This window comes from Martes martes, assembly GCF_963455335.1.
Source record: "Martes martes genome assembly, chromosome: 4".
Classification (NCBI taxonomy): domain Eukaryota; kingdom Metazoa; phylum Chordata; class Mammalia; order Carnivora; family Mustelidae; genus Martes; species Martes martes.
The window spans coordinates 74,137,473-74,264,957 of NC_137891.1; the positions used below are offsets into that span (position 1 = coordinate 74,137,473).

General features: G+C 39.6%; 1 pseudogene across 1 annotated transcript; it reads right to left on the reverse strand.

Moving 5' to 3' along the window:
* Positions 1-27,960: 27,960 nt before the first annotated feature.
* LOC308341612 (elongation factor 1-alpha 1-like) lies at positions 27,961-108,496 on the reverse strand (annotated as a pseudogene). The gene is made up of 3 exons: positions 108,280-108,496; positions 102,519-102,626; positions 27,961-29,290 (listed from the first exon to the last, which is right to left on the reverse strand). The product of its transcript is annotated as an elongation factor 1-alpha 1-like (transcript).
* Positions 108,497-127,485: the final 18,989 nt, after the last annotated feature.

Sequence of the window (127,485 nt, forward strand, 5' to 3'; positions counted from 1 at the left end):
ACAACCAGTGGTGGCTTACCTCTGCAGCTGTCTCTGAAGAAGACCCCACTTTGAACACTATACAGAAAAGCACCTTTTATGAATCTAACACATTAGAAAAATCAGTTATAGGGTCTTAATGGTTTTACATACTGGAATTACTGGAAGAAGAATTTTTATAAACTTGAAAAATTATATACCTCATGGAAAAAATATCTGCATACAGTGTCCTAGCTATGTATTTTAGAAGTTTGGTTTAGGGATGGGTGTCTGGGTGGCTCAGTCAGTTATATGTCTGCCTTCAGCTCAGGTCATGATCCCAGGGTCCTGGGGTTGAGTCCCCCATCAGGCTCCCTGCTCAGTGGAGAGTCTGCTTCTACTTCTCCTCCTCCCCCTGCTTGTGCGCTTGTGCTCTCTCTATCTCTGTGTGTGTGTGTGTCAAATAAATACATAAAATCTTAAAAAAAAAAAAGCAGCTTGGTTTTGATGCTTGGAGAAATTGTTGTGTGTCTTTGATACAGAGACAGTCCACACTGGGAGCTTTACATGAATAGCAAATTGTTGTGACAATCAGAAATACTTCATTCAAGTTCATGTGTTCATTTAATCAAACCAACAACAAAAGTATGTTTTTAAGTCAAATTTATAGTGTTGTCAGCATTACACCCCATAAACCTTTATCATTTTATAGATGAGTTACCATTACAACCCAGTTCTCTGCTAGGTAAAACTTAACTAAGCACATTAAATTAAATTTTAAAACATTATAAAGAGTTAATTGGCTTCAACATGAAATATCTCTTTTGGTGTCACTGAACCATCTTATTTTTTTATTTGAAAAATAAACTGGAACAAGCACTGTATGTACTTGAGTACTACAGAAAGAGTGTGCTAATAAATAATGGCTTTTTATATTCTGTTTTCTAAGCCAAGTGTTAAACAAGATCCCATATAATGGAATTGTTTCCAGCAGGATGAAAAAATAAAAAATATTTATAAAACAGTAGTATTAGTGGTGCTATAAACAAAAATTCATTTAATGTGAGAAGTGTAAATCAGTAACCTTTTTTGGCCCACCAAGCAGATGAAGAACCTTAAAAATGTTCTTGGTTTTTGATCCTATGTTCTACTTCTAGAAATATTTTAGCAAACCGAAGATGCATCAAAGGCCAAAGGACTTAGAGAGCACTACTTATAAAAGCAAAAGCAACATTAAAATAATCTAAATATCAAAAAGAGAAAAGCCTGCGGTGATTGAAGGAATTATAGAATTAAATATTGAGCAATAACATTAATGTGATGTTTTTGAAGAGGATCCCATTGGTTCCTGGTGCTGTGATGTAGGAACCCACTCAGAAGACAGAATTGAATGAATAAAGAAGAAAAAAATATGTGAAAAGTATGATTAAAATAATTTGTAATCTATATTAAGTATATGCATATATGTAATAGCTAGAAAAGGTACTACACCCACATACTGAAAAGTAGTCACAGACTATTTTTATTTTCTGGTTTGTACTGTTTCTGCATTTTAAAAAATGATTAAACCACAAAACAAACCGAGGGTTGCTGGGGGAGTGGGGGTAGGGATAGGGTGGCTGGGTGATGGACTTTGGGGAGGGTATGGGCTATGGTGAGTGCTATGAAATGTGTAAACCTGTCGATTCACAGACCTGTAGCCCTGGGGCAAATAATACCTCATATGTTAATAAGAATAAGAAATTTAAAAATTTTTAAAAATTAAAAAAAAATAAAAATGATTAAACCTGAACGTCTTTGTAATAGTTAATGTTATGTATCAACTTAAGTCCCATAAGTGATGCCCAGAAAGCTACTAAAACATTATTTCTCATTGTTATCTGTGTGAGTGTTTCTAGACAGGACTAGCAACTGAATTAATAGACTGAGTAAAATTCACCTTTGCTAATGTGATGGACACCATCAAATCTGTTGAGAGCCTGAACAGAACAAAAAAAGTGGAGGAAGGGCGAATTTGAGCTAGGACATTCATCTTCTCTTGCCCTCAGACACAGGTGCTCCTGGTGTCCCCGAGGGCGGACTGGATGGATCCTGGCCAAAAAAACCAAGCAGCACTCAGAGACCTTGGAGGATTGGAGGTTTATTTTATGCCAGAGGGCTCAGAGGAAAGTAATCTCTCAAGGTCTGAGCCCCCAGCACAATCAAAGGGGGTAGTTTCTACACTTTTACTTCCCTATCTGTGCCTCTTTTGCAGCTGTGGGCAGCGGGGCTAAGGGGAAAACCGGGAATGGCTCTGGGACCAGGACTGGGATTCCGCTGTTGGATTGGTGGGCCACCTCAGAACAAATACTTCCGGTATCCCTGGTCCATGGGGCTTCAGACTTGGACCAGGAGCTATATCAGCCCCCATCCCAACACACACGCAACAAATCTCAGGCCTTTAGATTAGGACTGAATTATACTGCCACCTTTCTTGATTCTCTAGCTTGCAGATGGCCGATCGTGGGTATTCTCCCTCCATAATAATTTCCTATAATAAATCAATTCCTATAAAAAATCTCTAGATAGAGAAATAAAAAGATAGAAATACAAAGATCATATACGTATATATATAAAGATGGAGAGAGTGACAGAGTATAAAGAGACTATATATATATAAACTATAGTTCATGTAATATAAAATATTGTATAATTTATATATATTCTATCTATCTATGTATCTAATTGGTTTTGTTTCTCTGGAGAATTCTGGAGAACTCTAATATTATCTTTATAGTGAGACTCTATCATATATAAATAAAAATATGTATCTTAGGGAACACTTCATAACTCATCCTATGAGGGTATTATTACCAAAACCAAAGCCATCAGAAGAAAAATATAGACCAATATCCTTTATGAATATAGATGTAAAAATTCTCAACAAAATGCTAGCAGATGAAACCCACAGAATACAAAAAGATTGTACACTGTAATCAAGTAAAATTTATCCCAGAAAAGTAAGATTGATTCAATCTATGAAAATCAATCAATACAATGAAAATCAATTAATGTAATATACCACATTGATAAAATAAAAGAAACAAAACACATAATCATTTTAGCAGATGCAGAAGCATTTGACAAAATCCAAAACATTTTCACAATAAAAACAATCAGAAAACTAGGAATAGAAGGGAATTTCCTCAACATAATAAAAAGCATATGTGAAAAACCCACAACTAGCATCATATTTAATAGTGAAAGAAAGTTGTCTTCCCCCTAAGCCCAGGAATAAGACAAGAATGTCCACTCTTGCAAATTCTACTCAACATTGTAGTGGAGGTTTCAGACACAGTAATTGGGCAAGAAAAATAAATAAAACACATCAAGACTGGTGCACCTGGGTGGCTCAGTCTGTTAAGCGTCTGTCTTCAGCTCAGGTCATGATCCCAGGGTCCTAGGATCCAGCCCCGAGTCAGGCTCCCTGAACAGCAGGAGAGTCTGCTTCTCCCTTTTCCTCTGCTTATGTGCTCTCTTTCTCTCTCAAATAAATAAAAACTTAAAAAAAAAAAAAAAGACATCAAGATTGCAAAGGAAGAAGTAAATTATCTCTATTTGTAGAAGACATGATATCCTTAAGAATCCACATATAGACTTACACACACACATAAACACACAATTACAGATATTAGCAAGTTCAGCAAGGTTACAAAGTATGTCAATATACAAAAATCAGTTGTATTATTGTACACTAGCCATGGACATCTGAAAATGAAATTAAGAGAGCAATTCCATTTACAATAACATCAAAAAGAATAAAATATATAAGAATAAATGTAATCAAAGAACTGCAAGACATTGAAAACTACAGAGCATTGATGAAAGAAATGAAAGACCTAAGTGAATGGAAAGACATCCCTGGTTCATGGACTGGAAGACTTGATATTGCTAAGATGGTGATACTTCCAAAAATGAGCTAGAGTTTCATGGCAATCTCTAAAAAAATTTCAACAGCCTTTTTTACAGAAATATAAAAGCTGATCCTGAAATTCATATGGAATTTCAAGAGACCCAGAATACTTAAAACAATCTTGAAAAAGAAAAAGGAAAATTGGAAGACTCAGACTTCCTAATTTCAAAACTAACTACAAAGCTACACTTGTCAATAAAGTATAATACTGGCATAAGGATAAATATGCAGATCAAGGGAATGGAATTAAGAGTCCAGAAATAAACCCATACATTTATATCAATTAATTTTCAACAAGGATGTCAAGCCCATTCAATGGGAAAATAAATCTTTTCAGTAAATGGTGCCAGGATGACTGGATATCCACATGCAAAAAAATGCATTTTGACCCTACCATATAATGAAATTAAGTCAAAATACATCAAAGATCTAAATATTCTAAGTATTAGAGCTTAAACTATAAAAATCGTTAGGAAAAAAACATAGAAGTGAATCTTCATGACCTTCATGGTTAAGCAACGGTTTCTTAAATATGACACATAAAACATAAGCAACTAAAAAACAGATTAATAAGACTTCAGCAAAATTTAGACCTTTTGCATGTCAAAGGACACTGTTAAGAAAGTAAAGAGAAAATCCACAATCATATATCTAATAAGGATCAAGACTACACAAAAAATACACACAACTCAATGATAGAAAAACAAATAACCAAAATCTTAACTAATCACAAATAAGATATACAAAAGGTCAACAATCACATGAAAATATGCTCAACATCAGTAGTCACTAGGGAAATGTAAACTAAAAGCACAATAAGATACCACTTCATATCCATTAGAATAGATAGAATAAGAAAAAATCCAGAAGCCAGAATACAACAATTATTATGAAAATATGAAGATATTGAACCCTCATATATGGCTGATAGAAATGCAAAAATGGTGCAGAAACTGGAAACACCTTGATAGTTCCTCAAAATATTAATGTATTAATATCAATATATAGAGCTTTCATACTGTCCAGCAATTCTACTCTTGGCATATACCCTAGAGAATTTAAAAATATATGTTCATTTAAAAAGCTTGTATATGAGGGGCACCTGGGTGGCTCATGGGTTAAAACCTCTGCCTTTGGCTCGGGTTGTGATCCCAGGGTCCAGGGATCGAGCCCCACATCTGGCTCTCTGCTTAGTGGGGTGCCTGCTTCCTCCTCTCTCTCTCTCTGCCTGCCTCTTTGTCTGCTTGTGATCTCTGTCTGTCAAATAAATAAATAAAATCTTTAAAAAAAAAAAAAAAAGCTTATATACGAATCTTCCTAGCAGCTCTATTTATTATAGCCAAAAATAGAAGCAACCTAAATGTCCAACGACTGATGGATGGATAAATGTGGCATATCCACCTGATGGAATATTATTCAGCCATAAAAAGGGATGAAATATTGATACATACTACAACATGGATGAACCTTAAAAACTTTGTGCTAAGAGAAAAAAGGTCAGTCACAAAAAGGCAACTTACGAGATGATTCCACAATATGTTCAGAATAGGCAAATCCATAGAGACAGGAAGTAAATCATTGGTCCCCAGGGACTGCAGTGAGAGGGGAGAAGGGAATGGTTGCTAATGGGTATATGGTTTTGAGGGTGGTTAAAAATGTTCTGGAATTAGATAGTGGTGATGGTTGCACCCATTTGTGAAGACATAAAAGCCCACTAAATTTTACACATTAAAATGGTGGATTTTAGGGAGCCTGGGTGGCTTTATCAGTTGAACGTCCAACTCTTGATTTTGGCTGAGGTCATGATCTCAGGGTCATGAGATCGAGCCCCGGGTAGGGCTCCATGGTGGTCAGGGAGTCAGATTCAGACTCTATCTCCTTCTCCCTTTGCCCTCCCCTCACCCTCATGCTCTCTCTCTCTAAAAAAACAAATAGGTGAGTCTTATGATATGTGAACTATATTTCAATTTTTAAGAGTATTTTTTAATTTTTTTTTTAAACGTATTAGTCAGAGAGAGCAAGAGAGAGAGTACAACAGGGGGAGAAGCAGGCAGAGGGAGAAGCAGGCTCCTTGCTGAGCAAGGAGCCTGGCTCAGGACTTAATCATAGAATCCTAGGATTACCACCTGAGCCAAAGGCAGACATTTAACAGACTGAGCCACCCAGGCAACCCTTTTTTTTTTTTTTTAAGATTTTATTTATTTGTTTGAAAGAGAGAGAAAAAATGCAGGAGCAAGTGTGGAGAGGGACAGAGGAAGAGAGAGAAGCAGACTCCCTGCTGTGGGGCTTGATCCCAAAACCCTGAAATCATGACCTGAGCTGAAGGCAGGCACTTAACCAACTGAGCCACCCAGGGATCCCTTTAAAAGTATTTTAAAAACAGGTCTCTCAAGTTCAGAGGGTTCAGCTACTGAATGGCAACAACAGAAACAGTCAAGCCCAACTCCTGTACATTGCTCTCCCCTCTGGAGGGGCCAGAAAACTCAGTAGGCCAGATGAGAGAGCAGTGATAAGGTCACAATATGGGGGAAGAGAAAAGACACTGATCAATCACTCCTTCTTTAAATGCAGGCTTCTAGACTGCAACAGAACCAAACTAGAGAGAGGAAACAGACTCCATTTGAAAACAAGATTACAATTTGATTCCTACATGGGCTGCACATTGAATTACCTCATTAAAACTGTCTTTCATGACTTGAAACGGGATTTTTATTATCTAAAGGGTACTGGACTTCCCCTGTAGGGACAGAGAAAGAGCCACACAGAGTATCCGAAAGTATGGCAGGAGGCAGAGCTGAAGCTATGTTCTAATTCCATTGGATTCCTTGTATGAGTTACAACAGGATAATGGAAGGGGCTGGAAGGAGATAGAGAATCCTCCATGTAAAGCTAGAAAACAATATAATAGTATTTAATAACACAGACTCACATACCCCATGATCCAGCAGCTTCGCTTCTGTGAATGTCTCACAGGAACTTCTCCATGAGGCCGTCTATGCCACAACCAAAGATCCCCTGAGAAGCTTCCAGCAATTCATTTCTACATTCAGCAAGTAATGTGACATGTTGTCTTTCTACATATCATCATGTTAACTGCTAATGGAAAGTTGAGAACAGGATTCGACAACAGACATTGAAACCTTTCTCCCTGGAGTGTCCATTAAGGTTATCAGGGATGAGCCGGGATTGAGATGCAGAATCCTCCTCAACATGCTGCTCCTCCAGGCAGCCATTAACAAATGAACAGCCTTGTGGTGCAAGAGGACATCTTTTTGGGGGGGGAGGGGCGGCAATTTCTGGCTTATAATTTTGTTAAGAAGACAGAATATACCTATATTAAAATTATATGTACAACCTGGTAAAACAGAGCAGCATTGTTTCTGGGAAGAAGGGCAAGTTTAGCCGAGGCCATAGCAGGAGAGGAAATTGCATAGGAAAGGATACCTTGGCTTTTGGTGGGTTTGGAGACAAAGGCATAGAGAACAGAAAGAGTTGAGAGCATAGGGGTACCTGGTGGCTCAATCGGTTAAGCGCCTGCCTTCCGCTCAGGTCACGATCCCAGGGTCCTGGGACTGAGTCCCGTGTCACAGCGTTGGTCTCCCTGCTCAGTGGGGAGCCTGCTTCTCCCTCTGCCTGCCACTTCCCCTGCTTGTGCTCTCTCTCCCTCTCTGACAAATAAATAAATAAAATTTTAAAAAAAAAAGAGTTTAGACCATAAATGAATGGAACTGCCATGAAGCTGCATATGAAGATCAGCAAGAAGATTGTCTATTGGAAGTAGGAAGGAATTGAGATGCCTGGGTGGCTCAGTCAGTTAGGCGGCTGCCTTTGGCTCAGGTCATGATCCCAGAGTCCTGGGATAGAGTCCCACATCAGGCTCATTACTCAGCAGGGATCCTGCTTCTCCCTCTTCTCCTGCCCCTGCTCATGTGTGCACACTGTCCCCCCACCCTCGGTCAAATAAATAAATAAATACAATCTTTTCAGAAGTAGGAAGGAATTGAGGTTCTCTGTTCCCTCACTTTAGACAGTGATATGTGGTAAACACAATACCTGCTCCCTGATTTCCCTTTAAAGGAAGAATTTGCTGTAGATCCTACACTGTTGACATGAAGTGGTCTGTACCTGGGGTCGAGCGAGGCAGACGCTAACAGTCTGGCCATTCAGCCCAACACAGAGCACTAGCCGGGCCACACTGTTGGAAGAGCTCCCCACTGGGCTAACTGGAGTTTTCTTGGTCCTGCATCTACTGTTTGTCTTCTCCCTCTGGCCAGTCCTGCTTCCTCTCTTTTCCTCCTAGAACATCTAGGAATGTGCCCCACGTTCAGTCTCAATGCCTTCATCTGGAGGGCCTGATCTGCACCGGTCCAGTAAGAGCCACTGTCCCATGCAACACTTCGGTGCCAGATGCCAAGCATACTAAGCAAGCAAGAAGGGTACCTCTATTGCACATCTGAACTCACAAGTAAAAAATGTCTTCCTTTCATTTTAATAACTGCTATATGTTCTAATAATGTAAAGGGAGTATTTATACCACTATTGTGAGCGGTTTTTTTGTTGTTAAGATTTTTACTTATTTACTTGAGAGAGAGAGAGAGAAAGAGAGAGCACAAGCAGGAAAGAGAGAGAGAAGCAGCCTCCCCGCTGAGCAAGGAGTCTGACACAGGGCTCGATTCCAGGACCCTGAGGTCATGACCTGAGCCAAAGGAAGACACTTAACCAACTGAGACACCCAGGCACCCCATGTTATGAGATATTTTTATATATTTTTAGGTCAAATGCTTGGATACTTTTAACTTAGAATAAATTAAATTACTAAGCAGGCATACTGCATTTTCATAGGGCTATTTTAACTAGAATAATATGGCATTAAAGTTCATCTATCAAATCATTGTCCTTAAAGGTTCGGAAAGAAAACGTGGGAGAGAGCTAACCTTGAAATCCTATCGCGTAGCAGCAGTGTTCTTACATTATTCATAGACTGTTTAAAATACAGTTGGGCTGAGGCCGCTTCTACTGAGAAACACCAGTAACTCTCTGGAATCAGATGTTCGAATGCAGTCAACCTAGGAATTGTATACAGTACGCAGCTTCTGCCCCACTCCCTGGCTGTCAGGAGATTGCCCTGACCGCTGTGAGCTTTTAGAGCTGTAATCCCAGGAAGGGTTCCAGCCTGTAGTCATCACTCTCAGCCACCAGGGGTCAGCATTCACACCTACTGTAATAAAGATTCCAAGGGAAAAAACAAACCTTCCACTTCAGGTTGAACGTAATGAGCTAGCTTACGGCTTATATATTTGCCAAATAAAGATCCGCGGAACTGCAATATAAAATATTTAGTTCCCACATTTCCTACAAATTGTTTTGCAATTATTGAAACATCATGGATTCTGAGAATATGAGAACTACAGGCAGCATAGAGATACGAAGAGCCCCAGCTATCTTTGCCCCCATACTCTGTGCTAAGCACAACAGTAACCAATAGAGTATCAGTAACCATCCCCACAACCATCTGAGTCAGGTGTGCCCCCCTGACTAGCCCTGAACCCCGCAACATTTCAGACCGGGTAATTGAGATGAAGTAACTCCTTCAACACATGTTTATGAAACACAGAAGACCCGGCAGCAGGTCAGGGATGAACCAGGCTTTATACTCAGGGCTGTCTGACGCCAAAGTCTGCTTTTGTCTTCCATAATACCTTCAACTTCTTCTTTTACAGGTAAGGAAACAGTATCGAAGAAACTAAACAGATTGTTTAAGGAACAGAGCTCCTCGTTCAGTAGGTTTCTTTACTCCTCCCGCTAACACCAGGTAGAGGTAACCATTACCTTTAGTGACAGCTCTGCAGAGTTGACTATAAATCAATCAATCAATCAATCAATCAGTCAGTGAAAAAGAGAGAGAGAGAGAGAAATTCAGGTATTGTGAAACATCTAATTTTCATGAAGTCAATAAGAAAGCCAAAATTCCTGAATAAATTATTTTAGTTTAAGCTCATTAAAATTTTTGTCTAACTATAATTTCCTCTCAAAAATGTAATAGTATTATTCCACCTTCTGACTTTAATTACTTCTCCTTCATTCTAATATATTCTTTAACATTTCTGATGTATATGATTTTTCTCATCCTATCTTTCATGTCTCTTGACATCTTATAATTTTTATATGTCACCCCTTTATTGAATGCTGTGCAATTTCTTCATCCCTGTCTTTAAGGTAGTTAATTATTAAATCTGTTTCTAATTTTCAATTTAATGGACCTATTTGCTTTTTAATTTTAAAGATTATATTTTTAATTTCTGTAAATCCATTTGTCATTTCTATTTATTTTCAAACTATTTGACCTTTGATCTTTTCTCAAGATGACAATTCCTTCATTTATGTCTTTGACCATTTTAAATATATTTATATTATGTTCCTCAGACTGACATCATAAGTTTTTAACTTCTTGACATTCTAATAATGTTTCATTTGTGGTAGGTTGTCACCTCATTTGTTACAGATTTTATAACCTGAGATATGAAAATTAGTAAGATGATGTTTTTCAGTGAGAATCCACTGGGATTGTGCAGTCATTCTCAGTATTAATTTACAAGACTTGACAGAACAAAGTACAATAAACTGAGGGGCTTAAACAACAGAAATTTATTTACTCACAGTTCTGGAGGCTGGAAGTCCAAGATCAAGGTGAATGTGGGGTTGGTTTCTTCCAAAGCCTCTCCTTGGCTAGAAGTTGCCTGACTTCTCCATGTGTCTTTATATGGTTTTCGCTCTGTGCATGTTCCCTCTTCTAATAAAGACTCCAGTCATATAGGAGTAAAGCCTATGCTGATGGCCTCATTTTACCTTAATGACCTTTGAAAGATCCTGTCTTCAAATACAGTCACATTCCAAAGTACTGGAGGTTGGGATCTAGCGTATGGAGCCCACAACCCCCAAAGTAGTTTTGTTTACAAGTCTGGGCATATCACCAGCCTAGGACAAGCTTTTATGTTAACTTATTAGCTTGAGTGTTCCTGGATCAATCTTTTAAAGAAGAGGGCCTGGGGCGCTTGGGTGGCTCAGTGGGTTAAGCCTCGGCCTTTGGCTCAGGTCCTAATCTCAGGGTCCTGGGATCAAGCCCCACATTTGGCTCTCTGCTCAACAGGGAGCCTACTTCCCCCTCTTTGTCTGCCTACTTGTGATCTCTCTCTCTCTCTGTTAAATAAATAAATAAAATCTTTAAAAATTAAAAAAAAAAAAATTTAAGTAAAGAAGAGGGCCTCTATCTCTCCACCTCCTCTGATCACATATCTACAGCCAAGGAAAGATTGTGACACACCGTTTCACCTCCCTTTGTCACTGGGTGGATATTTTTTTAATACCCGTGAAGGTGTATCTATCTGGGAACTCTTACTTCCTATGAATAATTTTACCTCAAAATTCTACTAACTTTTTACAGTCATTTATTCCTTTACTAACTTTCATATTACATTTCATATCGTAATGCCTAAACAACTTTTTGGGCTAAGCCATTTTCCACTGAAGAATACTATGGAAGCAAAGCAGGACTTGAGGATATACAAAAGAGCCAGTTTTAATCAAGTGGGAAAGAATGGTCCTGTGTTAAGTCTCAATTACAGGAGTAACTGTGGCAAACTCTGATTAGAAGTTTAAAAAGACCAAAGAAGTATTTAATTATTGACACCTGCAGCTAATTTAGATCTTTCATAAATCTTAATTCTGAATTTAGGCAATCTACCTCATCCTTTATAACCAAATATTTTTCCTAATTTTTTTTTAAAGATTTTATTTATTGGTATGCCTGAGTGGCTCAGTTGGTTAAGCATCTGACCTTGGCTCAGGTCATGATCCCAGGGTTCTGGGATGAAGTCCTACATTGGGCTCCTTGCTCAGCAGAAAGCCTGCTTCTCCCTCTGCCCACCACTCCCCCTGCTTGTGCTCTCTCTCACTCAGATAAATAAACAAACAAACAAACAAGACTTAAAGATTTTATTTACTTATTTGAGAGAGAGAGAACAAGCAAACATGAGCTGGGGGAGGGGCAAAAGGAGAGGGAGAAGTAGACTTCCCACTGAGCAGGGATGCCCCCCACCAGCCAGGGCTCCATCCCAGGGCCCTGGGATCATGACCTGAGCCAAACGCAGATTCTTAACTGACTGAGCCACTCAAGTGCTCTTTCCTAATTATTTTTAATAATCAAAAAAAAAATTAGGCCTGTGTCCTTTCAAGATACTGAGGTTCAGTCTGACTATCTACTGACTCTTGTATGTATCTGAAATACCTCAAGGAATAATCAATAACCATATACTACAGGGCACACAAGAAAAAAAAATTTTCTATCTAGAACAGATCCACTTTTAACGAGAGACGGAGAGAGCTGTATTAGAAAAACCTGGGCCAAGGAAGGTAGACACATGTTTAGCCCCAGCTCTCACAGATACTAACTGATGACCTTGGGTAAGTCATTTATGCTCTCTGAGATGCAATTTCTTCATCTTACATAAAACCAAAGTCTTGGAGCTATTGACAAGCTTAAAATAGAATCATTCATAGGTAGTGCTTAAGAGTATACTTGGCACACTGATTTTTCCACCTTTGGCTCAGGTCCTCAAACTTTGCTCCAAGTAAATATTTTACTTTTGATGGCTGCATGAGAAATTAATCAGTTCCCAGCATCGAGAGCCACCAATCAGCTGCTACTGAGAATGCCATTGCTTTTCTAGATTGAAATAGTTTCTCAACAATCCGCATGAGTCTGGTCTGAAAATCTGGGCCAGGTGTGGGTCTAAAGATGGCCTTCTTCTGAAGATGTTACACTGGACTTGAGGCCACAAACCGTAATAGGCAGAAGGACAGGATGTGGACTCCTTGCTGTACATGTCCTTTAGAATCCCCTTCCCCTGAGTGTGTGCAGAACCTGGGACTATCAAGGGACATCAGCATCATGATTTAGTTACTAATTGATTGAAACAGTTCATCACAAGTGGTATCTTCCTGGATGCACTTGACATAATCAGCAGAGCCTCTAAAAGAAGGTGAAACCTCAGAGAGAGAGTCTCCTGCTAGCCTCTAGGGAGGTAGTAAACAGACATGCTATGAACTCCTTTGGGGGGTGCTGCCTCTGCACTGGGCATCAGTGGTACGACCCCAAGGAATTCTGCCAACACCTGGATGACCATTCAAGGGCACCATGAGTTCCAGATATGAACTGTCATGCAGCCACTACCTTAACTTAAGCCTGGGGAGCCCCTGAATAGAGGACCTAGTCAAGCCAGGCCTAGACTTCTGACCCAAAGGAACTAGGAGATAATAAATTGGTGTTATAAGCCACCAATTCATGGAAATTATTTAGAATAGAAAAGTATTATAGTGCTTTTTGATCTGTGGGGGTCAACTCTCTATCCTGAAAAATAACAAAGGCTCACAACATTTGCTCTGCATTGGTTTCTTTCTTCCTTTTTTTTTTTTTTTTTTAAGATTTATTTATTTATTTGACAGAGAGAGACACAGCAAAAGAGGGAACACAAGCAGGGGGAGTGGGAGAGGAAGAAGCAGGCTTCCCGCCAAACAGGAAGCCTGATGTGGGGCTCCGTCCCCGGACCCTGGGATCACGACTTGAGCCGAAGGCAGATGCTTAACCGACTGGGCCACCCAGGCGCCCCACATAGACAGTCTTATATAGAAAAGGAGACTAGTATTTTATAAACAGACGTTAAGTCCTTTACTTTATGTGTGCAGATTAATCCTCAGAGAGCCTCTAAGACGGCTTTTACTGTTCCCATTGCTCAGATGAGGTCATTAAAGCTCAGAAAGTCTAAACGACTTAGCCAATCATACAACTGCAGGTAATAAGGCCAGTACTCAATTACTGAAATGCCTCTGATGGAATATTTTATGTTATTTTGTTTATTTTATTCATGGTATGCTACAAGAATGTAGCTGCCGGGGGCGCCTGGGTGGCTCAGTGGGTTAAAGCCTCTGCCCTCGGCTCGGGTCGTGATCTCAGGGTCCTGGGATTGAGCCCCGCGTCGGGCTCTCTGCTCAGCAGGGAGCCTGCTTCCGCCTCTCTCTTTCTCTGCCTGCCTGTCTGCCTACTTGTGATCTCTATCTGATAAATAAAATCTTAAAAAAAAATAAAAATAAAAAAAATAAAAATAAAAATAGAATATAGCTGCCAAATGAACATGAACGTCCGTAGAAGACTTTGAGTTGAAAGAACTTCACAGACTTCCAGAAAAGGCATTGTGTAATGAGTTAGAGGAGCTTTCACTGCTTTCCTCCGACCTTCCTGGCTAGCGTGTGGACCATATTACATTAGGAATTTGCAGGATGTTGTGTCAGCTTAGAGATATTTTTTTATTCGCATATTAATTATGAACATCTTTCTTTCCTGGCAGGTTTTCCAGAAGCCAAAACAGGTGGATTGTTTTTCAAGAGAATGTTCAAGGCATGTAATAACATGTTGATTCCTATGGTGCACTTTGTGTTTGCCTTTTCATTCCCCTAAATGTCACATAAAAATATGGATTTCACACAGGAACACCTTCAGTGCAATGCAACAGTACAAATCCAATCTTAAAACTGCCTTTGAGCATCACACAATAACATCACACTAGCTAGCAGCCTCTGGCCTTATGCAATGGGCAGTGTGCACAGAAATATATTAAACTCATCCATCAAAGGACAACAAAGAAAGATATACTTTAAGGAATGTGTTCACGCCCAACACTGCTGAAACACTCTTGCTCCCTCCTTCTCATTTAGTTGATCCTGAATACTTGTGAGAAGCATAAGACATGTCCCATTGTTAACTTCAGGATTTCAAATAGCCGGGTATCATTAAAATAATTTCAATGATAAACAAGTAGATTGATGAGATAAGTTACACTTTTAAATGTAGTATCATATTGTAATTGTCGAATTTGTTCATTGATAGGTCCCCCAATAATGGGTCCGTGATTAAAGGAGCGAGACTGATACAAAGTGAAGGTCAAGCAAAGCTTTATTTTGCGCCAAGCATCAAGAATCAAACCGAACATTCGGGGCCGCACCTCTTACAAGAGAGGGCGACCTTTCTCTGTTTCACAGACTAGCCTTTAAGGGCAAAGGCCATGCGGTTGGGCCTGGCCACGCACAGGTGGCCAATGACATTGTAACACACAGAGAAAGCTGCACAGTCATGCTAGGTCACACATAAGTGACCAACTGAATTACAATTTACCCTATAGTAGACATTTGACCTAGCCTATCACCTTCGTTAGAACTGGCACCCAAAAGGATCCCAAAGGGCGGGGCCCATACTCCTTGGTGGCTAGGGAGACAGTATGCAACCCCCCCCACTGATCAGATGTCTCCACCTGGCCTGACCCACAATTTTATCTGGGCTTTGTTACCTGGGGCTGGTTTCAGGGACTTGTTTTTGAGTAAGTCCCTTGGGGGAAGGGGAGCAGGGACAGTTTAAGGGTTAAAACAAGGTTATTGTTTAACCTGGATGGAAGCCTCTGGCTAAATAGGTCCTTACATTCATAATTATTTTCAAAACTGCAAACATCATCCATTCCCTCCTTCTATGCATTCCTCACAGCCCAATGTGGTGTCCATTTACCTTACTCAAAGAGAAACTACAAGACATTTTGGTTAAAAGAAATGAAAGTCAAGTAATTTTGCGCCTTGGGGTTTCTTTCAGTTGTCTTGTGTTTTTTGGTATCTATTTTTCCCTGAAATAAAATTTAATTGAAAAATTTGACTTCGATTTTGTCTTTTTATTCCTTTAGGTCTAGAAATAACATTGAATCATTCAGAAGTTTTCTGGAGTCTTGTTCCACCTCCTAATCCAAATCTCGAACACACCAAACAGTACTTGACCCCACTGGAGAAGAACACAGATGGTCTGGTGATAGAGTAGTGGACCTTAGTTTCTAAACTCTGGACAAAATTATCATATGTAAAACAATTTTTATTCTATCTAGATATTTGTTCTCAGTAAATAGAAAAAGAAATCCTTAGTGAGAAAAAACACCTTTTGCTATTGATGTAGGGTTTTTTTGACGTAGTGTTGTTGGGGTCTGGGACCTATAGTCAAGAAAGAATTCTCCAGAGGGCTTAAGTGCAAAGAGGTGGTTTTATTAAAGCAGGGGGACAGAACCCATGGGCAGGAAGAGCTTCTGCCCAGGGATCCTGAGGAGCAACTATTGCTTAGTTGGCAATTGGAGGAAGTAAAGGGAAGGGAAGTTCCAAAAGGATTTTCATATGCTAATGAAGACTCACAGAATATAGGAGGCCTTGCTATTGTCAAACTAAAGGTGTTTTTCTCTAGCAAGGTATTAACATTAAGACAGTTGGGAACCTGGGAGGAATCTTCTGCCTATCCGAAGTAATTGTCAATGGGCTGCAGGTTGTAAGGATGTTTAATCTACACTTTCTTTTGCCTTTGTTTGCCACTTCACTTTGAGGAGGAGCAAATCTGAATGTGAATGAGTTTCCCAGTGTTTTTTGAGAGCAGATCATCCCCAGTAGAAGAGGTAAAAAAAAAACAAAAAACAAAAACAAAAACAAAAAACAGCAAACACGGGAAACCTGAGAGGTGAAAAGCAGAAAGGAAAAGGGTGAGGTATAACACAAAGACCTAGGTTTGCAAGGAAGAGTGCTGTGTTGGAACTGGAAAGAAGGGTGCCATGAAAATCAAAATATAGTGATGGGGAGTGGGAGAAAATGTATGACTAACAGTTAAGGGCAAGGGCTCACATTAGGTCAAGATGATGTGGGAAACAAAGGCAGAAGAAAAAGTATTAAATTTCCTTACCACCTACAGCCCATTGACAAGTCCTTGAAACAGGCAGAGTGACATTCTTCTAGGGATTCAACTGCCTCGATGTTAATACTTTGCTAAGAGCAAAAGGCAATCCTAGTCTGACCACCTCTCCTCCCCAAGATCTTGTAAGTCTACTTTAACATATAAAAGTTCCTTTGGAAATTTCCTTTATCTCAAAATCCCCAATATACATGTTGGCAATCAACCTCCAAGTATATGGCCCATTGATACACATCTGAAGGATCTCATGACTAAGGCTTTTTGTTTTTGTTTTTAAAGATTTTATTTATTTGTTTGAGAAATAGAGAAAGACAGAGATAGAGTAAGTATGAGTGGGGAGATGAGGGTAAAGCAGGCTTCCAGCTGAGCAAGGAGCCCATGGAGGCCACAATTCCAGGACTGTGGGATCATGACCTGGGTGGAAGGCAGACACTTAATGGACTGAGCCACCCAGGTGCCCCATGACTAAGGTTTTATTAGACAATAATAATTGACCTTTTCCCAATGTTGCAGAAAATCTGAAGCGACTGAGGAAACGCAAGTGGCACAAGGGGAAAGCAGGGAAAATTTAGCTTTATTATCACCAGTGGGCTCAGTGGGATCCCTTCACAAAGGCTGAGCACCCGATAGGTTTAGGAGTGAGTTTTTATGGTTACGGGTAATGGGGGATGGTAACGGGGCATTTTCGTGGTCTCTCCAGGCCAAAAAGCCCCTTTCTGTGGAAGTATAATCTATGCAGAGGTGTTTCAGGAGAGTGCTAAGTCAGCCCGGGGTGGGGGGTGGGAGGGGACTTGTTTCTTTTTCTTTTCTTATTCAAATAGGACAGGTGTCTGGTCTTTTTCTTGTCTCAGCAGGAGCATTGACTTGTTATCTTATCTTAACCAAATGGGATGGGAAGGCAAGGGGCTGGAGCCTGGGAGTCTCTATCCACCTCACCAATAATGGCTAGCCCCCTCAAGGTCCAGGAAACCTTGCTTCCAAATTCCTTAGAGACTTATGCTATCCCTATCCCCCTCCCAACTTGAAAGTATATAATGGGCCACTCCTCATGACCCCAGTACAGCTCTTTCTGCCCATGGGTCCTGTCCCCATGTTTTAATAAAATCAACTTTTTGCACCAATAACATCTCAAGAATTCTTTCTTGGCCGTCAGCCTCAAACCCTAATGTTCTTTCCTACATCAAAGAGGCTTACATTTTATCTAATGAGTAATAGTAATATGCAAAATTAAGTATATTGATAAGAAGGAGTCATTTGGAGAGGTTTCCTATGATGGCCTGGATGCTTCAGAAGAGGGAGAGTTAGTTTTGACACTGCTCTGTGCTCTGCAGACTCTAGATTGAAACCTGTCTTTCTTATTTTTCTTTATGATCTCAGCACAAGCCCTAGACTAAAATGGAAATGGTATAAAAGCTTGTCGGGTGTGAAAATGGAAATGAAGAGACATGGACTTGAGTGAGTGGACTTGAGTGGACTCCTCCATAAGGGGAGTCTGAATCCCATGCAGCCATTTAGGGCTGTGGACGGACAGAGGACTTGCTGCCTTCCACCTGTGGCTACCAAGATCACAGGCAGCCTCCATCCAGCAGAGGAAGGAAGATCAAGAAGAAATAGAAAACCTGAGTAGACCTAAAACGAGTAAAGAGATTTAATCAGGGAACAAAAACCTCCTAACAAAGAAAAGTTCAGTACTAGATTACTCCACTGGTGAATTCTACCACGTACTTAAAGGACTAACAGCAATCCTTCCGAAGTTATTTCATAAGCAAAAGTAAAAGCATGGCTCAATCCATTCTATGAGCCCAATACTATCCTGATACTGATGCCAGACAAAGATACTGCAAGAAAAGTATAGACCCTTATCCTTTATTATGCAAAAATCCCCAACACAACACCAACAGCCTGGAATTTCTCACTAGAGTAATTATGGAAGACAGAGAAATAAAAAAAAATATATATATATCCAAATTGGAAAAGAAATCTACCATATATGTATTGTTATGCCCTAATAATGGGTCCGTGATTAAAGGAGCGAGACTGATACAAAGCGAAGGTCAAGCAAAGCTTTATTTTGCGCCAAGCATCAAGAATCAGACCGAACGTTCCGGCCCGCACCTCTTATAAGAGAGGGCGACCCTTCTCTGTTACACAGTCTAGCTTTTAAGGGCAAAGGCCATGCAGTTGGGCCTGGCCATGCACAGGTGACCAATGAGATTGTAACACACACAGGAAACTCCACAGTGATGCTAGGTGACCAATTGAATTACAATTTACCCTAGTAGACATTTGAACCAGCCTATTACACCTTGATTAGGATTGGCACCCAAAAGGCTCCCAAAGGGCAGGGCCCATACTCCTTGGTAACCAGGGAGACAGTATGCAACCCCCCACTGATCGGATGTCCCCACCTGGCCTGACCCACCCTTGTATCTGGGCTTTGTTACCTGGAGCTGGTTTCTGGAACTTGTTTTTAAGTGAATCCCCTGGGGGAAAGGGAACAGGGACAGTTTAAGGGTTAAACAACAAGGTTTTTAACCTCAATGAAAGCCTCTTGCTAAAATATAAAAATATAAAATAGGTCCTTACATGTATAAAATTCTGAAGAATCCACACATACACACACAAAGCTGTTAAAACTAATAAATGAATCCATCAAAGTTGCAGAATGTTAAATCAACATTCATATGATTTAGTTGTATTTCTATGCACAACAATCTGAAAAGAAATTAAGAAAATTCATATACAACAGCATGAAAACAAATGAAATACTTAGAATTAAATTCAGCAAAGGAAGCACAAAGTTTGTACATTGAAAACTACAAATCATTGATGAAAGAATTAAAGAGAACCTAAATAAATTGAAAGACATCCCATGCTCATGGAATGGAAGGATTAATATAGTTAAAATGAGACTATTACCTAAATAATCTATAAATTCATGCAAACCCTATCAAAATCCCAACAGATATTTTTACAGATATGGAGAAACCAATCAAACTCACATGAAATTTCAAGAGACCTTGAAAAGCCAAAACAATAATGTAAAAGAAGAACATAGTTGGAGGACATACACTTTCTGATTTCAAAACTTACTATAATGCCACATTAATCAAGTCAGTGAGGTAATGAAATAAGGATAGACCTATAGATCAACAAAATAAAATTGAGAACCCAGAAATAAATCTTTACATCTATGGTCAACATGTAAATATTTGACAACAATGCCAAAATCTTAAGAAGCATAATCTTCGACAAATGGTGCTTAGAGAGTGGATTTCCACATGTTAAAGAGTAAAGTCAGATGGGGCACTTGGGTAGCTCAGTTGGTTAAGTGTCTGCCTCTTGATGTTCATTCAGGTCATGATCTCAGGGTTGTGAGATGGACCCCCCAGGTTGGGCTCATACTGGGCACAGAGCCTGCTTAAGATTCTCTCTTCCCCCTTCCTATGCCCCTCCCCCTCCAAAAAAAGAATAAAGTTGGACCATACTTACACCATACACAAAAACCTAGGATCAAGAACATAGATTTAAGAGCAAAAAACTATAACCTCAGCTGCAGCAACTTCTTCCTAGAAACATCACTAAAGGCAAGGGAAGCAAGGCAAAAATGAACTATTGGGACTTCATCAAGATCAAAAGCTTTTGCACAGCAAAGGAAACAGTCAACAAAACCAAAAGAAAACTGACAGAATGGGAGAAGATATTCTCAAACAACATATCAGATAAAGGGCTAGTATCCAAAATCTATAAAGAACTTATCAAACTCAACACCCAAAGAACAAATAATCCAATCAAGAAATGGGCAGAGGACATGAACAGACATTTCTGCAAAAAAGACATCCAGATGGCCAACAGACACATGAAAAAGTGCTCAACATCACCTGGCCTCAGGAAACTACAACTCAAAACTACAAAGAGATACCACCTCACACCAGTCAGAATGGCTAAAATTAACCAGTCAGGAAATAACAGATGTTGGAAAGGATGCAGAGAAAGGGGAACCCTCCTCCACTGTGGGTGGAAATGCAAGCTGGTGCAGTTCTTCTGGAAAACAGCATGGAGGTTCCTCAAAAAGTTGAAAATAGAGCTACCCTATGACCCAGCAATTGCACTACTGGGTATTTACCCTAAAGATGCAAATGTAATGATCTGAAGGAGCACGTGCACCTGAATGTTTATAGCAGCAATGTCCACAATAGCCAAACTATGGAAAGAACCTAGATGTCCATTAACAGATGAATGGATAAAGAAGAGGTGGTATATATATATGATGGAATACTATGCTGCCATCAAAAGAAATAAAATCTTGCCATTTGCAACAATGTGGATGGAACTAGAGGGTATTATGCTGAGCAAAATAAGTCAATCAGAGAAAGACAATTATGATCTCCCTGATATGAGGAAGTTGAGAGGCAACATGGGGGGTTTGGTGGATTGGGAAGGAAAAAGATGAAACAAGATGGGATCAGGAGGGAGACAAACCAGAAGGAACTCTTAATCTTACAAAACAAACTGAGGGTTGCCGGGGGTAGGGAGGTGTGGAGAGAGTGGTTGGGTTATGGACATGGGGAGGGTATGTGATATTGTGAGTGCTATGAAGTGTGTAAGCCTGACGATTCACAAACCTGTACCCCTGGGGCAAATAATACATTATATTTTAATTAAAGATAAAAAAATATAAAAATAAAGAGCAAAAAACTATAAAACTCTTAAAGAAAAACAGGGGCAAATATTCATGAACTTGGGTTTGGCACTAATCCCTTAACTATGACATGAAAAACACAGGCAACAACAACAAAGATAAATTGGATTTCTTCAAAATTTAAAATGTTGTCCATCAAAAGACATCATCGAGATAATGAAAAGACAACTCATGAAATGGAAGGAATATTTGCAAATTACATATCTGATAAGAGGTTAATATCCAGAATATATTAAAAAAACCCTACAACTCAACAAAAAAAAGACAACCAACCCAAGTTTTTTAAATGAGGAAAAACTTGAATTGGCATTTCTCCAAACACAAATGGCTTATAAACATGTTAAAAGGTGTCAAATTAATGATTTTAGAGAAATGCAAAGCAACACCACTGGATATTACCACACATTTACTAGGATGGCTATAATCCAAAAAATGGAAAATTGTGTTGGTGAAATTGTGGAAAAAATGTAACTCTTGCTTCTGTGGAAAACAGTTTGGTGGTTCCTAAAACAATTAAACATAGAGTTATTATATGACTCAGCAGTGTACTCTTAGATATAACAAAAAGAACTGCAAACAGGGTCTCATACTTACATGCCAATGTTCACAACAGCATTATTCGCAATAGAAAAAGATTGAAATAACACAGGTATCCATCGATAGATAAATATATAAACAAAATGTGGTATATATATATATATATATATATATATATAATAAAATAAAATACTAGCCTTAAGAAAGAATAAAGTTCTAATACATGCAACAACATGAATGAACCTTGAGAACATTATGCTAAATGAAATAAGCCAGACACAAAAGGACAAATATTGTATGATTCCCCTTATACGAACTATCTAGAACAGGCAATTCACGAAAAAGAAAGTAGATCAGAGGTTACCAAGGTCTAGAGGAAGAAAAGAATGAGGAATTAGTGAGTACAAAATTTTGGGGGGGAGGATGATGAAAGTGTTCTATAAATAGATTGTGGTAATAGTTACGTTACATTGTAAATGTACTTAACGTCACTCAATTGTACACTTAAAAATGTTTAAAATGGTAAAAATCTATGTGTATTCTGCTATAATTAAAAAAAGTAAACATACACAAAACTCGATTCTGTATTTTTCTATTACTCATGTCAACCATCATAAAATAATTCGGTAAAATTGTAGTTTCCAACACTTACTCACGATGGATACTGATAAGCAATTCGCAGAAGAGCACTGTTTTGTGGACCACTGTAAGGAGCACTGATCTGAAGCAAGACATTTCACCTAAATATGCCTCCATTTCCCAAGAGATAAACAGAGAATAATTGCATTGCTTACCTTCTCTGGCTTTGTGTGAACGGAATTAGATCATGTATGGGAATTACTCAGCACAGCCCTAGCACAATAATCTTTAGTTCCTATTTGTTCATTCTCACATATCACGTTCTACATTTTAAATTGTTGATATGTATGTTTTATTAATTCTTAAAAAAATTTTTTTTAAACTCAAAACTGCTTTATCCATTCTTTATTGATATTTGACTCTACTCTGCATTTTATTTCTGGCTAGTATATACTATACTGCATGGCATTTATTTTTTATGTATTTGATATCGGTGCAGACTACCTATTTAAGAGCAAAGATCATGCTTTCTCATGACAAAATCACTAGTGCTCAGCAAAATTTCTGCTGTGTAATGACTCTCAGTAATGCTTATTGAACAGTTTCTGACCCCACCTCTCCATGCCCTAGCTTCACCCTACAGTGCTAAAGACAAGTCTTGCCCTGAAGAGACACAAAATAAGCTTGTATGGTCTAACTGTAACATCGATTTGGGTTGGTCGTTAGCTTCCTGTGACATTTTGGTATTATTTAAATTGTGGCCTTAAAGAGCAGTCATTTACAGTGTGAGTCATCCCTAAAAAAAATTCCTGGAGCTTATGATATTCAAGTGCCCTTTGTTCTCATTACTAAATAGCAGAGAACATTAAACCACCCACATTGAACCTCCCACCACAGTTACGAAGCAAGTCACAGCCTTCAACATGACTCCTGAGGAATCCTACAGACCACAGCCAAGCCAAACCAGGGGACAGCCCTATGTGGTTTGCAAGTTTTCTATTCATGGAGTTTGAAGCACAAGACTGAATTCTATATAAAGAAAAAAAACCCTAAAACTAACCCCCCCCAAAAAGCCCGCACACACACAAAACCAATGACAACAACCCCTCTTTTGATTTTTTTATTTCATCTCCCCCCACAGACATTCCAAACTTATGCCTCTCAAAAATAAATAAATAAATAAATAAAATAAAATAAAATAAAATAAATATAACAACAATAATAACTCATTCATGGATGCTGGAAAAGTCTGTTGAAAGGAATATAGGCGACTGTATACATGGAATACGGACTATATATAAACTATTCGCTGAATGATTCATGAAATTGATTACAGAAATTACTTCAGTTAATTAAAACCTAAACTAGCTGTTCTTAAAAACAAATCAACAAACCTCTTCCATTAGTCCTCAGGTGAAGAGAGATGAGGTAAAGTGCCACCTTTTAAAATTTTAAACTCTTGGGAATCAGAGAGCACACGCAGATTTCTTCTTTGACTGTTGTTAAGTGCTACTTAAATATAAATGAGATATAATTCAGTGGGTTTCCAACATTATCTTCATTAAGGTAAAGCTATAAAAGGAAAGTTTTAGCCTGAAGTGATAATTTCCAAAAATGGAATAGAATCTATGTGTTCTGCCCAGATGTGCCATACAAACACAGGACTCAGTGGCTGGTGGGTGGATGGCGTTAACTGTCTGCCATAAGTGTTAATTCTCTACACCACCTTCTACTTGGGGACTCCTCAGTAAGGAAGATTACTTCACCAGTAATCTCATTTCAGACCAAGTACACCAGCGGCTAAAGAAGGATCTGACACCCATAAATAAAACAACACAGGAGAATTGCATTTTCCACTCTTCTCTTTAACATTGCCAAGGAGCCCTAATTTTGTGCCAACATATATGTTGACTCAAAGTAATGCTAGAGCTGCTTTATTAGGCTGATCCCTAAAACAGCCATAAAAACAGAAGAACTACACTCTTTTCTCACTTTGTTCCCCCATTCCCACAAATATTACTGTTTGATTATCACTCACTTTCCTTATATGTTTTATTTTCCTAGGTACATTTAATTGGCAATTAAAAATAAAATGAAAATCTGTTATAAAATATCCAATGACAATATTGCCTCAAAATTCTGACTTCAAATATTCTAGGCAGTGCTGGATATAGAATCCGGGGGAAAAAATACACTTCTCATTTAAAAGATCATCTAGGTTAACCAAATATATTGCAGCTACATATACTGTATAAAACTTTCAAGATTTTCAGCTGTTTTAGGCTTTCCTTTTTGGCATTAGAAAGGGGGGAGGGTAAATATTTTTCTAGTCTTCGTTGTTTGTTATTTCAGACCAAAAATTTAATGAAGTTTTAGAAATATATGGGAGAAATTACATAAACAGGACTGAAAAATAAAAACCACCCTTCCTCTTTTCAGGACATATAACAATTCAACTTTGAGACAATTTATCATCGTTCTGTCTTTTCACTCACCTGGAGAGTGAGAGAGACCTGACCCTGCTCTATTCCTGTTCTGTTCCTCCTCACCAAGGGGCCACGCATGGACCCTTGTCACTGACAAGTTGCACTAAGAGGCTGAATGAGACATTATTCCCAACACGGCCACCTGATGCCCCAGTGTCTTCCAGCTCATGCAACTTCTTGGTCCAGATGGAAAGTATTTTATTATTTATTTGTATATGAAATATATGTACATATATATTTTTAAAATTTCTGTATCTTATGATGTTCTGACATCTTAAAATTTTGCTACTGGGAGGGGACTGACTTCCCAGTGCTAGCCAATTCCTAGAGATAGCAAAAGGCTAGGCCAACAGCTCACCTCTCACATGCAAACTAACCATGCAGAGTGCCTTGGCCCAACTACTTCCTTTATACCAAACCAATATATCTCCTGCCCTAGATCATCCCAGAGCCAGTTACCAGGCAACGAGACACCACCCCTATAGCTCAAGCCTTCCAGAATTATTCAAGCAAGCCAGTCCTACACTGTTCACTCTGCCCTGCCTTTCCTACAGAAACTACAAGAAAGGCTCTGGCCTAAGCTCTCCCCTCCCTCCTCCTTCCAGTCCTGACCAGAGCGTTGTGCTTCCCCGGTGACCCCGTGTGATGGGGCATGCCTCCTCCTCTTGGGAAATGTAAGTAATAAATTCTTCTTTCAATGCCATTGAATTCTCTGTATCTTAACTCAGTCACTTCTATAAATTGGAATCCCATGGACACAAATGCGACAAGTATCATAAGTGATACATATGCAAACATTATTCTTCTGGGCTCTCTTACTTTAGCATTTTGCTGGAAGACAAGCCACCTATTAAAATTAATTAGTAAAGGACAAATATGTACACAGATTTGCTAAGAAAAAATATGAGAGTCCGTTAGCTTTGCTTTGCTTTTGGTCTTCAAAAGGCACTTAATTAGGCATCAATTTTATTTCAAGGGCCTTTTCCTAAAACTTGTCTGAATTGCCAGATAAGATGGTTTTCAAAGTGAAAATTTACAGCTTCTCAGTAAAATTATTGCAATAGCCAGCTGTTTGGTATCATGCTGTGTTGGGTGGCTTCTGCGTGCTTTCTGATTAGAATGCGGTATATACCTTGATGACCCAAGTATAGACCTTGATGGCCCATGATGTCAGAACAAGGGTTTAATGGAGAGCTGAGCTTTAAATCACTCACGTTCTTTAAACTTCTGTGTAAGACATAGCAGGCCCTCTGCTGGTGGTAACAATGGATTGTACTCTCCTATAGAACACATTCTTTACCAAACACAGATACTCTCTACGGTGGTAGTTCTTAACCTTCTTTGCACAACAGAATCTTCTACAGAGGCTTCTAGAAATACTTATGTCCACATTGCTTTGCAAGATGTTTGGTTTTAGTACTGAGAGCTCAAACATTGAGATACTTTAAAATTCCCTTGGATGATTTTAATGCTTAACCAGAGCTGAGAATACTCATTTATATGATATCATCCTTTATCTCGAGGCCCTGTGTGAACATTATGATGTTATTTTTATGAAACATTACTGTTAATTTTAATTTTTTAATATTTTAATTGTTTAGTTTTATAAAATGTTAATTTTATAAAATCTGAAACTCTAGCCCCATTAGGTAGGTGGATTTCATAAGGGCAGTATATCTAATAGCAGAAACTCTTATAAAAGAAAAAAAAATTCCCAAGAAAAAGCGGAGTTGTTTAATGACCAGAGCATTGGTGTAGCATTAGGAAAGTTGACCCAGAATTACCACCTACCTGCTGAGATTCTGGATAACTCACTGAAATCATCCATCTGCCTAAGTTTTACTTGTTAGGGTCTATTTTGTGGAGCTTCCAAATGATCACAACTCAAAGTAAATGAAAGTGGGAATAAAAAAGAAAACTGTAGGGGCACTTGGGTGGCTCAGTGGGTTGAAACTCTGCCTTCGGCTTGGGTCACGATCCCAGCATCCTGGGATTGAGCCCCGCATCAGGCCCCCTGCTCAGCGGGGAGCGTGCCTCCCCCTTTCTCTCTCTGCCTACTTGTGATCTCTCTCTCTCTCTCTCTGTCAAATAAATAGCTAAATAAATCTTCAAAAAAATAAAAAAATAAAAAACTGTAGATGGGATAGTATCAATAAATAGAGAGTAAATTTTAGTTACCAGCCAAGTAAAGTTTAGTGTTCTGTTAAAATGTACGTTTAGAGCATTAGAGAAAACACCCCGGACAAATCCATTTGTGTTTATGGAAAAAGGAAACACCCTCATGATGCATAATTGTGTCCTCCTTTGCTTACAATTCTTCAGATCTTTTTGTAGGATCCTTGATTGCAAATATGGCAGTCAGTGAAGTTGTTTTGAATGAACCATGGTGTGTTATTAACAAAGAGAAATGTCCTTCTCATTCTATTTTTTTTTCTCATTAAACTTTTGTGTTAATGGGTCTCAAAATTCTGTGACAGATTTTTGGTCGTTTCCATTAAAAAACATTGATTTTAAAAACTAATAACTTAAGGGGCACCTGGGTGGCTCAGTGGGTTAAGCCTCTGCCTTCAGCTTAGGTTGTGATCTCAGGGTCCTGTGATCAAGCCCCACATGGGGCCCTCTGCTCGGCGGGGAGCCTGATTCCCCTCTCTCTCTCTGACTGCCTCTCTGCCTACTTGTGATCTTTCTCTCTGTTAAATAAATAAAATCTTAAAAAAACAAAACAAAACGAATAACTTAAAACTGCTCCCCCCGTATGCACACACAAATGGTCCGCAAAACATTCTCCTTTCCTTCTGAAGGTTTGGCAAGGAACTGATATCATTAACCAGTCTTTTACTATTAAACTTAAATGGCCAATTGACACAAATAGTTCTGAGACTGTTCTGCCACCACTGATTAAGACTGGGGTGGCAGGTATTGGGGGTATTATTCACTTAGCCTTCTGAGCTTTCTGGGCAGACTTGGTGACCTTGCCAGGTCCAGCTGCCTTCTTGTCCCCTGCTTTGATGACACCCATGGCAACCATCTGTCTCATGTCATGAACAGCAAAATGGCCCAGAGGAGGAGTCAGAGAAGCTCTGAACATACACACAGGCTTGCCAGGAACGATATCAACAATGGCAGTATCATCAGATTTCAAGAACTTGGGACCATCTTCCAGTTTTTTTCCAGAACGTTGATCTATTTTCTCCTTCAGCTCAGCAAACTTGCAAGCAATCCAGCACAGATGCGTATCCAGCACTGATTTGGCCTGGGTGGTTCAGGATAATCACCTGAGCCGTGAAGCCAGCTGCTTCCATTGGTGGGTCATTTTTGCTGTCACCAGCCACATTCCCACAACAAACATCTTTGACAGATACGTTCTTGACATTGAAGCCCACATTGTCCCCAGGAAGAGCCTCACTCAGAGCTTCATGGTGCATTTCAACAGACTTGACTTTAGTTGTAACATTGACTGGAGCAAAGGTAACTACCATGCCAGGTTTAAGAGCACCTGTCTCCACTCGGCCCACAGAGACAGTACCAATACCACCAATTTTGTAGAGGTCCTGGAGAGGTAGATGCAAGGGCTTGTCGGTTGAACGAGTTGGTGGCAGAACACATTCCCGAGCTTCAGGCAGTGTGGTTCCATAGTCATTCCCATCTTTATGGGTGACTTTCCATCCCTTGAACCAAGGCATGTTAGCATTTGGCTCCAGCATGTTGTCACCATTCCAACCAGAAATTGGCACAAATACTACTGTGTTGGGCTTGTAGCCAATTTTCTTAATGTAGGTATTAACTTCCTTAATGATTTCCTCATATCTCTTCTGGCTGTAGGATGGCTCCGTGGAACCCATTTTGTTAACATCAGCAATTAGATGGTTTACGCCCAGTGTGTAAGCCAGAAGGGCATGTTCACAGGTCTGCCCATTCTTGTAGATACCACCTTCAAGTTCACCAACACCAGCAGCAACAATCAGGACAGCACAGTCAGCCTGAGATATGCCTGTACTCACATTTTTGATAAAGTCTCTGTGTCTTGGGACATCCATGATGGTCACATAATACTTGCTGTTCTTGAATTTCCACAGGGGGAAATCAATGATGATACCATATTCACATTCGCTTTCAGTTTATCCAACCCCAGGCATAGTTGAAGGAGCCCTTTCCCATCTCAGCAGCCTCCTTCTCAAATTTTTCGATATAGATCAGAGGACCAGTAGTGATAGACTTGCCCAATTCTACGTGTCCAATGACAACAATGTTTTTGGTGACAACTCCAAGAGGTTAGTTCTTGCTCTTCTTACACTTAGCTCTTATTACCAGGCTATGAGGTGATTAATGGGATCTTTTCTTTTTTGAGACAGATGAGAAATTTGTATATAGAAATCTAAGAATCATAGGAATTGTATGGTCTGATTCCATCAATGCCGCTTAAATATTAAGATTAATTTCTGAATAAAAATAAATCTAAAAGCATCAAATTCTAAGTATGGAAAAATATAGAAGAAGACCATTTAGCTGGTAATAAAAATTAGCTAATATTTATTGAGTACTAACTTTATACCTAGACCTGAGTAAAGAACTCAAGAAAAATTATCTTATTTAACAAAAGCTACAAAAAGTGATTTTTAACATCTATACTGCAGTATTTAATCTTGCTTTTTTCTGCATTAACCTGTTGTATACAGCAACTTAACTGGGTTGAAAATCAAAGTTTTCTTTTTAAAGTCTTAATTATCTACGAGTTACTATAAACTAGAGTCACTATGTTTCATCAATTCTCTTGCATTAATCTGCATTAATCTTGTATTAATCTCAACTCTTCCCCTTTTTTTTGAAAGCATCTTCCCTAGGTGAGACATACCCTGTTCAATTCCTTCATTTTTATTTGTTGGAGCAACTTTTTATCTTCACATATCCCCTTTCTCAATCTTCCTTTGCCTTTTATTCCTGTGTATGTATTATCACTGTATCGTATATATGCCATATGCCATATATATGGCATATATATATGTATATACACATATACATCCTATAGTCATACAGAATAGCTGACTAAGAGAAATGGAGACAGAAAGAAAATTACAATGCTTTTGTGGAAGACATATTCTTCCTGTGGGAAATTGGTACTTTCCAATTTAATTATTTAGGCTACCTTTTTTTTTCTTTTTTAAGATTTATGTATTTATTTGAGAGAGAAAGCATAGGTGCATGAGCATGGGTGGGGAAAGGCAGAGGGAGAAAAGCAGACTCCCTGCTCAGCACAGAGCCTGACCTAGCGCTTAATCTCATTACCCTGAGATCATGACCTGAGCTGAAATCAAGAGTGGGACACTTAACTGACTGAGCCACCTGGGTGCCCCTTAGCTTACTTTTGAAAGCATCTTTATAACTTTATAAATTTTAATCTTCCATACTATGGAATACATAGACTAAACTTTAAGGTAAAAATTTGAGTCATAAGCGAAATTTGTTATTAAATGTCACTGTTAAATAACTGGTTTCATCTGGAAGCAAATAATAGAAAATGTGTAGGGGAAAGCTAATTCTAGAATATTCTGAACGTAGATGGAAGGACAGCTGAAAATGTTCCGGTTTGGCACAGTAAGATGGTCTTAAGTGAGTAACAATTCGAACAAGAATCAGAGAAACTAAATTTCCTTCCCGGAGAGTCCTAGAGAGAGAGATGGGGAAAAGTCTAGAACAGAGGCTGTTGAGAAAAGACAGAACAACTGAAAGAAACATAGTTTTTGCAAAAGTCTTTTTCTTTCCAGGTTTTGGTACACACCTGGCATTTTTCTGGTTTCGTCCTACCATTGAAATGGGACTCATTCTTGCATGGACCTGCAATATAATTAGGAAAATGCAAGGTACTCAGAAGCAAAAACCATCATTTCCTCTGTGTTATCCAAGAGGATAATTTACAGAAAATGCCAGTTTAGTTAAGTGACATAGATTGTGCTAATTCAGCTGGATAGAGTAAGGTTGACAGGCATAATTTTATAAAGGAAACAGAGCAGAACTATCATTTTGTCAAATAGAACATTTGTAACTACATTCCTAAAGTAAAGCACTTCATAATGCTTGAATCCGAATACCACAATAGCAAAGAAATACATGGTGGCTTGAAAAAAGACCTTTTCATTCAAAGTATGGACCAAAGACCAACAGCAACAGCTCTGTGTCTTCTGAGAGCTTATTAGAAATGCAGAACAGGGACCCCTGGGTGGCTCAGTGGGTTGAGCCGCTGCCTTTGGCTCAGGTCATGATCCTGGAGTCTTGGGATCAAGTCCCGTATCGGGCTCCTTGCTCGGCAGGGAGCCTGCTTCTCTCTCTGCCTCTCTTCCCGCTGTGTGCTCTCTCTCTCCTTCTTCTGACAAATAAATAAATAAATAAAATCTTAAAAAAAAGAAAAGAAATGCAGAACTAACATTTGCATTTTAACAGATGCCCAGGTGTTTCTTCTGTGTGCTAGAGGGAGAAGATTTAGAATTCCTAGTCCATTTGGGGAAGTGAAATGCATGGAGGGAAAAAGAATGCCTTTCTAGCACCATTCATTTATTTATTATTTATTTATATTTATTTATTTATAAGATTTTATTTGTCAGAGAGAGAAAGAGAGTGTGCACTCAAGCCCACAACCAGGGGGAGCTGCAGGCAGAGAGAGAAGCAGGGTGCCCAATGTGGGGCTGGATCCCAGGACTCTGAGATCATGACCTGAGCCAAAGGCAGACATTTGACCTACTGAGCCACCCAGGAGCCTTCTAACCCCTTTTAAATTGGTGATCTCCACAAAACTGTAGCTTGTATTATTTATCTTTGTACCACTTATACCTAGTAGTAGCTGGTCTCTAATGGCAATAAAATGTTTGCCGAATGAGTAAACTAGTTAATGATCCTCTTTTAAACTGTCTTAGGCATAGGCAAGCTTGAGATACGCTCTGACAGAGAGAGGTTTAAGTCTCCCAGGCTGGCATTTTGTTATAGCAGCCCTAGCAAACTAATACAGATGAAGAGATCCATCTGTGAGGTATTTTCCCTCAGCAGTTTGAAGACCCCCTCCTAAAGCTGTGGAGAACAAGCTGGAATAGTTGACCATTGAGCAGTGTGGGGGTCAGGGTCGCTGACCCCACCCACAGTCAAATATCTGTGTGTAACTTTTGACTCCCTCCCAGATTTTTTTTTTTTAAGATTTTATTTATTTATTTGTCAGAGAGAGAGAGAACTAGAGTGAGCACAGGCAGACAGAGTGGCAGGCAGAGACAGAGAGAGAAGCAGGCTCCCCGCCGAGCAAGGAGCCCAATGTGGGACTTGATCCCAGGACGCCGGGATGGTGACCTGAGCTGAAAGCAGCCGCTCAACCAACTGAGCCACCCAGGAGTCCCAACTCCCTCCCAGATTTAACTACTAATAGTGCAGTGTTGATAAGAAGCCTTCCCAATAACATAAACAGTCATTTAACACATATTTCATATCTTATGTCTATTATATACTGTATTCCTATAATAAAGTAAGCCAGAGAAAAGAAAATGTTATTAGGAATATCATAAAGAAGAGAAAATGCATTTATAGTACTGTATTTATCCAAAGAAAAATCCATATATCAGCGGACTTGTGCAATTTAAACCTGTGTTCAAGGGTAAACTGTAGTTGTTTCTGCCTTTTCCTTCTGGCTTCCTTAATATTTTTTTCCTTTATCATTTGTACCATATTCTAACTGGATATTTTCAAATCTTAAAACTGCTTGTGTTTCTGGAATCTAAGGGTTTTCTTCTAGTAATTTTTGAAAATTGTCATTCTCTTTTCAAATGTATTGTTTTCCTCAATCATTTCCAGTGTCTTCCTCCCCAGCTCTAGTTATATAGATATTCTTCAATCCTGTCTCCAACTTTCTGTCTCAATTTCATCCTAATAAATCCCTGGGTTTAGGGGTCATTTTATTAACTTCATAGCTATTGCTAATAATAATATTAATTGCTATTAATAAGTCAATTTAATTTTTAATTTTAGTAGCTATATGTTTTATCCCTGGCATTCTTTAAAATGTTCCTTTTGAACACTTCTATTCTTTTCTCAGGTCTCAAGCCTTCTGTTACTTTCTTTCTTTTTTTTTTTTTTTTTTTAAAGATTTTATTTATTTATTTGACACAGAGAGAGATCACAAGAAGGCAGAGAGACAGGCAGAGAGAGGGGGAAGCAGGCTCCCCGCTGAGCAGAGAGCCCGATGTGGGGCTCGATCTCAGGACCCTGAGATCGTGACCTGAGCCGAAGGCAGCGGCTTAATCCACTGAGCCACCCAGGTGCCCCAAGCCTTCTGTTACTTTCAACATAGTTTTTATTTTATTTTTTTTAGAGATTTATTTATTTATTTATTCGACAGAGATCACAAGTAGGCAGAGAGGCCAGCAGAGGTGGGGGGGAAGCAGGCTCCCTGCTGACCAGAGAGCCCGATGTGGGGCTCCATCCCAGGATCCTGAGGTCATGACCTGAGCTGAAGGCAGAGGCTTAACCCACTGAGCCACCCATGCACCCCTCAACATAGTTTTTAAAACCATCTTTCAGTTTGCTTCTGTAAAGCAAGCCGTTGGAGTGCTAAGCCTGCTGGCTCACTCATGGCTCCCTGTTTGTTCAAGGGTATCACCATGTTTTATTGTATGCAGTATCTCCAGGATGGGTTTGTCTGTTAGGCACGAAGTCTGCATTACAGGAGGAGTTTTGCCTTTTCTTCCTCCAGACTTTCCAGGGATGTTACTGGTGAAAGAGCAGTTATTTATTTATTTATTTTTTAAGATTATTTATTCCTTTATTTGAGAGAGAGTGAGCCAGATCACAGACAGGGAAAAAGCAGACTCCCCACAGAGGAGGGAGCTGGACAGCGTGGGCTCCATCCCCAGACCCTGAGATCATGACCTGAGCCAAAGGCAGTCGCTTAACTGATTGAGCCACCCAGGCACCCCTAAAAGAGCAGTTTTATGTTGACTTCTCAGCCTGGAGTTTCTCCCCCAACGTAGAGGATATAGGTAACCACTTTTGAAAATCTTTAAGGGTAACTCTTTTTCACACTACTCAGAAAGAGAACATTCTTCTTAAGTCAAAGAACAAACTTTTTACAGATCACTGAAGTGCTGAGTATCGTAGGAAGGGTAACTAAGTATTTTTGTGTGCATCTGAGTATTGACTGGCAGCCGTTTTCTTCTTTCTTTCTTTCTTTCTTTTTCTTTAGAGAGAAAGAGAGCATGAGAGGGGGGAGGGGAGGAGGGGAAGAGAGAGAGAGAATCTTAAGCAGTTTCCATGCTCAACACACCCCAATGCAGGGATCGATCTCATGACCCTGAGACCATGATCTGAGGCAAAATCAAGAGTGGGGCGCTCAACAGTCAGAGCCACCCAGGTGCCCCTCCATCCGTTTCCTCATGTAATAATCCTCCATCCACCTCAGCAGCACTAGCTTACGTGCCGGCTCCTCATGTTCTCAACTTCATATTGTGAATTTCCTTATTATCTTATGTATATCGATAATCACTTACCGTAATTTCTCAGAATTCTGCCTGGTGTATTATATGTAGTTCAGTTTGCTCTCTTTCTTTTATACTGTTTGTATTCATCCGGTGTTTAAATATTGGAGTTCCTGAAGTCAAGTTTGGGTGCATACATCATCTGTTCTGTCTGGCAAAGTTCCCCGGGAGAGGGCAGGAGGCCAGTTCTGATCTGTAGTCCCTCCCAGAGAGTTTACAATGAGAAGGGGGAATGAGTCTTGGGCAGGGAGACCCATGCACCAGAGAACTACTGTTTGGCCATTACCATGTGTGACCACACCACAGATACTGCATTAGAAAAAAGGATGGAAAGAGACAGTGGTCCTCTAGGTCCTCCATCCCTCCTAAGAGGTTTGGAGAGAGAGCCTGGAGTAGTAAATGCCTGATGTAGCTGGCCACTGATTTTTTAAAAATACTTTTAAAATTTTTATAAATTTGTAAGTTATATAAAATTTATAAATTTTAAAATTTTAAAATATAGGGAGGAGTCAAGATGGCGGAGAAGTAGCAGGCTGAGACGACATCGGGTAGCAGGAGATCAGCTAGATAGCTTATCTAACCATTGTGAACACCTATAAATCCAACGGGAAATCGAAGAGAAGAAGAGCAACAATCCCAGAAACAGAAAATCGATCACTTTCTGAAAGGTAGGACCTGCGGAGAAGTGAATCCAAAGCGACGGGAAGATAGACCCCGGGGGGAGGGGCCGGCACCCGGCAAGCGGCGGAGCGACGGAGCACAAAATCGGGACTTTTAAAAGTCGGCTCCAGTGGGAGACATCGCTCCAGAGGCTAAACTGGGGGGAAACCCAGGCGGGGTCAGCATAACCCCAGGACCCGCGGGGTCACAGAAGGACTGGGGGTGTCTGAGTGCCGCAGAGCTCGCAGGTATTGGAGCGGGGAAGCCGGCTATAGCGACAAAGCCGAGGAGTGAGCTCTAAGCCCAGGGTTACCTTGTGCCGGTCGCAGGCTGGGTGGGCTCGGAGCGCGGCCGGAGGCCACAGAGACAAAAGCGACCCGGCGCTTTTCTCCAGCTCCAACAATTGACTGCTTTCCTCGAGGCGCGACCGCAAGCCAGGGAGGCGGGACTGTTGGGCGCTTTGCTCTGAGAGCGCACTGAGGAGCGGAACCCCAAGCTCTCGGCTCCTCCGGGCCGAGAGATTGGGAGGCCGCCATCTTCATTCCCGTCCTCCGGAACTCTACGGAAAGCGCTCAGGGAACAAAAGCTCCCGAAAGCAAACCCGAGCGGATTACTTAGCCCGGCCCCTGGCAAGGGCGGTGCAATTCCGCCTGTGGCAAAGACACTTGAGAATCACTACAACAGGCCCCTCCCCCAGAAGATCAACAAGAAACCCATCCAAAACCAACTTCAGTCACCAAGAACAGCGGAATTCCACAGCAGGAGAAAGCAAATCCTACCTGGACAAAATGACAAGGCGGAAAAACTCACCTCAAAAAAAAGAACAAGAGGCCGTACCGAAGGCTGGAGACCTAATCAATACAGACATAGGTAGCATGACAGATCTAGAGTTCAGAATGACAATTCTCAAGGTTCTAGCCGGGCTCGAAAAAGGCATAGAAGATATTAGAGAAACCCTCTCCGGAGAGATAAAAGCCCTTTCTGGAGAAATAAAAGAACTAAAATCTAACCAAGTTGAAATCAAAAAAGCTATTCATGAGGTGCAATCAAAAATGGAAGCTCTCACTGCCAGGATAAATGAGGCAGAAGAAAGAATTAGTGACATAGAAGACCAAATGACAGAGAATAAAGAAGCTGAGCAAAAGAGAGACAAACAACTACTGGAACACGAGGAGAGGATTCGAGAGATAAGTGACACCATAAGACGACACAACATTAGAATAATTGGGATTCCAGAAGAAGAAGAAAGAGAGAGGGGAGCAGAAGGTATATTGGAGACAATTATTGGAGAGAATTTCCCTAATATGGCAAAGGGAACAAACATCAAAATCCAGGAGATGCTAAGAACGCCCCTCAAAATCAATAAAAATAGGTCCACACCTCGTCACCTGATAGTAAAATTTACAAGTCTTAGCGACAAAGAGAAAATCCTGAAAGCAGCCCGGGAAAAGAAGTCTGTAACATACAAGGGTAAAAACATTAGATTGGCAGCGGACCTATCCACAGAGACCTGGCAGGCCAGAAAGAACTGGCATGATATATTCAGAGCACTAAACGAGAAAAACATGCAGCCAAGAATACTATATCCGGCTAGGCTATCATTGAAAATAGAAGGAGAGATAAAGAGCTTCCAGGACAAACAAAAGCTGAAAGAATTTGCAAACACCAAACCAGCTCTACAGGAAATATTGAAAGGGGTCCTCTAAGCAAAGAGAGACCCTAAAAGTAGTAGATCAGAAAGAAACAGAAACAATATACAGTAACAATCATCTTACAGGCAATACAATGGCACTAAATTCATATCTCTCAATAGTTACCCTGAATGTTAATGGGCTAAATGCCCCAATCAAAAGACACAGGGTATCAGAATGGATAAAAAAACAAAACCCATCCATATGCTGCCTACAAGAAACTCATTTTAGACCCGAAGACACCTCCAGATTTAAAGTGAGGGGGTGGAAAACAATGTACCATGCTAATGGACATCAGAAGAAAGCTGGGGTGGCAATCCTTCTATCAGATCAATTAGATTTTAAGCCAAAGACTATAATAAGAGATGAGGAAGGACACTATATCATACTCAAAGGGTCTGTCCAACAAGAAGATCTAACAATCTTAAATATCTATGCCCCTAACATGGGAGCAGCCAACTATATAAACCAATTAATAACAAAATCAAAGAAATACATCGACAGTAATACAATAATAGCAGGGGACTTTAACACTCCCCTCACTGAAATGGACAGATCATCTAAGCAAAAGATCAACAAGGAAATAAAGGCCTTAAATGACACACTGGACCAGATGGACATCACAGATATATTCAGAACATTCCATCCCAAAGCAACAGAATATACATTCTTCTCTAGTGCACATGGAACATTCTCCAGAATAGACCACATCCTGGGTCATAAATCAGGTCTCAATCGGTACCAAAAGATCGAGATCATTCCCTGCATATTTTCAGACCACAATGCTCTGAAGCTCGAACTCAATCACAAGAGGAAATTTGGAAAGAACGCAAATACATGGAGACTAAACAGCATCCTTCTAAAAAATGAATGGGTCAACCAGGAAATTAAAGAAGAATTGAAAAAATTCATGGAAACAAATGATAATGAAAACACAACAGTTCAAAATCTGTGGGACACAACAAAGGCAGTCCTGAGAGGAAAATATATAGCAGTGCAAGCCTTTCTCAAGAAACAAGAAAGGTCTCAAATACACAACCTAACCCTACACCTAAAGGAGCTGGAGAGAGAACAACAAAGAAAGCCTAAACCCAGCAGGAGAAGAGAAATCATAAAGATCAGAGCAGAAATCAATGAAATAGAAACTAAAAAAACAATAGAACAAATCAACAAAACTAGGAGCTGGTTCTTTGAAAGAATTAATAAGATTGATAAGCCCCTGGCCAGACTTATCAAAAAGAAAAGAGAAAGGACGCAAATAAATAAAATCATGAATGAAAGAGGAGAGATCACAACCAACACCAAAGAAATACAAACAATTATAAGAACATACTACGAGCAACTCTATGGCAACAAATTTGACAACCTGGAAGAAATGGATACATTTCTAGAGATGTATAAACTACCACAACTGAACCAGGAAGAAATAGATAACCTGAACAGACCCATAACCAGTAAGGAGATTGAAACAGTCATCAAAAATCTCCAAACAAACAAAAGTCCAGGACCAGACGGCTTCCCAGGGGAATTTTACCAAACATTTAAAGAAGAATTAATTCCTATTCTCCTGAAACTGTTCCAAAAAATAGAAATGGAAGGAAAACTTCCAAACTCATTCTATGAGGCCAGCATCACCTTGATCCCAAAACCAGACAAGGATCCCACCAAAAAAGAGAATTACAGACCAATATCCTTGATGAACACAGATGCGAAAATTCTCACCAAAATACTGGCCAATAGGATCCAACAGTACATTAAAAGGATTATTCACCACGACCAAGTGGGATTTATTCCAGGGCTGCAAGGTTGGTTCAACATCCGCAAATCCATCAATGTGATACAATACATTAATAAAAGAAAGAGTAAGAACCATATGATACTCTCAATAGATGCTGAAAAAGCGTTTGACAAAGTGCAGCATCCCTTCCTGATTAAAACTCTTCAAAGTGTAGGGATAGAAGGCACATACCTCAACATTATCAAAGCCATCTATGAAAAACCCACCGCAAATATCATTCTCAATGGAGAAAAACTGAAAGCTTTTCCGCTAAGGTCAGGAACACGGCAGGGATGTCCGTTATCACCACTGCTGTTCAATATAGTACTAGAAGTCCTAGCCTCAGCAATCAGACAACAAAAAGAAATTAAAGGCATCCAAATCGGCAAAGAAGAAGTCAAACTATCACTCTTTGCAGATGATATGATACTATATGTGGAAAACCCAAAAGGCTCCACTCCAAAACTGCTAGAACTTATACAGGAATTCAGTAAAGTGTCAGGATATAAAGTCAATGCACAGAAATCAGTCGCATTTCTTTACACTAACAACAAGACAGAAGAAAGAGAAATTGAGGAGTCAGTCCCATTTACAATCGTACCCAAAACCATAAGATACCTAGGAATAAATCTAACCAAAGAGGTAAAGAATCTATACTCAGAAAACTATAAAGTACTCATGAAAGAAATTGAGGAAGACACAAAGAAATGGAAAAATATTCCATGCTCATGGATTGGAAGAACAAATATTGTGAAAATGTCTATTTTACCTAAAGCAATCTACACATTTAATGCAATCCCTATCAAAATCCCATCCATTTTTTTTAAAGAAATAGAACAAATAATCCTAAAATTTATATGGAACCAGAAAAGACCTCGAATAGCCAAAGGAATATTGAAAAAGAAAGCCAAAGTCGGTGGTATCACAATTCCAGACTTCAAGCTCTATTACAAAGCTGTCATCATCAAGACAGTATGGTACTGGCACAAAAACAGACATATAGACCAATGGAACAGAATAGAGAGCCCAGAAATAGACCCTCAACTCTATGGTCAACTAATCTTCGACAAAGCAGGAAAGAATATCCAATGGAAAAAAGACAGCCTCTTCAACAAATGGTGCTGGGAAAATTGGACAGCCACATGCAGAAAAATGAAATTGGACTATTTCCTTACACCACACACGAAAATAGACTCAAAGTGGATGAAGGACCTCAATGTGCGAAAGGAATCTATCAAAATCCTTGAGGACAATGCAGGCAGCAACCTCTTTGACCTCCACCGCAGCAACTTCTTCCTAGGAACATCGCCAAAGGCAACAGAAGCAAGGGCAAAAATGAACTATTGGGATTTCATCAAGATCAAAAGCTTTTGCACAGCAAAGGAAACAGTTAACAAAACCAAAAGACAACTGACAGAATGGGAGAAGATATTTGCAAACGACATATCAGATAAAGGGCTAGTATCCAAAATCTATAAAGAGCTTATCAAACTCAATACCCAAAGAACAAATAATCCAGTCAAGAAATGGGCAGAGGACATGAACAGACATTTCTGCAAGGAAGACATCCAGATGGCCAACAGACACATGAAAAAATGCTCCACATCACTCGGCATCAGGGAAATACAAATCAAAACCACAATGAGATACCACCTCACACCAGTCAGAATGGCTAAAATTAACAAGTCAAGAAATGACAGATGCTGGCGAGGATGCGGAGAGAGGGGAACCCTCCTACACTGTTGGTGGGAATGCAAGCTGGTGCAACCACTCTGGAAAACAGTGTGGAGGTTCCTCAAAAAACTGAAAATAGAGCTACCCTACGACCCAGCAATTGCACTCCTGGGTATATATCCTAAAGATACAAACGTGGTGCTCCGAAGGGGCACGTGCACCCGAATGTTTATAGCAGCAATGTCCACAATAGCCAAACTGTGGAAAGCGCCTAGATGTCCATCAACAGATGAATGGATAAAGAAGATGTGGTATATATACACAATGGAATACTATGCAGCCATCAAAAGACATGAAATCTTGCCATTTGCGACGACGTGGATGGAACTAGAGGGTATCATGCTTAGCGAAATAAGTCAATCGGAGAAATATAACTATCATATGATCTCTTTGATATGAGGAAGTGGAGATGCAAGGTGGGGAGGTTTGGGGGGAGGTAGGAAAAGAAAAAATGAAAAGATGGGATTGGGAGGGAGACAAACCATAAAAGACTCAATCTCAAGAAACAGACTGAGGGTTGCGGGGGGGAAGGGGGATGGGAGAGGGTGGTGGGGAAATGGACATTGGGGAGGGTATGTGCTATGATGAGTGCTGTGAAATGTGTAAACCAGACGATTCACAGACCTGTACCCCTGGGGATAAAAATACATTATATGTTTATTAAAATAAAAAAAATTAAATCATAAAAAAAAATTTTTTTTAAATATATTTTTAAAAATTTTTAAATATTTAAAAAATATTTATTTATTTGATAGAGTACAAGCAGGTGGAGCAGCAGGCAGAAGGAGAGGGAGAGGGAGAAGCAGACTCCCCGCTAATCAAGGACCATCAGAGGGCTTGATCCTAGGACATTGGGATCATGACCTGAGCCAAAGGAAGACGTTTAACCTACTGAACCACCCCGGTGCCCCCTGGCCACTGATTCTGGGGCTTTGCCCTGCCCTGATTATTACTCCATGAAGATTAGTCTGTACTTCATGGGTAATTCTGTCCTAAAAAGGGGAAGCAATGATCGCCCCAAGACAACTCAGGAAGAGGCCAGAGTATTATTTAGAGCTTTCTTCCAAATTTTCTTCTGAAGCTGCCTCTGGTGGTCTTGTGCCCAGGTTGCGGGTGTCCATCCACACACGAGCTCTGACCGACGTCAGCCTTTTTTTCTTTTCTTTTTTTTTTTTAATTCTACAAATCCTCTTCTCTTTCTGTCTTTTGTCTCTTCAGGTTCGACTGTGGAAGAGAGCACCAGCAGCCCATGTTTATTTGATATCCTGATAGAAATCTATGATCTAGTTTACCACTTTTTATTTCTGGCACCTGGCCATTTCCCTTGACTCCTGCTATTGTAGGTACACAAGAAAGGTCATTACATGTTATTCGATGTTGTAGGGACTTTAAGACCTGAGGGTTTGGGGATTGGCATAGTCTTGGAAATTTCTGGAACCAAAAGTCACTTTAATCTTTTCAAATCTGTGATATGCCTCTTTGTGTATTTGATTTGGCTACGCTTCTTTCACGTGTTGCCAAGTTTTACATGAGATCATTGTAAAGTCGACCTAACATCGTGTGGGTAATATACATGTTTTATAATAAAGCCTATGACACTTGAAAGAAGCAGGAATATGGCAAAGAAAAGTTAAGAACCTTTGTCCCAACATGATGAGAGCATAAACAGGGTTTCTTTTATGAGGGAGTGATATAATTATGATTAAGAGTGTGAGCTTTAAAGTCAGAATTTCAAGTTGGATCACGTGCAGCCTCAGTCACTCATTAACTACATACACTTGAGCTAGATGCTTAATTTCCCTCAGTTTTGGTTTGTGCAGCTGTAAAAGTGGTTAGTAATTGTACCTACCACATGCATTGATGTGAAGATTAACTTCTATAATAGGCACTTAGTACAGGGCTGATCATACAGTAAGTATCTAATTAAAAACTCTCATTATTTTTATTATGTTTTATTATGTTTTTCTAACCTAGAAAAATTGGAAAAGATGAATCAAGGTGGTGGGCAATGAATCTTTTTGGTTTTCCCTATAAAATCCCATCTACTTCTGTGCCCTGCATTTAAATTTACATTTAGAAAGGGACAAACCCAAGTATTATTTAAATGCAAATTTTCAGTTTCCTCTTTCAGCCTAATAGGCTGATTTGCAGCTTCTATAATATGTAGTAACTTAAATAAGCCAGAAGAACTTTAGAACTATTTAAACATACCGCATTTATTTAATCTAATGATGATTTGGAATTAAGACATGGATCTTCTTGGTCTAGTGATTCCGTATATACCTCACAGGTTTTACATTAGAATTGCAAAAACAACATATGAGAATATTACCTGAAATCGTAAAAGAATGTAAAAATATTAGTTATTATTATTGTAACATCTATATTAAATAACATTATAAAACAGAATTATGTCTTTCATATATATATGTATATGTATATATATATTGCTTAAAACAACACATATCCTCTAACAGTTCTAAAAGGTAAAAAAGTATATATTTAAATATATTTAGGATGTAGGACAGAAATTCTCATATTACTGAATGGGGGTGAGTTTGAACAATTTATCTTGCTTAATGATTGGTCAGTTTTTTATTGATTTTATATATATATATTTTAAGATATTTTAAACATCACTTGACAAATCTGTGAGTCATTTATTTCGATGTTTGCAGGGTTTAGGGGATTTTCACTCTGGGCACAATGCAAGAACAAAAACGAGATTCATACTCCTGCCTTACAGAACTAAAAATCTCAATAAAAGTTATGAAAGGACCCTGGCTTCATTGATGAAATCAATGAAAACAGTATTTTTCAGGGATTGAACAACAGGGAGCTCAGGTTAGTGGCCCCCAGTGAAGGAAAACAGACCAAGTAAGCTCTATGCTTATCTGTGTTTTCAGCCTGTGGGCATTCAGAGGGTCCTGAAGCAGGCAGGGGCAGGCCTGCAGTGAGGCTAATGGTTGCCTTGGCAATAGTTGTCAATTGAAGGGGGCACTCACTTGCAGGGTCAGGCAAGTGCAGAGTTGCCTGGAGCATGAAGAGTGTGGAGCTGTTCTTGAGCTGTGGAGATGGTAATCAAATATTAGTGAGACCCAAGTGACAAAAATTTGCATAGAGTCCCAAAGAAAAGGAGATGATGTAGAAAGCACACGCATGGCCTGGCATGCCCTCCCCAGTTGCTTATGACCTGGTACAGTGTAGGCACCACAAATGTATTGCTGTGAGCCCCTTTCTTGAGTAGGAAGACTTGGAGACGATCATTGGCCTGCCTTCCTTTCACTTTCCTGAAGCAAAGGTGGTATACTGCTGTTTGGGTTTTCTGCAATCTGAACTCTGTCCAAATACCGGCATCATCTTCTTTGCCTGATGACTAAGTTGAGAGCAAGAAAGGAAATGTTAACAGCACAGAGGGAGCTGGGATTTGGGATTCCAGCCAGCCAGCCAGCATTCAGAGGACATCCGAGCCATGCCATTACTTGGTTTTAAAAACTGTTCTGAGCTCACCCCAGTGAAATTTCAGAACTCGTTTCAAAGGGCTCAGGCTCATCTGCATGCAAATTAAATACCTGCCAGAACAAAACTTAATAAATGGTCTTTGAAGGAAGTTAGCAAGACTAGACACAAAACAATATAATATTAATAGTAATAAGCATCCTATTAAAATTGCTAGACATGTGAAGAAGCAGGAAAATGTGATGTGTAAGGAGGAGAAAATTCAGTTGATGGAACTGGACCAAGAATGACAGAGATGATGGAATTGCCAGATAAAGTCTTTTAAAAAACTATTAAGAACATATTCAGACCCTTAAAAGAAGATACTGAAATAAAGAAGAAAAAAATTTCATTTAAGATAACTGAAATCAAACAGACATTTTCTGACTATACCAGATTCAAATAAAAAAATCAATAACAAAAAAATATATAGGATATCAGCAAGTACTAGAAAGTTAAAAAAAAAAGAACTCAATAACACTTGGGTCAAAGAATTCATCACAAGAGACATTAGAAAATATTTCAAGCTGAATGATAAAGAAGGCACAATATATCAAAATTTGTAAGGTACAGGTAAAGCAAAACATACAGGAAATGTTATAGCTTAAATTATTATGTTAAAATAAGGTTAACATTAATAATCTAAGCTTCTGGCTTCATAACCTGGAAGAAAATACACCAAACTGAAAAAATACAGGAAAACATAGAAAGAGGGGAATAATAAAATAGGAGCTAAGATCCATGAAATAAAAAGTTGGAAATAATAGAACTCTGTAAACTCCTTTAGAAAATAGAAGTTGATGGGGGTGCCTGGGTGGCTCAGTGGGTTAAAGCCTCTGCCTTTGGCTAAGGTTACCATCCCAGGGTCCTGGGATCAAGCCCCACATCGGGCTCTCTGCTCATTGAGGAGCCTACTTCCTCCTTTCTCTCTCTCTTTCTGCCTGCTTCTCCACCTACTTGAGATCTCCGTCTGTCAAATAAATAAATAAAATCTTGAAAAAAATAGAACTTGACATTTTCACACTCATTTTAAGAGTCCATCATGACTTTGATAACAAAATCAGACAAAGTCATTGCAAGAAAACTACAATTTGTAGTTTTGTATATAAGTGATGAATTGCTAGATTCTACACCTGAAACTATTATTGCATTGTATGTTAGTGATGTGAATTTATTTATTTATTATTATTTTTAAAGATTTTATTCATTTATTTGACACAGAGAGAGAGATCACAAGCAGGCAGAGAGGCAGACAGAGAGAGAGGAGGAAGCAGGCTCCCCACCAAGCAGAGAGCCCAATGCGGGGCTCGATCCCAGGACCTGAGATCATGACCTGAGCTGAAGGCAGAGGCTTTAACCCACTGAGCCACCCAGGCGCCCCTAGTGAGGCGAATTTAAATAAAAACCTGGGAAAAAAGGAAATGAATTTGATGTGGATCAAACACTTAAACACAGAAACTCAAACTGGAAAACTTCTTGAAGAAATGTTCACAGTCTTGTGGTATGCAATGATTTCTAAAGTCATATAATGCACATACTATAAAACAAATAAATTGAACTTCAAAATTAAAATTTCTGCTTGTTATAAGACACCATTAAAGAAATAGAAAAGCCAGACACAGAGTGGAGAAACTATCTGAAATGCATGTATCTAACAAAGACCTTGTATCCAGAATATATAAAGAATTCCAGTAATTCAGTAATCAGATAACAACCCAATTAAAAATCACAAACTAGGGCGCCTGTGTGGCTCAGTGGATTGAGCCTCTGCCTTCAGCTAGGGTAGTGGTCTCTGGGTCCTGGGATCGAGTCCTGCACCGGTCTCGCTGCTCGGTGGGGGGCCTGCTTCCTCCTCTCTCTCTCTCTCTCTCTGCCTGCCTTTCTGCCTACTTGTGATCTCTCTCGCTATCAAATAGATAAATCTTTAAAAAAAAATCACAAACTATTTAAATATCAACCTTATAAAAGAAGATATAAGAATGGCCAATAAGTACATAAAAAGATGTTCTGCATCATTTGTCATTATAGAAATGCAAATTAAAACCACCATGAGATACCACTACATACTCTCTGACTAACTAATATTAAAAAGAAATAAAAAGAGAGATAATACCAAGTGTTGGCAAGGATGTGGAGCAACTGGAATGCACACTACTAGTAGAAACGTAAAATGTTATACCTACTGTGATGGTTAATTATATTTGTCAACTTGCCTAGGCTAAAGGATAGCCAGGTAGCTGTTAAACATTAATTCTGGGTTTGTCTCTGGGGCTGTGTCTGGAAGAAATTAGCATTTGATTCAGGAGATTGAGTAAAGGTCATTCTCACCAAAGCAGGTGGGCATTATCCAATCCATTGAGGGCCTGAATAGAAAAAAAAGTAGAGGAGAAAAAAGCAAATTTTTTCTTTGCTTGCGCTGAGCCATTCAGTTTCTCCTGCTCTAAAATATCAGTGCTCCTGGTTCTCGGATGTTTGGACTCAGACAGAGATTTTCACCATTGGTTTCTCCCTCCATTTCAAGCCTTTGGACTAAGGACTAAATTACAACACTCGCTTTCTTGGTTCTCCAACCTGTAAACAGCAGTTCATGAGACCTTTTGGTCTCATAACTGTGTGATCCAATTTCTATTGTAAATCCAGATAGACGACATAGGTAGCTATAGATATGTAGGTACAGAACAGATGTTGATATAAACATATGTCCTATTGTTTTTTCCCTCTGGAAAACTCTAATAACCCACCTCGGACAAAAGTTTGGCAGATTCTTATAAAGTTAAATATACAACTCCAGTAATTTCACCCCTAGGTATTTGCCCCAAATGAAAAAAAAAATATATATATATATATATACACACACACACACATACATGTATATATACATATATATCTCACATGGATGTTTGTAGCCACTTTATTTATAATAACTAATAACTGGAACTAGTATAAATATCCATTTATGAATGGGTAGAAAATGGTAAATGGATGAAAAATTGTGATGTATAGTTATGCAATGGAATGCCATTCAACAGTAAAAAGGAATGACATCACAACATGAATTAATCTCAAAAAAATTACGTTGAGCAAAAAGCCAAAACAATAGAGTACATAGTACGTGATTCTATTAATACATTATGAAATAAATAATAGTAACTGATGGTGATAGAAATCAAATGGTGGTTGCCTAAGTCTGGAAGTATGAGAGTTACTGTCTGCAATGGTGCGTAAAAGAAACTTGTAGGTATGCTGGAAATGTACTAGATCTTGATTAACTTTCTATGAGTGCATATATTTTATCAAAATTACTGAACTGTAAACCAGAGTGGTTGCATTTTAATATATATAATTATATCTCAAATTTTACTTAAAAATAGATTTGTTTTTTAGATTCCACTTCTGAGTGGAATCATATACTATTTGTCTTTCTCAATCTGACTTATTTTACTTAGCATGATAACCTCTAGGACCATCTATGTTGTCTCAGATAATACAATCTCATCCTTTTTATAGCTATGGAATATATATATGTATCTATCTCATCTTCCTTATCCATCTGTCTATTGATGGACACTTATCCTGCTTGCATATCTTGACTATTGTAAATAATGCTGCGATAAACACAGGGGTAGATGCACCTTTTTGAATTAGTATTTTCATTTTCTTTGGGTAACAGGACTTATGGTGAACATAGCATAATATATATACTTGTCAAATCACTAAGTTATAAACCAGAAACTAATGTAACACTGTGTGTCGACTGTATGTAAATAAATACATGTTTTTTCATATCTAAAAATTTGTAAGACAAACGACTTGATTAGAACTCAATAAGAGCACAAAGTCTTTTTCAGATATATGTAAGTTTGAAGGACTAATGTTCTCAGCATAAAAATTTTAAGTATATTTAACAGTTCTTGCCTATTATAACTTAAGGTCACACTTAAATTTAACAGGCTTCCTATGGCAACACTAAAAGAGAAACTCGTGTTTTTTTGTTTTGTTTTGTTTGTTTGTTTGTTTTTTAAAGATTTTATTTGTCAGAGAGAGAGAGAGAGACAGAGCGCGCGAGAGTGAGCACTGGCAGACGGAGGCAGAGGGAGAAGCAGGCTTCCTGCCGAGCGAGGAGCCCGATGTGGGACTCGATCCCAGGACGCTGGGATCATGACCTGAGCCGAAGGCAGCTGCTTAACCAACTGAGCCACCCAGGCGTCCCGGTTTTGTTTTGTTTTTAAGTTTTTATTTATTCACTTAACACAGAGAGAGAAGGCACAAGCAGGGGGACCAGCAGAAGGTGAGGAAGAAGCAGGCTCCCCGCTGATCAGGGAGCCCAACTTGGGGCTCAAGCCCAGAACGCTGGGATCATGACCTGAGCCAAAGGCAGATGGTTAACTGACTGAGCCACCCAGGTGCTGCAAGAGAAACTTGTTTTAAAATATTTTCTGTATTATGGATTTCATAGAGTAATGTGTGCTCATCCTTACAAGTCAAACAGTATAGAAATGTATACAAAAATGAATAGTCCCAACTATACCAAGTGTATGCCCAATCCTCTCTCTCTGATCCTCAACACCAAACCTTGAGAAAAACAATGTAAACTATATGCCCCATATTCTGCCATACCCCCTCTTTGTTCACCTAAACACATACAAGCATCCCATTTATATTAAAGAGGTTTTCCCCCCTTGCTTACAAAAATGGGATCATATTCTCTACAATTTATAATATATGGAATATGTATATAATGTACATATTCTGTATAACTTGTTTTTCATTAAGGAACATACTTTTAGGGGTGCCTGGGTGGCTCAGTGGGTTAAGCCTCTGTCTTCAGTTCAGGTCATGATCTCAGGGTCCTGGGATAGAGTCCCGCTTTGGGCTCTCTGCTCGGCAGGGAGCCTGCTTCCTCCTCTCTCTCTCTGCCTGCCTCTCTGCCTACTTGTGATCTCTCTCTGCCAAATAAATAAATAAAGTCTCAAAAAAAAAAAAAAAAAGGAACATACTTTTAACAGATGTTTAAATTAATACCAAGAAATCCAACTTATAATTTTTTTTAAAGCTATATAGTTTCCCAGAGACTGGATAGACCCCAATTTATTCAACCAATCCCACGCTGATAGACATTTAGATTTTTTTTAATTATGCTATTACTAAGGATGTCCAAATAGTGCCAAGTTTGTAGCACATGCTCAATAAATATTTGTAAATCAAGGAGCAAATGCTGGAATAAATATCCTCGTACTTAAGTCACAAGAAAATGAGGACTTAAAACATTCTTTTTCTTCTCCACTCCATTCTACCCATGGTTTCACTTAACCAAGTCATAGGTTTTTAAGTGAAAAGAGTGCTTTTATTTTGTTTGTTAAAGTCAGCTCCAAATTATATGGGGAATGTCAATGCTTAGAGAAAAGAAAAGCAGGACTGCTCTGGGTGAATCGGAGAATTCCACATTCTGTAGCAACTCTAGAGTCATCTATCTCTGTATACTTTTAGGGGCGAGAATTGGAAACACAATAGTCTGTGATTCAGACTCATAGCACCTTCTGCACTAAATCTAGCTGAACACTATACTTGGTATTTTTCCAAAATTACTTATATGGGATAGCAAGGTAAAGTATTATGCTTTTTTTCCCCTACATTCTCTTTCAAATGTAAATATTTACATTGTATTTCTAATGTTCATCAATTATACCCTTCCCTTTTAGAAATTAGAAGCGACACTGCATAAGAATCACCAAAGCTCTGGCTTAGATATTTGTAAATTTATGAGGAGCATTTTTGCTCAAAAGTAATCTCATAGCCAAAACATGCAGTGCGTTAAGAGTATTAGAATCAGTTCAACTTAGACATCAGCCTCAGAAATACTGTGTTTCATACGGAACAAAATTGTCAGTCTAAGAGTATACAAAATCTGAAAATATCTGTGTCTCTATTTGTGCCATAGTAACATAAAATATATTTCAAGTAGCTTTCCAATAACTTCCATTCAGCCAAATAATTATCAAGACCTTTCCTACCCCAACTGTTACAAGCGTATCGCTCAGTTGCAGCTCTCTGACAGGTTCTATAAAATTCCATAGAACCAATACATTATGCACCTCTAAAGTATGCTTGTCATCAGGTATCACAACAACACTCTTACTAACAAAACTACTGTGGCTCCAAAAAACAGAAACAAAAACAAAAAAACTTATTTAACTGGCCATGTTTCTCACCTAGCAGTACGTATCATACAAGAACGTTCATAGAAACCCATATAGGGAATCCTTTGTTAATAATTGCAGTTAGATAAGTGCATCCTCATAAGAAAATATAAAGTTCCTTTCCACTTCTGTCACAAAAGCTAAGCTTTGGGAGTCAGAATTTCTGTAACGATTATATTAATTTTTACTTTAGATGGAAATTTGGATCCTAGCAATGTGAAAATTAGATTATAATTGCATTCTAAAGACCCGTAACTGAAATGATATGATATGCTGTTGCTACTTTTTCCTACCATCTCCTTATTGACAGAACCAAATTTGATAAATTACTTTTTTATTAATTCCCTAGAAAATTAAGGATGACACATAATTGATATCTCTTTAATGAAAGTGATGCCGAGTATCTCAAGGAAACCAAAATGTAATATGTAAAATGTCACATTTTCTGTTAAAAAGGTATTGTCCTAAGCTGTGATTCTTTTGAGAAGGGGTTATGTTTTATTCATTTTTATATCCTTAGCCTCTGACACTGACCTTCTATGAAAGTGTTCAAGAATCATTTAAAGCCATTTACTTTATTAAAAGGATGACTTTCTCTTCTTATGACTTGCATTCCTATTAACACCAACATGAAACATCATAGTTAAATAATTGTTGACACTTTGATCGTATTAGATAGATTTTCGAAGTAGCAGTATACAATAGTTACATCTTTATTACTTGGTAACAATGGTAACAGTCACATCATTGTCCTTTCCTGTCACTGAGTCATCTTTTCATGCTATCATCAATGCCTCAGTCATTATAGAATCTTGGAGCCCCCAGACTACATGCAATACATATGGCAACAGATGTGTTTGTCCTAGGGCAGAGGATGCACATTGTGTCCATGCAGAAAGTCAATGAAGATGGTAATTTGTGGATTAGTGGACTGTTCTGCCTGCTATAAAAGCATTCAGAAGAACGAAGTGTGTTGTCCTTTAGTCCTTGCCCCTCTTATAAAATTGGCAACTTTCGCTTTTTAAGTGACTTGAACTGTCCAAGGGCTCAGAAGGATCTCAGAAACTCTGAGACTGAAGAAATGACTGGGGAACAAAGTGTGAGAGGGACAGGTTGCCTCAAGTGACGATCAGGGCCTACATTCCATGCAACTTACAAGAGGTCAAGGACCTGAGTTGATGGGAGCTGCAATAAAGACCCCCTGTTCTTTTGCTGAGCACTTGGGTTGGGGTCACATGTCTTTCCAAGGACCACAGAGGTTTTGCTTTCTATTTACTGAACATTGCAAAGTTTACATGGCCCCTGCTGCTTACGGAACCCCAGGGTGAGACCAATAAAACATTCTTTAGGTCAGGTTTCTCATCACGGTGGAGTTCCAGAGTTGGATTTGGTATGAGCTTTTAAAACAAAGCTATGGGATCTTTTCTTATATACAGATGTGTATATTTCCTGTTATTTCCAGTATGGTTTTATCAGGAAAAACCTTTGGTTAAAGATTCAAAAAATACTTGGCAATCAAATATATAATAATGATGCCCTTCTCACAATGGTCCTGAGACTCTATGATATAGTTAGTTCTTCAGTGGCTAAGCAAATTAAATAAAATACATACACTCCCTGTTCCCCTAGAAGTTTATAAGTAGAATCTGTATGGACGTATTGCCAGTCTATCGCTAAATATATTTACTATTTAAGATCTCATATAATGCAGGGTTTTCATACTCCTAGAAGCCATTCTTTTCTCCCCCACAATGTTAAAAAGAGGTTCCAGTTTTTTCATTCATTCATTCATTCATTCAACAAATATATAGTATTGATTACTATTGTAATCAATAATAGTATTGATTACTACACATAAGCACTATTTTATGTGATGCATATAGCAATAAATATAGCATATAGCAATAAAAACAACTGTCCTTATAGAGCTTACACTCAGGTAAACAAGTACACATAATATACATACAACAAATAAACATTTAATATAATATAGAGGTAAGCAATATGAAAAAAATGCAGCAGAGTAAGGAAATAGAAATTAATGTGGGAATGACGCTGAGAGGTACAACTGAAGGCAAGATGAGCACTGGACACTTCTTGACATAGCGTCTGCATACAGATGGGAATTCAGCAGGGAGCAAGACATGAGAAGAGTGGCTGCAAGACCATTATTCTTGACAGAGTGGACAGCACCTGGAAAAACTTTCAGAATAAAATAAGCATGACTCATGCGAAGAACAATTAGGAGATAGTGTGTCTGGAAGGCAGGAGTTAAAAAGAAGCATACAGAAGGTAAGTGTAGAGTCAGGGAGGGGCCAGAGCAAGCAGGTCTTGCAGGTCAAGGCATGATTTTGGATTTTGGGGGAAGTGATATAGGAAGTCATGTGAACACTCCATTATAGATAAACAAGAGTGGGAGCATGGAGACCAGCTTGGAGGCCAGTGCATAATCAACGTTAAAGATGACGGTGGTAGGCAGCAATGGAAGTGGGGAAAATGTGTATATATATGACCAAACTTGCTGGTAGATTAGCTGTGGAGGGTGAGGGAAAGGGAAGAATCAAGAATAAAGGCTAAATGTCCAGCCTGTATACCTAGATGAATAGAGATGATTATTTACTGGGGACCCGGGAAGGAGTTGGTGATGGGGGCCAGTCAAGTTCTAATTTGGAAGAGTTGTCCATTGGAGGATATGTCAAGTAGACAGATAGGTACACAAGAGAAAGCTGGTGAGGAGCTCAGGCTGTTTAAATCTGAGAGCTCTGAGGAGGACCCCCAAGCCTGAGAGGAGAAATGAAAAATAGAACACAGCCAAAGCCTGGGCCCTCCACTGCTTCCACATTGAGAAGGCAAGAAGGAGCTACAGATGGATGAGAAGAAAGCCAGACCGATGCAGTCCCCCGAAGCCAAGGGGAGAAGTGGTTTCAAGACGAAGACGTTCAGCTGTCTCAAAAGCTGGTGGCTGAGAAAAACTGGGCTTGTTAGATTTGTCAAAGCAAATAGTTAATAATAACGTGGTTTTAGCGAACCTGCAGGTTCCAAGCCCGAATGGACTAATTTGAGGTGGAAATAAGGTAAAGAAGCAGCAACTCGTAGAGCCAAATCTTTCCAAATGTTTTACTGTAAAAATGGACTGTAAAAACAATGGGATTCCTAGAGTAATATCAAGAGGCCAGGGTGATTTTTCTTTTGTTTTATTAAGAAGAAAGCAATTAGAGCATATTGGCATATTGACAAGATGACTCCAGCTGAGAACAGAATTACTGACTGTACGGGAGAGAGATGAGTGTGTCTGGGGAGTCAAGACCTTGAAGATGAGAAAAGATGAGATCCCGTGGGTACGTTTGGAAACTGGCAGCAAAAGAGAGTCTATCGACCAAATAAAAAATGCAGATGGTCAGTCCTGTGTTCAGGTCCCAGTAGGGTAGCAGGGTGAATGACAAGGACACCAGGAAATCTTTTTTGCAATCCTTCTAGTTTGTAACTGAAACAAGGACAAAGTCCATAGACTGGAGAATGATGGTAGGGAAGGGGACTTCTAGAAATGTGAGGAGAAAGGAAGTTGTGAAACAGTTGTCTCACAAAGTAAGAAAGTAAATTGATATGGGCAATGCCTTCCTCTCTCTTTCCACAGCCTCTATCAAAACCCCAAAATACTAAGTCACAAGTGAGATCATCATCTTTTTCCCTTTACTCGGAAAGTGCCACAGTTGCCTGGCCAACAGCCTTTCTCCAGCTCCTCTCTTGTAGTCCTGCGCTTGCCTCCCTCACTACTAAGGCTGAAATCCTAGAAACTAGCTTTCTGATTTCCTTTTCAGGTGAGGCTTTGCTGATGACCCTGTTCTGGCCAAGGAGACTTGAGGAGAGATCCATTTGGGGGGTTGGGAGCTAGGATCGTTCTTTGACACTTTTTCTTCCTTGATAAGAGTGAGATGCCCACAAAAGAAACTCTGCTGGTGTCTCGCAAGCTTTGGGTTCTGATAAGTGGAGGTATGGTCTGTGGCTGTGACCCCCAACCTCCTAGGATGGTGAAGTGAGCAGAATCAGAGAGGCACCCTCAGGCCAGGTGAGAACTCTGCCTTGCAAACCTGCTGAAGCCCCAACCCTGGGATTTTTGCAGCTTTAGTTTTATTAATGAACCTCTATTGTTGTTGTCGTCTTAAGATTTTATTTATTTATTTGACAGAGAGAGACAGAGAGAGAGAGGGCACGCGTGCGTCTGCCCACAATCGTAAGCAGGGGAGGGGCCAAGGGGAGGGAGAAGCAGGCTCCCCGCTGAGCAAGGAGCCTACCTGCCCCACCGGGCTGCTGGATCCCAGGATCCTAGGATCATAACCTGAGCCAAAGGCAGACGCTTAACATCTGAGCCACCCAGGAACCCTAATGACCTCTGTTATTGAAGTCACTTATAATTCAGAATTCTTTTTCTTGAAACCAAGGCATCCCAACTGATACAAATTTGAACGTGGATACAGTTGGGGAATGATGCCACAGCCAAGGACACTCAGAATATTCAATAGACCAAACTCACAATTATATGCGTTTTTAAGTGATAAGAGAGTAAATCAAATGGTTTAAATACTTTGAATTCTACTGTATTATGTGACTAGGAAGTCTAACACGCCCTGTTAGGGGAATCGTTAGGATTTTTTCTTTAAGTTTCACAGTATATCACGCAAGGTCTAATACAAACATAGCCTAAATTCACTCAGCTTATAAATGTATACAACCTATAGCTTAAAGTCATGATTTGAGTAGAGGAGAGATCCATGTCTAAGGTAGACACCAGTCTAAAATACCTTAAATTATCACAATTTTAATGAAGAAATGATTATTATTGCTGTTGAAATTATTATTATCAGCAACCACTAAGCTTAAGAAGATCTAAATTTAGAGGAATATAATGACAATGTTGAGTGCCATTAAAGAAAAACTGTATTTTTCCATAATCCTTCCCTGTCTTCTGCTGTGAGTAGGTTGCCATTGTCAGAATATAGGGATCTTTGTGGATTTTACAGGTCAATATTTGTCTATGATAAGCATTTCATTTTTGATTTGTTAAAAAAAAAAAAGTGGTATGGTTTGTGGGGATGGAGATTAGGAAATTTATTACAAAGAAAACCTGAACTGGTATGAGATGGGTTTTCTAGCACAGTTGACTATCATCTCTTAGCATTCCTAAGTTTCTGTTGATGAGCAGAACATTGTAATTCTGAACCTGTTGTGATCTTTAGAATGCCTTTTACAAAAAAAAAAAAAAAAGCCTTATTCATTACATTTAAAGATAAACACCTTTTAAAAGGAAAGGCTTCCTTCCTTGAAAGTGTTATAAAGTTCCTTTCAATCTCAAAAGAAATTACCTAAAGAGGTGGAGAAGAACACAGCCCCCTTATTTTGTATAATGAGTTAGATTGCATCTGCAATTGAGTGTTTTTCAGCTCTATCCGTTGGAAACAGGGCAGAAAGAATTTATGTAAATTCTAGTTGTGTGAATTGTTGCTTCTACTGCTATCAGCTTATTAGCTGATATTTTGTGTACTTGATCTTCATGTAGTATCCCATTAATGTCAAAAAGATTTACATCAACTGAATGAGAAGGGAACACGTCCATGTGTTTTCTAAGAAACAGAGTTAGCCTAAAAATATCCGCCAAGAACAATCAACAAGAAATTCTGGACAATCAGCACTAGCCTTAGTCCAGACTGGTTTTTTTTTGTTTTTGTTTTTTTTTTCTGCCTTTGTATTTCCCAGATTAAATTTTGGAGAACGTGATTGGTTGCAACAACAGAGGAACTCATGTTAAAATCATTTTTTCGTAATACTGTTTGTGTAGCATCTGTTCATGTGGCTAATTAGCAGAAACATGGAAGTTTTAAAGGTTGAATTGTGACCATTCAAAACTAGGACAACCAGTAATTCTGTACCTCATTTCCCTAGACAGTAACATTTTATAGGGATTCAGTTCAGGGGAGGCAAAGTCTCAGTGGACACAATTAAATGTGTTTCTTTTGCATTGATGATGCAAGACCACATGCAACCTGACCACGTAAACATATAAGTCCATAAAATGTCTAACATAAAATCACAGATGTAGCAATACATGTAAAATTATTTAGAATCTATATCTTTTAACTAAGTTCATTTCTTAGAATTATCATCCTTGGAAAATACTTAGGATAGGTACATAGATTTTGCTACACTGGAATTATCATTAAGAACAGCAAAAATAGAAGGTTGAAAGAGGATTCCTAAATAGCTAATAAAATAAAATTTGGCTAAAAACAAAAAGGTAGAACCATAAAGTTGGATACTATGCAGACATTAAAAATTATGAAAAAAATATAAATGACATGGAAATAGATTTGCAATATATTGTTAAGTACAAAAGCAGGTTACAACACACTATAAAATACTATGTACATTTGTGTATTATTGGATTAATAGCTATCTCTCCCATCTGGGAAAAGACTTCGTTTTCCTCACTATGGCTAGCACAACGCCTGACACATAGTAGTCACTCAGTAAATATTTATATATACACATATATATGATTAGTGAGATACATAATTATAAATGAAATAAATGACATTTATTTTTTGTTTTGTAATTTTCATAATATATATTACTTTTATAAATACAGTATAGTTTATTTTACTTATTTATTTATTTATTTATTTATTTATTTATTTATTTATTTATTTTTGAGAGTGGGAGAGAGCAGGGAGAGGGGCAGAAGGAAAGGGAGAAAGAATCTTAAGCAGGCTCACACCCAGCACAGAGCCAGGCACAGGGCTTGATCTCATGACCCTGAGATCATGACCTGAGCTGAAATCAAGAGGTAAACCAAAAATGTGAGTTGAGCTCTCATTTCCTCAGAAAGTTCCTGGACAAGATTCCTTCTTTATATTTGTCAGCTACTGTCTTCTATTGGCTTTCTTTAAATTTTTAAATCAATTTTATGGATTTATTACACTCATTTCAAACACATAGTACAATGAGTTTGACAACTGTATGATATACATTCATGTAATCACAGTCAGACTCAAGATTTAGGATATATTACCCCCCACATTTTCCCATTACTCTTTCCATTCAACTCCCCTCCATCAGGACGGCTCCCAACCATCCCCTGATGGGTTTTCTATACTTAGACTTTCACTTTGCCTATTCGAAAATAATGTAAATGGAGTCATACAATATGTGTTTTTTGGGTCTGATTTCTTTTATTCAACTAATTTTTTGAAATTTATCAATATTGCTGCATGCACAGAAAGTTAATTATGTTTTACTACTGAGTAGTATTCTGTTGGGCAGATACTCACAGTTTCTGTGATGAATTCACATTCAATGTACCTAACAGTTGTTTCCAGTTTGAAGCTTTATGATTAACATTTCTACACAAATTTTGTGTGGGTATGTTTTCATTTCACTTGTATAAATATGAACATCTGAGAGAACAATTGCTCATCTGTATGCTGAGATGTGTTTAATTTTGTAAGAAATGACTGTATGGTTTTCCAAAGAAATTGCAACATGTATGTATCCTCCAATAAAGGATTGTCCAGTTGTGCCACATTCTTGCTAACACTTAATATTTTGTTTTTAATTGTAGCAATTCTGATTGGTGATACACTGGTATTTTGCTGTGTTTTCATTTTCATCCAAAATATTCATATATTCCTCCCCTTTATTCTGTTAAGATGATGAATTTTATTGGTTATTTTTAAACATTAAGCCAACTTTATATACACGAGATAGATTCTATTAATGATTTATTATCCTTTTTAGATATTCCTGGATTCAATGTGTTAGCATTTTGTTAAAGATTTTTACATCTTTAGATGTAAAGACATGGCTGTGTCTTCGTCTAGTTTTGCTATTAAGATAAATTTGGTCTCAACAAATGAGTAGAGAGGTATTCAGAACTCTTTTTTTATGTGAAGCAGTTTTTGTGTAGGATTAGTATGATTCGCAAATGAAACCTAGGTTGTTTCTGGGCCTGGGTTGTTCTTTGAATATTTTCAACCAAGAAATCAAATTTTTCATAGATACAGGATTATTTAGATTTCCTATTTCTTCTTCTCTGCATTTTGGTAGTGTATTTTAGGGAATGTCTTTATTTCATCTAAGCTATTGAATTTATTGGCACATAATTGCTCATAATACCATATTATTCTTCTAATACTTACAAGATTTGCAGTGATATCTCCTTTAGATTTTTTTGAAAAGATTTTATTTATTTGTTTGACAGAGAAAGACACAGCAAGAGAGGGAAGAGAAGCAGGCTTCCCATTGAGCAGGGAGCCTGATGTGGGGCTGGATCCCAGCACCCTGGGACGGTGACCTGAGCCAAAGGCAGACACTTAACGAATGAGCCACCCAGGTGCCCCTTCTTTAGATTTCTGATATTGCTCATTTGTGTTTCCTTTCTGGCTTACTTTACTGGTCTAACTAGAAGTGTATCAATTTTATTTATCTTTTAAAATAACCAGCTTTTGGGACGCCTGGGTGGCTCAGTTGGTTGAGCAGTTGCCTTCGGCTCAGGTCATGATCCCAGCGTCTTGGGATCGAGTCCCGCATCATGGGCTCCTTGCTCAGCAGGGAGCCTGCTTCTCCCTCTGCCTCTGCCTGCCGCTCTGCCTGCCGCTCTGCCTGCCTGTGCTCGTTTGCTCTCTCTCCCTCTCTCTCTCTCTGACAAATAAATAAATAAAATCTTAAAAAAAATAAAATAAATAAAATAAAATAACCGGCTTTTTGTTTTATTAGTTTTCTCTCATTTATCTGTTTTCTATTATTGATTTTAGACATCATTATTTCTTGCCTTCTCCTTTTTTGGATTTAAATTGTTCTTTAGATCTTTTGTATTTTTTTTTCTTTTTTTCTTTTTATTAAGATTTTATTTATTTATTTGACAGACAGAGATCACAAGTAGGCAGAGAGAGGAAGGGAAGCAGGTTCCCCACTGAGCAGAGAGCCTGAAATGGGGCTTAATCCCAGGACCCTGGGATCATGAACTGAGCTGAAGGCAGAGGCTTTAACCCACTGAGCCACCCAGGCGCCCCTCTTTTGTCTTTTCTAATATAATCACTTAATGCTATATTCTGCCTTAGTTACATCACATAACTTTTGACATGTAGTCTTTTTTATCATTCAGTTCAAGATATTTTTAAATTTCTCTTATTTTTACTTTTTGATCCATGGATTATTTAAAGAAACATTGTTTAATTCCCACCTACTGGGAGATTTTTCAGATTATGTTTTTTTACATACTTCCAGTTTAATTCTCTTGTGGTCTGAGCACATGCTCCATGTGATTTCAACCTTTTAAAATCTGTTGACATATTTTTTGATGCTCCAGTAAACGGTCTATCTTGGTTAATGGTCCAAGTACACTTTAAAAGAATGTGTTGGGGCACCTGGGTGGCTCAGTGGGTTAAGCCTCTGCCTTCAGCTCAGATCATGATCTCAGGGTCCTGGGATCGAGCCCCGCATCGGGCTCTCTGCTCAGCAGGGAGCCTGCTTCCTCCCCACCCCTCTCTGCCTACTTGTGATCTCTCTCTCTCTCTGTCAAATAGATAAATAGAATCTTTAAAAACAAACAAACAAAAAAAGCAGGCACAAAATTTAAAAAAAAAAAAAGAATGTGTTACCTGCCTTTTGGGTGGAGTGTTTTATTGTTTAAATTTTCTATGTGCCTGTCTTTTTTTTTTTTTTTTGGTCTGTGTAATGATGACAGAGAGAGGAGGAGTACAGAAATCTTTCACATTCATACGTTTGTCTATTTCTCCTATTCTTCCAGTTTCAATTTCATAAAACATATTGGTGCTATAGAAATAGGTGCCTCCGTATTTGAGAGTATTGTGTCTTTTTGAGGAATTGAGTGTTCTGGCTTTATAAAAAGTTATTTTTTATGCTGGATAATATTTCTTGTCCTGGATTCCATGTTGTATATTAATATATTAAGGCTTTCTTATGATAAGTATTTACATGGTCTGTCTTCTATACTTACTTTTAACTGAGCTGTGTCATTTTTTGTTTTTTTTTTTTTAAGATTTTATTTATTTATTTGACACACAGAGAGAGATCACAAGTAGGCAGAGAGGCAGACAGAGAGAGAGGGGGGAAGAAAGCTCCCCACTGAGCAGAGAGTCCAAGGCAGGGCTCTATCCCAGGACCCTGACATCATGACCTGAACAAAAAGGCAGAGGCTTAACCAGGTGCCCCACTGAGCTGTGTCTTTATATTTAAAGTAGATTTCTTATAGATAGTATACAGTTAAGTTTTGCTTTTGTATTCAATCTGTAAATTTCTGCCTGTTAATTAGTGTCTTTAGACCACTTTCATACAATGGAATTACTGATATGATTGGTTTTAAGACTACCATCTTGTTCTCTATTGGTCCCATCTGTTTTGTTTCTTTATTCTTCTTTTTCTGCCTTTTTGGATTAACTCAGTTCTTTTTCATAAATATTACTTATCCCCACTATTGATTTATTAGCCATAATTAATGTTATATTTTCTGTTGTTTAAGGTTTACAATAAGCCTAACTCATCATTTTATTTTCTAGATTACATGCTTATTACAAAAGAATGTAACTCAGGAATAGTAAGATGGAAGAGATGCATAGGACAAGGTATGGGGAAGGGGCATGGACCTTCCATTCTTTCTACAGGTGTGCAAGTCTCCTTGAATCTCTGCGTATTCACCAGCCTGGAAGCTCTTGAACGTTGTCCTTTTGGGTTTTCATGGAGGCTTCATTACACAGGCATGGCTGATTAAATCATTGGTCATTGGTGATTGATTTAACAACCAGAGGTCAGGAGGGTGGCAGTGAAAGTTCCCACCCTCCAATCATACAGCTGGTTCAACTGGCAACTAGCTCCCATCCTTTAGTGCTTCACTAAGACACCTCATTAACATAACAAGAGACATCTTTATAGTTCTTATCACAGGAAATTCCAACAGTTTTTGGAGCTCTGTGCCAGAAATTAGATGAAGACCAAATATGTATTTTTATTATAAATCACACTGGCCAAGTCAGTTTTCCAAAGCCCCAGGTGACTCTCCATTGCAAGTAAGATAATATCTAAACTCCGTTCTAAGTCCTTCAAACCCCTCATCTCCCATCAACGCCTCTAGCTCAAAAATGTGCTCCATTCTCCAGCTTTAAACACCATCCCTGACATAACATCCATGCTCCTTTCCCTAAGTCTTTTTTCCTACTGTTTTACTATCCATAAAGCCTCTTTTCCATCTAATAAAGTTCTCTTTATTTTCAAGGTCCTTTTGGCCTGTACTTCTTCAATGAAACCGGTCACTACCACCCAAGCAAAAATACTCTCTGAACTTACATAACCTTTGAACCACCAGAACAGCACTCACCACACCATTATTGTTCAACTGATCTACCTTCTTTCTTATGTATCTTTGTTTCTCTATCCTTTACACAGAAAGTGATCAATAAAGTTAATTTAATTAATAAGTTGCATGAAGGTTTATATTTAGGACAAGCTATAATCTAGAATAGATATGATTAATTCCAAGAATCTATACAAAGGCATCAGATAATTGAACAATCATGAAAGCACATTGATGGTGTAATCAGGAGATTATATTGATGAGTTAGAGAGTGAATGGAGCTGATTCTTTTCATTAACTAGAATTATTTTAAAATGTTGTACTAGGAATAACTTGAGAAATCATCAATCCCAGACTGACAAACATATTTAAACTCTTGCACTTGCTCTAATTGTTTGGTGGAGGCTAAAAGTACCGTGTTTGGGATTCAGAGGCCATGAGCAGGGGATAAAGATGCTACAACAAGTAAGTAGTGTTTATCACATGTATGGGGTTGGGAGGGGAAATAGACCTAAAAGGTGTGAATATGCTTGTAGGTCCACAACTCAAACATCTTAGAGGTTGGCATTTCTACCACATTTTAAAGAACCCCATAAAAAAATTGATAACATGCTAGGATTTGTGTCATGTCTCATCCATAGCTTTATGCTATAGGCTAACCAAGCCTCCTCTAACTCTGCCTTAGGTGAAGATGGGAAAAACCAGGGTGGGTCTGGGAAGATAGGTCCTCTTCAATAGGCTCAACTCAGTTTCCTTAAAACCTTCTGACTATACTGATGCTCAGCACTCTGCCATCAACACCAATGGCATATGCCCCCTTCTATAAACCAAGCAACTCCTCACCAACAGAAAATGATCTAGGAATGAGAACCAGCCCTGCTGCTCTCAGCAGAGTATAAGATTGTCAGGTAATGACAACTGAAAAATACAGAGAAGGGATCTTGGCAGGACCAGTGTATGAAGGAGGGATCTTTAGTTTTAGTGGCTTTACTTTTAATTGCAGGTCAAAATCCCATCCTCCTATGACTTGCGCTCAAAAAATTTTCAGGAGATCTTGGTTTAAAAAAATGGAGAGAATTCATTGCCAGCAGATCTCCTTGTAAGAAATTTTAAAAGTTCTGTGAATAGTTTGTGTAGGAGTTTCTGCAAACCTGAAGGTCACTATTAAATTTCCTCCATGGTTGCTCTTTCCAACCATCCATTACCCCATTATCCATCCATCCATCCATCCATCCATCCAGTATTTAGGAAGGAACTGTACTTAATTGTCTTTTCCAGGCTAAATAGCCTCCATTACTTTACACATCTTATAAAATTTTCATCACATTAATCACTAGCCTGACTTTCTTGTTAACCCGATGCAGCCCTCTGAAGTTACAAAACACGTACCTAGACACTAATTTCAGTCTTTCAGTAAATGAGGTAATAAAAATAAAGTTGCTTTATGAATTGAAAGTCACTAAACAAAGTCTAAGAAACTTGAGTAAGGACCTACCAAGCACAGATTGATCTCTCAGTTCTACCAGTTGTCTCAGTGTCATCTTGTAACTCACAACCATCTCCATGCCACTGTATGTTAGTTCTGAGCAGAAGCCAAGCTATGTGGTCCAGTCCACAGCTAACCACATTTAGTTTGCTGACTAACATAATTTCCACCAGCACCCAACAGTGATGACGGAACTTACTTTCCACTGCTGGAATTTTTGACCCACTCACAACCTCTGCCTTTTAACCAGTGTGCTTAAAACCATTAACATTCAAAGAGATTACTTACACTGTTGGCTCAGTATCTGTCCTCCTTGTTATTGTTTTCTATTTGTTGGCCTTGTTCTTTATTTCTGTTTTTTTTGTCTTCCATCATTTTTCAGCCTTTCATGTTTTTAACTGAGCATTCCATTTTCTCTCCAGTCTTAGTATATTTACTGTTTATATTCTTTTTTTTTTTACTTTTTTTAGTCTTCGCTCTAGAGTTTGTAATATATATTTACAGCTAATCTAGTTTCACTTTGAAATAACACTGTACTGCTTCACAGATAGTTTGAGCACCTTATAATAACAAAATAATCCTAATTCCTCCTTCCTATCCCTTGAACCCTGGCAGTCATTCATTCCATCTACATAAACATGCATATGTAAGCACATATATATAAGTATACATAATCGAATACATTGTGGACATTATTATTTTGTACAAACTGCTATCTGTTAGACAAATTAAAATAAGAAAATAAGTTTTTATTCTCCTTTCTAATTCCTTCTTCGATGGTCTTCCTTACTTTATACAGATTTGAGATTCTGAGTTTCTGATCTATGCTATTTTTCTTTTCTCTAAAGAAATTCCTTTATAATATTTCCTGCAAGGCACACCTACTGGCAGCAAGGTCCCTCAGTTTTTATTTGTCTGGGAAAGTTTTTATTTCTCCTTTACTTTTGAAAGGTCATATTACAGGGCACAGGATTCTAGGTTGGTGGGGTTTTCCTCTCAGCATTTTAAATATTACACTCTACTCTTCTTGCTTGAATGGTTTTTAAGGAGAAATCAGATGTAATTCTTATCTTTGCTCCTCTGTAGGTAAGGTATTTTGCTCCTCTGACTTTTTTCACTCTTCTTTCATCATTTCTGTTGTAGTATTTTTATCTTCTGTGTTATCTTTGATTTTCTATAATTTGAAAACTATACCCTTAGGTGTAGGTTTGGGATATCTATCTATCTATCCTGCTTAATGTTTTCTAAAATTCCTGAATCTGTGATTTGGTGTCTGACATTAATTTGGAGAAATTCTTAGTTGTTACTGTCTCAAATATTTCTGTTCCTTTCTTGCTTTCTTCTCCTTCTGCCATCCCATTTCACGTGTGTTACATCTTTTGTAGCTGTCCCACAGTCCTTGGATGTTCTGTTTTTTGGGGTTTTTTTTTTGTTTGTTTGTTTTTTGTTTTCTGCTTTTTGGTTTTGTTTAAGTCTTTGTCTTGACTTTTTACCTTCAGAAATTCCATTGATACATCCTCTGGCTCAGAGTTTCTTTCCTCAGCTATGTTCAGTCTACTAATGAGCCCATGAAAAACATTCATTATTTCTGTTATAGTGTTTTTATCTTGTGTATTTCTTTTTGGTTCTTTCTTGGGATTTCTATCTTTCTGCTTATATTGCCTGTTCATTCCTGCATGCTGTCCACATTATCCATTAGGTCCCTTAGCATAGTAATCATAGTCATTTCAAATTCCCAGTCTGATAATTCCAACATCCCTGCCATGTCGCGTTCTAATGCCTGCTCTGCCTTTTCAAATTGTGTTTTGGACCTTTTGGAAAGTATATGTATTTTTTTCTTGGCAGCCAGATGTGATGTGCTGTATAAGAGGTACTTCTAAAAATAGTTTTTTAGTAATTTGGTGCTAAGGTGTGGAGTTGAGGAAGCAGTTTATAGTCCTGTGCTTGGGTTTCAATGTTTTATAGTACCAATGTCTCTGCACTAGGAAGTTCACAAATGTTTCTCAGTTGCCCCCCACTCCTCAATCTCCCTTAGATGGGACAGGATGGCTAGAACAGGCTAGAGTTGAGTATTTCCATTCTCCAGGACAGAAAGCACTCCCTGTCTCTTCAGGCTCACTGTGATCCTGGATTGATAGCCTCATTCAACTAGTTCTGTGGAGCATTTTACAACCCACGTATGTTGTTTTACATTAGAACAATCCATGCTTGCAACTTAACCCTTTTATTTATATAAAATGCATTCATACAGGTCTGTATGTGGACAGTAGAATGTGTTGATAGTTTGACAAAAACACAGGAGATAGACTACACTGAGCCAAAGCAAACAACTTCAAATATAATGTTAGTCATCCTTCTTTTGAAGCGTTCTTCAGCCTCCTCTTCACTGAACTAGTACATGACTCCTCCATCCCACTGGTATTTAGTGTCAAGACTTCTCACTGGCTCTTCTCTCTTCCTTCCCCTTGGATCTGTCCCCTTTGCCCCTTACCTACATTTCTCCTGGCCCTACCTTCCTCCCCCGCAGAGCCATCAACTCTTTCCCTGCTGTTAGGTGAAGTAATTCACCCCTCTCCGGTCCTTCTCCCAAATGTTACACTGGGCCCACCTAATTAAGCTTAGCAAGCCTAGAAGAACTAGTAGATGTCCATTTATCGAAATGAAGTCCTCCTTCTAAACAATTGGAGATATTCTTTTTTCTCCCCCTCCATTACATCTTCATTAACCTCTCTGTGGTATTTGATATTTTCACTGCTTCCTCCCTGAAATGTTTTCCTCACTGATCCCTGTCCCTTCTTATTTCCATCCTATTTCCTTATCTGTTTTTCCATTTTGTAAGCTCTTATTGTTCTGAACACTTTTTAAAGATTTTATTTATTTATTTGACAGAATGAAAGAGAGAGAGAGAGCACAAGCAGGGGGAGTAGCAGGGATATAGAGAAGCAGGCTCCCCACAGAGCAGGGGGAGACCAATGTGGGACTCAATCCCAGGAACCCAGGATCATGACCTAAGCCAAAGGCAGTCGCTTAACCAACTGAGCCAATCAGGCTCCCTGCTCGGTACATTTTTTTTTTTTAATTTCTTTTTTAAGGTTTTATTTATTTATTTGACAGACAGAGATTACAAGTAGGCAGAGAGGCAGGCAGAGAGAGAGAGGTAGTGGGGGGAAAGCAGGCTCCCTGCTGAGCAAAGCCCGATGCGGGGCTCAATCCCAGGACCCTGGGATCATGACCTGAGCCGAAGGCAGAGGCTTTAACCCACTGAGCCACCCAGGCGCCCCTTGGCACATTTTTTAAAAAGCTGTTTCTAACCTTGCCCCATGCTCTAGAGTAGCTTTGCCAAATAGAAAAATAATGCAAATGACGTATGTAATTTTAAATTTTCTGGTAGCTATGTTATAAAAAGTAAAAATAGATAAAATTAATTTTAGTAATACGTATTATTTAATCTACTATATCTAAAGTATTATCATTCATCACACAATAAAAATGAAAATTATTAATGACTACCTTTTAGGTTTTTTAAATAAAATCTTCAGAATCTAGTATGTATTTGCAAAGGAAAAAAAACACCCCTCCTAAAAGTCTACTCTCAATTCTCTGCTACAATACTATTTCACTTCTGACAGCAGATGTGTGAGTTTCCCACACCTCCAACAATCCTGCTATACCGGCTGGGTGCCCTGTAATTTAACTCAATTCTGACATTATCTACCTAGAGATAGAGTCAGATTCCATAGGTTAAGGGCTCAGTCCCACAGGACTGCCCTTCCCTACTTCAGATGGCAATCCCAAGTCCAGATTGTCTCCTGTGCTTCTGACTAACTAGCTATAAATCAGAGGTTTTCACAATCCCCTCCTCGGGTTTGATTAATTTATTAGAGCAGCTCACCAAACTCAGGAAAACATTTAGTTACTAAATTGACAGTTTATTATAAAAGGATGTAACTCAGGGATACTTGGATGGAAGAGATACATAGGGTAAGGTATGGGGGAAGGGGTGTAGAGCTCCCACATTCTCTAGGAGTTCCACTCTCCCAGCACCTCCATGTGTTTATCAGCCTGGAACCCTCTGAAATCTGTCCTTTTGAGTTTTTATGGAGTCTCCATTATGCAGACGTGATTGATTACATCATTGGCCACTGGTGATCAGCCAACCTCCAGTCCCTCTCTCAGATCTCAGCTTTAAATACCATCCCTGACATGACATTCACATTCCTTTCCTTGAGTCTTTTTTCCTACTGGAAGACTGAAAACTCCAACCCTCTAGTCATGGTTGATTTCTTTGACAACCAGCTCCCATTCGTGGGGCCTTTCCAAAAGTCACCACATTAACATAAACTTGGGTGTGGTGGAAAAGAGCTTCTTATGAAAAACAATTTCACCTTTTTCCCCTCTAGTAGATACAAAAGATGTCCCAATAGTTCTCATCACTAAGGACCTTGCAAAGCCATGTGCCAGGAGCTATGGGGGAAAATCAAATATAGATTTCTTATTATAAATCAATACCACAATCTTTTACACAGTATATCTCAATTCACATGCTAAATTTCATTAAAATATTTTAACTGTCTATAAACAATAAAATTTACAGTTAAGAAAGTAGCTTTAGATACTCAAAATGTTTGAAACATACTTAAGTTTTCCAATAAAATTGAGCAAGTAGCAAAAATCATTGTTTCATAATTCCATCCACATTGACAGAACAGGTTCATGATGTCTGCAGAATGGATTTGACTTTGAAGCAAAAGCATAACTCTCCAAGTTTAACAAATTCTTTCCTATGTCAACCTAGTAATAACAGCAAATTCTAAAGAGAATTACATAAATTTAAAAAGTAGCTCTACATTTACCAATATTAACAAAGCAGTCTTCAAATTTTCCCTATAGTTCTTGTAGTCAAATTATAGAACTCTGTGAATTATAATTAAAATCTTTTGCATATTGAGTCATGATAAAAAGTTCTGTAAAATCATTTTGATTTGTATTATAGAAAGTTTCCATTTCAGCATAAATTCTCATATCTGCATAGCTAGGTCATGAATAAGCATTTCCCTTCTTGTGGTTTCAAATTTGGCTCATTCATACACAGTGTGATATCAGTGAGAAAATGTAAATCATGCTGAAAAAATTATTTTAAAGATTTTATTTATTCATTTGACAGAGAGAGAGAGCACAAGCAGAGGGGAGGGGGCAGAGGCAGAGGGAGAAGCAGGCTTCCTGCAGAGCAGGGAATGGGACTGGGACTCTATCCCAGGACCCTGGGACCATGACCTGAGCCTAAGGCAGGTAAGCACCAAATGAGCCACCCCGGCACGCCATCACACTGAATTATTATCCGACTATATAGTAAACATTCTTTTGTGGTTAATGTGCACTTGAAATATGGTTAATGCAACTGGGGAAATAAATTTTTAATTTTAGTTAATTGTAGTTAGTTTAAATTTATATTTTAAAACTGATGCTAGGGCACCTGGGTGGTTCAGTGGGTTAAGCCTCTGCTTTCAGCTCAGGTCATGGTCTCAGGGTCCTGGGATCGAGCCCCGCATTGGGCTCTCTGCTCGGCAGCGAGCCTGCTTACTCCTCTCTCTCTCTCTGCCTGCCTCTCTACCTACTTGTGATCTCTGTCTGTCAAATAAATAAATAAAATCTTTAAAAAAAAAAAAAAAACAAAAACTGATGCTAGATACTGTGTTAAATACTTTTCCTTTAATATGACTTTATTGTTTTGGTCAAACTATTTTTTTAACTACTGCAACATGGAAGACATTATTATTATTAGGCATAATAATGGGCATATTGTCCATTTCTAGCCATTGTCAAAGGTTTATTTCAGTGTAAGCAGTGTTATTCTAGTCACTGATGGAACATTGTAATGTGTTTATTTGAATATTTTATATGTGGAGCATAAGGTACTGTATACCTATATAAACCAAAATTTGTGATTAAAGTGAAATATTTATTATTTTAACTGTCATATAATTGAATCATATTTCTAGTTTATTTATCTCTTAACCCACTTGCCCATATGCTCTTTGGGCTGCAGAGATAGGTATTTTTCTGCTCCATACTTCCAGTGCTTAGTAGTGTATATAGTATAGAATAAGTGCTAAATTTTTTTTTTAAGATTTTATTTGTTTGACAGAGAGAGAGAGACAGTGAAAGAGGGAATACAAGCAGAAGAAGCAGGAGAGGGAAAATCAGGCCTCCCGCGGAGCAAGGAGCCCGCTGTGGGGTGATCCCAGGACACTGGAAACATGACCTGAGCCAAAGGCAGACACTTAATGACTGAGCTGCCCAGGCACCCCGAATGAGTGCTAAATTAACATCTGTTGATTCAGTAGAATCAGGATCCTGCCATGTACCTTTTCCCTTCTACTGGCCTACCATGCAATATTGCAGCATGCTCCAGATGTCTAGATGTGTTCTTTATGCAATGTATGTCATATCTTGCAAAAAGAGAGGAAAACAGCTTTAATAACAAGGCAATGCTGAAAGAAAGTCTCCATACTTCATTTTCTCAGGATGAGTCTTAAATGTTGAGAGTTCAAATATTCAGGATGCTATCAGAAAAGAGTGTTAATTCCAAGCTTTATACGTTTTATTGAGAAGATCTCGCTTGTACCATAGAATCAAAACAAATCACACTTAACTTGTCATGACTAGAGGCAGTGCGAGAGGTCAGACAGACCAAGGTTCAACCCTGTCTCCTCTACCTGATAGTGTTGTAATTTTAGGCAACACACTTTCTCTATATATACCTTAATTTATTCACCAGTAAAATGTCAAGGATATCAGGATATTGTCATCTCCTGAGATCATTGTAGAGATCAGGAAGCATACAGAATCCTAGTATAGTAACACAATCCTAGTATAGTAAGGTCTCAATAAACCTTAGCAATTCATATTATGAATATTATGAATAATAAGCAAAGTATATCTGCTATAGTATTTGATTGTTAGCATCTGATTGTACGATTGCGATTAACTTAAGAAAGAGAAAGGGTCAAAGGAGAAGGGGATGGCATGATTGGATTATAAAACCGCAGAGAACAGAAAAAAAAAAAAGACTAAATCAAGAAACAAAGGAGGCAGTGCAGCTCTGAGAACCAACATTTTGTAAATAAAATACAATCTTTTCAAGGTGCCGTGATTAGAATGATTCAGCTGTAATGACTTTTCTGCCCTGTGCTACTAGGTTAGATATTTGAATTCTAAGTTCCTGATAGACAATTTGATTACCTTAACATGGGTTTTGTGCCAACCCCTTGGTATGTGGGATGGGGGTAGCAGGACTGCATACAGCATCATGCTGTTCCTCCAAGAATATTTTCAAGGGGGACACCTGGGTGGCTCAGTCAGTTAAGCATCTGCCCTCTACTCAGATCATGATCCCAGGGTCCCAGGATCGAGCCCTGCACTGGCCGGGCTCCCTGTTCAGTTGGGAGTCTGCTTCTCCCTCTCCTGCCACTCACTTCACTCGTTTTCTCTCATTCTCTCAAATAAATAAATTTTTTTTTAAATCTGCTTTAAAAAAAAAAAAGAATATTTCCAGGGCAATGAAGATTATCCCTCAAAGTAAAATGGGAGTGCTGCTATCAAAAGAAGGAGTAAGGAATGCTTTACAAGTAAAAAACAATAGATGTCCTCTACACGTATTTTTATGATAAACTATAAATTACCTAGTATTTGTATAAGATGTAGATAATTTTCTGTTTGCCTGTTTCCTTCCTGTGAAGCAGAAGTAAAACAGGTGGACAAGCTGCCTGCCAAGGGTGCGGTCCTAGGATAAGGATTCCTAGAATGGTAGAGCTGGGAGGGATGGTTTACCCAAAACAATCTACAACATTTGAGCCTGTAGGGAAGTCTGAATTATGCTAGAGGGGGTGCCAAGGCCCTCGATGGGAAGACCTGGCCATACAACATGAAACAAGAAAGTGCACAGGAATTAGAGACTGTGAAAATAAAGAGCAAGATAAATTTGTTTAAAAAAAGTAAAGCATCCAGTTCAGAATTAAATCCATGAACAAGAATAAAATGAAACATTTCTTGGTTTCCTGTTCCCAGAGTATTTCCAATGGCCACAGATAATATGCTTCAAGGGCTCATGTAAAAAGATTCTACAGGGCTGGAGAGATATTAATTCCTATGACTCCAAACAGAAGAACTGGGCCAACTCTTCACCAGGCGAAACTACTGACTTGTTTCTGTCCTTGTCTTGATCAGATTCTTTTTATCTTTCATGTGCATTTTGCCATCATCTTTGAACCACTGTTTTCCAAATGCTGGTCTGTAAACCTAGGCTGAACTGTGACAACATTTTTACTGATTTGTAGTCAAATATAAAAAAGGGGAAAAAACTAAAATTGCTGCAGCATGGTTTTCATAAAACTAAGTTTATTCAATTTAAAGGACTTTCTTTCATTCTAAAGTTATATCCTTCTAACACATTTCAATGTTAAAATATCCTTTCTTTTATGAATTCATGGTGAGAATAAATGGCAGTTTTTAAAAATATATTTTTCTTGGCACAGTAAATACTGACAACTCTGTATCGGTTTCCTCTTCTTTTTCTTTTATCTTTTTTTAAAAAAATAATGTTGATGTATGAAATACAGAATCTGGGAAATACAGTTCTAAGTGTTTCTGCGTCTCTCCCCATTCACTTATCACGTAGTTCTGCATGGCAAAGTGTGGCTTCTGACCATCAGTGGTGAGAAACAGAAGTGGCCCTAACTAAACTCAAATCCTGCTTCTCCACCTACTCGCCCTCTGACCTAGGGCATGTCGTTTGGTTTTATCCATAAAATAACAATAATACTTGTACTGATTCCACCATGGTTTTGGTAGAGTGCTCAGTAGATGTTAGTTCTAATCATCACCTAAGTCTGTTACTAAGTTCAAGAATTTTTTTTTTTTTTTTTTTTTTTTTTGGTCTTTCAGTTTAAAATTACTCAGAGTTTAGACTTTAAGGATTGGGCTTTTCAACCAAATTTTTTTTAATCTCAAAATACTGTCCAATTTTGAAGAGCTAGAATTTCAAAAGGTGTGCTCCTTCAGTGTTTAATGAAATATACAAGCCCCTTGTGCTTTAAGGACAGTGTCTCAGCATTTGTAAGGTTTGGCTTTCCCCGTGCTGTGCTGGGTCATACCCCTGCCTGCTCTTTGGCAGGAGATAGTCCTTAGCAGAGAGTTAGGACATGAACCAAGTTCCCCTCCTCATTGGGGCATCAGCTATAGGTACTTTGATTCTTTTGGTATATCAGATCACATATCATCCGTAGTCACAGCAGCTCTCTCCTAACAAGACTCAACTTATAAGGTATTATTATATAACCTCATGTTCCTTCTGGCCTAAGTACAGCTTGTTGGAATAGGTCCACTAGGATGTGAAAGGAGACAAGAAAATAAGTCTGAGGGCCATTTCGTTGTTTGAGAAAAGGCTCCTTCTTTAAGTGCTCTCAGCATGCCCACGGTGGGGCAACGAGAATCTACGATCAATTTGACGTTAATCCTTGTACAACATGTGAAGTATAGGTTGGAGTTAATTTTTTTAGTTATGGATTTATTTTTGGATATGCCTGTACGATTTCTCTCACACAGTTTGTTGAAAAGACTATTCTTCTGTTGAATTGCTTTCGCACCATTGTAAAAAACAAAAACAACAGTTGGTTATACTTGTGTGTGGCTATTTCTGGGTTCTCTGCTCTGTTCCGTGGATCTAAGTCTGTCTCCACGAATACCATATAGTTCTGATTACTGCACGTCTTAAAATCAGAGAGAATGATTCTTCCCACTTCTTTCCTTTTTTCTTTTCTGAAGTTCTTTTAGCTATTCTAGTTCCTTTGCTTTTCTATATCTATTATGGAATAGTCTTATCTATATCAACAAAAAAAGAGATTTTTTATAAAAAAAATCCTTGCTCATATTTTTATAGGAATTGTTTGGGGAGAACTAACATATTTTACTATGTTGAGTTTTCTAATCCATGAACACAGAATCTTTCCATTTATTTAGATCTTTGATTTCTCTCACCAGCAATTTTTAGCTTTCAGCATACAAGTCCTATACACGTTTTGTTAATTTACACACAAGCTTTTCATTTCTTTCGAGCAGTTGTAAATGGTATTGTATCATTCATTTCAGTTTCCACATTTTTATTGCTAGTATCTAGAAATATAGTGAATTTTTGTATGTTGACCTTATATTCTGTGACTTTGCTGAATTAACTTACTATTTTGAGTCTCGTTAAAGGTTCCTTGAGATTTCCTATGTAAACTATCATCTCATCTGTAAATAGTTACAGCTTTATTTCTTCCTTCCTGACCTATAAGACTTTTATTATTTTTTTTTTTCTTATCTTATGATGCTTGCTCAAACTTGGATTACAATGTTGAATAGCAATGGCGAGGGCAAACATCCTTGAATAGCAATGGTGAGGGCAAACATCCTTGTCTTATTTCCTATCTCAGATGGAAAGCATTTAGTCTTTCACCATTAAATATGACGTTAGCTGTAAGTTTTTTAATAAATGTTCTTTATCAAGTTGAGGATGTTCCCTTCTATTCTTATTTTTCTGAGAGCTGTAATTAATAACTGATGTTGAATTTTGTCAAATTCTTTTTCTACTTCAATTGATAGAGTCATATATCTATCTTCTTTAGCCTGATAAAAGGTAGGTAATATTGATTTTTTAAAATTGAGCCGATCTTGCACCCATGTAATAAATTCCACTGGGTCATGGTGCATAATTCCTTTTATATGTTGCTTAATTTTGTTTGCTAATAATTTGTTAAGAATTTTTTTTTAAAGATTTTATTTATTTATTTGACAGAGAAAGATCACAAGTAGGCAGAGAGGCAGGCAGAGAGAGAGAGAGAGAGAGAAGCCGGCTTCCCGCTGAGCAAAAAGCCCAATTCGGGGCTCGAGCCCAGGACCCTGAGATCATGACCCGAGCCAAAGGCAGCAGCTTAACCCAGTGAGCCACCCAGGCACCCCAATTTGTTAAGTTCATGAGTGATACGGTTTGTAGTTTTTGGTTTTGGTTTTGTTTTTCTTGCTCTATACTATGTCCGTCTGTTGTTGTTTTTTTATTTTTAATCCGAGAATGAGGGGAAATGTTTTCTCCTCTTCTGCTTTCTGCAAGAGATTGTGTAAGATTATATATGCTCCTTAAACATTTGAAGAACTCTGCAGTAAAACCTTATGGTACTGAAGCATTCTCTTTTGGAAGATTTCTAATTATAAATTCAGTTTCCTTAATAGAATAATCAAATGATCTGTTTCATCTTAGTTGAGTTACAGATGATGAGTTTTGAGGAACTGGCTCCATTTTATCTAGGTTGTAAAATTTATGGTTGTAAAATTGTTTATAGTATTATTCACTTACATACTCTCATTTCGGTGGGGTTTACAGTGATATCTCCTGTTACATTCATGATCCCACTGAAATTAATGATTTGTTTCTTCTCTCTTTGGTCAGTTTTGTTAGAATTTTGTCAATTTTCTCAAACTTTTAAAAGAACCAACATTTTTCTTCACTGTTTTTCTCTTTTCAATTTCATTGATTTTTGCTCTTTTGTTGATTATTTCCTTCCTTCAGCTTTGGATAAATTCTTCTCCTCTTTTCTAGTTTCTTGGAGGTGAGAGCTTATGTTATTGATGTGAGACTTTTCCTCTTTTCTAACATAAGCATTTAGTGTTATAAATTTTCCCTAGTAATGCTTTAGTTGCATCCCACAAGCTTTAAATGTTCTATTTTCATCTTACTTAGTTCAGTGTCTGTGTGCATGTTTGTTTCTTGTTTTTTTTTCCCCGATACACTTTCTTTGACCCATAGACATTTAGAGGTGTATTGTTTGGTTTCCAAGTGTTTGGAGATGTCTCTTTTATGTTTCCATTACTAATTTCTAATTTGATTTCAATGTTGACAGAGAGCATACTCTGTATGGCTTCAATGCTTTTTAAACTTGCCGAGGTTTGCTTTATGGCCCAGGGTATAGATTATCTTGGTATGTGGTCCCTGCACTCTTGAAAAGAATGTGTGTTCTGCTGTTGTTAGGTAGAGCATTGTATAAACGTTTATTAGATCTTGTTCTTTGATGGTATTGCTAAGTTCTTCCATATCCTTGGTGATTTTCTGTCTAGTTGTTTGCTAGTTGTTGAGAGAGGGATGTTGAGATCTCCAACTATAATTGTAGATTGTCTGTTTCTCTTTTCAGTTCTATGAGATTTTCCTTCATGTAAGTTGCAGGTCTGTTTTTAGTTGTGCAAATTACAATCACCCATATCTTTCTGGTGGATGGATCGTTTTATCATGTCATGTCCCTTTCTGTCCTGGGTATTGCTCAGAAGTCTGCTTTAGCTGACGTTTGTATGACTACTCCTGCTTTTTTTTTTATTAAATTTTTGCACTATATATCTTTTTTCATCCTTTTAATTCAAACATACCCGTATCATTATATTTGAAGTGAGGTTCTTGTAGACAGCATGTAGCTGGGTCATATTGGGCCATATGGTCATATGGGCCAATCCCTGTTTTTGTAAGGGGTACATTCAGACCATTTACTGTTATTAATTATTGATATGTTAAAGCTTAAGTCTTCCATTTTATTTTTTGTTTTGCTTGTTCCATCTGATTTTTGTTTGCTTGTTTTCTTTTACCTACCTTCTTTGGGATAATTGGACATTTTTCAGAATGCCAGTTAGATTTATCTACATTGTTTTTAAGTGTATCTCTTTGTTTAGACTTTTTAGGGGTTGTTCCAGGTCTGTGTTAAACGCATATAGTTTATTAAGGTCTAGCGGTATAGGCATTATACCCATTTAAGTGGAGTGTAGAAACCTTACCTCATTTATGTTCCTTTACCCTCACCCATTTACAACTGTCTTGAACATTTCCACTACATACATAAAGAACCATATTTGTGGTTGTAGTTTTTGCTTCAACTATCAAGCATAATTAAGAAAACTCATAAGAAGCATATTTCTATATTTTTATATTTTTTATATTTTATATATTTTATATATTTATATTTATATTTATTTATATTTTTATATTTTTATATTTTGTGTTCTGTTCCTTTGTAATATTTCAAGAGTCTTTTTTTTTTAATCATTTCCTTTTTTTTTATTTGTTTGTTTTGGGGGTTTTTTGTTTTCCATATTGAAGTTCATATGTTGTTACATAATCAGTAATAAAAAATTATTAATGAGGTAAACTCTCCCATTAAGCTCATAGATCACCGTTTTGTTTTTTGTGGGTTTTTTAATTTAAATTCAATTAATTAACATATAATGTATTATTAGTTTCAGAGGTAGAGTTCAATGATTCATCATTCTCATATAATTCTCAGTGCTCATTACATCACTTGCCCTGCTCAGTGTTCATCACCCTCTTATCCCATCCCCCCACCCTTTACCCCTCCAGCCACCCTCAGTTTATTTCCTACTATTAAGAGTCTCTTATGGTTTGACTCCTCTGATTTTGTCTTGTTTTATTTTTCACTCCTTTCCCCATGGTCCTGTTTTGTTTCTTAAATTCCACACATGAGTAAGATCATATGATAATTGTCTTTCTCTGATTGACTTATTTTGCTTAGCATAATACCCTCTAGTTCCATCCACGTCATTGGGAAAAGACAAGATCTCATTTTTTTGGACAGCTGAGTACTATTCCTTTGTACATATATACCACATCTTCTTTATCCACTCGTTTGTCGATGGACATCTGGGTTTTTCCATCATTTGGCTATTGTGGACCATTTCCTTTTTGTCTGGAGAACTTTTTTTAGCCATTCTGTATCATCTGTGTGTTGGCGTTTATTGATGGTCTTGTCTTACTCATCATCCTGGTTCTTGGTATAACAAGGGACTTGTTTTTTAATAGAAACATGGTCATTTTGGATATTATGTTATAAGGCTATGGATCTCATTTAGATTTTGTGTTCTATCAGGCCTCCTCCGACACCACTCTACCTCATTAAAGCCAAGTACAGGTGAAAGTCCAGTTTCTCCACTGGGCGTCTATTATGGTGGTGGTGGCAGGTCACACTAACGCTGAGCTGAGAGGGAGTTCTGGCTCCCCACTTGGCGTCCTCTACTAATTTCCCCTTGCTGAAAGGAGGAGGGACAACCCCACTGACACTGTGTTTGGGGTGCAAGGGTGAAGGATGGTCTTTGGGGCTTATTACTGCAATGGGCTTGGAAGACCTGGTTGCCCAGAGGGGAGGACTCACTGAGACCACAGTGGGAGGGCTCCTTGTCCCTTGGCTCCTTCTCTGACATCACACTGATGAAGAAGGGGCTATGTGCCCTCTACTGGGTGGAGATTTATACTCCACTCAGTCTGTTGTGGGGGTCGGGAGAGGTCAAAGGATTTGGGTTAAGTGGTCTTGTTATCCTCTAAAATTTTTCTGTCTTGCTAGCCTACTCCTTTCCTCCTCCTTTGGCTAGAAAGAGCAGGCTTTTCTGAGGGCTTTTTCTGTTTGCCTGTCGGTGATACTAGGCTCCATCTTCTGTTCTCAGTCAGGGATATATAACATCACAAAGCAAACACAGGGACACACCCCCACGTGGTTCTTCAGTCCTGAGGACCCTACTTGATCTGCTGTCTGCTTTCCACATTTCAGAATATGAGCACACTTATTTATTTCTAATGTCCACGGAGCTCAGGTATTATTAGAGGGAGAACAGGGAAAAATACATCTATTCCATTTTCCTGGAAGTGGAAGTGGAAGTTGCACTTATTTTTTTCCTTCTTCACATTCTGTTGCTTTGGCCACCCACTATTACTTAATAAAAACTTGTGTTTTGATTCGTCTGTTACTCCTCATAAACACCTAACTTATGACATAAAGATGTCTACTTCTTGTATCTTTCACCTACTCATTTCTTCATATTCACCAAACAGATTAAGGTAATTAACTAACTAACTAACTTACTTACTTACTTAATTAATGTATTACAACATGAAATGAAAATCACCTTTAAAAATAGAAATTACAAAGTGAATTGCTATTTGCCTGTGATTTTTTCCCTTGATACCAGGAGCGGACATGTCAGATAAAATCCTCTAGTAGATATAAAGAAAAGCAGAAAAAATAGTAAAGGTCTTTCCCTCATTTTTTTTAGTAGGCGGATACTTATTTGTTGAGATATCATCGATTTAATCCTATCTGAATATAAAAATAAGAGCTGAAACTCAAAATTCTAAAAGTTCATAGAAATTTATGATTTAAAGTTCATAAGCAGGCAATATTACATAACTTTTAATTACCTAGTTAATGGTGGAATATCTTAAGCTGTCACCGCTTCAAATTTTAAAAGCCCAACTCCTGTCAAACAAGCTGACATCCGGGGCGCCTGGGTGGCTCAGTGGGTTAAAGCCTCTGCCTTCGGCTCAGGTCATGATCCCAGGGTCCTGGGATCGAGCCCCGCATCGGGCTCTCTACTCAGCGGGGAGCCTGCTTCCTCCTCACTCTCTGCCTGCCTCTCTGCCTGCTTGTGATATCTGTCTGTCAAATAAATAAATAAATAAAACCTTTAAAAAAAAAAAAAAAAAAGAACCAGCGGTTCTTAACTGACTACACTACTCAGGCAACTCAAGTTCTGGCTTTTAAAAAAAAAAAAAAAAAAAACAAGCTGACATCCATGCACTTCCCAAACTACCTCTTCATGATAATTCCACACAGTCATTTTTGTGTTTTGTGACAGCTTCAACTTTTATACTTTCCAAGGGGACCACTGGCAGAACGTTGCAACAGGAAGAATAACCACATTGTGGTTTACTCTTGTTATTAAGATCTGAAGTGTTTTATCAAAGAGGAATTTGTCAGTGAGGTCTGGCAAGCCCTGGAAGGAGCTCTGGAGAGCTGTGGAAAATGTATATCTGGCATATTTTGCACTTTCTTCTTTTGTATAATGAAAAGAGGATAGTTCATATTGCTATCATTGTATTTTTATTTTATTTTCATAATTTTTAAAAAGATTTTATTTATTTATTTGAGAGAGGGTGAGAGAGAGGGCGCGAGCTTGAGGGGAGGAGGGGCAAAAGGAGAAGACGACTCCCCTCTGAGCAGGGAGCCAGAGGTGGGACTCAATCCCAGGACCCAGAGATCATAACCTGAGCCAAAGGCAGACACTTAACCCACTGAGCCACCCAGGTGCCCCTATTTTATTTTCATAATTTTATTTATATTTCCCATAATTATAATTCTCTAAGGTTGTCTGAGGTACAGATAATACCAGTTCTCCAGTCTGTCGTGGTGTTTATAGTCACAGGTGCACTCTGAGAAGGAAGCCTCCGAATACCGGAAGCTTTTCAGGGAAAATTCCAGTGTGAGAAATATGGGCTTGGAAAGCTCAAGATTTTTTATTTCAAGGCAATGAATTGTGAAGGCTGGTGAGCAGAGTAAGCTTGAAGGTTAGGGCTCATGTTCAGATCTGGATATGGTCATCTAAGTATCCCTCAACTACTTTTCCCCTCTCTGGTACTTTTAACGATGAAATTTGACAACCTACATCAGCTAATTGTCTCTCCAGGCCTGGAGTAACACGTTTACCTCCAAACAGCAAAAGGAAATTTGATAGAAAGTGATAGAATATGATAAAGTCAATCTTTCAGTGTGCAGTATTTCCGGTACTAGGTTTTCTGGCTTATAGCCCAGATTAAATTTCAATAAAGACTCTCTGAATGTTTTCCTTCAGGAAGGGGCTGTGTTCAGATGAGGGGGTGGAATACTCGTGGGGGGTGGTGGCACAGACAAAGAAGGAAAAGTTGGACTGAGGGGCGCCTGGGTGGCTCAGTCAGTTAAGCGTCTACCTTCGACTCGGGTCATGATCCAGGGGTCTTGGGATTGAGCCCCACATTGGGGTCCTTGCTCAGTGAGGAACCTCTGGCTTGCCACTTCCCCTGCTTGTGCTCTCTCTCTCTCTCTCCCTGACAAATAAATAAAATCTTAAAAAAAGGAAAAAAGAAAAGTTGGACTGAACATTTGACTGAAAGCTAAGGGTTCAGGATGACTAATAATCAAGAGCAGGTGGACAGGACCCCACTGGAGTGTCAACAGATACACAGTGTAGAGAAGGGGCCTCTTCTGGTCCTAAAGATCATGGTCAGCCCACGGTCCAGACACCAGTCATCAGTCAGGCTTGAAGGGTCAGAATTAGCAGCAAGAGGCCTAGAACCTGGAGAAACAGAATAGGGAGAAAAAACTGAAACAAGGAAACAAGAACCCATGGGATGACTTAGGAAATATACAGGACAATAACAAAGAAGGAGACCTTGAAAACAAACCATATCTAGCTCAGAGGTCTACACAGGCTTCTTATAAAGATGATAACCAAATCTGGAACACAATGAGCCTGGGGTTGGCAGGTAAAAATCAAGTGTAATCCCTTGTCTGGGATCAAGAGACAAGTTCTGGTGGGCAAAACACTTATTTATTCTTTTTTTTTTTTTTTAATTCAGATACAACACAGAACTTATGATGTGCCAGACAATATTCTAGGTGTTGAGGATACAGCAGTGAATGAAAACGGATGATCCTCTGCCAATGCAGAATTTATATTTTATCGAGAAAGGTAATAAACAAGTGACAAATACTGCAGAGCATAATTTCAAGTAGTGTTTAAGTGTTAAAAAAATTAAAAAACAAAGAGAAAAATGAGTACAACTTCTCTGGGAAAAAGAAATTTGAGGAGGGGCCATATTAAAACCAGGGAAATCGCTATGTGATGATCTCATGGAAGAGTGCTCCAAAGAGAACAGAAAGTGCAAAGGTCCTGTGGCAATACTGAGTACAGCATGCTTGAGAAACTGCAAGGTCAGCATGCTGAAAGCCAAGGACTCAAGGCAAGGCTGGCAGGTGAAGAGTTTGGAGAAGCAGTGGGCAGATGTTGAAGGGCCTCACAGGCCCTGGATAGGGGTTTGGATTTTATTGTTGAGATATTTTTCTCATTCACTCTCCTAAAATTAAACCCCACCACTTCTTGGTTACCACAGATTTTCACTCTGTGCCTTATAACTATTCATTGTTGTCAGAGGCAGCATAGCCGCTCCAGGCAAACAGTCAAAATCAGCCATCACTCTCCCCGTGGAACTCTTGGCCACAAGTCCATTTTGCTGTCTCAACAACCCACAAAGGTCTCTAAATGGCGGTGCTGGAACCCACCACGAAGCGTCTAATGCCATGTGCACATGCCATTACAAACCTCAAGTCCAGTCTAGATAATCAAGTGGGCCAATGGGGAGCATTCTTCAGATGTTCACAAACACACAATTCCCACAACCCATTTGATATTTCCAAGCACATTCCTCTGAATTCAAAAAGAAAAAAAAAATATAGGGGGAATTGTTTTGAGGTCCCAGAATTTTTCTATTTAAAGTTATGGGAAACATGGATTTATATGCTTTCCTGGATATAAAATGTAACCAGAAAAGTAAAGCAAAAATAAAATCATTTCCATACCAGGATAAGAAATTCAGAGTTTACACACCTAATAAGGAAGTTTGAGCCATGATTAATTAACAAACATTATTAGAGCTGGATAAGCAATTGTGTTTGGTTTTCATTTTGGAACATTTAGCCATGGAGACATTCTGGATCCAACACTGTTTAGCCACTCATTTTTATAGACTGAAGTGTGTCATCTAGCACTGCTACCTGACATAAAAATATTTCAAGTTCCAGGATCTCGCTTTTTGCTTTCTTATCAAAATAATGGCCAATTATGGGGCACGTGCACCCGAATGTTTATAGCAGCAATGTCCACAATAGCCAAACTGTGGAAAGAGCCTAGATGTCCATCAACAGATGAATGGATAAAGAAGATATGGTATATATACACAATGGAATATTATGCAGCCATCAAAAGACATGAAATCTTGCCATTTGTGACGACATGGCTGGAACTAGAGGGTATCATGCTTAGCAAAATAAGTCAATCAGAGAAAGACAACTATTGTATGATCTCTTTGATATGAGGAAGTGGAGATGCAATGCGGGGGGCCTGGGGGGAGGTAGGAAAAGAAAAAATGAAAAGATGGGATTGGGAGGGAGACAAACCATAAATACTCAATCTCAAAAAACAGACTGAGGGTTGCTGGGGGGAGGGGGGGTAGGGAGAGGGTGGTGGGGAAATGGACATTGGGGAGGGTATGTGCTATGATGAGTGCTGTGAAATGTGTAAACCTGGCGATTCACAGACCTGTACCCCTGGGGATAAAAATACATTATATGTTTATTAAAATAAAAAAAAAGAAGTTACACACCTGCAAAAAAAAATAATAATGGCCAATTACTAAGTGGCACTAAAGCAATAGGGCATTGTTCTTGAGAAAATACAGAATAGATATACAGGTAGGTGTGAGGAACAGAGTGTGTGGACGCAGAGAAACTAACTTGTCTCCTGGTTCCATTACTGTCTAGTTGTGAGAACTTTACTTTGTTATTTCAACTTTTCATTCCTTGGTGTCCACATCTGTAAAACAAGGATAAAAATACCCACCTCAGGGGCACTTGGGTGGCTCAGTCAGTTATGCGTCTGCCTTCAGCTAAGGCATGATCCCAGGGTCCTGGAATTTAGCCCTATGTTAGGGGGTTCTCACCAAACAATGTTATTACAAAATTATTGACTGTATTCTTTATGTTGTACCTTTCATCTCCATGACTTAATTACTTATAACTGGAAGTTCGTATCTCTTAATCCCTTCGCATATTTTGCCCATTCCCCCACCACTCCCCTTTGCCAACCACAGATTTGTTTCTGTGTTTGTGTCTATATCTGTTCTGTTTGTCTGCTCATCTGTTTTGTTTCTTAGATTCCACATACAAGTGAAATCACAAAGTATTTGTCTTTCTCTGACTTATTTCACGTAGTATAATATCCTCTAGGTCCATCCATCCTTTTGCAAATGGCAAGATCTCATTCTTTTTTATGGCTGAGTAACAGCTATACATATATATATAGATATATATCTCACATTTTCTCTATCTAGTCTTCTGTAGATGGACATTTGGGGTGCTTCCATATCTTAGCTATTATAAATAGTGCTGTAATGAACATAAGGGGTGCATATATCTCTTTGAATCAGTGTTTTGTTTTTTTTTTCCTTTGGGTAAATACACAGTAGTGGAATTACTGGATTTTTATGGTATTTCTATTTTTAATTTTTTGAGGAAACTCCATACTCTTTTCCACAGTGATTGTACCAATTTACATTCCTACCAACAGCGCCTGAGGACTTCCTTTTCTCCACATCCTCACCCACACCTCTTATTTCTTGTCTTTTTGATTCTAGCCATTCTGGCAGGTGTGATGTGAGATCTCATTGTGCTTTTGATTTGCAATTCCTTGATGATGAATGGTGTTGAACAACTTTTTCATATGTCTGTTGGCGATCTGGATGTCTTTGGAAAAATGTCTCTTCAGATCTATTTTTAAATTAGATTTTTGGGTTTTTTTGTTTTGTTTTGTTTTGGTATTGAGTTGTAAAGTTCTTTATATATTTAGGATTTTAACTCCTTATTTGATATATCATTTGCAAATATCCTCTCCCATTCAGTAGTTTGCTTCTTCATTTTGTTGGTGGTTTCCTTCTCTATGTAAAGGCTTTTTATTTTGGTATAGTCCCGATAGTTTATTTGTACTTTTGTTTTCCTTGCCTGAAGAGACATATCTATAAATATGTTGCTAAAGGCCAATTTCTAAGAGATGACTGCCTATGCTTCCTTTTAGGAGTTCTGTGGTTTCGGGTCTCACAGTTAGGTCTTTACCAATGGTTTGTTTCTTTTTATTTCTGAGTAGCTTTCCATGATATGGAAGTGTCATTTCTTTTAACCATTCATGTATTGAGGGACATGTCAGTTGTTTCCAATTTGGGGCTACTACAAATAAAGCTACTTATGAACAACCCTATACAGGTGTTTGTCTGAATATAAATGTTCATTTTCTGAGATAAATTCTCAGGAATATGATTGCTGCATTTTGTGAACATTTATAACAATTTCCTTGCTGTTATAATTATGAGTCACAAAGGTGCAATTGTTGCACTACAAGTGATTGTCAATAAACTCATCAAAGACAAAAAGAAGTTGAAGAGGGAAGGAGAGGATATGAAAGATAGCTCTGGGTGTTTTAAGAGCTGGACATGCATATGGCATACATTGCTTTTGTCTACATTCCATTGGCAAAAACCAGTCACATATTTTCTCCCTAACTGCAAGGGAGGTTAGGAAATTCAATCTTCCAAGAAGAGGTCATGGAACATTTATCTGGCTAGGCTTTGTGTCAATAGTGAACAGCATCTGTGAACAGATGGAAAAACAGAACATTTTGGTTTTGCTATCAAAGCCTTGCAGGTTGAACTAAGTCTGGCTTGAGGAAACCTCAGTAGCAATCTCTGAATCACTTCTTATGAAGACAATTGAGAGAGTTAAAGCTAAGGTGGTGACACTTGTAACGGTACCAATAAGGGTTTATTGGTAGTTATAATCATTAAAGCAGTTGACACATGCTGCATGTATTAAACTCTCCTGGCTGGAGGCAAGTAATCTTTGGGAGGTACAGGAATGGAAAGGGGTACAGAAAGAAGGGGTAGAAATGCATCAAGACCAACCTACCTGCTGGTTCTCAAGAGCCATTCTCATTCTACAAGCAACAGCCCCGCGGAAGCCAGGTGAAGCCGGGATCAGCAAACCACAGCCCGCACAGCACACCGAGTGCTCTGCCTGGGTATATAGCCTGGGGGCTAAGGACAAGTTGTACATTTAATGGGTGGGAAAAAAAATCAAAGGAAAGAATGCTGTTTTGTGACACTGGAAAATGTACGAAATTCAATTTCTATTGTCCATAAATAAAGTTTTGTCAGAACACAACCATACGCATTTGTTGATGCATTGTCTGTGGCTGCTTTCACACTACAATGACAGAGTTAAATGGTTGCAACAAAGGCTGTGTGCCTAAAGACAAAGCCAGAATTATTCACTATCTGTCCCCAGTGTGCCAACCCCGAGTATAAACCATCTGGGCCTAATAGTTTTCAGTGGTTTTGAAAATATTGTTAGGTTCATGGAAGGCTATGCCCCTCTTAAAGCCAACTTTATTTAATGGCTTTTTCACACTGGAAAAGTAACATTGCTATTTTTCTAAAGATCCACTTTTAATAGACCTTTTTCAGCTACTTGTCACAAGAGCAGTCATCTGAGAATTAACAATCCCATTCCTGAGCCTGAAGGGATAATGGAATTGTCCCCGAAATCCATCAGCATTGACCCTGGAGTCCCTGGTCTGGAAAGAGAACTGCTACACATCCTGCTTTGAAGAGTCCCAAAATATTACATAACTGTAGCATAATCGTGTTATATGACTGGAAACCTTTAAGCACCATGAAAAAGATTTTCCCCAAGCATAAGGTGTATAAGTTTTTAACTGTATTTAGAAACCTTCAGCTTTTCCAAACTTACTTGTTCCCCCATTGAACAGTCAAGTTCGAAAGAACGTCAGCAAAAAACAAACTTTTCTTTAAAAAGAAAAAAAATAGTTCCCATGCTGTCCGTGTTCTGAGATACTTCATCTTTTTAGAATAACCTGCAAAGATTCAGCATTAACATCACAATTTACAGAAATGAACAAGGAGCACTTGGGTTATTTTGATATCCAGGGAAAAGCACGTGAATCTTTTCCACTAACACCTTAGGAAAACTACCACATTTTATGTCTTTTTAACAACTTGTGAGATTTTTGCTCTCCACATCTAATTTTGCTTTTTTTAAATGTGTAGTCAGTGAGAGTCCTGGTTTGGAACTCAGACAGCCCAGGACACAAATTCCCCTCTGGTACTTTTATTGTGTGACTTTGAGTCAACCACATCATGGGGCTCATACAACACCCACTCCACAGGATATTGTGGGAATTAAATGGGACACAGCCTGGAAAGTCCCTAGCTCAATGGCCGGCATTTAGAATATGGTCAATAATACTGTCTATGATTAAGGATTGTTGTTGTCTCCCTGGGCCATGGATGGAGCAACGAGAGTTGCTTTGTAGCTGTACCAAACATTGTGGCTGCATGGTTGTAACTTGTAGAAATAGGGCCAGAGACAAGTAACAGTTATCATCAATAAAACCATCTCTCAGTGGAGTAAGCACATTCCAATAGAAAGAGTCTCTTCTGTTTATCAAGGCAGTGGCTAAAGTATATCAATTATATGGACAGAAATATCAGAGGTATTAACTTAAGTCCACGAAAACAATCGTTTTCCATTAAGCTCTCTTAAACTCCTAGGAAATCTTAAGATTTATCCAGTTCAACCACCTGGCTCACTAAGCCCTTCTGCCCCTCCCCATGATAAGGAAAGCACCAACCTTTGAAGCAACCCATTTCCATTTGAGACTATTTCTTTGACTGAAGTGGAAAGGATTTCTTTGGAGCCTACGTTCTTTGCACCAAGTTCCACACTCCAGAGCCCAATCTGATACCCCTCACCTTTGACCAATCTTTGAATATGTCGTGAGATCATCTACATTGCTCCTGCATTAACTTCTCCAGTCCCTTCCACTGTTCACCACACCACAGGACTGGTGGGGCCTTCAGCATCCTGGCCACACATCCTATTGTGCTTCAAGTACCATATAGCCCCTTTCTTTGTAAAATAGCTCACCTGCCCTGGACTCTGCCCTCTGGCAAAGGCACAACCATGTACATTTACCACTCTGTGTAGCTAGAGCGAAGTATTCTAAATATGTTCTCCAGCCCACTCCTATGTTTCAGAGCACATTTCTTTTCTTTCCTTTTTTTTTAAGATTTTATTTATTTACTTAACAGAGAGAGAAAGAGAGAGAGAGTACAAGCACGGGGAGCAGAGGGAAAGGGAGAAGCAGACTCCCTGCCGAACAAGGAGCCCGATGTTGGGCACCATCCCAGGACCCTGAGATCATGACCTGAGCTAAAGGCAGATGCCCAACTGACTGAGCCATCCAGGTACCCTTGGGAGCACATTTCAAAGCAAAATTATTTGATCTCTTCCCTGGGTTCTGTTCTGCACGTCAGAATCACATACCAACCATACCAGAAAGCAGCGTGAGAAACAGGGACGGCAGGGTGCTGACCTGGAGAATTTAAACCTGGGTGTCCTGTTGACTCAGTTCACCATACAACTAAATGGATATGCTTTTCAACATTCATTTCAACAGCATGGCGAAGAGTCTGAAGTTTTATCCTACTTGCACACTAGCAAGCAAGCCTGCCACAGTATTGCAGAGGTTGCCAGATGTCATGAGATGCCTGGGTCAGACACAAAAGAGTTTATGACACCAGGCACAGCAAGCAGCCCGGGCTTCATGTTCCTGTGGTTTCCACTTGCCTCTCGGGTCCCCCCAGGACAGGGTGGACCAACATGAGTGGATGCTGAGGACTCAGCAGGTGTACACCACAGCTGCTCAAACATCACCCAGTCTTTCATAATGGGCTGCAAGCAAGCTCACCCAACTTTTACCCTGGAGGGAGACATAATCTTTATTATACTGGGCAATAAAAAAACCTGCTCTCTGTTCCAGTGGGGAGGGGGGGGTCACTATCTCTATTTTCCAAAGCCGTTCATTATATAATCATCCTTGAAAAGGGAATCTAGAACAAAAACTGTCAATGCCTCTGCTCATAAGACATGCCAAGCCAAGAGACCCATTGTGAATGGTCTCCCAGTACATCATAGGATTTCACATAATTACTCCAGAACATTAAGCCGCTCAGTAAGTATATATTGAAGTGAACACTGTGTGCTCTGCACTTGCCTAGGTACTATGGAGGGTGAAAAGTCTATGGTCTCTAGATTCAAGGAACTTAGAAGTGATCAAGGACTACTTGGCCCACAACAAGGAAGAATATTCTAGGGAAGAATATAAAATAAGCTAAAGTTAAATTAGGAATAATTCATTCATTCACACAAATTAATATTAAATGCTTAACATAAAAACTGACCTTTACTTAGTGATCATTATAAAACAGGTACTAATCTAAGCCTTTTACATATATTAAAACAAGCATATGGAGTAAATCCTAATATTATCCCTGTCTTACAGATGTGAAAATAAAGGCAAAACAAATAAAGTGGCTTATTCACACAGCTAGGAACTCATCTTGATGTTCAGGCAGTGCCCACAGAGACTGCAGGCTTACTCTGAGCACTGCACTCCCCACCTTGATAAAAGTTGGACAAGAGCAGGGACAATCCCCGTTTCCACAAAGCTTGAGATCTACTAAGTAGGACACTTGCTCATGGCTATTCACTTGATGAAAGGGTGGGTGCTTTTGATAAGGAGCCCAGCTCAAAAGCTAACACAATAACACAAGCAAGAACTAATGCCTGCTTGGGGCTCCTAGGTGGCTCAGTCATTAAGCATCTGTCTTCAGCTCCCTGCTCTAGCGGGAAGTCTGCTTCTCCCTCTCCCACTCCCTCTGCTTGTATTCCCTCTCTCGCTCTCTTTCTCTCTGCCAAATAAATAAATAAATAATTTTTTAAAAAACAATTAATGTCCGCTTGACACAGAAGAAAGGGAGGGGGCAGAAGAAATGGAGGGGTGGGCCCAGAAGAGATACGATAGAATAGAATTAATGAGGTGAGTGACTAATTGGAAGTTAGAAGTGAAGGAGAAAGAGGTGTCTGTGATGAACTCTGGTGACTGGTCTGGGGGCCAGTGTGCCTGTTATGTCACTGGCAAAGGAAAGTAAAAGCAAGAACAAGAACAAGCTTTGGGAAAAGGGGATTGACCCCATTTTGAACGAGCCCTCGGGGATCAGTGGAGTCCCATGGAGCAGCACTTTGAGCGAGCACAGACCTTGGGCTGCCTGAGAGCAGTCGGCCTGGCTGGTGAGTCCAGGGCCATGGGAGGAGTCTGTGTGACCAGAACAAGCATCATGCTGTCATTCTTTATAATTCGGGGTCCTGGTAATCGGAGGGGTCTTTGTTTCCTCAGTGCTTAGAGTGTAAAGGTAGAAGCTGAAGGACTGTCAGATATGGAGGTATGTCTAATAGAGTGTGTCCCACAAGGGCGGACTTGGAGGAGAGCTATCAGTGTGGGTGCTGGAGAGTGCCACATGCTTGGAAGGTAGTATGGGTGAGAATAGTGGCCGCTGATGGGAAAGCCAACATCTAGTCATGCTAGGCAGATCTTGTCTGGGAGCCTTGGATCACACCTGCGATCACATCATTGACCTTGTCACCAGCCAGGTATCCTCACGACTGTCCCTGTGCTATCCTTCACTATAGGGAAGTAGACTTAGACTGGAGGAGCCTTGGAAATCCTTACACCATCACCTCAAAGGCACATGGAGTTTGCGGTAACAGAGAGCAACTGTCCCATCTTGGGGGGAGTCATGTACAGCTGGAGCACACGTTGCAGACAATGTCAGCTGTGGTCATCCTCCGTGAAGCTCCTACACTTCACAAATTGAGATTAGTGTTTAATCCATCAGCTGTTCAAACTCCTAAGAGCTGAGACTTTTTTGAGGGTTGGAGCAGAGCCTGGCAGCCATGCTGGAGCTGGGGAAGGACCTCCACCTTGGAAGTCTCAAAGATGGGCCACTACCAACAAACACTTCAGAGCCCTCCTTGAGGCCAAATTATGCTCCAGAAGCTGGAGACAGAGTCAGGAGTCAGTGCTGTGCACTAGAAAAGAAGAACTTCACATTAGTTTGAAAAATAGGACAGTAAAATATTAACTTATATAAAATATGCAGTTTTTGAGAGACAATAGAAATTAACAGAAAAGTTTAGGTCTGATGTGAGGGATGCCACACGTCTTAGAACTGGCCGCCTCTCTCTTTGGAAGAAGGCTGAGGGGAGACTGGTGAACAGTTATCCACAAAGGAATTCCAGTTGCCCTAGGGGGCATCAAGGACCTGCCATTTTTTCACATGCTGTGCCTTCTGTCAGGAAGATCCTCCCCAGCCCACCGCTTTTTCCTTTTCTTCTTCTTGACAAACACCTTCTCATGTCCCCATGCTCAGTTCAGGAGTCTCCCCTGCATCTCACCCCACTTCCCAGGGTATGCTCTCCTTTGAGTGCTCAGGTACCGTATATACAGAAATCTTTCACTGAGATTGGTGAACTTTTTTATTTGCATGCCAAATTCCTTCTAGTAAACTCCAGTCCTTAAAGGACAAGGACCTTGGTTTTCTGTCAGATTCCTCAGCTCCGGCCCCAATGTTTGCTATAAGATCGGTACTTGACAAATGTTGGATGGTTGAGAGGCTCATACTGACCCCCATTCCTACCTGAATTCCCAGAAGAACAAACTACAAGGCGGGCACTGAGGCCAATGCTGTATGAAGTAGTCTGAATTTCCAGGACCCATTGGGAAAAGGAAAGTGAGGAAGGAAATGAGAATTCCAAATCTGTAACCAGAGGAGACAGGGAGCCATTTCCCACCCATCCAGCCCCCATTCACTGAAGACAAGACCCTTTAGAGCAGGGGTGGTGGGAAGAAGCAACCATTTCCAGTCAGAGGGGAAAATGACTGGAAAAAAGGAAGCAGAATCAGCCCACAACTTCCTTGTGGGGAAAGGCTGCCAAGGGCCTCCCTTTCTGTCATTTGACTTTCCCCTCACAGATAAGCCCTTATAGTAAAGTCCCTGAGGTAAAAAAAAGGAAAGTAAGTTGGAAAGCCTAGTGGCCAACGAGTACCTCTTTTACCCTGCCTTAAACCCCACCCATCAGAAAGTCAGAGAATTAAAAAACATCAAATGCAAATACCTTGGGTTTCTGGGGTAAATGGAACAGACACAGGTTCTCCTTCTAGAACTAGCCCGTGACAGAGGTACCAGCAGAGACACCGCCAGCAGCTTCCATGCCTGGAGTGCCAGCCATGGGCTATGGGCCTCCCTGGATTCCCTCAAACCATTTTTCTGGCCCATGTTAGAGATGACCCTCCAGATGCTAGAAGGATGTGTTGATGCCAACTCCATTCCTGCGAGCATTTTGTGAACTCCAGATTAGGATGTGTCTGCTGAGCCCCATGGGCAGTGCAAGGCCACCATACCCTCCTCCTACCAACCTGCTATGGCTTCAGTCCCCACACCTCCTGGGCTGGCAAGTACATCCTTTCAGCGCCTTTCCTGTGTCCTCACCTCCTACGCCACAGCTCTCCCTTCTCACTTAGGCCCTCCCTTGGGTTTGCTCTTGGCAGGATGTGCCCCAGCCCGACCCACTGTGGCCAAGCCTTCATGATCACTGCTGTGGTTTTATGATCCCGCTTTCTGGTAACTGCCAAGGGACTGGGTGCCAGTAAATGAGGCCAGTAGCAGATGGAAGTCTATGGATAAATTCTTCCCCTTTCCTGTCCCCATCCCCCATCATAGATTGCTTGGAAAGGCAGTAGTCTCAGCATCCCTGAAGAGATCTGTGAGACCTGGTAACCCACTTGGGAATACACCAGATTGAGATATATTTGTTCTCTCCACTTCTGGGCCTCATCCTATGTTTGCCCTCATCACACATTCCCAGGAAAGTGTGAGCTGGGGAGACTACAGGCTCAGTCTGATGCTGGGAGCCTGGGAGGAGGAGGGTCTACTACCCACAGAAAGTACAGTGGGAATAAGGGAAAGACAGATTATAATACTGTAAAAATACAATGGCTTGGGACTATTCTTCTTCTGGACCCTTACCATTCTCCAGAGGCCAGATGAGATGAGTAACCTACCTTCAGGCAATCTCAGGGACATCTGGACACAAGCCCCTGCACACGGGAACAGGGATCCCCATGTCCACTTATTCTAGAACTTCATGCTAGAGAGACTGAAGGGTGAGATGAGAGAGGGTCCTGAGTCCCCTAATCCAGGGGCCCACGGACATGAGGAACATGACTCCTCGGGAAGCCAAGCACAGAGCTTGGCCCCTCTGCCAGACCCTCTTTGAGAATTCCTTTCCTTTCTTTGTCCACATCCCCTGCCAGAGTGGGATGAGAAGCCAACATGGAGAACAAAGCAGGCTTCGTGTGGTCCAGGGAGAGAGTCACCATGGGTAAGGAGCCAGGCCAACCTGGAGCCTCATCCAGACCTATTCTGTAAAGACCTTGGGCACATTATCTAACAGTTCTATCTTTAGTTTACTTGTCTATCAAGTGGGAATGCTCAAGCCCAGGGAAATTGAAAGACTTTGGAATGGGCCTAAGAGATCCCTGAATGTCCTTTCAATGACATGTTGGGGATTGCTCCATGGATGTTCAGGGATTATTGGATTCCATGGGAGTGTGTGTCTTTGATGGTCTCCAATGAGGCTGTTTTACAATTCGGTAGAGATAGAAGTGAGTTAACAGAAGATTTATAGTGCTTGTAGACACATGATTTAATCTTATTAAGGGCAACACAAATCAATTCTGTCTGGTTGAGAATATACATCTTTATACATTAATCTGAATTTGAACTAGTTTTTACCTTTCAGCAGTTCCCTTCTTAATTAATGAATTACATAAAATCTTCAGTGCATGTTCATTTTACAAAAAAGTCATGATTTTACCATTTTGAAAGTTGTCCTTCATAGTTATGTCATGACTTAAAAGGGTTTGGGGAGGATTAAATGAGGCTGTGTATATGAAGAGTCTGACATAGAGGATGTGAAATACAGGACAGCAAAGTCTGACGTGGAGTAAAAGATCACACACAAGGGAAAGGAAAAGATGGATTTACAGTTGAGTTCTATCAGAGGCCCTACTGTGTAACCTTTTGTAATATTGACAACTACCCTGTATGGGAGTCATTATTAACCTGGTATCATGAAGGGTTCCCTGATCTCTAGGTCCTAGGGCACTTGACCCAAGCCAAGATGGCAGGAGGTAAAGCAAAGGAGACCCAGGTCTGTCTGACTCCGAAAGTCCATGTTTTTTTTCCACAAACCACATAACGCAGGCCAAGAATCAATGCCGCCCCAGTGTGGTGGGGAGGGCACATCTATAAATGCAGGTGGGTGTCTGCAAGTGAAGAGGGAGAAGGTGCTCAGAGCCCTGGGCACCCTGGCTCAAAAGGAGCCAGGAGGAAGGGGGGTGAGTGGAGAAGGAAGGTGGCAAGGGGACAATCCTGCCTTGGGAAGACACAGGCTTTTTTCCCTCAGCCTCCTTCCTGCTCCTTCTGCTCGAAGGAGAGCTGAGTGAAAGGAAAAAAGGAAACTGAAATTCACATTAACTTCACAATTTCATCCAAGCAGGGACATTGACATTTTCAAAGACCAAAAAAAAATGACTCTTCCAGGTCATGAGCAATGTCAGTGAGGAGACAGAACGGAGGACCCCTGATCCCTGGGATCATACACCTCCCCCCAACTATATTCCCTCCGAAGGTTTTAAAGGGTCATTATTCATCAGAATGGTGAACTTGCTGACTGTACTCTATAGTATCATTCGTCAAATCTCTGACCAAGTGGGTTCATTTTTAAAGACTATAAATCCTGCTTGCTTTTTAAAATAAAGATAAGCATGCAAAACTGGTAGTTAGGGAACAGTCAAGACTGAAATAAATTTTAATTGCTTTATTATTTACATTGACAAAGCAACCAAAGTCCATTAAAAAAGGAAAAAGAAACCCAAACGGGCTCCATTGTGGTATTGTGTGCCGATCTGCTTAAAAAGAGTAGCTGGGGGCCTTCAATACCTAGCTACACACATCAGTGATATCTGGACCAAGCCAACAACTACCTCAGCCTCAGTGGCCTTGCAAGTGATTTCTCAGGTTCCTCCCATGTCTTTCACAGGTAGTAGATGGTTGCTGCTAATCTGGGGTGTTCAACCAGTTTATCATTGTGATATCATTGTGATATTTTAAGTTACTATTTCTCCCACCCCTTCGCCTTCTGTCTCATAACCCCCCGACCAGTGATTTTGAAATAAATGGGATGAAAAAAAAAGAAGAAGAAATATATGGGATTTTTCCTGGAGGAGAAACAACGTTCTTAACATGTAAATGGGAACTAAATGTCAAGCTTTAAAGATGGAAGTATGTCTTCTAAAATTGTGAAACCAGAGACATTTCCAATCGACCATTTTTCTTCTCCTGACCTTTTAGTTCCATGACCTACCAGAGGTCATTTCATTACAGCCCTCTGAGGAAAAAGTTGCTGCATTTTCACCCAAATGCAGACCCAGGAGCGAGGGAGGGGAATAGGCAACTAATCTAGCCTCTTCATCAAAGACTGTTCCAAATAGCTTTCGAATGACTATGAAGACAGATGAACAGTAGATTATGCCTCCCTATGATGAAGAGCTGTAATAACTGCCGAACTTCTTAGAATTCCAGGCTTCACATTTTCCTAAAGGAAATAGAGCATACAAAATACAAAAATGGGGAATAATAATGAATTCTCAGTAATCATATAGCTACCTATTCTAATTTTCTTTAAAATGATAAATTGGTTTTTATATATTATAAGAAAAAATTCATCCTACTGGGTGTTAGGAATTAGATTTCATGGAAAAATTTCATTGTCACTGAGTCACTTGGCATTTTGTTGTGACCAGTTAAAGCAATCACTTCAATAAAAAATATGCTGTGAACAAAAAAAATTTTAGGGGCAGCATGGTCTTTTTTTTAGTGTTTATTCTTTTTTTTTTCCTAGTGTTTATTCTTGATTGAATCTTATTTAGTCTTACTGAGTGATAAGTCTTACTGAATAAATCACTTACAATAACCAAATGAAAGAAGCAATATTTATTTTACCAACTATTGGCAGATTATTTGATTCTAAAAAGGTACTCATTGAAAGATGTATATGGTGTGTGTGAGGTGTATGTGTGTGTGTATGCCTGTGTTCACAGGTGTGTATGAGTGTATGTGTGTATGAATGTGTGTGTGTGTGTCTCTGCACAACTTGTGGTAGTAGCCTGATTAGTGGTCATACCTCTACATATAGGAGGACCTCCAAGTTCTCCCATAGCCCTTCTGCTCCTTTTAATCTCTACATAGTAAGAAATCATTTATCACTTGGCCAAAACCAGGAATAAGAATCATTTTCCCTACAGTGGGCAAATGCTACACAGTAAAATCATCATCATCGTCATCATCATCATCATCATCACCATCATGTCAGCTATAAAGACACCTGTCACAGATCATGCTTTATGTTTGAAAATTAATTTCTGGACACCATCCTAATAGCAACAATATTATCTACTCACCTGAGAATCAACATCGTCCAATAAACAGCAATGACAAGGCAGTACTGTAAGCATGTGCTAGGACGAATACATGAAGAGTGCTGCTAAAATTCTGCATTTTAATTAATTGTAAGTCCTGTGAAAATACGGACTGGGTCAGTCTCAACTCTGGGTCATAAATTCTCTACCCAAGACTGAAGTACCAAAACATCGTGTTAGTAGTAGAGGATCTTTGATTATTTTAAAGGAAATATTAATGTCTTTGAAGACGATAGCAATTCCTTAACAAATTCAGACAGTGTATTCCAGAATGCTATGATTTTAAAGGTATCACTTTATGGCAAGGGCCACCCTGGCCATCATTACAAACCTCTTTCCTTGAAGGCCTGAGTGGAGGCTGTGTTCAGTGGTGCTCAAGCATTGCTGTTGGGCTTTACTGAGCAAGTAACTTGTGTGTATCTTCAGGTCCTGGCGATGGGAAAAGAAGAGTTCAAATCTTCTTTTCCTGTGAGCCCCAACTCTACCAAGTGACCATTTTATCATCCCAAGAGAACTGGTAAATTCCCCTTGAGTTTAGCAGGCATTCACTGACAGCAAAACAAACAAACAAAAACCAAACCAAAGCAAATCAACCAAACATAAAACAACCCAGATGCACATTTCAAATAAAGCTGGCTTATCTGTCACACTGCTCTCTTATTTCAGGCAGACGTCATAGAATTTTTTCCCTACACTTCCCTCTATTCAAGTATCTCAGTTTTGTTTTAACTGTTCTAACTTGACAGGAACCAGGCAGAGAACTGCAATAAAGACTACAACAGAGCAGACGTTTGAATGTTTTGGTCTTTATCCTAGAGAAAGAATCATTCAACAGGTTCTTTCTTGCCTCTACATAAAGACTGGTTATTTCACTGCTGTGAAATGTGAGTAACCCTAACTACCACCGTAGTAACCTCGCTACTACAGACTGTGAAATGGAGACGGGATATACGCCCATGGGCAACACTGGTCAGGGAACTCCAGCTAAGGATAAAGGGCTATACTGGACCAAAATGTCCTGTCAAAGGAATTAGCTTACACTTCCAGGTCTATTATTTCTGTCTTGCTTTCACCGAAGTTCAGGTTAAAAGGTCAGACCAAAACTAATGTGTGCGATAAACAAGTAATAAGATATATCAGGAAGGTATTTTTTAATTATATGCATCCAAAAATAAAACAGCTTTACTATTTTCTCCATTAAAGTGCAGTAAATCAAAAGCAGCATAAAAAAATGGTATGGAATATGTGGTTGGCATCACAGGAAACCTGGATTTGTTGTGCCCTGGCTTTGCTATACAACAATTTTATGACCTTGGGTAGTTAACCCAAGGCTCCAGTTCCTCAGATATAAAAGAGGAAGGAGAACAATTGTTTTTTCATAGTTTTGTCACACAGTGGGATGCCTATCAAAGAGTAGCACTCAGAAGAGTTAATGGTGATTATTATATTTATTCAGTATTTAACTAACATTTATTTATCTTAAAAATACTGGCTGACCATCTTGGTGCATGGCAGGCATTCTTCCAGGGGCAAAAGAGACAGCGATGGGCACCCCTGGGTGGCTTAGCAGTTAAGCATTTGCCTTTGGCTCAGGTCATGATCTCAGGGTCCTGGGATGGAGCCCTGCATGGGGCTCCCTGCTCAGCAGGGAGTCTTTTTCCTCCCTCTCCCCCTGCATCTCCTCCCTGCTTATGCTCTCTAGCTTGCTCACGCTCTCTCTCTCTCTCACATAAATAAAAGCTTAAAAAAAAAATAAAGACACATTGATGAATGAGTCAATAATTGCGGAGAGTTACCGAGGTGTGACCACGTGTCAGGCACTGTGCCAAGTGCACGCTATGCAATGACGCCTTTCAAACTCACAACTCAGTAGTAGCAGCATTGTTGCTTTTCAGATGAAGACATTGAGAAAAAGTTAAATAGGAAGATGTGGATCTGAGATTTGGAACCTAGTTGCTCCAGCTCAAGACCTTCACCATTTTCAGGTTTTAGTGCATGAGTCAGTCACAAGATAAACAAGCGAACAAGTTAATGAATTCAGAGGCTGAGTATGGCCAGGAAGAAAAGAAGCCTCAGCATAAGGAACTAGAGAATGAGAAGAGCTTCGGGGCAGAGAGGCCAGGGAAGGCCTCTAGGACAAGGTGAGGTCAGAGCAGAGGTCTCAGTGACATGGAAACAGAACCAGGCTATGGTCCACAGGAACAGCATTCCAGGAGGAAGGAACTTCATGATTAAAGACCCTGCAACTAGCTTGAGTTTCATCTGAAATTTAATTTTCTATATGAATATTCTCAAGGACCCCATGCCTACCCTGTTCACTGCCTCTTTTCCTGTTACCCCTCCATGTTGCTTTATTTTTCTTCCCAGTCCCCTTCTGCTTCTCTCACTGCCTTCTCTTGCCAATTTCTCACCTCGCTGCCATAGAGTATGAGCACAAGGAGAGAAGATCAGAAGGAAAGTCGGGAAAATGGGAAGGGAAGACTTAAGATATGACATGCTACGCAGGTGCTGCGTGCTGTCGTATACTAGGCTTGAATTTGTGAAGCTGGGATTCATCAGGAACTCTATCCCCGCTTCTCCTGCCTAATGACAAACTCAAAGCTACACTCTGTGTTCAGTTGTAGTAGCTTCCACGAGCCCAGGTATTCTGGTATAGTCCTTTAAACCCCAACACTGCATTACTCGAGTCTTATATTGGATAAGCCCAAATGATAAGATACATTCAACAAGTTGAAATTCATTAACATATTAAATATGGAGTCTTACATAATGATCCATAATATCTACAACATACATACAGTTTCTTGGGTCTTGTTTGAAGCATTTGAGGATAAACATTTTGGGAAAATTCTCTCCTTTGGTTCAGAGAAGATGAAAACAAACAAACGAACAAGGAAGTACCAAGGTCATCTGGAGGACCTCATTGGATATTATATTAGTTAATGTTGGCTACGTGCTTTAATAAGTAGATCCCAAATTATGGAATTGTTAACATACAAGAAGACACTATGTACTACTTATGTAACAATGCTGGGAAGGTGAGCAGAAGAAGCAGAGTGGCCCTCGGCCATACAAACCTTCAGGAATCCAGGCTGACAGAGCCCTGCCACCTTCAGTATGTGGGTTCCAATATCCCTAGCTTACAAAATCCAATTCAATCTAATATCCCTTCTCTATTTCAGTGGGTCAGAGGGAGAAGGACCATGCAGGATTCTGTATAGGAGATAATGGTGTAGCTCTGAAATGTCAGGCATCACTCCCTTTCTCTTATTCCATGGGTCAGAACTCAGTTAACAGGACCATCTAACATTAAGGAACGCTGGGAACTCTATGCGTTAGGAAGTCAGGAACAAGAGAATATGGCAAAGGCTCAGCCTTTTTCACTCCATCGTTTCAAAGGAATGCACACCTGCCCACCATTCATTCTCATCCTAATCTTCTGATGGACCCACTCCTTTCCCTGCCCTGCCCTCTCACCTTGAATAACCCATGGCCATTAGTGTGCACGAGGTTATATTACTCAGGTGAGGTACAGAGAAAAAAAACAAAACAAAAGCTGTTCAGATCCATTCACTCAGAGAGTTTTATTCAGTAAAAATCAATACTGGAAATGATTGATATCAATAGTGCCCAGAATGAGAGCCGTGTTCTTCCTTGTTCTTCACTGCTTGTCTCAAACATGAAGTATTTCATTCAGTTTCTATCACGCGTGCAAAAGGATAAGGTGGGTCGCAGAACCAAACCATAGGAAGACAAGCTGAAAGAAGTGGAATGATTCAGATGGAAGAGCAAAGAAGGATCAATGGAGAGGTTATAATTGTCTTTACAAGAATATTTTATAGAAGCTAAGCTTTTTCTGATAATAAACTCACAGGGTAGGGGGTGGAATGTTATACATATTCCCACCACCTAGAGACAAACTCTGTTAACAACTTTTATATACTTCCTTCCAGACTATTTTCCATGCATAATCTTTTAAGATACTCTTGCATTTTATGTATTTTTTGCATTTTTGCATGTTTTTGTCATTTAGGAGAGTAAGCATTTGCTTTATGTTTTTAAAGTCTTCAAAAATACCATTTCCTAAAAACACATACTGTTTCACTGGGAAGATATATCACAGCCACTCACTGCTCAGGATTTAGATTGCTCCTAATTTTTCACTGTTATAAATATCATTGGGATGCACGTTTGTGTGCAGAAGCCTTTTTCCTACTCATCAAACTACTGTCTACTTGCATAAAATCTCTTCATACGTATGCTAAATTGTCTTTCAATATTTTTCTCCCACTGGTAAATGGCTAAGAATGCACATTTCATCAACCCTTCTCTAGTGTTTGGAATTACTTAAAAATGTTTTCTCTTAGAGAAAATTCACAACTTTTTAAAAATCTGCATTCCTTTCATTACTAGTGAGATTAAACAATTTTCCAAATTTATTAATCACTTATATTTCTGCATTTGTGAATTCTTCTTTTTACCTTATTTGACCAACTAATTAGTGTTTTCCTTATTGACTTGTATGATATAATTATGCTGATATTTTAGCACATCTGTCAAGTTTATTTTCTTTAGTTTCTTTGACTTTGCTATTATTCATTAGTTTGTCTATAGCAGTTGTAAACCTTAATGTATTCAAAAAATTTAACCTCATCTATTTTTCTCTAATGTTGTTTAATATAAGAAATTTCTTTCCAATTTAGAGGGTGAATAAATATACATTGATATTTCTCCTACCTTTTTTAGAGTTGCTTTTTTTTATATTTAATTCCTTAATGAAACTATAACAGTATTTCAGAAGTCCAAGATTGTCTAAAGCTTTATTTCAAGTTTGACATTGATTTCTCAAATAGCTATCTTCAAATATTTAAATGGATGTTATGTGTGCAGAATGTGAGTGGTAGAATTAAACTGGCTTTACATGGCTCCAAGAGAGAGCATTAGAATCAATGGGTTAAGTTATAGACTTTGGTTTCATAAAAGAAAGCGCATTCTAAATGGTGATGACATTGAAATATTTAACAACTGATATAGCATGTTCTCCAAGCATCCAAGTGGATGCCCAGCCATAAAAAAAACTGACAATGCCCTTTGGTGTAACAGGATGAACATCAACCAATGTTAAAACTACCTGGAGAATATGAAATGGACCACCTTGAAGTTAAAGGTGCAATTACCATATGCATCAGTTAGCCCACCATGGTCCTGATTTATGCCTGTTGTTCAGGTATGATTATCTGTAATGTCTTTTTCCCCCCACTTTCATACTCTTCCAATTTAGATAGCTCTGATCAAGGCAGCACTCTCTGAATGAAGATATTCAGCTGGAAGTGGGGGCACTAATTTGGAAGGTGTGGAATAAGGAATTCTGCCATTAAGGGACTATGCTAATCACTTCCCAGGCCCTGTTGTCAGGTTCTTATGGCCCAGAGTGCATCCAGCTGTGCCCAAGTCCCTGTATCCTCTCCACAGCCTGCTGACTACTTTGTGGGACTGCGTATATGCTTATACATTTCCCCAACAGAGCTCCTGTGTAATGTGATATTATGCTGGTTTTTTCCACTCACATTCCCTAACTAGTGCCTGATATGAAGCAAGCACAATTTGTCTTGGTTGTAGAGCACTCCCCACCCTAAAAAAAGGTTGAGGAGGTGGGAGATATCCCCACTGAAGATGGAGTAAGGCATCTGGTCAGGGTTGAAATGTTGACAACCATGAGATTTACATGGTTTATGTCCATAGACTATGGAAGCCCTAATAAGGCACACAAAGTTCCCTGAAATTCTATCCTTTGACTCTACTGCAGAGTCTGTAAATCCTTCTGAGCCCTCAAGATAAAAAGGAAGAGAAAAAAGAATTCCCATATCATCCTTCAGCAACCTTTGGAGTAGATGGAACAGCCTAACTGCTTAGACAGGAAGCCTTCCACTATGCAGCATAACACTCAAGGACCTTTTAGGAGGGAAACAAGTATGGGTAAAAATGCGACAATACACAAAAAGACAACTTCACTCCTCTGACTGTATTATATCCTATATTATATCCTACGGCTAGAGGAACTAAAGAGAGTTCATTTGAATGCTAAGTGTTCATATTAATGAAGTTGAATGGGAATGCATATTAGGCAATAGGAGGTGGTGAATGCAGGACCCTCAGTTGCAGAAAGAATTTTCTAGACTGACCAATAAAATACGCCTCACTTTTTTATTAAGGGTTTTAGGAAATCATGCTCACATTCTCAATCAAAGGATCTTTCTCGAAGAATCCGTAATAACAAATCTACAGAAACCTCAGGGGTTTAACACATGAAGTTTGTGCTCATTCAAGTCCATTGGGAGCTCATGAGTAAAGGTTATTTGGGTCATATTAAGGCCAAATTATGAATATAAGTCAATGACCCTTAAACAAGACCAAGATGGCATAATGATAAATTAATATGATGTCAAGTAATTCATAGAATTTACTATCACTTGCCTCCTTAAAGAAACTTTTCTCATCTGGACTTGAGAAACTTCTCGTTCACTCAAATTTAAGATAGAACTCAAATTCTTTACGAATTAAGAATGAATGATTCTCATTTGGAGACCTGGATTTTACCTGAGAGGAGAATAGGGTTTTCCCCCACATCTCTCCCTCCCCCTGAGAGTCTTCCTGTTGGGTCAGTGGGGGATTCTTCTGATGCTTCCTGAGGAAAAATGCCCTTTCTCCAGCCTGGGAATGACTGCTGAGTGAATCTCCATAACTGATGGATTTGTGGGGAAAGATTTACTTAAAATGTACATTGAAACTTATTAAGAGACTAGTCTAATATGATACTGAGATTTTAATACAGAACTCCAGACATTGTTTGAGCACTATGAAATATAATACAGCTATTATCTCTTATATTGTTCATTTCCTACCTATAATAATACAGCTATCACTATAGAGTTTCTTAGGCTTTACAGACCTATCAATATTCATGGTTTCTTATTAATAATAAAAATACAAGTGTCTCTGCCTTTTGATCTCTGCCTTCTCATTCTGCTATTTTGTACATCTCCCACTCTGCTCTCAAGCACATGCTGTGTATTTCTTGAACACACACACACATACACATATCCACTTCAGTGTAGTGCTGGCTCTTTTAAAGTGTATTTCATCATTTAATTCCCACAAGAAGTGCTATGTGGGTAGTAGTCTTACTTTACAAAGCAAAAATGTTAACATAGGGAAGTTAAGTGCTTTGCCAAGTTTCCATGCCTCTCAAATGGCATATTACCATATAATTGTTTAGATAAATATAAGGTGCTCTTGTGCAATAGGGTAATAGGCAGTACAATTATTTGGCACAAGGGTTTTAAATGATTCTGTCTTAAATTCCTAGCCACACAGATGGACTATTTCAAATCATTGTGTTTTCATTACCTTTATTTTCATGGAATCGCAGACTCCCCATACCACACTCTGTCAGTTCAAGGCTGTGGTCATAGTCCTCACAACCTTTCTTGGAGTTAGGAGCAGTCATCAAGCAGACTGAAGATAGACATTAAAGGCCAGTAAAGTCCAGAGTGGAAGTGAAAGTCCATGGAATGCGAATGCGTTAACTACTTGAGCACCCAAGTTCCTTCACCTCTTTCATAACTGCCTCAGACATGTCCTCAAACTACATTATCCATATCTCATGTCCATCTGAGCTCAACCTCTAACCTCCTAGGTCACTAGTTCCTACACTTTTTGCATCAACCAGGTTGTTGCTGCTGTAGGTGAAATGTAATGGCCATAGACATGTCATGCCTGAGCTCTCATAATGCACAAGCAGGTCCAACTAATGCTAAAGGCAGCACAAATGTTTCTGTAGTTGAACCTCAATATGCTTCTCAAAAGCACTTTTTAAAAAGATTTTATTTGTTTATTTGACAAAGAGATAGAGAGCACAAGTAGGCAGAGCAGCAGGCAGAAGGAGAGGGAGAAGCAGACACCCCACTGAGCAGGAAGCCTGATGTGGGACTCTATCCCAGGGTCCTGGGATCATGACCTGAGCCAAAGGCAGCTGCTTAACCAACTGAGCCACCCAGGTGTCCCGCTCCTCACAAGTACTTTTTAAAAAATCTCCCCTGGTGTCCAAGCAGCTTAAGAACAAAGATTCTGAAAAATCAGGAAAAATGTCCTAACTTTAGAATTTAAGGTCACCTAAGGAATATAGACCAGTTTAATGACTTCCCCACCACTAAGAAGCCAAGCAGGTCATGAGCCAGCCCGGGACCATCCTGAGTACTTTTCTTCGAACTTCAGTCTAAAAGTATTTCTCTGATGGAAGCTGCTACTTCATGTAAAATGAAATTCCTCCAAACTAATGCACTAATTTCTTTTTTTGGTCCAAATTTCTACACATAGATCCTATATTTCTTTTTCATTTCCAAAAAAACATGTTTCTATACCATTTTTTAAAGATTTTATTTATTTGACAAACAGAGATCACAAGTAGGTGGAGAGGTAGGCAGAGAGAGAGAGAGGAGGAAGCAGGCTCCCTGCTGAGCAGAGAGCCCGATGTGGTGCTTGATCCCAGGACCCTAGGATCATGACCTGAACTAAAGGCAGAGGCTTTAACCCACTGAACCACCCAGTCACCCCTCTATACCATTATTAATGCTTTATTTTGTGCAATGAGAAAATCTTATCTGGATAAATTTTGTAATAGCACTGACTTAAACTGTATTCTCCCTTCATTAAAAATAATAATCATAGTACAGTAAGCAATAACAGAATAAAACATTCCCACCAAAGCTTCTCAGTTTAGTTCACAGGAGAGCAAACTAACCAAACCACAAAACATACTTCGGTGGAAGCTGACATAGTAGAAAAAGCCTTCTATTGGAAAGCAGAGAATTAATAGCTGAGAGACCTTGTGGGGATTGTTTGAAAACTGGCATAAAAGTGAAAATGCTATTTGAAATGCCATCATTGACTTTAAACCCCTCACTTGGAAATACATATATGTACTCATGCAATTGGTCAATCAACAAATATCTGTAGAGTGTCAATCATGTATCGCTGATAAGTGTTAGGTATTTATTCTGATTTAGGTTACTGAACCATCTTCCTAATCTTATCTCTTTTTAACCAAAAAGAAAATAACTTTCTGCTGGATAATTAAAAGCTCTGCAACAAGCTGCAATGAGAAGTCATCTAAGGCATATTTATTTACTTCTAGATTTCATGCTACTATTGAAATTAAATTATGTATTACTCATCATTGAAACTTGGGATTTCTTCCCACTGAGGTATTTCTGTTCTTGGGGAAACTGAGGTCGGAGACTTATTTTCATTGCTTTCCCTTGTGTGTTTCCTCTGTCCCTTGCTTTCTGGTCAGACTGAAAGGATAGACAGAATGAACTGAGAGAGGAACGTTAAGAATTTAAGACATCAATCTTTTGTGTGACCAGGCCCAATTCAATTTATGAAGAGTGAAGCAGAAGAGTACTAGAAGAAATCCATCTAACCTGTTCTTTTGAAAAGTTTGGCTTCTGAAGAGCAGTGAGGGAAGGGTCTGGCATAAAGGGACAGTTAAATGCTTGTGTTTCTGCTAAAGAATGAAGGGGGCGGTGCTATTTCTCCCTAGCAAGTGATGGTGGCTGGGATCCAGGTTTACAATTCTCAGCTACAACCTCTAGCAGTATAGATAGTGAGGTGGACACTTCTCTCCACGCCCATCTTCCTAAAACCTGGAGATGAGTCACCCTCATGGCTCAGATAGAAGAGGGGCTTGTTAAGCATTTCAGGCTGGGAAGGGTGGGTGCTCTGTTAGTGTGGTTAAGAACAATCAATAAGAGAAGAGAGAAGAACCACATGGTCCTCTCAATTGATGCAGAAAAAGCATTTGACAAAATCCAGCATCCGTTCCTGATTAAAATGCTTCAAAGTATAGGGATAGAGGGAACATTCCTCAACTTCATAAAATCTATCTATGAAAGACCCACAGCAAATATCATCCTCAATGGGAAAAAGCTTGCAGCCTTCCTGTTGAGATCAGGAACACGACAAGGATGCCCACTCTCACCACTCTTGTTCAACATAGTATTAGAAGTCCTAGCAACAGCAATCAGACAACAAAGAGAAATAAAAGGTATCCAAATTGGCAATGAAGAAGTCAAACTCTCTCTCTTCACAGGTGACATGATTCTTTATATGGAAAACCCAAAAGACCCCACCCCTAAACTACTAGAACTCATACAGCAATTCAGTAACGTGGCAGGATGCAAAGTCAATGTACAGAAATCAGTGGCTTTCTTATACACTAACAATGAAAATACAGAAAGGCAAATTAGAGAATTGATTCCATTTACTATAGCACCAAGAACCATAAGATACCTGGGAATAAACCTAACCAAAGAGGTAAAGGAAGACAAATACCATATGATTTCACTTATATGTGGAATTAAAAAAAAAATAACAGATGAACATAGGGGGAGAAAAAAAGGAGCAAACCATAACACAGACTCTTAACTAATAAAGAACAAACTGAGGGTTCTGGAGGGGAGGTGGGATTAAATGGGTGATGGGTATTAAGGGGGGCACTTGTTGTGATGAGCCTGGGGTGTTATATGTAAGTGATGAATCACTAAATTCTACTCCCAAAACTATTGCACTATATTTTAACTAAATGAAATTTAAATAAAAACTTGAAACAAGAAAAACAAGCAAAAGATACCTGAACAAAAATATGAAAAGATGTATTTAGTGTGTGGTTTTTTGTTGTTCTTGTTAGATTACCTGTAAAATACTGGAAACAATCTTTTTTTTTTTTTTTTTAAATTTATTTGACAGACAGAGATCACAAGTAGGCAGAGAGGCAGGCAAAGAGAGAAAGGAAGGGAAGCAGGCTCCCTGTTGAGCAGAGAGCCTGATGCAGGGCTCCATCCCAGGACCCTGGGATCATGACCTGAGCCGGAGGCAGAGGCTTTAATCCACTGAGCCACCCAGGCACCCTTGGAAACAATCTTAATATGCATCCTCAGAGTACTGGGTGAAGACAGTATAGTATATCCACATGATATCATGCTATCAAATAGTCACAAAATGAAGTATTAGTCCTCAAAGGAATGAGGAAGACTGTCCTATGGAATAATCTCCAATATGCACTACTAAATGAAAAGGCAAGTTGCACCACAGTCTGGGTAGTATGTTTCTTTATATCTAAGAAATAGAATACATTCTGGCTTGTGTTTTTTTCAAAAAGCAATTCTTTTTTTTTTTAAGATTTTATTTATTTATTTGACAGACATCACAAGTAGGCAGAGAGGCAGGCAGAGAGAGAGGAGAAAGCAGGCTCTCCACGGAGCGGAGAGCCGGATGTGGGGCTTGATCCCAGGACCCCGGGATCATGACCCGAGCCGAAGGCAGAGGCTTCAACCCACTGAGCCACCCAGGCGCCCCCTCAAAAAGCAATTCTTTTTTTTTTTTTTTTAAAGATTTTATTTATTTATTTGTCAGAGAGAGAGAGAGAGTGAGCACAGGCAGACAGAGTGGCAGAGGGAGAAGCAGGCTCCCTGCAGAGCAAGGAGCCCGATGTGGGACTCGATCCCAGGACGCTGGGATCATGACCTGAGCCGAAGGCAGCCGCTTAACCAACTGAGCCACCCAGGCGTCCCTCAAAAAGCAATTCTTAAAAGCTAATAAAAATTGTTTCTTGTTTGGAGAAATAGAATGGAGTGATTGAATCAGAGGTGGAACTTGGGTTGCTTATACTGTCCCTGGTTTTGTGCTTTTGGCTTTGGAACAGTGTAAAGGTAAATAGAAAATGAAATCAAAATCGGGGGTGGGATCCCTAAAAATTAAAAACATAAGTAAACAAATGACTGTAGCTGTATATCAAATTGATGGTTTAATGACACAGGGAAAAATCATATAGTCTGATTTTAAAACATAGTATTTGACAAATATAGTCCCAGTGGGAAATAGTCTAAGAACAACAAATAAAAAACTGCAAAGAAATCTGTGTTCATTATTCCCAGTGTTCATAGTAACGAAGCAGTGGGCTCTTTTTGCCAGGATTAAGGTGTTGGCTTTTATTCTCTTCTTCAGAACTCTTGGCTAGAACTGGGTTATATGACCACACTCTAGCTTTAAGGAAGCTGGAGACAACAAAGAGCAACACTATCACAATTATTTAGATGAATCATGAACCATTTCTTGGGGTTAGGCCTTTATCTGTTCTCTGCCACAAAAAGTAGCATCTGTTAGCAAGGATGAAGCGGAGAGAACTAATTTAAAGCACTGGCCACAGAGGGTAAGGGTGAGGGGAAAACCTCAGATGAATGCTTTCTGGGGGGCACCGGAAGGGGACAAACACACTTGTAGAGCATTCATGGGGCAAGTTAACCAAAGGACAGATTTGACTTCTAATCCCTACCATTCTTATGAGTTGGATTATGTTCATCTCTCTAAAGCATTCTCTGAAGATTCTTGAGCGTCCTCTGTGTGTGCGTGTGTGTCTGTGTGGTCCACTGACAAGAGAGGTCAAGCATCTTGCCTGAGAGCATACAGCCAATAAGTAGACGAACCTGGATTCCCACTCTCACAGAGGCAAAAGAGCCAGGGTCTTAAGTACTCCTCGAGAGACTGGTTTTACTGAATCCAAGATAAGGGTCGTAATACCTGGGATTCATTTTACAATGACAGCTAACATCTAACAGGCAAGCAGTGTGCTAAGGGCTTTATATAGACGATCTCTCTTAAACCTAGAAAAAACTCAGCCATTACCTTGTGATTCCAGACAGGAACCCTGAGATTCCCATAGCCTGAGTAATTTGTCCAAGTTCTTAGCTTTTCTAAGTAGCAGAGCTGGAATGTGTGCCTAATTCTTTCTGCCTCCAGTGTCTCTCCTCTAGTTTGCCTTGGGAAACTGTCTCTTCCTGGAAAGAAGTTTTTTTTTTTTTCAAGCTTTTTATTTCTGAGACATCCTTTTCAGTTCTTAAATTTACATTGTGTGATTGTGGGGGTCTTGGGGTCTCACTAAGTGGACAAGGAATTTAATAAAAATATTTTAGAATATAAATTACCTTCCATAGATAACATGCAAATTGGAGGAAACTTTCTGAAAGAAATATGAATGAACATTGAGAGTTAACAATTCTGAATTCCACTCTCTGCGTTCAGACCTAGTTTTTAGCAACATGGCTAAACACACCGAGAAGGTCAAAATCCTTGGTGACTATGGGACTGGTTATGCTGTCTCCTTCAGGAAAATGGTGAAGATTTAAATAATCCAGCATGCTAAGTATACTTGCTGCTTCTGTGGCAAAACCAAGATGAAAAGATGAGCTGTGGGGATCCGGCATCATGGTTCCTGCATGAAAATAGTAGCCAGTGTTGGCTGGACCTACAGTACCACTTCTGTTGTCCATGAAGTCGGCCATCAGAACACTGAAAGAGTTGAAAGACCAGCAGAAGCTCCACCATTTGAAACACTGCTAGCCTATAATAAATGGGTTAATTTATATAACAGCAACAAAAAGAATTCTGAATCCCAGAACTGGTGGTCTAGATCACAGTACCCTTAAGCAAAAGTCAGGAAGTTGTATGTCAAGTAAAAAACCTACTGTTGGCACAGAGATGAAGGCTTACACTATCTCTAGGACAGGGGCCAAGATGAAGGCCAAGAAGTCTACAGAGCACGTTAGGATCTGAGAGTCCCAAGTATAAGACCATAGAACTTTCCAAGGCCAGCTATTGGAGTAGCCAAGAAGAGACACAGGAGTGGCTTCCCCCCACAGATGACAAGAAGGCTTCTGCATGAAGCAACTTAGGTCACCTAGACTGAGAGTCACATGCTATCAGACAATGTGTTCTGTATAAACCACACTGTCAGGACTTAAACCAGCTTTGCTTTCTGCATCAGTGACTCTAAAGAAATACAGTTGACCCTTAAACCAAACAATTTGGAACTCTGTGGGTCCACTTATGCCCAGAGTTTTTACAATATGGCACTGTAAATGTATTTTCTCTCCCTTATTATTTCTTAATAACAATTTCTTTTCTTTAACTTACTTTAAGAATACAATATATAATATATAGAATATGTGTTAATCAATTGTTTATGTTATTGGCAAGGCTTCTGGTCAGCAGTAGGCTCTTAATTAGTTTCCAGGGAGTTGAAAGGTACACTCAGGTTTTTGACTATGCAGGGGGTTGGTGCCCCTGACCCCTTCATTGTCCAAGGGTCACTTGTAATTCTCTGGCTTCAGGAGCTCCTGATCTCTAGGCTCCCTTTCATTAGTGTTATCCTCTGAGGACTGTCCTTCCCACATAAAGCCAGACAGCTACTAATGTTACCAAAAGCCAGTGTACCAGAACAAATATGAAAGCAAGACAATGTCCCTACAATAAGAATAAATAATTTTAAAAATAGGCAAAGCCTCCTGAAAATTTTAAAAGTTTATTTATGAGAAATGCATAAACACCCCAATAAGTATATGAAAATCAATAACGGAAACCTCACTAAGGTAGAGTCAGGTGGCTGGCAGGGGGAGGCCTACCATTCAATGTCAGTTACAGGAAGAATTGTCAATTACAGACTCCAACAGAAGAATCCTCAATAGGAAGAGATGTATGTCGCATCTTTTACAAGAAATGGAATACCCTGGAAGTCAGTCAATGGTGAATAGTCTTCACCCTGAATGCTCACTTTTCTCCAGTTGGCTTTTACTCAAAACAGCCCCTCCCAATTTCCTCCTCCTTCTCCATACACTAACATTTTTCTCCTTTGTTTGTTGGACATGTCTGTGGTTTCCAAGCCCTGAATTTGTAGCTTTCAAGTCCTGAAATCTCTGAGAGTCCTAACAAACCCATTTTGCTGGAAAAATAACTGGCTGTTTTATTTTTAAGGTTAACAAGTAAAAAGATGGTGTTTTACTTTAGGCATTATTATCCTCTCACCATTTTTCTTTTGTGTTTATTAATCTTATGATTAGTATTAGGCCATCCAGGAGGAAAAGAAAAAGGCCCTGAACATTTTACATTATTTAAAAATTCAAAATATTTTTACTCTTCCCTGGTGACCTGGACCTGTCCTGCTCACCTGGCCTTTTTCTTGCTTTGTCTCTGCATCTCACAGCTGTGGGATATCATGTTTCTTCCACGGAGTTCTGGCTTTGAGATTAAGACTTAGTATGCCTCTCAAAATATCTTCTAGTATTGAGGTAAATGAAATATTTAGATTCATCAAAGTGTTACAGAGAGTGAGATGGAAAGAAGCCTTTGTTCTTTTCGGTGCCACAGTAAAGAGTTAGGGGAAGAGGAAATGAAAGGGAGGCAGAAGAAAGTTTTATTAAACTACACTCCAAAAGGGCACCTTCACCTCAGGTCATGATCCCAGGGTCCTGGGATCCGCTCAGCAGTGAGTCTGCTTCTCCCTCTCCCTCTGCCCCTGTTCATGCTCTCTCTCTTTCTCTCTTGCTCACTCTCTCTCTCAAATAAATAAAATCTTTAAAGAAAAAGAAAGATAAAGTACACTCCAAGGGAGGAGCCGGCCAGTCAACAAGAGAGACAAAGACAAAGTTCTGGGGAACTCCGGGGTGTGGGCTTGTTTTTTTCTTGTGGGTGGGTCCTAGGGTCCCAACATTTGAGTGGCATGCCTGAATTACCTAAGAATTAGCGAACTCTAAAAAAAAATAAAAATAAAAATAAAAGAATTAGCGAATTCTGCCTGTCTTTTCCTAAAATGTATTTAAAATACCTGCATGGTGTAGGAAATTGCAACATTATTTCTATTCTAGGGACACAGGTCACATAGTAAGAACTAAGCAGCTGCTTTCTGCACAAGTGTAACAAATGCAACAAACTTAACTCTGTCTCTGCCAGGATGCTGTAACCACAGACTGACTGTGAGATGGGTGGAATGCGGTGGTCCCCTCTGCAATCCTGGATTGGGGCTCTCCAGCAGGACATCTAAGGACAACAGGATGTCCATCGTCCTGCTCATGCCTAGCTTTCTGTCTAACAGAAGTAGTTATGTTTAAAAATTGAAAAACTGCATGCACAAAGTCATCACCAACTCTAGTAAAGATGACAATCCTGCCCACTCCAGTGATAACCATGTTAAATCAGCTCACTGGGAAGCACAGATTCCCCTCCTCCACTCACCTCACCCCCACTATCCAAAAGCCAAGCATTCCTACAAAACCTTTCATGAGCCAAAACAGCCATAAAGAGGAGGAGCAATTGCCATTGATGTACATAGAAAATTCTTTTGAGCGCTCCCAGACTCAAAAAAACAATCTCTCTTAGGATTTGCTGATACCTTAGGACACACTGATTGGGAAAAACTGTACTTTAAGATGGCTGACCAAACCAGCAAGGGAATTCCAGTCCCTGTCTCAAAGCCCTTCCGGGTTCTTCCTTCCTACCCCACCTCCCATGTGCGCCAAATACCAAGTATGCGGAAGTAGAAAGGTATAAATTCCCCGCCCTGCTTGCGCTAGGGGCTCAGACCTTTGGAGAACAACCTCGTCTGAGCCCACCAGTGTTAAATAAACCTCCAATCCTCCAAGGTCTCCGAGTGCTGCTTGGTTCTTCCACCAGGACCCAGTCCAGGTTCTGCAACATTTGGTTCCCTGACCAGGAAACCCAACCGCGCTGGCCCATTGGTTTGGGGCAATGGTGGGGCAGTGCCAGAATGAGGGATCGTAAGGGAGAAGGTGCGCCCTGCCTGATTTTTGGTGGTCTCCCGCTCGGTCGCCTCAGGCTGGCCCACCCTGCTGTTCCCACCCAGACTCAAAGGAGACTTGGCAACTGAGGACCTGATCCTGACTTTGGATTCCGGTAAGATCTAGGGCCCCAGGACCCAGTCAGGCCCATCCCTGAGGGTGGAAGTGGAGACTAATCACCTCCCAGAGCCCTCTTAGAAGTCTCACAGGTAGGGCCTTCCTGGGGGGAGGTCCTTCAGGTCAGGAATCCCAGAAAGGAATTTCTGGAAGGAATTCCACAGATCAGGGCCTTCTGGAGGGGATGAACTGTAATAACTTAGGTGTGAAAGCATCAGTGAATGTGCAGTTTGACCTGGCTTGTCAGGCATATAGATTCTGTGGCTCCACAGAGAGGGACCCTTAGGGTCCCCAGAAGCCTACGGAGTCCAAGTGGCCCTAATCTGCTTCCCTGGTGACCTCATAGGGTCTAAGGTGAGCCCCTTCGGGGTGCCAGTCTGGGGTTCATACGGACTCGCTAAGGCTAAGAGGCACCCAGGTGTCCTCTGGGATGGTGGACAGGGGGGCATCTGACTGGTCTCTCCTTTGAAGGGACACCCACCCTTCATTTGTCTTCATGCCAACGACACAGGGAGGGAACACACAGGGTGGCCAAGGGAGCCTCCCTACTCATCATGGTGAGCATGATGACTGATTCAAAACCTATGGTCTTAGACTGTCTGCTCAAAATTTTAAGAAACGATTTCTCAGGAGACTATGGGACCAAAACATCTGGGAAATTCAGCACACTATGTGAATTGGAATGGGCCACCTTTGGGGTCAACTGGCCCTCTGAGGGGCCCTAAGACTTACCCACTGTCCAGGTCATTTACAAAATTATGGTCAGGACTCCCAGACACCCTGACCAATTCCCATATATTGATTCTTGGCTTCAGATAGCCCAAACTCTGCCCCCATGGGTCCGATTCTGTGCTAATAGGAAGGACCAAAGTAGGACATTTGTAACCCAAGTAAAAAAGAGCCCAGAGTCCATAAGGAAGCAAAGCCTATCAGGGAGGCCCTGGCCAGTGGGCATCAGGGGCAGCAAAGCAGATGAACACTGGACAAGGATGAACCCATCAGAAAGTGTGGGGACCACTGTCCTCCTCTGACCTGGGGCCTAAAGCTGAGTTGCAGGAAGACAGTGCTCCTGCTTCTGGTAAGTGGCATGTGTGGGGAGATACCCGATTTAGCAGCTCTGATAGCCCACAGGAAACTTGATCCAGACAGAAACAGAATGAAAAATAACAGGAGCTCTCATACTTACCTTTAAGAGAAAGTGGGAGGGGTGCCTGGGTGGCTCAGGGGGTTAAACCGTCTGCCTTCCTCTCAGGTCATGATCCCAAGTGTCCTTCAGGATAGAGACTTTAAGGGATTTTCCCAAGCAGCTGCCAAACCTCCTTTGTTTTAAGAAATTCCCTGTCTTCTCTGGCCCAATATGGATTGTCTATCCCCGCCCTTGTTGGTGTGAAAACGTGGCATCTGCTCCTCTGGAGCTGATGATCATCTGAACCGGGAACCCTTTCTCTGCCCTCTGGCAGCACTTTGTCTCTTCTGCCTCCCCATCCTTCTTTTTCCTGTTTTTGCACCACCTTGGGTACGGCCTGCATTACTGGCTTCTAGACCATCCTCAGGACCTCATGCACCACTGTCAAGGAGCAAGAAGAGCAACCCCAGGAACTAACACCACCCACTCCAGATTTCCCCACGTGTCTCAGGTGAAAACTGACCATGGGAAGATGCTGGTGGAACATATTTCAGCATTTAAACTAAGTTTGTTTAGTTCAGACAGATGTGTCTTTTAAGTTATCAGTGGCAAACGTGAAATTTTTATTCTATCAAGGTTTACTGAAGGTCAAATAAGCTCATTATCTCTGTTGAAATATGTTGCCAAAATGATGACTAAACTGATGGTTAATTGTCTCAAAGTTTCCATGGGTAATTGTTAATACAGCTTTCGAAGTCTTTGGTAACCTGAAACCTTAAAGTTTTGGTTGAATGACAAATGCAATGAAATTCATTGGACATCTAGGTCTTTCAAATAAGATAAAATGCTGAGTTATTAATTACTGGACATAGGTTTGTGCTTTTGACTTACTACAAAGAAACTAAGAATATTTAAAATTGTTGGTAAGGGGCACCTAGGTGTCTCAGTGGGTTAAGCCTCTGCCTTCAGCTCAGGTCATGATCTCAGGGTCCTGGGATCAAGTCCAGCGCTGGGCTCTCTGCTCAGTGCAGAGCCTGCTTCCCCGCCTCCCCCTCTGCCTGCCTCTCTGCCTACTTGTGATGTCTCTCTCTCTCTGTCAAATAAATAAATACAATCTTCAAAAAAATAAAAAACAAAAAAAAATCTGTTGGTAAACATGTCTTGTGCTTAACTGATTCATAAATTTGCCATCTAAAGAATTCTGTTGTAACAGTTCACAAAGGGTTAATACTTAGCCATCGCTAGCTATTAAGGTGTTTCTAAGAGTACAAAATTATGCTAACTGTAACTATAACTGATGGAAATAAGGGAAACAACTCTATGTGGAAAAGTAGGAGATATGTAAGAAAGATAGAAGGAATGGGAATGCATTTTGTTGAAGGAAAAGAAGGTAATTTTGTCCTAAATGAGGTGATTGTTTGGAAGGAAAAGGGCTTGGGACAAAACCTAAATGCAAAGGAAAGTTGTAGAAGGTTTGTGAAGGGAAATTTTCAGAAAAATAATTTTAAGTATGGTCACGACGGACTAAGATTGAAATGAATTTTAAAAAAAGACACTGGTATAGGGGCACCTGGGTGGCTCAGTGGGTTAAGCCTCTGCCTTCGGCTCAGGTCGTGATCTCAGGGTCCTGGGATCGAGCCCTGCATCAGGCTCTCTGCTTGGCGGGGAGCCTGCTTCCCCCTATCTCTCTGCCTGCCTCTCTGCCTACTCTGTCTGTGATCTCTGTCTGTCAAATAAATAAATAAAATCTTTAAAAAAAAAAAGAAGACACTGGTATAGAAAGCTGGTTTTCTCTCAGTTCAAAAGGACAAAGTTTTCTTAGGTTAATTGATCTGCTGTTAGGAAGAAAACGTAAATAGTTGTTTCCTCTTTGCCTGTCCAGAAAAACCATTTTCCACATTTTGCCCCTATCAGGTGTTTAACATCCCTAATTATATTTAGGCATGTGCTTTAAAACTTTCTAAGATTTTAGAAAATGTTGACAAGATTTAAATTGTAAATGAAATCTCTTTAACTCATTAGGCTTTTCCTTGTATGCTAAGTGTAAGGACCTATTTAGCCAGAGGCTTCCATCCAGGTTAAACAATAACCTTGTTGTTTAACCCTTAAACTGTCCCTGCTCCCCTTCCCCCAAGGGACTTACTCAAAAACAAGTCCCCGAAACCAGCCCCAGGTAACAAAGCCCAGATACAATTGTGGGTCAGGCCAGGTGGAGACATCTGATCAGTGGGGGGATGGGGTGCATACTGTCTCTCTAGCTACCAAGGAGTATGGGCCCCGCCCTTTGGGAGCCTTTTGGGTGTCAATTCTAACCAAGGTGATGTCTATGTCAAATGTCTACTAGGGTAAATTATAATTCAATTGGTCACTTATGTGTGACCTAGCATGACTGTGCAGCTTTCTCTGTGTGTTACAATGTCATTGGCCACCTGTGCGTGGCCAGGCCCAACCGCATGGCCTTTGCCCTTAAAGGCTAGTCTGTGAAACAGAGAAAGGTCGCCCTCTCTTGTAAGAGGTGCGGCCCTGAATGTTCGGTTTGATTCTTGATGCTTGGCATGAAATAAAGCTTTGCTTGACCTTTGCTTTGTATAAGTCTCGCTCCTTTAATCATGGACCTGTTATTGGGGGACCTTTCACTAAGTTACTCAGGAAGTACTGCTAAACAAATGATAAACCTTGGGTTACATTTGGGTAAATGCTATAATGATTCTAGAGGTTCTATACATTTCCTAAAGTTTTTATGTTTTGATAAGTCATCACTTGATATTTAATTATTGAAGTGTTATGTGTTACAGAAATAACCTGATTTCCTTACCAGCTAAATTGTAAACTCTCATCAGCTCTTTAACCATATCTATTCTGAGTTTTTGTCATTTATAATTGTTTTAATTCTCTTGTAAAATGAGTTTCACCTTAAAGGAGATTCATGTAAAGGATTTTCAGGACAAATACAGGTATCCAATATATTGGAAATCCTAAAACTGAAATGGGAAAGAACTTCCAGAACTAACTAAAGCTGCATTCAAACTAAACCAGAATTAGTAACATGGGAGTAAATGAACTAAAAGATTATAGTGTTATGCCTCCCATTTTAAACATTGCTTTCTCTAATGTTTGCCCTTCCAGACTAAGAAAAATTTTACTTAAGTTATCTGTGACTTACAGAAATGTAAAAATATTCATTTGTAAACAAATCAAAGCGTTCAACTTTTCTCTCTTTCTGAACCCTCTGAAACTCAAAAGGTCTCAGTAAGTATTCCTTCTTCCATGGCAATCAGTCATTTGCATAAGTTCAGTAAGAATCTGTTCTCCGTGTAACAGGACACCATTGGAAACATGGGTTATTTTACCAAGGCTTTGACTGGAACGTCATATTTGAGAAAGACATGCATAGACTCAGATATGACCAGACAGCTTTAAGGAACTAAGGTTGACTTTAGGAAACCTGGAGCCATAAAGCCCCTTGGAACTGTTGGCCTGATACCTTGCTTACAGAGTTCCCAGCAGCCTCACCAGGTGAGTAAAGAATGTCACTTCCTGGCAGGTACAGGAACTTCAGGATACTTTGGGGACCTCATGAAGAGGAATCTACTCAAATCTACAGGTATTGCAGCCATGTCTGATGGCAAGTACTTGACTTGGTTTCTGGCCTAGAAAGGCTATTGAAAGTTCAACTGAGAGATTCCTTATAAGAAGTTCCAGCAAAGCAAATTCTAAAAGATCTGTATGATCACTCACTATTCTTGCTGATCTTATGTAAATAATTAGGCCAAATGTGTTTAAACTGGACTCGTTTTTCAAATAAATTAGTTCTAATTTGGCTATCTCTGGAAATGAGGGTTATTTTAGAGAGAAAAATTATGATTCAGTAACACACCTTTGTGGATGTTAAGTTCTAGATCTGATTGTCTTTAAATGTTTGTTGTTTACCTAAGCTAGACAACCAGAGGTAAACTTAAGAGAAATTACCACAGTAACTCATATATAAACAATCTTCTGCTGATTATTGTGTGCGGATAATAACTCCATGGGCACATAATTATCTAAACACCTAGAAAATGGGATTGATTCCCCAACAATCGTATAACTTAACTATCACCTTAACTAATTCTGTGGGGCTAGGATAAGAGAAATTGCCTAAAAGCCAGAAACATACCCCACCCCATAGGATTAACTATGGACTTGTGGAGATAATAGATGACCCCACTTTCTTTATGATTTTATTGGATGATACATGTGGGACACCCCTTACCTCTTGACAAGTTTTCTCCCACTTGCTCATGATCCTTTGTAATCAGGATATTGTTAAGGCTGGACAACTCAAGAAAAGGGCTTCTTAGTGGTTTCATCCCTTAGTCATATTTATCCTAGAAGCCACCTCTATTGAAGTACAATTACAAACAAATGATTTAGCTAAGCATAGAACAGCTCTCCTCGTAAAAGGAGCCTCAAAGCTCACTATGGGACAATCCCTGACTGTAATGACTTTGCATCAGGTCCAGATTTGTCTTAGAAACCAAAGGCCACCAATGGATGATGGAGACCAACTTATTAAATACCAGGCTACACTGATGGAGGTGTCTGAAATAATACCTAAAACCTGTCAGACTTTAAAATCCAGCTACCCTTATGCCTGGACTTAAATGTCGTACTTCTGTAAAGCATAACTGTTGGAGGTCATTGATATTGTTTATTCTAGTCAACGGGATTTAAAAGATTGCTGCAGCTATAATTCACCAAGAAAGCTCTATGGCAGGCCACCCCCCCATAGTAAGTAGTCTTAGAGGAGATCTTGAACAGATTGGAAACTTAGAGGTGTCCCAACACCTCCAAGCCCTGGGAAAAACTAGAAGGCCCATCTCCTGAGAAGCTTTAGAAAGGACCTTCTCAAATCATGGCAGACAGTGCCCCACACTGTTGTTCTAACCACCCCTACTGCCCTCCAGGTCTTAGGTGTCACCGAATGGATCCACTGCTCTAGAGTAAAGAAGGATCTCACCAGCTGGATGAATCACACCAGTGGAAAACCCAACCAGATCCTACGGACCTGCTCCAGCTCCACCTTCGATGAGACCCCACTGACTGATGGACATCTGTTCACCGTGGTCCCTGGCTATTGTAGGCATGACACCAACACCCTCACCTCAAGAGATGAACTTTACATTGCTGCTCCTCCTGACTGGACTTTCTCCCAGAAACTTGTTATTGTTAATGCTTATTGGGCAGCCTTAGGAACCTTAAGATGGATTGCTAAGTTCAGAGAAAACACTGTTACCAGGCGAGCCACTACCCAAATACTAGCCTTGCAGGTACATCATAATAGATGATAATGATGCCCTCCAAACTAGGTGTTTAAAAGGGCATCAAAGGGGGGAATGATTGGGAAAAACTGTACTCTAAGATGGCTGACCAAACCAGCAAGGGAATTCCAGTCCCTGTCTCAAAGCCTCTCCGGGTTCTGCTTTCCTACCCCGTTTCCCACGCACACCAAAAGTATCAAGTATGTAGAAGTAGAAGGGTATAAATCCCCCTCCCTGCTTGTGCTAGGGGCTCAGACCTTTGGAGAACAACCTCGTCTGAGCCCACCGGTGTTAAATAAACCTCTGTTCCTCCAAAGTCTCTGAGTGCTGCTTGGTTCTTCTGCCAGGATCCAGTCCAAGTTCCTCAACAACATCTTGCTAACAGATGAACAAAATAAATGGAAGGGAAGCACGAGTGCTCACAGACACAGTTCAGAGCTATGGTGGCGGGATTCTGAGCTGCTGAGTGTGGCTCCCTGGGGAAGGAGCTTGGCGGGGCTGGCCTCACTGCTCTCGTTGCATGAGGCCCCCACAAAAGCTCAGTAGGTGCAAAACAAATGCTGGACGCTAGTATCGCTTTTCGCCTTTTCTCGTAAAAGCAAAAGTCCCCTTCGGATTTCCTTGGTTAGCAGAAACAGGTAATAATGGAGTAGGTCTTACGTGAACGTGAAGTGGCCTCACAGGAACTTTTGAACGGTGGGAGATACTCCGTATCACTGTAATGCACAGTGAGACTCAAGCCATTGGCTGAACCCACAACTGTGAGACAAACTCTCGCCTTCTTGCCCATTTCAATTTCCCATTCTTTCATTGTCTCCTTCTTTTCTCCATATAGTGTATTTAAATGTAAATAGAATATAGTATGCATGTCAACCTATGTGTTTGAAACACATCGAGGCTTTTACTTGGTAGACAGTGTGCCCTCACAATCTAGGGCACATGGGTTTTTTTCTCTAAACGGTTCCACCCAAACCCCTCTTATTCTGTGTGAGGCAGAGATGGAGCATGCTCTAGGTAAGAACTGCATTCAGCAGCTAGCTTTAATGGATCCTCACTTATCTTTCCTCTCTGATCATGCTCTTGATCCATGTCGTGGTGGAAGGGAGGGATCGGCCCTGTTCCTTGAGGTCCTGACAATAGCTCTGGGGAGATGAGGGGGCAGGCGCCTCTCTTGAGAATGTATCTTTTCTTCATTGTTCTCAGCTTTTGAATCTCCACGAAAACAGCGAGACCATGAGAAAACTTATGTCTAGCCTCCCGTTGCATAGGGTTGATGCAATTGGGAACCACCCCTCCCTCTTTTATTCCCTCCAGGCACAAGGCATCTTGTACTCAATCAACCACCATGCTGGGCCAGGTGGGCCAGGTCTTAGCTAGCTACCAGGGAAAGTGTTCCCTCTCTCGCTGTGTGTCTCTTTGTCAAATAAATAAAACCTTAAAAAAAAAAAAAGAAAGAAAGAAAAAGAAAAAGAAAAACTAGATTACAAGGCCTTGAGAACTATCATCCCCGTAAGTAAAACAAAGGGTGTCCATTTAAAACACAACACACTGTGTCAACAGCAGACCTGGGCCAGCGGGCATGGCCCGGTTAGGCTGGTCAGCCCCTGAAGGGGTGTGGAGGGAGGTGATGCCCTCCATGGTCATTGAAGCTTCCTCAACAATTACAGAACAGTGGCCCAGAGGCAAAAGTCTTGGGAAGGGAGAGGGCACAAGGAGGGGAAGCAGGAGGTAGCCTGTCCCGCCCTGCAGGATAATCTGAAGTGTGCAAATACAGAATGCCTGTCTTAGCCTCTCCAGGGGCCCAGAGGCCCCAGAATTCCTCGTCCTCAGGGAAGGGTCTTCCTCAGCCAGAGATAGCCTAAGAGAGCCAATGTGTGCCCAGCATCTGAGGAAAGTGAGCAAAGCATGCCCTTTGCAGTGTATGAGAAATGCAAGTCAAGAATGAGAATTTGAGGGAAATGATCCTTTGGTTGCCAGGCTGTGTTCCTTCAAGCACGAGAGACAAGACCATGTTGGTAGAGCTCAAGGAATGTTATGCAGAAATAATGAGGGAGGCCTTGCAGCGCTAAGCAGAACAGGAAAGATTAGGAGCACAGAAGAAATATAAAGACTGAGCTGCTGGGAGGAGTCTGAGGAGGGATAAGGGATGATTGTACAGGGCTCAGAGGATGGCGGAGAACTGGCAAGACCCAGAAGGGAAGGAGGATGCCCAGAAGAAGGGGAAACAGCTTCTAAGAGAGACAGAACAACCTGTGGTTATAAAGCACACACCATCATTAAGGGAAAGCAAAGGGTTTTGCATCTTTGTTCCCTTTGTAGTCTCAGCCTCAGGAGCCCTGTCTTGGACATGACAACTTTAGCTGAAGTTGGTCCCGAGTGCTCTAGTTAGGGTGTAAGCAGAGCCCCCTTCCAGATTCTTCAGCAGGCATTTGTCTCCTCCTTCCATTTGGCTGGAGCCTTGCCAGGATTGATGTAGACACGTGACATCACTTTCAAATGCTGCCCTAGTTTTTCTTATCCAGGTCAATCTTTGAAGGACCTTCAGTCACAAATCCAGCCAGACAGGGAACTTTCTTCACCCTCATGATTTATATTCATTTGCTGTGTGCCCATTGGAGAGAAATATCACTTTGTCCCTTCCCGGGTCCTCTGCGTTCTAGTCTGACTAGCCGAAGGGCTGGACTTTTTCCCTTGACTATTCTGTGTTTATTTCTACCTGCACGAGCTGATGGGGAGAATGAGCTTGCAGATGATGCCAGACAGGAATAGAAGAGATTTCTTATCCTCTTAAGACATTACATCAAGACAATTTTGTTGGAACATGATAGGGCAGAAATGCTGAATTCCCCCCCCCCGCCCCATCCTATTTTGTCTCCAAAGAGGTACATTACTATCATATACAGAATCTGTTTCTTGACTTGATTTGTCCTTCCTTCTTTCTAAAAAATCAGTTTTTTGATGTACAATTTATATATGCCAATTTATATACACCAATTTTAATTATTTGTCAAGTTGCTGAATTTTGACCAATGTCAGGGAACCACCCCTACAATAATAATATTCAATATTTCCATTACCCCAGAAGTTCCCTCAAGTTTTTTTGCCATCAACCCCCTCCTTCTAGCCTGACCCTGGCACACTTTGTCCCTTTCTATGTGAGGAGGGATGTGAGCAACCTAAAAAGAGCAATATTACATAAATATCCCCTGAGTCATCTTGTTCTTAGTTTACAGAAATTCCATTTTGCTGGTCATTTCCTAATTGGCATCTTGAAGAATCAGGAATTATTAAGAACTGTCCATCTTTTGCCACTTGCTAAGAGCTGGACTCATTGTCTATGTTGACCTGCTCCACGAATATCATAGATAAATTTGGTCCATGTTTCCAAAGAGATGGCCCTAAAATTGACATCTGTCTGGGGCTGAAAGAGAGCCATCTGAGCTTAAAGACGAAGGAATGCACAGTTGAAATTCAATGTAGTAAACTCTGCCTCCTACTGCTCTTCCTATTATCTTTTGGTTAGATTTTAGTAAGATTTTGTGTCTGAGAGATTGTTCCCTTATTCTATTGCCCTATGGGAATAGGAAGAGATAAGAAGTAATGAACAAAGCTAAGCAAGGAATACTGGAAGGGATAAAGAATGGTGGTGTAAATGTGGTGGGTGGAACACAATGCATTATAAAGCACTTGCTGGGCATGCATCAAGTATTCCAAGTGCTGGGATACCAACCCAGAAGGAAGTATGGGTCTTGTCCGCCAGGAGCTCTCAGTTCAGTACGGGAAGCCACCAGGTAATTGGGCAGTGATGAGATGATGGGATCAGGTAATGACAGGCAATGCTGTTGGCTACTGGAGCACACACAAAGAGCATGGCATCCATTCTTCCACCAGGGAAGCCTCCTGGAGACTGTGGTATCCAGGCTTGAAGATCATGAAGAACACAAAACCTGAGAATTTGTTTCTCTGGGTTGTTTGTGGTAATAAGCAATTCACAAAGTAGAAACTGGAGACTATTTAAAATTAAGTGGTATCATGCAGAAGCATGCAAGAAGGGAGAAAAATTAAAAATGCAATCCGAATCAGATTATATGCAAATCTAAGGTGAATCAACTGAATTTGAAAAGAGAAGGAGGGAGGGACTGAGAGGGAAAGAGAGAGAGAGCAAGACAAAGAGAGACAGAATATGCCACTCCATGCAGCAGTCCTTGTGGCAGAGCCTGGAAACGAGGGCTCTGCATTTGAGGGGCTAATGCACTTGCTGCCTTCCAAAGAAGGGATATGTCGCCCATATGTGGGCATTGTGTGGAAATAGTGTTGAATAGGAAGTGGCAGACCAGGGTTCCCATCCAGTTTAGCTCTGGGGGAACTCAGCTTACTCACCTACAAAAACAAGAGATGGAGCAAACTGATCTCTCCAGGGTTTTAATCTCTAGACTTTCCTGATTCGATGTTTACCGGGCAGGTGTTTGTAACTTTGTAGTGAGGCATAAGGATGTTAAGATGTTACTTGAGGCACTAATAGATGGCCAATGATGACTATATCTGCCCATGGCCCTCTGCAAAGGAAAGCAACATTAAGCTATTCTTCAAGTGGCTATGGCTTTTGCTATATGTGTGGATATGGAACGAAAGTAACCCTGCTTATTCTGGATGAAATGATTGGTCCAGATCCAAAGGCACCCAGCGAAATGTATGTGGGAAGTACCACATGACAAGTAACTTGATGTGGAACACTACCAGTATGAGTGACCTAATCTGAGCTTTTCTTGCTGGTGTAAACACGATGCATGGAAGAAACATGGGTTACTAGAGCTGTTTTGCATTCTTCGTGACTATGAGTCAACCTTGAAGCACCTCATGATCTGTGGAATATTATGGTTGTAGAAGCAATGAGACACAGAATGAATCTAAGTTGTTGAGAATGTTCCTGGGGTTCCTCATTACTACAGATAGTCTTACAGGAATGCTTCTCATCTAGAGCAATCTGGGTGTGTCTCATCTCTGCTAACTATGGAAATCCCAAGGATTAGCAGGAAGCTCTGTCTAAGTGAGGCTCCTGGGTGAATAGAGAGGAGTAAGAGATTTCATTCTGCTAAAAGAGGAGGTGCTTCTGGAAGACACTTTGTAGCATAATGCAGTATTAGTAAGTTGATGCTGCAGAAAAATACATTTTCTATTTGCTTTGGGACTAAGGTATAGAAATAAATTGGCAAAATTGGCCTTATGGCTAAATTGATAATGTGGGAACATTGTTTGAGACTTTACCCTACCTGCAGCTAACCTGTTAGCATACAAGTTTCATGGATGCTGGCAGAAGACATGAGACTCCTGGCTCAGAGACAAGGCAATTGTGGCATTCAGAGTCAGCATTGGCCCCTGTTTCTCAGGCCTCCCTTCTCACTGAGTGACACTAAGAGGGTCCAGAGGAGCAGAACTCTGAGCTTAGGAACCTTGAAACAGTAAGCCTGCCTCCCATTATCTTTATTTCAATGTGCAGGAAACAAACTTGTCTTTTTCTCTGGAGGAAGACACTATCTCTGTCTTTCAAGGCTGTTTGTACAACAAATAGCCTTGAAAGGATAGCATTCTTCAAAAGGATTCAGTGCCTGTGTTGGAAAGACAAAGAGAAATAGAGACTCACAGAAAACTGTCTCCAAACAGTGAGTCATGAATAGAATCATGAAATAAATTCAGAGGGTTTAAACACACAGAAGAATATTTCATGTAGTAGGGCAAACAGTGTTAGGGCAACTTTCCTTTAAAAATATTTTTTTCACCTTTTCTCATTGACAATACATTTGAGATACATTGGTTATTATTAAATACATTGAGTTCTCACATTCTGGGTGACATGACTTGGCTTACATTTTACCCAGGATTGTGCAATAGCAACATGTATTATATTGGGGTTCTTCTGTAATATAAATCATAAACACAATGTCATAAATGATATATTCTGATCGTGATTCATAAACATACTCAATTGCTATTTTTGGAGACTAGGAAATTTTAGATACTAATATCGTGGGCTTTTTTTTTTTTTAACTAAATGGAGTTTTAAGAAGATAAATTTTACCTCTGGTTACAGGTAGATAGCAGAGAAAATATGTAGTATGAGTTTGGACCACTCAGAGACTAAAATATAGTGTGGGAAAGTTTACATTACTAACTAAATTGATGCTTTGCCAGGCATTGGATTTAATAAGGAGCACACACAAAAATTAACAAATATTTGACATCTTAACAGCTCCAAAGCAAATATTTTTTCTGACTTGTATGCCTATGAAATGAAAGTTCTGGACAGACAAAAGGAATGTTGGGTCCTTAATGCATTTGTTAAATTCAAGATTTTTAAAAATACTTTACACAATTGACAAAATTTCATTAAAACAAGTTTTTAAAAGTCCACTTTCATAAATATCTACTGAGTTCATATATGCAAAAAGTCAGAGGATAGAAAGATATGTAAAACACCTTCCTGACTTCATGTGGATCATATGGATTAGAGTGATCACAATTTCGAAGGGTAGAAATTATATGCAATTTTCTATTTTACATACCTACCGCATTGCCTCTATTTAAAATAAGTATTTGCTGTTATTATTGCTAAGATCAGAGCCATAGTAGAAGGTTACAGTGCTAACACATTATTTTATATCAATTGAAAAAGTTACCCATTTAAGTGGAGTATTTCTAAATCTTTGGGAAAATCAATTTTAAGAATGGATGTAGATCATGTTTTAGAAATAGGCATATGAGATCTTAACATACGAAAGCCATTATCCCAAGAATATATGATCTGCTATAGAGAGAACTTTAATGGCAGAACCAAGCACCATATCACTGGGTCTATTACAAAATAGAATTATTGTTTTTATAGGCTCAACTCATTTAAAGCAAGAATATGCAAATAATATTCTTCTTGGAATATTTTAAACATGAAGAAATGCCATCAGTTCTTACTTTCTCAGAGAAGTGGTAAAACCACTTTTCCATAAGGTTCATCTAGCCTGAACACTTAATTAATTTCATTGTCCCCATTAAATGCTCTTTCCAAAGAAAAACCAAAGAAGAAAACTAGCTGGCAGAGATTTCACACACATACACCTGTTTCTCCAAGATAAATTCTGGGGTCAGGAGTCATTCGGACAAGTCAAAATATCCTCATCATAATAAGATCTCAATAATGTTCTATACATGGGTATTATTTATTTCATACATAATGGAGAGCATAAAGAAAGGTGGTATTTGTAGGAAAGTAGCAATATCCAGACTTTAAGGGGCGGTTCTTTGTCTAATATAATCAAGATAGGAGTGGGTTGTAGATGTAAATATCTGAATATATAATCATTTGTCTATCTTTTTATACAAGACAAAGGGTTTTCTTTCAGTATATTCATTAGTTGCACTTTCAACCACATGGGTAATGCATTACCTAAGATGACCAGCCTGATTTCCTTAAAGTCAAGCAATCTGACTTCAGCATTGGTTTGAGCTTTTATGATTCTTTTTCTTGACAATCGGATACAGTTTTTGCTCCAACACTTAATTTGATAGTAATTTTTGTTTTTAATGACTCACCCATATCAAGTCATTAAAAGCTTTCAGCTTTAGATTTATACTCATATTTTACTGTTTTAATAACATTTAACTTGTATGTATTTGTGATAGTAACCACAATGGAAAAATGAGGTTGAAATAAACAAAATTAACCCTTAAGAAGTATTTAAAGTTCTAATAGTGGGGGTAGGAGGGGGCAGTGCTCCAAAAGGTGGCATCTACTATGTATGAACACGCAGATGGCAGCAAGCAGGGTCTGCCAAGCCAGTGAAAGGAAAAGTTGTTAAGGAAGTTTTTATTGTGTGTCAATTCTTGCTGCTATTGGTATTTATACAGAATATAGGCAGTCCTCATCTTCTTCAACACTTAGAAAAAAAGTTATTTTTGAAAGTCCAGTTTGCCTCAGTTCACAAACCTTTTAGTTTACATTTACTTGCATATAATTTTCATTGGTATGTAGCATTCTTGTTTGTTTGTTTTTTGAAAGAGAGTGAGCAGGAGGGGCAGAGGGAGAGAGAATCTTAAGCTGACTCAGTACTAAGCAGGGAGTGGGACACAGGGCTGGGCTTGATATCACGACCCTGAGGGCGCGACCTGAGCCAAAACCAAGAGTCAGATGCTTAATCAACTGCACCACCCAGGCCACCCTGTTAAGCATTCTTTAGAGCCTCTGACCACTTGCTACTGAGAAAGCAAGTTTCTTGCAATCAAATTCCTGTGAAGTTTCTAAGACAACCTCACTGTCCCACGTGTAATTAATTGCATTTTCTCATCACACAGTTTCTTTTAATGATCACATGCTATATTTTATCAGTATCTATTACCTATTCCCTGTGGTCACCTGAGTACTAGAGCCCCTTTTGGAACTATGATATTTATTTATTTATCAGAACTATGTTCTTTAAACTCACTCTTTGTATCAGGGCATTTTCTCCTTCGATTCTTTAATCCCTTCCCTGCAGCATAAATTGCCAGAGCTTTCAGTATCCCTCTGGGTGTCTCACTGGTGCTTTTTATAATGCCACAGTGAATGGGGCCAACAATTCTTTTTAATATCCTTGGAAAATATTATTCAGTTTATTTTTACAAATCTCATCCAAAAAGCATCATCTAATGATGCTTTGAATATTTTCACAACTACTCCCCAACCCGTATCTTTTGCTGATCTCATAGTATAGTTTGAGGTGGTTCTGTTGAACTTTTAAGTCTACTTCAACCCTGATCTTTATCTCTGGATTTGGTAGCCATAATTACCCTGTGACCTTCACTTTCAAATTTCTTTTGAAAGCAGCTTTGCTTAATTGTGAATTTGTTCCCAAAAGCTGACAAAAACAGTGCCAGTTCCTTAAGATCTGGTGCTGTCAACACTCCAGAGACTGTTCTTTCAATGATTTGTATTTGTGCTTGATTCTGTGCTGTGATTATTTTTAAGCTAGTTACAGATTGCTGCCAGGGAAACCAAGCAATCAAAAGTCTTTGTTTATTGTATCTATATAACCATATGCAAATTCTACAGATGTTCTGAACTCTGAGAAGTGGTGAAGGTCAGCCTGTCTCTAAGGACTTGCTTAACAAAGGATGTTCAG